Source organism: Rhinolophus sinicus, chromosome 5 (genome assembly GCF_057876585.1).
Source record: "Rhinolophus sinicus isolate RSI-liver-muscle chromosome 5, RSI-T2T, whole genome shotgun sequence".
Classification (NCBI taxonomy): domain Eukaryota; kingdom Metazoa; phylum Chordata; class Mammalia; order Chiroptera; family Rhinolophidae; genus Rhinolophus; species Rhinolophus sinicus.
This window is the reverse complement of record NC_142505.1, coordinates 19,088,797-19,232,975: the sequence shown is the minus strand read 5'-3', so window position 1 is coordinate 19,232,975 and position 144,179 is coordinate 19,088,797. Positions and strand designations below refer to the sequence as shown.

At 39.9% G+C, this 144,179-nt stretch overlaps 1 protein-coding gene and 1 long non-coding RNA gene across 3 annotated transcripts; one reads left to right on the top strand and one right to left on the bottom strand.

The window, feature by feature from the left end:
- Positions 1–46,473: 46,473 nt before the first annotated feature.
- LOC109454547 (uncharacterized) lies at positions 46,474–60,093 on the bottom strand. 2 transcript variants are annotated; one of them, XR_012489628.2, is made up of 4 exons: positions 59,955–60,093; positions 55,741–55,870; positions 54,065–54,196; positions 46,474–49,893 (listed from the first exon to the last, which is right to left on the bottom strand). It is a non-coding gene; the product is annotated as an uncharacterized LOC109454547 (long non-coding RNA). The 2 variants fall into 2 exon arrangements; XR_016021281.1 differs by having other exon boundaries at positions 46,474–54,196.
- Positions 60,094–60,274: 181 nt separating this feature from the next.
- Positions 60,275–143,594, top strand: TGFBR2 (transforming growth factor beta receptor 2). The gene is made up of 7 exons (XM_019745289.3): positions 60,275–60,766; positions 94,980–95,148; positions 99,737–99,927; positions 124,832–125,631; positions 127,211–127,352; positions 137,834–137,961; positions 140,803–143,594. The coding sequence occupies exons 1-7, from the start codon at positions 60,673–60,675 to the stop codon at positions 140,980–140,982; spliced, it is 1,704 nt and encodes a 567-aa protein (XP_019600848.3). The 5' UTR covers positions 60,275–60,672; the 3' UTR covers positions 140,983–143,594.
- Positions 143,595–144,179: the final 585 nt, after the last annotated feature.

Below are 144,179 nucleotides of genomic sequence, written 5' to 3'. Positions count from 1 at the left end.
AGCCTTCAGGAGTAGAGGCTGGGGGTGGAATGGGGGAGGCTTCAGTTTAGGGAAAGGATAGAAATAGTAAGAACTGTGCCACCTTTTACTGAGGCTGCTTAAAATATAGTTTAATTTTGGTAGAATGTGGTTAAAGAAATGTTTCCAACTCAAAAATTTGGATGATGAGTGGGTAGACATCATTTATTTATATATTAGGAGTACATGTAACTTGCAACATACATGTTTTTAATAAATGTATGTATACCCTAAGTCTCTTCCCCTCTCCCTTCCTCTCTCCCTCCCTCTTTTCCTTCCTTCCTTCCTTTGCTTCCTTCCTTCCTTCACATTGAGTAATTGCAAGGTTCTAGTAGGCACCGAGTAAAACAATGAATAAGATCAATAGGACCTGATGTCTACACGGAAGGAGCTTGCAGCACGGAAACACCTACCTAAGGTATTCTATTCCAGAGGTTGAGATAAAAGGCTAAACTGGGCCTGAAGCATGGAGGGAGAGGGGATTCTGGCTGAAATATGGGGACAAGGAACAGAAATCAAAGCAGAATCCATAGAATCACAACACAGAAACCGAGAAGATGAGAAGCCTGATGACCAGGAGTGCAGGACAGTGTGCACTGTGAGAAGGGGCAGCCAGAAGCCCATCCGCTGGTCACGGCAATGCAAAGACTTCAGCCTGCCTGGAGATTTGGGGACAAGAACTGAAAAGGGCACTCTGTGTATGAAGATGCCAGGACAAACCTTATCATAGAAAAGCTTGAAAAGCATGGCAGGGTGTTGGTATTTTATCCTGCCAGCACTGAGGAGCCATTTGTGGGTTTTTACCTGAGGAGTGAGATGATCGTTTCTTGATTTTGTTTTGTTTTGTTTTTAAGGCTCACCTTTAGGTGTCTGCATGAAGAATGGATTGGAGGATAAAGAAGTGAGAGTAATGCAGGCAGTTAGAAGAATATAGTAATGAATGGGCTTTGATGATGCTGTTGACCTTGGGGGTCATCCCAATAAGGATGGACAAAGCAGGGGAAGGAACTCAGAAATTTTAAGGAGATACAATCGTTTGGACTTTGTCATTATTCTGATGTAGGGTGAAGGAATGATTTAAGATGCCCCCCCACCCAGGTATTTTTTTAGGGATGAGGGGTAGGGCAGGAACTTCCTGAACAGTGGTAAAAGATAGGACATAACCAGAGAGTCAGAACTGGAAGAAACCTAACTAAACACTGGGAAACTTAAAGAACATAGGACAACAACAACAAAGATTACTTTATAAAATACTTTGAGATATCCAGGATTTAAGTATCATTAAAAAAATAATAATAATGACATTATATATTCTTGTAGCAATTATTCATTTACAAAACACTTATGTACATTATCTCACCTTGAGGTTGAGCTTTACATGCACTCTGTAAGAGAGGCAGGGGTGACGTTGTAAATCCAGTGTTACAAAATATAGTAAATGGAATTCAGAGTGATTGAGAGGCGTGGTCAAGATCACAGTGGCAGCAGAGGTGGGGCAAAGAGTCAAATGGTGTATCTCAGCCCCAGCCCAAGGTTGGAAAGACAGACGGAACACCCTGGAGAGCTTAACGTTCTTTTTCCTCCAGACACATTTCTGCCATGGCACATTGTAAGGTATTTGGTTTTATTGACAGTTTCTCTCAAAGGTCTCCATGCCACCTCCATGGAAACTTGAAGGTCTTATTTGAGTTGCTTAAAATTATGTCCAAGCTAGCCAGGCCTTGACATTCCTAGAGACTGAATGATCCATTACCTTAGAGGGTCACCCTATTTGTCATTGTAGGACCTGAAACTGAAGAGGAAGAGGCTAACATATTGTCTCTTTTCCTTTCTGTGGAAAACAGAAAGCAAAACACACACAAAAAACCTGCCATTTCCCTGAGGTCAAGTGACAGACACTGACCCTTGACATTAGATTCAGAAAGCTCCAAAATAAACACAGAATGATGTAAGCCTGAAGAAAGGAAGCCAAATTAGGGACTTCAAACTTTCTCTTGCCTAGAAAAGGACAGCTTTTCTAACTACTCTAAGTAGGATTTTAGATGGGAAAATAAAGTTACATAACACTATTATAAACTAAAGAGTAAAAAATATAACGTGCTTTGCCGTTTCTCAGAAAATGGAATGCAGTTGGAAAATCTGTATAAATGTTAGCTTACTTCTTGTAAATTCTATGAATCTACATCTTCCTACGATGCCCACTGTTATAATTGGTTATAATTTAGAGAAATGTCTCCTAATGTATTATTTAAGCAGGTGGAGAAAAATGTATCATTATTCTTCCCTTTTTTTCACATTTACAGCAACCTGAGAAGTAACATAATAAGTGTGGAGAAAATTTATCTTCCAAACATTTGCTGGATGGTATAAATATCTAACATTTAACAGTACTTCTGTCAATATTAGCAAGCAAAGTGCGAAACAACTTTCTCCAGGATATTCCAACTAATGAGGCAGATATTGACATTACCTGATATGCTTGGGTATAATCCTTGATTCTCGCTTTCAGTAAAGAGCATCTGAGTGCCTGCTATATGCCAAACTGATAATACAAAGACGTGGTTGAAAAGAGAAGCAGAATCCTGCCCTCGTGCTGCCCAAAGGGAAGCCAGATATTGAATAAATAATTACAAACAGGCAGAAAATGTTAGCATCATAGAATACTAGGGGAAACCATTACACCCACATTTATAGAGAGGAAAATGCAGCTTACAGAGACAATATGGCTAACTTCAGTGCCATAACCACTGGTTTATGGCAGTTTTAGGCCTTGAACATGAATCTACTATTTATCTTTTTTTTCTTTTGGGCTCTAGTTAGGGTTACATACATCCTAGATTGGCCAGAAAAGGACGGTCTTATCCCTTCACTCTAATTATTAATATCTCCCTCCTTTCACTCTCAAAGGAGTCTTGGTTTGGATACATGGCATCCCAGCTTTCTCACAGTGTCTATACTAGAGTAGAATGTATGAGACCAGAAGGGGTTCATGCATTCTAGGTTTTACTAGAAAACCAGTCTTGCCCATTGTATGCAAATTGCCATATTTGAGGTCACTTGATTCTAACAATACTTTTTAGATTAGAAATCAATCCCAGAGAATCCAGCCACCGAGAAGATGAGAGAAAACCATCCAATGGGGTTTTAATTGAATGAACATTAATTGATTCTCTTTCCAGGAGTTCTGAGCTTGAAATCCACATAGAGAAGCAGACGCAGTCACAGCAAAAGCAGAGTGGGACAGGAAAATAGCAGAGACAAAAACATATTGCCACAAACAGGAACATATCCGAGAAGCAACACGAGCAGGACACTGGGGCTGCTTTTCTACCATGGGCATCTAGGAATGACATTTACTAACATTTTCCTTGGTCTCCTTATTTTCTTAGATTTCTTACAAACTGGAAATACATGGTGTATTTATGATACATGTATAGTTCCTCTTTCAGTGCCTCTCTATATCGTGCAAGTCGGAGATCATCCAAGTCTCTACACGTTATATTCTAGTAATCAAGACACATTCTGTAATACACACGGCATAGGTTAAGGAATAGCCATTACTGGGAAAATTTACACAGGACAATATGAGCTCGGGTCCACTTAATCCTCACATGACACCATAACAGGTTTGTCTAGGCCAGGATGCTGATGGCCTGAAAGGCAGGTCTGTATTTCAGCACAAGAGTCTCTTCTACCTGCAGTTTCTTTGTGGTATTTAAATTTTTTTCAAAAACGATATCACTTGTAATTGCCCTCTAAGCAAAAATATTCCTTGAGGTATAAAAATATACATTTATATATAAATATAGATATCATATATTATGTCCAAATATGATATATATTAAAATAATATATGTTATATACAGTACAGTCATATAATGTGCACATATTATATAGAACATGTTATGTATAATAAAAATTATTTAAATAATAAGCGCAAATATTATTAAAGCTAACTTTTCTGTATCATGGCAATATTTATATTTTTCAATCTTTAAAGTACCCATAAAACTAAAGGGATACACTTCTGTCAATGTCTAAGCACTACAGAAAAATATAAAGCCAAATTGTTTCCCCCACCTCGATAAATTTTTTGTCAACATAAAGATAACATAAAATAATTAAGAGTTCAGAAATGGATAAACTTAAATTTCTTATTCTTTTATTTCTTTGATTTTTAATAGCTCTACTTTCAGGCTAAATTTATCACATCAGAACGGTCACCCAATATTCACAAATGCATCAAGTATTTGATACAAGTGTTATGTACATTGTCTTCAAGTCACCATTAGACTCACTTTAATTCCTTAAAGGAAAAGTATTACAAAACCCAGGACGGAAAAGGAGTCCTTGGCATGGCATGAGATGAGCGGTCTGCTAAAAAAAAAAAGACATCCTTTCTCAAAAATATCTCCCCTTTGTAGATCTGGGTCCTAAAATTGTCGTATTGGAAATTCAAGGCTTTTGGTCAAAGTTTTCTGAAGTGTCAAATAATTCTAGAGGTTAAAACACATTAACTCATAATTAACCACTAGCATCTTAACAGGAATTAGTTCAGAAAGCTTTTCAAAGTGTTGTCTTCCTAAGTATGCTACCATCAATATGCTTTTTAAAGAGGTTTCTCAAAAAAAAAAAAAAAATTAAACAGAATTATCATCTTGATTCAGCAATTCTACTCCTAGGTATATACCCAAAAGACATGAAAATAGGTATTCAAACAAAAACTTGTACACACATGTTCATAACAGTACTAGTCACAATAACAAAAAGCTGAAAAGTGCCCAAGTGTCCATCAACTGATAAATAGGTAACAAATGTAGTCTATTCATACAATGGAATATTATTCAGCCATAAGAAAGTATGACGTACTGAGACATGCCACAATGTGGTTGAACCTCAGAAACTTTATGCTAAGTGAAAGAATTCAGAGTCAAAAGATTACATGTTCTGTTGCATGATTACATTTATATGAGACATCCAGAATAGGTCAATCCACAGAGACAGAAAGCAGATTAGTGGTTGCCAGGGGTTGGGAGGAGGGGTGATAGGAAGTGACTGCATAATGGTACAGGATATCCTTTTGAGGTGATGAAAATGTTGTGGAACTGGTTAGAGGTGTTGGTTGCACAACACTGTGAATGTACTAAATGCCACTGGATTCTACACTTTAAAAAGATTAATTATACATTATGTGAGCATTTTAAAGACTCTTGAGGGTTCCTGTAGTGACTTAGATTTTGTTTAACTCAGAATTTCTCAAATGCCTTGTCTCACAGAAACCTCAGTGCTTTGTATGTTTAGGTGTGTGTTTGGGTCAGGCTCAGAGAGATAACAAAGTAAAAAGAATGTACATCCTAATAAGATCACTGAGGAAGGAGAAAAACGACCCATAGTAGGCAACTCTTAAATATTCAGGATAGACCAAGAAAAAGAAGAAGAAGAAGAGGAGGACGAGGAGGAGGAGGAGGAGGAGGAGGAGGAGGAGGAGGAGGAGGGAGAAGAAGAAGAAGGAGAAAGATACAGAAGGGAAAGGTGGGTAGGTAACCAAACTTCAATTGCAAAATCACATGGATACTGTCAATAAGCTGAGGACCAGGAGATGTGTACCCCCTTATCTTAGGTCAGGTTCTGCAGGAAGTAGACTCTAAGATGGAGATATGTGGGCAGGACATTTTAAAAGAATCCCCTAAGAAGACACATCTGTAAGGGGTGAGAAAAAAAGGATTGGGAAGAGGAAGAATCTGAAGGACAATGCAGAGCCAACAAAGTCCAGAGCCAATCCCACAGAAGCTGTGGAGCTGCATGGACTTCAGAGTTGACCTTGTACCTCCAAACTAGCTGGCCATCGGATACTGGCAGCCCCAAAGCTGTAAACTCGGTTGCGGAGGACAATCCTGCAGAGAGATTCATCTAGAAATCCTTAGAAGAAAATATTCCTGGCAGCTGGGCCATCAAGTGTCTCAGTCCTAAAGAAAGAACCTGGATGCCACACTGTAGCATCCGCTACACTAGGCCACAATTTTCTGAAAAAAGCCCAGTATCCCATAAAGGTGATTCCAATAAGACCTTTTCCTAACCTGGCACACATCTGAGGAATATCAGCTTCAATAAATCTACACTCAATGATTCTGAATGACTTAGTATCCTCATCAATTGTTTGATACAAAGGACATTTTTATTTTGCAAAGAAGAGTTAAAACACAAGTCCATTTTCTAGTAGAATATCCTCTCTAGTAAAGTAGCCCACTAATGTTGCATTAACATTGCATTAACATTACTTAAAAAAGAGTTATTACAGATTAATTATTCTCAAATTGAAATGATCTTATCTTGCTGTTATCCCCAGATGTTTCATTAATTTACATCAAATAATGCCACTTGTTACAGTTGCTGTTACTTTCATTGTTGTTCACCTACCATCTACATTGGAACTTCTTCAAGAGAGTTAAAAACAGCAATTTGTGGGTCTCATTGCAGTGGACAAAACCAGAATCTCTGAGGAAGAAGCACAGCAATCCATCTCTTCTATTTTGTTATTCTTACAGATAAAATAAATGTTGGAGAACTACTATTACAAGTCCTCTAATCTACACTAATTTGAACCAAATCATCAGGAAGTCATGGGCTTATGGTCTATCACATTGGCTCCGTAGCTCTTACCTAATTGTGATTTGGCCAGATGCCAGAAGCCAATACCATGGTGAAACGCCTCTGTGCAACTTGTGTCTACAATGACTGATGAGATGGTGTTTACAAGTATGACATTACCTTATATGGTGTCTTCCCTATAAAGATTCATGGGAGAAAATTCTGATCTCAGAATCAGATAAAACTGTTCATCACTTGAGCAACTAGATATTTTTAATATCATAAATAGTATGAGTCACCCCCTTATAGGTGTTTCCTTCTTCTCGTTGGTTAGCAGAAACATAGAATCAAGTTTTTGGCACACCTCTAGAAAATATGCATGACTTCATTGTGTGAGTTTTGTGTTCTGACTCATCGCTGTTTCTCTTGGACTTTCCTGACTCGTTTTCCTCATTTATTTGCTGTTTCATATCATGATAAGTTGCTTGAAATCTTTTCTGGAACAAGGATGGATATAAATAATCAAATGTATTCCAATTATTAACAAGTAGACAGGCATCCAACAAATTCAGTACATTAGAGAAACGTCTTAACGACAAAGAAGTAGCCCCTGTCAGTATAAGTGCTTCTACACAGAACACTGTATGAATTAATTCTAGTAATATTATAACTAATTAATCAGATAGAAGTTCAACTTTTGACACCAAGAACTGGTCTAACAACATTTTGTGACTTGGCACATTGGTGGACATAGGAGAAAATAATAGGCCCTGTGCATTTCTAAAGAATTCTTGAGGAAGGAATTTAGAAAATGTCCTGCAATTTTAATTCTCTTTCCTTTGCTCCTAATCTTGTTTGCCAATGCATGCTCAGGCATAAAAATCATAGAAAGGTTACAGAACCCCAAGATTTGATTAAAATATTTATGGCTCTCTGGACATTTACACAGACCAAATTCCCTCTTTTCACCCAGTTGAAATTCATGTGTTATACTTTGCTATTGGATGAGGAAATTCCTAATAAATGTTGCCATAATTTAGTTCACCTTGGGAAAGTAAAAGTTAAACTAAAAATATGTAGAAGGTTGCAGCTAATACATTACAGATGAATTTGCATTTCGTAGTAGGTATTAACTATAAGAGTGCATTATAATTAGTGCTGGATGTTTCCTACAACTGTATAAAGTATCTGAGTCAACCAGAAATGACCTCACACTTCTAATAACTTAGGAGTTAATGAGTGAATCATGAAACAACCACCCCTCCACACACACACTTTTACTAAAGTGATCTTGAAAAAGATGGAAAAAACATAGGCCTCTGCTTCTGATAATAGATATGGGGAGAAAACAGGGAGTCCTGGAAAATCTTTGGGGCTATTAGAATTAGCCCCCTATAGCAATGGTGAGTGACATCACGCACAGTAGTTAAGCACTCTCTGGCATTAGATTACTCAAAATTAAACCCTGGCCCTAATACATGTTAAGCAGGTAACACAGGGAAATTCAACTTAGTCTCGCTATGCTTCAGTCTCTTTTTCTATAGAATTGGGATAATAAAACTATCTCATAGAGTTGTTTTGAGGATTAAATGAATTAATCTATGGAGAGTTCTTGGACCTAGAAAATAATACTAGTTTAATAAACGTTAGTCTGGATTTTAATTCCTCTCTGGATGACGCCTTGAAACACAAGTTTGCCTGTGTTCTTTATAGGAGATTTGACAGAAGTTTAGCCCCGGAGGAGCCATTGATACCATAATTGTCACTAGCTCCATCCATAATGGAGGATGTCAGGGTGGATATGGTAGACAAGGTCAGAATGAATCAGCCTGGTATGTTTCCTAAGGAGCTAGGACTTTAATCCAGAGAAGAACAAGAATCACTGGAGGGTTGTAACAAGAAGAATAAAAGAATCAGATTCGGATTTTAGAAAGATTTTTTTTTTTTTTTTTTGTACAGAGAATTGTTGAAGAGAACTAGAGAAAAAATACAAAGAGAGGCTTAAAGAAGACAGAAGTTTGTGTATGTGTGTCTTTGTACGTGTGTATATTTCATTTTCCTTTTTTTCCTCATGTAAATGAAATTCATTTGTGCCCAGTCTAAGGCTGGAGGCTGACAATGTAAAATTCTCAAATTCATCCATAACCAAGACTCTATTCTGCTGCTTCTCCATCCTCAAAAATGCGGATTCCACTTCAAGATTCAACATGGCTACTCAAGATGTGAGCATCACATCTTCATTGCAGACATCAAGAAAGAAAAAAAAGAAAAAAAACGGCTGTGCATCCTTCCTTTCAGAATATTCCCTGAAAGTCACATATGAGACTTCTGCTTACTTTTCCTCATCTAAGCTTAATAATATGGTTATCCTTGGCTGCAAATTAGTAGAAAAAGGTGGTCTTTATTCCAAGTGAACATGTTAATTAAAAATATTAAATATTATTTATATTTGTATCAAATTATATTAAAATATCTGATTACTAAGTGAGAAATATTATCAAGGGAAAAATAACTGATTATTAAGTGAAAATGTGAAATAAGGGACAAATATTTGGAACCACTTGGAAATAGCGATTGGAGATGTCAGAAAGCTAGATCTTACAGGATCAGCTTCTTGCAAAGGGAAGAGTCAAGGGGCACCCCAGTTTTCTGACTCAGATGAAAGAATAGATGGTGATTTCATTCACCAATCTGAGAAAAAAACTAGTTTGTAAGGAAGATCATGAATTCACCTTTGAGCTTAAGATACTTGTGGAACAACCAAACGGAAAATACGGGGGGCACCAAAACAATGTACACACATGACTTTTACTAATCTTTTATTATCGGTATATATGGAGTATTGCAATTTTAATACAGTTTTTTCCTTTCTTAAAATGTACATACATTTTTGTGGCTCCCTCTGTATGTCTAAACATTTGTGTTTAACTCTCAGGAGTTCAAAAGATTAATTCCAACCAGTGAGACAGACTTGAGAGTCATCTGTATAGCAGGTGATTAAAGTCAACGGAGAGAAGGAGATAGTGTGGGCTCCACTTTCCTTTTCTCGTTATGGCTTAAATGGAATAGAGGGTATGGCTGGTAAAGGCACTATCCCAGAGGCTCTGGCTATGACGAACACCATGCAGCCACTCTGAGGGCTGAGGGCAGGGATAACTTTAGATCCTCACACAAGTTGGGAAGGACTAGTGTTGGAAATAGGAAGCATAATAAAGACAGAACCAGTAGAAAAATGATTCTATGGAGAGTCTGTGGAAGAAGAGTTCATTTAGAGTGGAATAAAGTTGCACAGGTCACAAGAAAAAGCCTGCGGAGGAGGTCCGGAGGGCAAGACGGAGGCGCACTGCAGAAGTGTAAGAGAGAAGAGCTGGCCAGAGAGACCCACATTATTATGGATGGCTGACGATGGAGACATAAGTGCCAGGGTGGGATTCCCTGTCCCTGAGCCTTAGCAACTGCTATTGCTTTAGGAAAATTTTCTCAAAAGATTTGCTGGAGATATGGCTTTTTGTGTAGGTGAACCAGTATCCTAATCCAAGTAGTAGCAGAGGCCTGATAACCCCACAATGTGGGGACCTGGGCCAGAGTCTCTGGCCTCTGCTCAGCGCTCCAAAGGAAGCCAGGATGAGTAGTAATTCTGAGACTCCTAAAGATGGGGAATCAGAGACTCCTGGGAGGGGTGGATTCTACCTGGCCAAGTGGTATAAGGAGAAAGTTTCTGATTTTCTCCATAACATTAGCAGCAACTTTCAATGGCTTAGAGGTACATTCTCAGAAGATCAATTTATGAGGATTCATTTAGATCAAAGGCTGGAAAACGGAGCCCAAAGGGCCAAATTGAGCTCACTGCCTGTCCTCGTAAATGAAGGTTCATTGATACATAGCCACTGCCATTCCTTCAGTGCTGGCTGGCTACGTCAGGGCTACAATGGGAGAGCTGAGTGGTTGTGACAAAAACTGCATGGTCAACACAGTCTAAAATGTTTATTATCTGGCTCTTTACAGAGAAAGTTTGCCAATCCCTATTTTAATACTATGCATATTAATAAAGCACTTAATACAGTATCAAGCACGTAGTAAGTGCTCATAAATAATAGATGTTTTGATTTTTACTTTTAAAGCCAAATCTTGATTGCTATTGTCTTTGTTATTGGCAGTTTGATAATAGATGCCCTGGAAAGGCAATCTATCTTGTTAATTTACATGCTGTTGGTGGTAACATTTTCTTATCACTCCATTTTATCTAACAGCATGTATATATAACTTCAGCCATATGGATCTTCATGAATGTGGAGATCATGTCTAATACAACCATATGGAAATTATTTGCAACATAAAAGCATTTGAAACCAACAGATGATTTCATCTCTTATATATGCAATTATTAGGAGAGCCAAACTGTGAGACTTTTAGATGTCAGGACAAATAAATTCAGAGTTTTTTGCTTTTTTTTTTTTTTTTTTAATCATTAATACTGAATATAAAAAAGGAAATAAAAGTGAGATTCAATTAAGGTGTAATATTAATGTTTGTCACATATGAAAATAAACAATGTGTAAAACAAAACAAAACAAAATAAGACTCATGGAGCCTATGACCTATTTTCCATTTACTTTAAGCATATGATTAAAAGCATTAAAACTAAAATGTTGCGATATAGCAGTACTAAATGTCACTCCAAATGATGTTCAGAATTTGGTGGAAAGAAATTTATTCTGGAGAATGTGGGAGATATATCTATTTAATATAGTTGAATAAATTGAGTGGGAATTGGCTATAAAATGTAATTTGAGAGTTGGTGGACTGAGTTGACACCTCATAAAGAAATACCAAAAAGTGACTTGTGAAATGAAAGGTACAACTCCATTGCAAGGAGACTTCAGTATTGAGCTCACATAGTGATGGAAAAGGAAATGACTAATCTGGGGAAGTCTGGTTGTGTTGTGTTCAATCCTTAGCTTCCTGGAAGGGAAGAGAAGTTCACATTTCATAAAATCTCAGCTCTTGGCCAAGGTCAAATTTGAAGCAGTCGTAGGTTATTTTCAATGCTTGTCCAGTTCCTCTTTTAGCACTTATTTACTTTCTCATGAAATTCTTCCCTTTCCCCACAATGCCAACGCTGGGATAATGGAAATATTTTATATCTGAGCTACCAATGTGGTAGCCCCTAGTCATCCATGGCTCCTGAGCACTTGACATGAGGCTAATGCAAGTGAGGAACTGAATTTTTGTTTTGTTTAGTTATACTTAATTTCAATTCATGTTTAAATAACCTCATATGGTGAAGAGTTACCATATTGGACACCATGGATTCTAAACCAAATAGTTTTCAGGTTATATTTAGAACAAAGAAGAATGTTGGCAATTTTTTCCATAAATGACGCTGATTGATTATTGCTTGAAGATGTCTCCTAACTATATAGAAGACTTAGTGGATCTGACCAGCTACACTCTATACCTCTCACTACCTCTCATCCTGAAAAATGTGTTTATCCTGTACCCCATTTCTGAAATGTTTTTCTTTCATTGATTACCTTTAACTCAGTAAAAGGTAATCAATAAAAGGGCATAAAATGTCAAGAGACAGTGCCTTCTCTGCAAAAAAATTTATAGTCAGTTTGGTCCAAAGAAAATTTCACAAGTTTTTAAGAAAAAAATAAACCATTCAGGTTAATATTGAAAAATATCTCTTAGAACAAAATAAAATAAAATAAAAATATCACTTAGAAATTCTGGGAAGTCCTTATAATATCATACTTGCAAGAACAAATAAATTTAGCATAATTCCAATTTTGTTTATGTATATGTATAATCCTTAGGTGTTTAAATTATTGGCACAGTGAAAGTGTTACGATTTTACTAAAGTAGACAAAAGAGTTGCAGGGCAAAACTGACTCTTTAATATAAGAAATTTCTAGAAAATCTGTAATGTGGAAAGTAAATTTATATAATCTGTATTTATTTATTTTTCTCAGGTAAAGACCCATCTGTCTACGGTGGTAATATATTAAAAAATTGTGTGAATTTCATCTCTGACTAAAGTAAGTTCATATCCTATAAATCTGCCACCAAAACATCATCTTTCCGATGATGTTAATTAGTTTTCTATTTTTCTGAGTTTCAATATCCTTTTTTCACAGTTTCAGTTTCCCCACCTCAAATGGAGATCAAACCCATGAGCAACCTCCCTGTGACTTAGAACTCAGGGTACGTACTGCCCACTGTCACTGGGAAATTCTGAGAGGAGAAGATGATTGTATTTTTTAAAGAATTTTGAAGAGCAGAATGTGCTGTCCACTACAGGGCATTGATTTCTATCTAGGTTTTACATTTCTATTCTACAGAGATTGCCATATTTCAACAATTGGAAAGAATTGATCCACAGTCTTCTACTCACTTCTAGCTCCATCACTGTTTCTCTTCCAGGTACCAAGTCTGACAATTAAGTTTGCAAACTTGTTGCACCGATGTTGCTAACCATTTTTTGGTAACAGAGAGATTATTCATTATGAATTTGTACCAACTGGGCAAATAGTTAACCAAGTTTAATATTTGGAAGTGCTGAGAAAGCTGTGTAAAAAAGTTAGATGACCTGAACATTTCGCCAAAAGTTCATGGCTCTTGCATCACGACAATGCACCAGCTCACATGGCACTGTCTGTGAGGGAGTTTTTAGCCAGTAAACAAATAACTGTATTGAAACACCCTCCCTATTCACCTAATCTGCCCCCAATGACTTCTTTCTTTACCCAAAGATAAAGGAAATATTGAAAGGAAGACATTTTGATGACAGGACATCAAGGGTAATCCGACGACAGCTCTGATGGCCATTCCAGTAAAAGAGTTCCAAAATTGCTTTGAAGGGTGGCATCAGTGCATAGCTTCCAAGGGGAGTACTTCAAAGGTGACTGTAGTGATATTCAGCAATGATGTATGTAGTACTTTTTCTAGGATGTATTCACGAACTTAATTGTCAGACCTCGTCTATCCTACACAGAGCCATCTCAGTCTGATAGTGGAAACTGACTTATCTGGCCACTAAGCCCAGCCTAGGGAGAGAGAGAGTTGCATGCTTTTATTGAAGCATAGGCCAAGTCCTTTACAGTCCGTCTGGCTTCCACCAGACATGGCTTAATTCCAAGAGGCAGTTTCATCCAAACCATTTTGCTGCTATGTGTTGGATACCACGTTATACTTTAATTTGTCTATATTCTAAATTCTTTTAAAAGGTTTGCACTCAAAAATTTTACATATATTCTTAGGGTTAGTGGAAATTAAATTAACATTTAATGTGTACACATGAAAAGGATATTTTAAATCCTTTTGGTACCCTAGGGACACTAATAGTGATAATTACAATGAAGGTAAGTTTTGATACACTTAATATTAACAGAAATAGATTTTGATAAAAGTTTCTGCATTAAGTTGATTAAAGTGACATAATAAAAGGTAGAAATACAATTAAATTGTTTTTAATTGCCATCAAAAGAAAGATGAAAGCAAAAAGTTACATACCCTGTTTCCCCAAAAATAAGACATAGCTGGGCCATCAGCTTTAATGCGTCTTTTGGACCAAAAATTAACATAAGACCCAGTCTTATGTTACTATTATATAAGACCCGGTCTTATCTAACATAATATAATATAAGACCGGGTTTTATATTAATTTTTGCTCCAAAAGCCATGTTAGAGCTGATGGTCCAGCTAGGTGTTATTTTCGGGGAAACACAGTAGGTGGAAAATAATTATGTCAAAAAAATAAAGTACACATAATACTGCAAATTATGTGCCACCTTTTTCAATTTTTAAAATTAAAATTGTCTATTCTCACCAGCATTTGACACAGAGATCTACCCTTTGGCTTCCTACCCCTCTGTGAGGAAACTTGGAAAAACTCTATTATATTTTAGAGCCTAGAGTTCAGAAGAAGAGAAACCTCTGATATCCAAGTTAACTGCAGAGGTCAAAAGATTTTCCTCTTATATGAGGTGGCCCTCAGTAGCACAGATGAGATTTAACAACCAGAAAAATGTTTGTCTAATTATGAACCATAAAGGGATTTTTTGCTAATAAGAAGTGAAAAGGGGCATTGTATGGGCTGAACTATGTCCCCAAAATTCATATGTTGGAATCCTAACTCCCAGTACCTCAGAATGTGATTATATTTAGAGATAGAGCCTCTGAAAAGGTAATCAAGATTAAATGAGGTTATGAAAGTGCCCTTGATCCAATATGACTGGTGTCCTTATAAGAAGAGATTAGGACACAAACACACACCAGAGGGAAGACCATGTGAGGACACCAAAAAGAGAAAGCCATCTACAAGCCAAGAGGCCTTAGAAGAAACCAAACCTGCCCACACTTGATGTTAGACTTCCAGCCTCCAGCACTGTGAGAAAATATATCTCTGATGTTTAAGCCACCTAGTCTGTGGGTCTTTGTTATGATAAGCCTGGCAAACTGATACGGGAACCTTTCCAAAATCTAAACCCAGTTGCTTACTAGATTAAATCACACATAGAAGAGTGTTTAATATGTGTCCCATTTCTATAAAAAGAAGAAATGTCATGAGATCCAAGATGGTGGGGTAGATAAACACTGTGCCTGCTTCCTTCTGTGAATACATTAAAATTACAACTAAATTATAGAACAACCAACCTGGAGAATGATCTGAAGTCTGGCTGAAGAGAAGTTTTATAACTAAGGATATAAAGAAGCCACATTGAGACTGGTAGGAGGGGGGGAAATGTGGAACTGGCTAACCCCAAACCTCTGTGTGGCGGTTGAGAACTGGGGGGGATATCTCAGCCAAGGAGGTGTCCTTGGGAGGAGTGAGGGACACCAATCCCACACCGGCCTCCCCAGCCCAGAGTACTGATGCGGAGAAGAGCCCCCACAACATCTGGTTGTGAAAAACAGTGGGGATTCTGACCATCTGTGTGACAGAAGATAGTGGGAAACCCAGGCTTCCTCTTAAATGGCCCGCGCACAGATTCTCTCGCTCTCAGTCACTCACCTTGGGCTCCAGCGGAGGGACAGTAACTCGGGGGGTGTTGGAGACATACGAGGGGCAGACTGAGTTGTCTTTCTTTGGATTGAGGGCTGCAGGACAGTCACCATTTTCCTGTGAGGAGGTCCTCCTCCCGTGCAGCTGGGAGGTGGCCGCCATCTTTACTGAGTTGAGCCCGCCCCTACATGACCAAATCTGAATCTGACTGGTCTGGTGAGCTCCTAGTCTCTGCCCTGCTGACTCACTGGGACCCTGCCCCACTCAACTCTCCCAACGCTGGAGGCACTTTCTCCAACAGCAGCCAGCCCCACCCATGTTGCACTTTTTTTTGGAAAACTACCAGAGTCCAACAGACCCCAGACAGGTGGCAACTGGCCTTGGTGTGCTCTGAGACTTTTGCTGAGCATCTTCAGGCTCACCACTGGCAACAAACCAGAATTTACATTAACCTGGGGCCACAACTCTTCCCACTCTAGTAACTCCCTGAGACTCTGCATCACCCAACTTGTATTATGTTACTATATCACATGAGTCTTTATCATTGGCTGAAACTTAAGGGAGCTGGCAGGTGGCAGCAGGCCTCAAGGGTGTCCTGGCATTTTGAGGAGCTACCCTAGGCCCATTACTGGTGGCAGACATCTTCAGTTTGCAGCGTGGCCTCTCCCACGTGCCTCCAGGTACACCATAGGCAGAGACCAACTGTGGATCACTTTTTAGCTCTTACCAGGTAGTCCCCTTATTATACAAACGTATAACCACTATGTTGTACACCTGAAATTAATATAAAATAATATTGAATGTCAACAGTAATTGAAAAATTCACAAAGAGGGGAAAAGGTGAAGGGGAATAAGAGGTCCAAACTTCCAGGTACAAAACAAATAAGTCATGGGGATGTAATGTACAGCATGGAGAATAGAGTCAATAATATTGTAATAAAGTAGTATGGTGTCAGATGGTTGCTGGATTTATAATGGTGATCACTTCTTTAGGTATATAAATGTTGAATAACTATGGTGTAAGCCTAAAACTAATATCATATTGTATGTTAGCTATATTTTAATAAAAATCTTAAAAAGAAAAAGAAAAGACACGTCATCAACTCATGATCTGACTCCTAGAGGTTTACAGGTGCTTATTTCAAGACTTTCTCACTCTACTTTTAAACACAAGATATTCCACAAGTCAGATCTGAGGTGCTTGCTCAATTTTCTACTTTTAAAATGCCTAGCAAATCGAACTGCTGAGTGATTAATCACAGATGGTGAAAAGGAGAATTAGGATAAAAGAAAAAAGCTGTCTCCTTGTGGCATTGTTATCAAGACCTCTTTCCCAGATAGGTTTACAGCAGAGGAACTACTCTGAAAAGAAGCAACTGAGGAGAACTTTAAAATGCAAGCTCTGCGAAACAATGAACCTCACTTCCCCCACTTGTGTCTTTGTCAAGCAACAGGAACACCAGAATTGCCCTCATGGAAGGGAACAATGCCCTATTTATTCTGATATCCTGTCTCCTACTGCGACTAATGCCAGGTTCTTTTGAGGAAGGGCTAAACACCACATAAGCACCCTATTGTGTACCATTTGATGTAGCATGGAGTGGGGGCACTTTGGAGAGTATGGGAAGGGTGGTCTTCTTCCTGAAGCACGTGGGATGTGTAAACAATATCCAGTCATTTGTCCCATAGTTTGGATTTCTAGGGGCCTTGGTTAGTAGGATTTCTGAACTGAAAAAAATATGCTCTAAGTGGTGACAATACACACACCACTATGTATTTTATTATTTTCAACCACCTTTTGGTTTCCCTGTGCCTTGCCTTCTTTGCTCTCCAAAATGATCACACTACCACTTTTCTAAGCTTTTTATTTTGATTTTGGGTAAATGTTATGTTATGTATTCAATTTTCCACTCTTGAATGTGGAATACTAATCATTTCTAGTATACCATATTGATTAGATCCATTAAAAATGTATGATCTCTAACTTTACCTGGAACATCAATTATTCTATTTATTTCTACTTGATATTTACCTTTTTTTGCAATTGTTAAAAAAAGAAAAAAAAAAACTATTTTCACTCTGGAATGCTTTGAAAACCCCAAATGCATACATCCTTGTATTGCCTACTACTTGCATTATTTTGTTGGAATCTAATGTTTACTCAATTATTTTTTATTACATATTTCCTATTTATTCCTGAGATTTCGAAATACCTACAATTTTAATACCAAGAATTTTTAATACCAACAATTTTAACTTCTTAACTGAGTAGTTGTATATTCTTATGAAAAGTTTAAGTCACACAGCACATTCTCATTATATCTAAGTCCCTGGTTCTGTCCAATGTTTGTAGCACTAGTGATGGTTATGCCTTCAAAGTATCCGACTCGAAATCTTTTATATGGAAAGAGCTACAAGATGATGGGATAAACACTCACATGTAACATTATTCCAAAGCAATTTTCTCTGAAAGAAATGCACTCACTGAAGTGACAATAGGATTCATATGGGAAAATGCTCCATTAGAAGCACTAGAAAGTGGGGTACATTCACAGTGCTGTTCAGGATAGTCTGCCTGAAAAATTGGCAGAGGATGAAGTGCAAGAGCCTTTTCAATTGCATTTGAGTTTTTACTTATTCTGGACAATTTTATATTGTCTGGTTCTGTAAATTTGTAAAAAAAGAAATGTTATATTATTTTTTTTATTTTATGAGAGTAATTTTATTAAACTCAATGCATGCATTGATTCTAAATGTATAAACTGCAAAGCAGTCTGCCCATATAACCTGAAGTCATAAGGATGCAAGCAACTTGGGGGAAATATCCTGAAAGGAAAATTATATTATATGATGAAATAAACAAGAAAAGGAAAAGACCAACAAATGAATCCTATTTAACTGAACCACCTACACTATATTCAACAGTCCTGACCCCCAGATACTTTGCAGAAATGGTGGAGTAGAGTTTCCATTTTGTGATGTAGGGGAGGAAAAATCTTTGTCCCTACACCTTCGTAGGTTTAATAGCTGGGGCCCACAAATCAAACTGATAAAAGAACTTAACAAGAACAAAAAATGTTTCAATTATATATGTATACACTAGACTTCACAAAGGAAAATGTGACTCTAGGAGGCAGCCAGATGATTGAGCTTTATATACCATGTTAGGTTAAACAAAAGAAAAGGTGTTTGGCACTCTGGACAGGGAAGGGAAGTAATGGAGAAATGAGGGAAAGGAAGGTTTGATAAATAAGGGTGTCTTGTTATGTAGATTAGAATCTCTCAGGTGATAAGAGTTGTCTTCCTTCCTGGTACAGAAACATCTCAGCAAATGGAAATTTTCTTCAGAAATATAAATTTCCTTTATAAAAGGAGAAATTTATATTTTATTTTTAGGTAGTTAGGATGAGGTAAATAGCTTTTCCTGTGTCTGCTGGCTCTCAATTGCCTTTTGCTCAAAACATTCCTTATGTCAAAGTGGCATATTTTGGGATGCCATAGTCTGGTGCCCTTCAGTGACATATTACCATAAATTAATGAAAGTTAAATTCATCACTTCCCACTCTTCTTGTTCATTGGCGAATTAACAGACTTCCTTTCATCCCAGGAAAACTTCTAAATAATTTAAGAATATAATCTGCTACAAAGTCTTCTGTTTTATAACAGGAGTTGGAAAAACTTTCCTATAGAGAGCCAGATAGTAAATAGGTACAGGGCCAGGTCTAGGATAAGACAAGTGAGGCATCTAAGGCACAAAGTGTTAAAAAGTTCTCGCCTTCAGGATCATGCCAGTGCCCCTGGAATAAGTATCTATTTAGATTTTGCACCCGAGACACCTTACTCACCTCACCCTAACTCTGACTCTGAGTAAAACCGTTAAGCTTGCAGGCCAGATGGTATCTTGCAACTACCCAACTCCATGCACCATAACATTATAGACAATGCTAAATAAATGGGTGTAACTGTGTTCCAATTAAACCTTATTTGTACAAACAGGCACTGAGCCAGACTTGGCCTGGAACTATAGCTTGCCAACTCGTTTTATGGGAATAGCTAAAATGAACATAAATTTTACGTTATTTGATGTGCCCATTAAATTTCATCAGTATGCAGAAAATGTTTTATGCCAACAAATGACATCTATTAAAAACTAAGTGTCTAGAATATTTCTTGGACTTAAATAATGCTGGAAAGAAGGTTCCAGAACTGGGATTCAAAATATCACTGATTTCTTGGTTAAGACATGTATATATTTTCACACCTTTTAAAATTTCTTTTTTTTTTTTAACTGTCACCCACCCACCTCCTAGTCCATGTCTCAAAATGCTGGTGATTCCTTAAAAGCCAAATTTAAAAATTGCTTTCTTTGTGAAACTGTCTCTCTTTGCCTCATCCCTCCAATACAAAATTGCTTACACTCCCTCTCTGATGATATAGCATTTGGTTTGAAATTCTATAGTAAAAGTCTTCAATCTGCCTTGGGATATAATTAGCTATACATGTGTCTAATCCTCACTAAACTCTAAAGGCAGGGCCCATCTTGAACTTACCTGTTTTCCTAAATACTATAGCATATTGTATTCTTGGCGGTCTTTAAATATATGTTGAAATAAAAATTGATATTTTGCATTGATTTTTTTTTCTTAAGGTTTTAAAAGTACCACTCAAAAATCTCTCTCATACCACTGCACTCCAAAAAGGAGTGCCCTGAAGCCAAGTGGGAAGTATGTGTGGCAGTCTCTTGGCTCTAGACCATGATAACAGCCCACACTTTATATTTTAACAAGCTGATATGCCACCCACCACTTAATTATTATACTCCTATTTTCTGATGCTCTGTAAGTCAGGATAAGAATATTCGAAGAGTCCGGACATCCTCTCGGTTAGTAGAAAAAGACTAATTGTGAACGATTTTTCAAAATTATTCAACCAAATGCTATGACATCTGAGATTTTCTTCATAATAATCTCAGTGGAATAGAGGGGCAGGGGAATAGAGGGCACAGATGAAACAAGAATGGTCATTTCTTGATTATTATACTTCAGTGCCTGCACATTTCTCTCCAGTTTTGAGCATGCTTAACATTTACCAATAAAAAATAATAATAGCAATTTAGCTTAAAAGCAAACCTATTTTAAAGTCTGCCTTTTACTTTGGTAAATGTATTTTCTTTAGAGGCTAGTTCACAGGAAAATAGAAATGGAGGATAGATAAATAGGCGATAGATGATAGATAGATAGATAGATAGATAGATAGATAGATAGATAGATAGATAGATAGATAGACAGACAGACAGACAGATAGATAGATAGATAGATAGATAGATAGATAGATAGATAATAGATAAAGCATTTCTCACTGGACTCATTTTTCTGACTTTCATTTGTCTTGCCCTTATTTCTTCTAGACCTTCATCCATTTTAGTGCTTATAGTCACAGCTCTGGTAGTTTTCTTACTGTCTTAGCAAAAAGCAGAGTATTGTGGCATAAGGAGGGGGGAGAAACCCTCTCACATTAATACTATCTAACTATTGTGTGCACAGTTTAGACAAAACACTGTTTGAACGGCCATGTATTAATACATTTAACCCTTCTTGTATACCAACCAATGAGTTAAGTCCTGTTTACCTTATTTTAGAGACGATATTAGTAACTTGACCAAGTACACACAATTTGCAAATGGAAGAGCTGGGACGAGAATGCATGCACCTGGCTTCAGAACTTCTACTTGTAACCACTATGTCATATAACAGGAAACATTCAGCAGAATTTAGAGAATTCACCGAACAAGCCCAAGTTCCCACTCTTTAGTGCCTGACTATTTCCCAGCTTCTAACCACAATTTCCTCCTCAGATTATGGCGTTTGCACTTTTGCAACTACCTCCACGGACTACTTCTTTTCAAAGGTTTGTAGGTTCCTCTCAGTACTAGTCAGTTTTTCTGTAATAGCAAAAACTTTAAAATCTCAGCAGCTTATAACAACTAAGTTTTATTTCCTCCTCATGTTATGATTCAGCTGTGGATTGACTGCAGCCAGGCTGTAGGTCTGCTCCACGTATTTTTTCATTCAGTGACTTTGAAGGGAAGAGAAGCTCCTGTGTGTGCCATGCCAAGGTCCGGGACATAGGAGAAGATTAAGCGCTCTTATGGAAATTTTTGAGGTCTCTGAAAGTTTCTGTGTGATCATGGATGCATCACATCCTCTCACATTCCATTGGCCAAAGCGTGTCATGTGGCCAAGCCCAAATTTATTAAAGCAAGATATTTACTCTTCTCCCAGGAAGCTTAGCAAGATATATGGAGTCAGGTAGGAGTGACTGTTGTCTTATAAAGACAAGAGGAGTAAACGATTGTGAAAAGTGATTTGATCTGTCTCCTTCCTTTCAATATTGATCTATTTCTCACTATAACTGATTTAGCATGTCCTTAGATGCCATCATTGTCCATTCCCTGGTTTAAGGTTTTCTTTAATCATATAGACAAGAGCCTTCAGTGTTCCTAAATCCAACCATCCCATCTTAGAAAAAATGGAATTTCTTGTCCAAAAGAATACCCATAACTCATAAATTGTTAAAAGAACACAGGATTCCTAAAATGTCATCCAGCACTCACCATTGTTCTCCTAAGGATGATAACAGTTCATTGCCACCCAACCCTTTGGTGATCAAGGTTACTTTTGGAACAAAGAAGGAAGTATTATTTAGGATAACATGCAATATCAAAGACATAAACTCTACTACACAGTCTTGAACATCAAAGGAGTTTATTTTTCTCACATGATACAAAACACCAAAGTAGGCTGTCCTAGGCTCGTATAGTCAAGAACCCAAGCTCCTTCTAATTTTCAACTTCATCTACTTAAGCAACTTTGTACTTTATATTTTCAGGAAACCAGCTGCTTATCAGGCCACATGCTTATGTTCCATGCAGGAAGAAATGTAAAAGAACAAAGAATGAAAACATATGCAGTAGTCTGCCCTCTTTAAGTATGATAAAATAGCCTACCCAGGACTAACACCTGTGCAATTCTGCTTATATCTCATTGGTTAAAAATAGGTAACAGGGTCATCCTTATTTGCAAAGAAGTCTGGGTAAGTATCTTTATTTTTTTAAAGTTTTATCTGGAAATAATTATAGAGTCCCAATAAGTTGTAAATATCAACTTATTGGTTGAAATACCAAGAGGTCCCAGGTAACCATCATACTGCTTCCCCCAATGGTACTATCTTCCATAACTATACTACATTATCAAAACTCAAAAATTTACATTGATTGTTTATAAGTAACTAGACAAGACTTCCACCTTATTAAGATTTTACCAGTTTTTTTTTCATGAACACAGTTTTCCTTTTTTTTTTCAATAAGTTTCAGGAGTACAAAACAATGTAATAGTTAGACATTTATCATTTATATGCCTCACAAAATGATAACCCCTCTCCCCCAATCTACTACCCATCTGACATCGCATACAGCCGTTATATTTCCACTGTCTCTATTCCTAATGCTGTACTCCAGTTCTTGTGACCATATATATATATATATATATATATATATATATATATATATATATATAATTATATATATATGTATATATATAATTATAGTTGACATTCATTATTGTTCAGCTTCAGCTTCAGGTGTACAGTGCAATGATCAGGCATCTACCATCCTTTCCCTTATTAGAAGTGGACTCCCTAATAAGACAAGTGTCCATTGGATACCCTACAAAATCTTTACAACATTATTGATTACATTCCCCAATCTGAGTTTCGTATCCCCGTGGCAATCTTGTGGTTACCAACTGTGCTTTCTAATCTCACTTATATGTGGAATCTAAAGAAAACAATAAATGAACGAACTAATCACAAACAGCCTCAGAGATACAGAGGAAAAGTTGAGGGTTGCTAGAGCAGAGGCGGGGTGGGGATGAGGGAGAAGGTGAGGCGAATAGAAAGTTTTCATTTTTTTGTATGTCTATTACATTGTATTACCTATATAGATTCATATAACTATAGTCACAGTCAAGATACAGAGCAGTTCCATAACACAAAGGAACTCCAGGAGATAACTCTTTTTAACTACATATATTGTAGCCCTGAACAAAATCAGGGATCCTGCCAGGAAGGAAAAAGAAAAATGGGTTTGGGGTAGGTGACAAGTAATACCTGCCACAAAGGGCAGCTATTTTAAGGAGAGGGAGTTTTCCGTGATCTTGGAGGTATGAATAGATTCCATCCACCCCCATCCTTCCTCCTGACACACACACTCCTTTTGTTCTTTAGAAATCTCTCAAACAAACGCCATACAATTTGATTTATCTCATGCTGCAGGACTGTAATGACCCCATTGAGAGGTGGAATTCATGGTTTGAAGAAATAGCAAATGTATGTCTGAGTTCAATACCACTAAAACCACCCTAGAGACCAATGAAAGAACAAAGGGTTTTTGTTGTTATTGTTCTAATGAGAATAATTCCTTGACACAGGACCAAAAGGCAACAAGTATAGGGAAATGAAAAACCCAAAGGGTCTCAAATTGCATTATGTTTGACAGGGGGCTGGGAGTAAAGTTGACCTCTTCACTAGAGACCCAACCATTACGTACAGTTCAATTCCAGAATTTTCTGAATGAAACACAGCAATTTTCTTAGCATGGGACCTGAGGAACATTCCTTCTTCTTGTCTAACATGAAAATTCTTAAACTGCCAATAATGAGAAGTGAATATGAAGAAACCTATAGAAAATATGCATATTCAGGGTGGAAAAAAAAATATCTTCCAGGAAGCAAAAATCTATCTGATAAAATAGGATTATTTATTAGAGTGATCTTTGCTTGAATTCACTCTGTCAAAACAAGAGCAAGCTTGATCTGATGATGTGTTTGGTGATGAATAAAGTCAATCGTATGATATTCTAATGACTTACATAAAGTTTGTGCTCCCTACAACTATTAGCTATTGAGGAGTTCACTGCAATCACTGCTAATATAATTAGCAACCAGCTGCTCAGGCCCTGGAGAAAATGATGCCAGCCCACGTAATGAAATAGCTATAGGGAAGGCAGTTCACCCTCCTGGGTACATCCTTTTAAAATTATGATTTTTTTCACAATTTTTGAGGTAGTCTTTGGCGTGATGGTGGTTAAGATGGATGATATAGGACAACAGAGTAAGCAGTTTGAAACTAAGTGTCAATCTATTTAATTTTGGATTCAAACTTCAGTGGTCAAGCTACGAGATAGCCAGCAAGAGTAATCAGAGGGTGAGACCATAATGTATAATACCAGCTCCCCCAAGACTATGATGCAGGCATCATTCCATTCTTCCCCCAGCTCCCCTTGGCCCCCGTTCTGTGGCCTGCTCTCAATAGCCAAGGGTAGGTGATGCATTTTTTAATGTACTTATTTTCCTTCATGTTATAGGTTAGCGTCTGATCTCAAAAGATAATAAAGACCAGAGAAGGCCATAGAAATAATAATGCCTTCTCAAGTTAGGCACCAAACAAGTAACAGACATAAGTGAAGCAGATCCGTGTATATAATAAGGAGTAGTGGGGACTGCGCCAAAGAGTAACATGAACACCACACCCAAACATATTTCAATATACAATAAAAAGACAACAAACAAAGAAAACAAGAACAAACAATGGTGTGCTCACTGGATAGTGTGAGTTAGAAACTTAATCTGGAATTCTCCACTATGAGATTTCGACCAAGTCAAAGATAAATATTAGACCAGTTGTGTTCTTTCAAAACTCCCACTCTTCCTTTATTGCCTAGCTGAAATCCAATTTTATGCCTTTCTCATGGTCTCTTCCATCTATAGGCATTTTTGCAGGGGGTTCAAGCTTCATATTTTATTATCAGTCTCTAACACAGGTGATTCACTTTTCAGCTGACCTACAAAGTCTGGATATTGGCACACTTATTAGTCTTGAATTTGGATACTGAGCTATGGTCTCTGATAGCATCAAATAGCTTCATGTAAGTAACAGATATCTAAGCCCATAATTGCCAAGTTATAAGGGCCTGAATTCTCTTGGCACAGTTCACAGAACAGAAAATAGAGATAGCCAAATCTTAAAACCAAGATATTCTGTATATGTTTTATAGTATAAAATTGATACTAAGTATAGTATAACGTTGATACTAAGAAAATATTAAATGATTATTAGCTCCCTGGTTTCTGTGCTCAAAAGTCCCCAAAATATAAATTTTTCCTAAAAGTATTTAAACTATGTTTCATTCAACAATGCTTGTGAGACTAAAGAAGGGATGTGTTTATATGCAGTGATGTAGTACTATATGTCTCAGGTTGGACCACAGGATATGATAGATTACAAATGACAGCAAATTCTTTACCCTTTTCTTACTGGGATGTGGTGTGTAATCCCTTTCCCCTTGAATCTGTATTGATCTCTATGGTTGCTTGAAAAATAGAATTCAGTGGAAGTTACATTCTGGAACTTCTAGGGCTAAGTCTTACAATGTCTTGCAGCTTCTACCTGGGTCTTTTGGAATACCCACTCTGGGAAAGTTGAGCCACCATGTGAGAACTCCGATTGCAGAGAGGCTGCCAGTTTGGATGGGTCACGCGTAGGCACCTGCATGACTGTCCCAGATTTCCAGTCATCCCTCCCATCATGTAGACATGTGAATAAAGCTATCTTGGGCCCCCCAGATCAACCCAGTCCATCCACCAGCTGAGTGCCACTGAGTGAGCCCAGACAATGACTTAAGGAGCAGAAAAATTGTCTATATGAACCCTACCAAATTCCTGACCTATATAATTGTGAGACATAATAAATGGTTGCTTTTTAAAGTCACCAACTTTGGGGATAATTTTTTCTGAGGACTAGGTAACCAGAGCCCTGAAAGATATATGCCATGGTGCACTATTGTAATTTACAAGAAATGTATATTTAGTCATTCAGACGGCCAAAATATGTTTCTTATAGATTTGTCTTCATCCATTGTTCCTGGCTTAGAGCTCCCCAAACACTTGAAATTTCCTGAGTAATAATGAGAGCATCTTTTGTTATAATATTTTCTCTCATCCTCAGTTTCTGAAAGCCTTCAAAGCTATAAAGGTGTGTTTTGTTATATATAACAAGACCCTTTCCACCACAACCAGGTTTATGTTAATGAGGTGACTTTTGGAAAGCACCTAAGGTGGGAGGTTGGTTGCCAGGAGAGCCAACCACGAATGGAGGATTGGAACTTTCAGTCCCACCTTTTGGTTTCTGGGATGGGGAGAGGAGGCTGGAGGTTAAATCATTTACCAATGGCCAGTGATTTAATCAGCCAGGCTTATGTACTGAAGCCTCCACAAAAACCCATAAGGACAGAGAGTTCCCAGGTTTAGTAAACACATGGAGATTCTGGGAGAGTGGTGGACTGGGAGAGAGCACGCCAGCAGGGTTCCTTCCACATACCTTGCCCTATGCATCTCTTCTGTCTGGCTATTCCTGAGTTCTTTCCTTTTATAAGAAGACGGTGATCTCATAAGTAAAATGTTTCTCTGAGTTCTGTGAGCTGCTTTAGCAAAACAATTGAACTCAAGGAGGAGGGTCATGGGAACCTCTGATCAATCGGTCTGTCAGAAGCATAGATGACAATCTGGACTTGTGTTGGCGTCTGAAAGGGAAGGCAGTCGTATAGGACTAAGCCCTGAACCTGTGGGATCTAACACTTTTTATCTCTGGGTAGATGGTGAGTTGAATTGTAGGATACCCAGCTCTTGTCCAAAATCTGCTTGGTGTGGGAAGCCCTCCTCACCCACATTGCAACTGGGTGTGGAATATTTTACAGAGTTTAATTCAAAGCCCCAAGTAGGATAATAACAAACATTTACATGGTATTTATTATCTGCCTGGAATTGGAATGCATGCACGTCTCACAAAACTCTATGAACTACGTACAAAAGGGTTATGTGACTTGTCCATGGTCACTCAGCTAATGGGCAGTGAGGCTAGGATTCGAAGCCAGGCAGCCTGGCTTCAGAGTTTGTGCTCTTAGCACTTACACGAAAATCACAACACTTTTTGTAGGAAGTTAGATTCTATATATTCAAACTAAGCAAGGGTTATCCTAATGTGCTCCATAAATTGCTTTTAGGTGGCTATTTAGGCAGACTCTTCTCTGCTTCACTTTGGGCTGTGTTGGTGAGCTCCACGAACGATCACACACTCTGATGTGATGCCGCAGTCAAACATTGAGGGATGTCACATCACAGAGCCTGGTTACATTACACCATACTTTACTTATAAGGATCCTCAGAAGAAAAATAAAATCCTTCCTGACATTAGGATCAGGAATAGTTACCATTGTTCTGAACAATTGGTTGGCTTTGAATAACTATTACTTGGTATAAAAACAAATATACGCATGGCCCTGCTACAGAGCATCTCAGGTTATGCATTTTTCTATCTTTCCCTCTCCAGGCTCTATTTGTTTCCTAATCTTTACTCCCTTTTAGAGACCGTCCTATTTTTTTTTTTTTTTTTTTTTTAATTTTTTTTTTTTTTTATTCAATGGGCCTGTAATTTGTGAGTACTTATAAGGTTTCTTTTTTTCTAAACACATTTTAGAGTAAGACAAAGTAGATGTCCATCAATTAATAAAATGATGATTAAGAAGATAGTTTTGAGGGCCTGTGCACGTTAGATTTTAACTTTGGGTAATCTGACTTTGAATTCGAAGTGTGTTTGTGTGTACAAATTATACTATAGCTCACCCAGTTAGAAATTCTTGAATATTACTTAAAACAAACAAACAAACAAAAACCACGAGTTCCTGGGTAAATAGTCCACTAAGAGAAGATGGCTCAGAGAAGAAAGAGGTTTGTGGCAGAAAACATCAGTTAGAATGATTTCAGATGAAAGACAAAAATATTAAACAATAAAAAGACCTAAAATCAAGGATGTTAATTTTTATATAACAAGAAGTCTGGAGGTGGCCCCTTCCAGGGTTAGTTCATCAGCTCTGCCATGACAATGTGGAGAAGTAGGGTCTGATATTTTCGTGGATTCTGCCCTGGGTTGTAAGGTGGGTGCTGCCACTGATGACATCACTTCCTCATGTGACTGCTTCCAAAGGCAGGAGGCAGGGGGCAGCCAGGATGGCAAGACAGCTCTCCCTAGATCCCCTTTTCTTTTATTGTGGAGGAAAAATCCTTCTTAGAATGACTGCAGAAGATTTCCTCTTATTTCTTCTTGATTAAAAACTAAGTGGCATGCCATTTTTGGTTACAAGGGAATCTGGGAAGGGCAACATTGACTTTTCATTCTTTCTAGTGGAAAGTGGGAACATAAAAACGGGGCTGGGAAAGGTTGCTAAGCCGCCAAATACGGCCGTCTGCCACAAGAATTTCATTAAAAACACTGAAGATACAAAATATTTAATAATGGGGATGGCCAAGTCAATAACCAATCAGAGGACAGAGGCCTGGAACAGCTGGTTGGACTGTAATGGGAGGCTTCCACTTACATGGTAGTCTTAACTCGCTACAAGTACCCCAAACGTTAGCAAAACTCTCACAAGTATGGTCATGTCAACTTTGTAGTTCTTCCCAGAAAGGAGCTAGAAGAGCTTTTGTTTAATCAAGCGTTGTGGAGAGAGGTGTGCTAGTTCTCAGCAGTCCGTGGAGCATAACTCCTGGGTTACCTCTTAAGGTTGAAGGACAGGTCAAGTCCGCAGGTCCTAGAAAAACCACCTGCCTTTGTGAGAGCAGCTCTGGATTTGTTCTCTTTCTTTACTGAGTTTAAAAAGCATTTAGCTGCTAGCAAAATGTCTGATAAACATGGGTAATTTGTTGCAGCTGTAGTGTAGGGTTTCCTAAAATGTGATCTGTATCAGAATCCCCTAGGCATACTAGTCTAAAATTCAGTTTCCTGGATCCTATTCCAGACCCATAAATTCGATATTCTGATTCATTGATTTGGGGTAGATCCCAAGTATTTTAAGCAAGATCTAAATTTGGAAACCCACCGAGATTCCCTATAACTAATATTGTCTTTACAAGATACCTATTTCAATAATTAGAGATGTGAGTAAATGTTAAGTTACAAGGATGATTATTTTTAACGGTTGTCTTTAATGGTGATATTTTTTTTCTTCCCTAAATTCTTGTATTTGATATTTGGCCTTGAAATTCTCGTATAGATTCTGAAATTACATTCCTGGTTTCTCTTGGCTTGTGTTTGTGTATGCAAAGTGAAAAGTGAAATATTCATTGAAAGTGTTATATATAAATCATTTATTGGCCCTGCCAGGAATGCTTTGTTCCTTTCATCAATGAAGCAATATTTTAGAATAATTGTTGTAAATCACTAGAGCAGGTTCCCCCACCCCCACCCCCAGGAGTTAAATAAAAACAGGCGAGCACAGACAAATGCAAGAAGTACTACTTTGTAAGCGGTTGAAATTCAGGTACTCTTTTATTAGGTCACAGCAGTATGAGACAGATTAAATTTCAAGCATGGAGACTTTAAATATTGTTCCTGTGATTGCAAAGCATCCACAGGCATTCCTTTGCACTAATAATTACCCTCTCTGTTAATGCAATTGTTGCTAAAAATCAAATGGAAAGGTTCTAAGGAAATTACAGTTTCTTTTTGTTTATCACAACACTAGAGAATAAACTGTAGATTAATTAAATGCTCTTGCTTCAATTTCTATGTGGTATTGATTTTCAATTCAGAGTTAAAGCTTATCCTCTCACACTAAAAAGCCTGTTTATAAGATCATTTTTAATCCTCTTCTGAAAAGGTTTAATTTATAATTGAGTATGCTCTCTCCTCGACTTTAATTGTTCACAACAAACAATGCAAATGAAAATGTCCTTTATGGCATGGAAAATTGGGGATGAGAGAATTCTCACACCCTGGCTTTCAATATGTTCTTATAATTTCTCCAGAAATGGTATTATATTTGAATAAGTGCCCTCTCCCATTACAATGGAAACATAGAACAAAAGAATGAGAGCACAGGTTTCTGTCCCAGAGGCAAGCCCACCAGGACCCAACACGATTATAAAGAGCAACAGTTTTGATTAATGACTAAAATGAATAATAATTCTGTTCAGGCTTTATTTCCCCTGCCTTTGCCTTCTCCTGGTCCCCTGCTTCCCTTTCTTTCTTCTTAATTTCAATAACTTCTCATCTCTCGTTAATCTTTGATAGTCCTTTGTAGAGTTTCTTTAAAATAATATTTTGTGTATTTTAGAAAAATACCAAGGCAATAAGAGAAGAAGAAGTGAAATGGGCAGTGAGTTGCAGTAAATTGCAAGTTTAAAAAACAAGTGTCTCTAATAATTTACTGCTCATACCAATTAAGCTTAAATGTTAGCGTGAGAGTACACACACACACACACACACACACACAAACACACAATCTATAAAAAGCAAACGGTAAAGATATTTCCTACTTAATTTACACTTTCAAAAGGGATATGACCTTGCTTTCCACCATAAAAATGAAGAGGCATATTAGCAAGAAAAGATTCTGGACCTTCATTTTGTCTGGCTAGTTTGGGAGTTTCCGTTTCTTTCATTTTCATTTCTATTTTTATTTAAATTTTAATAGAAAAAGTCAACCCGATTTCAAAAGGACCTCAAAGCCATGCTGTCGAATGGTGACCACTGATAAAAGGTAATCTCCTTTTCTTGCAGCCTGGTGGTTGAAATCTGGATGGATTAAACAGATTGGGACCCAACCAACGACACAGTCCTTGATTTATGAACATCCAAGCTGTGAGCCTGGCATCAGACCAGAAACCATGTTTTGGATGTCCTACCCAGGAAAGACTGCCAAGCCTCTTCTTTTCCAGCAAGGTAGATTCACTAAGGAAACCCAAGCCTCAGAACGCTCCCAAAGTCTGAAGACCAGAAACTTGCCTGCACTTATTCATTGTTTGGCCCACACAGGCATCAAACAGTTTTGATTCACGACCAACATTTAAAGAGGAGAGATTTAACATAGAAAAGCAAGATAACTGATCTTTTTAGAAAAATGAAAATATCTGCTCACCCTGAGGCTGCATATGGCAGTGACGGGCAAGACTGAAGTAGATGCTGTCCCCTGTGGACAGAATGTGGGTGCCCCCATCTTCACAGCCTCTACTCCTGCCTCTTGCCCCTGCCCTGCCCTCGCCACTGTTACTGCCTGCCAGGCCTCTGCACCCCGCAGAGCACAAGTCTGCACTTTTCCAGACAAGGAGACCTTTATATATCTTATGATGTGCTGACCACACTAAGTCGAGTACCCATCTGTCACCGTGTAAAGTTATCCCACCATTATTGACTATATTCCCCTTCACCTTTTTCACCCATCCTGCCCCCACCCTCCCCTCTGGTAACCGTCAGTGCATTTGTTATTTCTGAGTCTGTGTTTGTTTTATTTATTTGTTTTGATTTTTTTTTTTAATTTAACTATGTTGTACACTTAAAACTAATATAAGATTGTGACCAACTATATACTTTGATAAAAAATAAAAGTAAAATAAAACACCTAGTCATCTCTATGCAAATGGAAGTGGAGATTTGCTCTTTCCTCAATACCAGTAATCACTGAATACAAATCACTGAATCACAACTTTAGAGAGAGAGAGAGAAGGGTTGAAGGCCTTGACTGAAGTTGCAAGTTGACCGTTGAAGTCAGCTTATCCCTCAGTGAGGTAAAGATGCGCAGAACACAGAATCAAGCTCCTCTGTGTTAAGGTGATATGGTGTCACCCAGACACAAGTGAGTAAGAACCCCCGAGTGTAGAATGTGTGGGCAGAATTCCTTGCCTGGTTATGCTTCTGCTTTCTCCCAATAAACTTAGGGTCTCATACCAGAGATGAGAGGTTTACTATTACTGCTATTAACTACTTTTAAACCTCACTGGAAGGGCCAGGCCCAATTCTCAGAGTCTGATAAGACATCATTTAGCTCTACCATCAAAGATTGCCCAAGAGAAGTGGCATGCCAAGGCTGGGCCTGGGAATGGCTGGCCCCACTGCCATCAATAAGGCAGATGTAGTGCTTGTAGACAATGCTAAAACAATAATAAAACTGACTAAAAGTCGGCCTACTTTTTATCAATACCATGCATTAGCAAATCTAAATAATACCAGTGATATAGATTCCTCTCTAAAAAATATGTTGTTTAAGTTCTAAACAATTGCTATAAATACAATTGAATTTTAAAAATACATATATGGAAGCAGAAAATTCGTATATTTTATTATTTTTACATGAGACTCAGAGAATCCTCAGTTAGATAGCTGACCCAGAACACCTAGACCCAACTATATGAATTCACGTTGTGAATAAGTTTGTAACAGTTTGAAATCCTTTGAGGTGGCTTCAGGCTAAGTTCCTGTTCTAACCCCTGCTGTACTACATATTCCAGTGTTTAAACAAACAGTAGCTTGGACATAAACAGTGATGGCACAGTGATTGCAAAGACAAGAAACAGAACTTGAGTGACTAATTCTGTCATTGCACGGTGTTTTAATTTGTGTTTATAATTCTTCCACTGCAGAGACATTTATTTGAAGCCCCTATAATCAATCACCCTATCTTAAACAAATATATGGGTAGTTGCTTTTGGGTGGATTTGTTGTAAAATGGAATTTTTATAATCTCTGCCAAATTTATCCTTACGCTTAAGATTTTTCATAACTATTTTCATATATGTTGCTTTGTGACAAGAAACTTTTTGAAATTCCGTGTAATAAAGCTTGTTCTTTGATGAATTGTGAATCAAACAGATTGAAAAATATAGCTATATTCTTTTTTTCAGGAATGTCTGAAGAAGATTCATTTTGATGATTTTGATGAAGTCATTGACAAATTGGCGGAAATTAAACTTAAACACAAACTGTTGTCATTTATTACTACAAGTGAACAATACGATGGTATGCATTTTCCCCTTTCTTCAAAAAAATGCATTAATGTAATCACAAAACATTAATCTATTATTCTGCTTCTTTTCTGACCGTTATTATTATGAATCCTTTTACTTTAGGATTATTATTGAAAATAATTCTATCTAATAAAGAAGGCAATGTTAAAATGATAAGCTCTGGATGACAATTATGCTAGATGTTTCACATTGGGAAGTATCGTGTTCCACCTTGACCCTAAAGATCCCCAGGATTTATCAGATGTAGGTAGCATGTTTTCACCAGGCCTGCAATGTGGACTGAATTTAATGCCAGCTTATTATCCACAGTAGAATTCTTTGCACTGAAATTTTCCCAGAGGTCTCACTCCTGGAGAGTTTGAGAGGAATTCACTACTCAGTTGACCTCATAGGACTTTGCCCAGAAATAAATATGTCATTAAATGTTTACATGACCATCCCCCCAGTAAACATGAGCTCCTATAACATAGGGAATGTGCATTAATTGTATTATTTCTACTACATTTCAGGTACCTAATTCACTCCATTAGATGGATGGATGGATGGATGGATGGATGGATGGATGGATAGCTAGTGTTCTCACTGAGAACACCCCTTTGTGAATATATGAGATTTATATTTCTATTAAATTAAACAGATACCTTTAAAAGGAGTTATATTTTTTAAACACGTACATTAACCCTAATATTATTGCTATCACTTTGAAAACCACATCTCACTTATGCTAAGTGTCAGAAAGTCTGACCTATTCTTGGGAAATTCTTAAATAGCCAATAGTTAATCAATGATATCATGGCAGCCTAGCATATATACAGGTTCCCAGACTTCAGCTTCATTACATAGCACTTTATATTTTTACCTAAACTATTTTATATTTTTGTTATTTATTTATGTGATTATTTAGTATATGTTTTTCTTCAACCCTACCCACTTTTTTAACTTAAACACAGATTTTAACCCCATTGTAAGAAATAATATCCACAAATATTTGAGTTTTATGTACCTGTTACATTATTTTTCTAATGCACACGAAAATAAATGCATAAACATGAAATATATCACCTCCATTTTAGAACTATCTAAGTATATACCATGGGAAAATACCTTGGCATACACTTAAAATATACTTGGTATATACTTAGAACTCTTAAGTATATACCACGGGGATCACTGGCACAGTAGGATGAACATAGGCTTTGGCATAAGATGAATGATTGCTTAAGTTAGAACTTTGCCATTTCCAAGGTGACTTAACCTTTTTAAAAGTGACTACTTTGTATAAATACAGAGATAAGAAAACTGACCTCAGGAAATTTTGAAGATTAAGTGAGATAACATATGCAAGTCACCTCATAGGAGCCTGCCATAGATTATTTAGATGTTCAACCAAAGCTGCTAAAATGATATTGATGTTTTACCTTCCAAACTCTATTCCTTCTTTCTCCATTTCTCACTACCTCTAAAAATCTGTTGCCCACTCTTACTCTAATATAGCCTCCCAGAACCAAAGTGGCCCAATTTTGTGTAAGACAAACATCCTTCATAGTAATTGCATTACATAAAAATAAATATGAACAACATTAAAATACATATGGACAACTGTTAGGGAGCGAGAGTACAGAATCTAGAATTATTTTCCCGGCCCTGCTTCCATTGGTATTCTGCCATCTCAGAAACGCCACATGTGCTCTCTGTGCCGTGGCCTCTTTATCTAATAAAATTAAGGGAGTAAATTATTTTCCCATTTAAGCATTAGCTTAAATTTTTAATTTTAAATTAAACAGTGATGAAATGTTTGCTATTTAATACAGCCTCCCTTTGCTTTCTTGTTTTTTCTCTCTCAACTTTTCTTATTCTTATTGTGTATGTGGTGCAAAGTTCCCTGTGAAAGTGAAAAGACCTTCTACTGGGGTTTCAAGAAAGGGTTTTTCAAGTTCAAACAAGTTTTAACTTAAGGTCTCTTGACCCTTCTCCTATTGAACCCTCAACTGCGGCCCTTATCGGGGTGTTCTAATCTCCCCACCCTCTTTCACCCAGGTGGCACCAAGTTGCTTTTATTTATTCTTATCTTGTTTTAGGACTTGCACTCTCAGAGAGAAAGTAGGTTAGAAACAAGAGCAGAAATCAATAGCTGGAATCTGAACAGTAGAGAGGAATTTTAGTTTACTTTTTTTTTTTTTTTTTTCCCAAAGAGAGAAAAGTGCTTAGAGTTTTGATTGCATGGTAAAGGCCTCCAAAGCATTTAATTAAGATGTCTGAGGCAGATAATAACAAATGTGAGGGACTGGACTCCTCCAGTGATCATCCTACAGACAGCCTGGAAACAAACAAGCACCAAAGCAAGAATATATGTTTCTCCTTCTGCCCCTTCTTCCTGTGGACTCAGCAGGCTGGCCACAATGTGCCCTCAGAGTTCAGCCTCATTGTGGTTAGAAGAGCAAAGACTCTGGCTTAAAGCAACCTGAGTTCAAATGCTAGATCTACCGGTTTCCATGGCAGGACTAAAAGTTGCTTAAATTCCCTGCCCCTCAGTTTCCATCTATCAAAATCCGGATTATGCGGGATTTTGTGGAAACCGATGGAGACACAGTCACATGCCACTCCAGAATTTAATGATATATCCACGACTATGTTATTTTACTTATGAATTTTGTAGGTCAGCAATTTGAACAAGACATGTAATCAATATGGCTTGTTTGTGCTACACTGTCTGGAACATCAGCTGGGAAGACTCAATGGCTGGGGTTGACTTGAATGGATGGGGGCTGAGATTATCTTTACTTACACGTCTGGTGCCTGAGCATAGATGACTCAAGTGGCTGGGGCTCTTTGGCACCTCTCTCAATGTAGTCTCAGGGCCTTTCCATGTGATTTCTCCTCAAGGTCTCACCATCACGGTGACCTTAGGGTGGTCAGATGTCTTACATGGCAGCACATAATTCCAACAGCAAGTGGTCCACAAAACAAGATGGAAGCTAAGTGGACTTTGATGACCTCGCTGTGGAAATCACATAGCATTGTTTTCACTGTTCTCTGTGAGTCAGTGCATACTCCAGCCCTCTCATATTCCAGGGGAGTGCAGATAGGCACTGTATTTAAAAGATAATGTATTTAAAGGCATCAGGCCCAATATCTGGATATTATGGTAGTTCCAGAAGTATTATAGATCAGGATGTCCCCAAATAAATTTCTTGTTGTAATAATACTATAGTAAATAAATCATAATATGTGAGCATATCCTTCATAAAGCACTTTTACATCTATTAATTCATTGTCACATTATCCCTACCTAAGCAGGAGAAATATTTTTCTTTATATTGGAAATAAATAAAGCAAAATTCAGAGAGCTTAAGTCAGTTGCCCAGGATCACACAGCTGGTAAGAAGTGCAGCTGGGCACAAAACCCAGGATAACTAATTGATGCTGCAATATGTTCCACTTTGTACAATGAATGGGAATAAATACACTCAGGTATAGAAGTATACCCTTTCTTATAATAGAGGGATATGGTAATCATTGGCAATTTCAGCTCAATTACAAAGTTTGCTTATATGCTATTACATTAATTATAATACATATTTTCCTATTTACCTATGTTTCTTATACTTACTTGTTAGAAAAATTAAGTATTGGCCCCTACTTGTATTATGTGACAATATGCTCTGTGAAAATGTTCTGTGAATCCTCCCCTTTTTGTGTCATAAGAGAGAAAAGTCCCTGACAGACCACCTTCCTAGAAGCCATTAACAATTGCTTTTTGACAGAAATTTGTCTCTCAGGTTCTGTCTCATGGTGAGTGCTATACCTGGACGCTGGCATCCCACTGTCTACATTCAATGGGAAGTAGGCACTTAATATGTGGCTAGTTCAAATTGACATGTGCGGAAATGTAAACTATATAATGAAAATCAAAGACTTGTATAAAAATTAACATAAAGCATCTCGATAAATTTACATTAATTATGTGTGGAAATTATAATATTTTGGATACATAGGGTTAAATAATATATATTATTGAAATTAATCTTACCTGTTTCTTTTTACATTTTTTTTTAGTGTGGCTACTAGAAATTTGAAAATACAAATGTGGCTTACATTAAAGGATTCTGAGACAGTACTTAATCTGAACAGTTTCAGGCCTGGACTGTGTCAGGCTAATAATGTAAAGTCCAGGCCTGGAGCAACATGCCAAAAATTTCTTAAGAGAAGCAGCGTGAATTTATAGCTAATATTAGTATGAAGACATGGCTAACAAGACAATTAAAAGCTAAACAGCCATGACATTCAGTGAAGTTTATGTCACAATATGCTGAATCCAGTATTTTACCAAATATCACTCAACAATTATAATTTTTTTTGTTTGTTTTTCTTCCATTGTGAAAATGGCTGAAATAACATAAAGGTGCGATTTGGCAACAAACTGAAAAGCTTTGCCAGCAAACTTACAGGAAATGTATGAAAAACATTGATGGAGAGGCAAAAGAGACAAATATTAGAACAAATGACACAACGTGGGAAGGTGCTGTGTGGTTGAATAAAAACACAGATGTTTCTACCTGTCTCAGCTTGTTATTTGCTAAATTACTTTGGATACATAAATACATAAAGAAATATGCTTCGGCGATCTCTTGAAAAAAAAGATGGACAAAAGATGATATATTCTTAAAACATTCTAGAGAAGCTCTATGGCTGTTTTGACTAGACAGAACAAAGCAAACTGGCAGAAATAGCATTTTTTCCTTCTACAATATTTGTTAGGTGTGGTAGTGTACCCAGCTCACTTTCAACATAAGAGTCAAAGAATGAATTTTTCGCTTTTAAAGCACTACATTCTCCAGCCTCCTTTACAGCTATGTGGGGTCAAGTGACTATATTCTGGGCAATCAGATAAAATTGTTGAGTGGAACTTCTGGGAAGTCTCCTTAAAAGAAAAAACAGAAAGCTAGAAAGCAACACTTTTGATCATGTCCTTCCTTTTATTCCTTCTTGGGCCCAAATATGATGGCCAGAGCCCCAACAGGCATCTTGACACCTTAGGATAGAAGCCGTAGGAAGGATATAGGAGCAGGAAGGTAGAAGGAGCTTATGATACTGTGGAGCCACCACACTAGCTCTGGAAGGTCAACCTCAGGATTTAATGTGTGTGAGAGAATAAGTAGTTTATTGCCACGTTTTCTCAAACATAAAGGTATGCATCCAAAAACTTTGGAGGTCCCTGGCCTATGAGAGAGGATAGAGTGCCCAGTGCTGCAGAATGAATAGCAAAGAGAAAGTGAACGAGGTCACAGGATGATTTAGGGAGAAGGAGGACTCTCTTTCAGAACTGCACTAATATTTGCAAAGGAAATAATCAAATATGACCACCAAGAGCCTCTTTCTTGATTTACATTCCTTGGGGGCTCCCTAGAGCTATCTTGATAAAGTTCAAATAAAACTCCTTCATGATCAGACATTGGCTACCTCTCGGCTCTTATTACCTGCCACCTACCTCTTTCTTTTGTTCCATCATTCCTTTTGAAAACTTAATCAAACATCAATTTTTTACCAAAAAAGCAAAATCAAGTGGAAAAATCAGAGAGATAAAATCAGATACAAGCAGGTGGGTAGAGTAGATAGATGGTATTAGAGTCATAGAGCTACAGCTTATGAGCCAGACCAAGTAGTCATATCACTGTCCTATGCTTAAATTTTGACCATGAAAGTTTACAAAACTCTCTTAAGAGTAGAGCCAAATATTCATAAAGACAAATGGAAGAATCCATTTGTTTCACGGCATTGTGCCGCCAACTTCAACAGCAACTCACGGCTACTGAACTCATTTTCAACATAAGAGTCAAAAAATTAATTTTTTTTCACTTTTAAATCTCTCATCCTTGCCTATGAGCTTCATATATTGCATATGAAATTCAGTTTTTGAACCAGCATATTCTAAGTTTTATCTCCACTTTATCGCTAACAAAGCCCTAATTTTTTTTTTCAAAGACAGATGCCACAAATAGAATTTAAGCCCTTCTTGAAGTCTTTATAAAATCTTACCAGAAATCTTTGCCAGGTTTCAGTAATTCCTTTAACAAGTGTAATAACAAGATCTTAAAATTCAAACTTCTACCTTCATAAAGAAAAAATAAACCTCATAATAACGTGTGTGTGTGTGTGTGTGTGTGTGTGTGTGTGTGTTGTGTACATATGTGCTTAGAGGTAAAATCATAGATTGCTTCACAAAATATTTCATTTCTAAGGAAAGGAAACTTAGCTCCAATGGTTACATGATTTAACTTTCCACACTGGATAAGAGGGTCATGATTTCACAGTCCCAGCCTTAGCCACAATGAAGCACCGATCTTCTTTCTCTCTAATATGAAGGATTTGTATTTTTGTCCAAATCATGATTTGTTTGATACCCAAAGCAGAATTAATTGTACATAGGTAAAATTTCATTTTTGTTTACATTAAGTCAAAATTCACACTGACCATTTCCTAAAATTCTTAAATGGTTTATAACCAAGCAATACAAAGTTAGATATAAAATTACAATACTTCAAGAATGTAACTAAAAAAGAGCATAAGTAATAAATGGCATTGTTATAGGTGGATAATGCAGACCAGAATCTATATTTAGACTATTTGCAACATGATCTTCTATTTGGGTTAGATTTTAATTTAACATATATTAAAGATTACATCAATAAGGACTTTTTATATTGCATGCAATAAAAAGCCCAAGTCAAATATAATCAGGGAATGTATTTACTCACAAGGTTGGAAAGTTCAAAATTAAGACAGGCTTTTCTAGGTTTAGTTTGATTCAAAGATTTACAATGTCATCAGGTCTCCTTTTCCTGTAATTCTTGCAGCTTTCCCTCTTCTATGTTTTTTTTTTTATTTTTTTATTTTTTTTTATTTTATCCTTAGACTAGATTCCCTCATGGTAGGACAATGATTTCCAGGGCTCCATATATTCTTCTTTACTTCAAGTTGAAGGGTATTACTTTTCCCTCAACCATCAATTAAAATTGCTAAGCTGCACATTGATTGTATCATCACTCACCATATTATCATCTCTAAACTATAAGTATCATGAGGTTAGAAGTATCTTGATTGACTTGGACCAAGTGTGATCTCTAGAGCTGGGGGTGTGGTCAATCTCATATAAACCTTATGTCTACTATTCATCAAGGAAGAGGTGAAACAGATCCATGAAAAGGCTACCAGGACATCCACTACCAAAGAAGATTAAGAAACGTTTCTAAAGTGTACTATTTGCTTTCCTAATGCCACACGCAGTCATATAAAACCATCACAGAACGCATAGGTTAGATTGTATAAATTTACACATAAGAAAAATGCAGTCTAGGGGAGAATATGATTAAGTGACAAATAAATACTCTACTGTGTTATAAGTACTGTGAACAATACAACCACAGTCTTGGAATTACATGGGGTACAGATCTAAGCTCTGCTACACACTAGTTGTGGAGGCCTTCGACACATTTCTTCCACAACAAAGTGGGGATAATAACATTTCATCATTCATGGTGGGTTTAGCTACCAGTAACGCAAAACCAAACTGAAATTATTTTACAATAAGAACAACAATAACTTCACATTATAAAAGACCAGAGTTGATTAATTCAGTTGCTGATGACATTCTCAAAGACCAAACTTCCTTGCGTTACGTTGGTGTTTTCCTTAGTGTTACCACTTTATATTTGCTAGATGGCTACAGGAGCTCAAACCATCTCCTCATGTAGCCATGTCCATAGGACCAAAAATGGAACTCATGCATCTCCTTTTAGAGATGCAACAAATCTCTTTTGTCCAAAACCATTCCTCTCCCATCTACCCATCTGGTTTGGCCAGAATTGTATCACATGCCTATGTCTTAACCTCTATCTGCTAAAGCTAGTGGAACTGCATGATTGGCTCAGACTAAACAAGATTCCTCCTCTTGAAATATGCAGAGAAAGGACTTTCTTCCAGAGCATGTGGATAAACAGAGATGGAACACTTAAAAAAATCTGGAAGGAGGTCCAGGAAGGAAAATTATGTGGGGTTGGGCATAGAGACAGGCATAGGTCAGATGGATTTGGAAAGCAACCAAAATACCTGCTAAACCAGCCTCACAGTTAGTGTGTGAAAAGAGCTTAACAGTATGAAACACATGCAAGAGCTCAATAAATGGTTATTAACATTGTTATTATCTAAAAAATAAATAGTGTGATTGGGAAAGCTTCCCACAGGATGTGTCACTCTGAGTGTTGAAGATAGAGGCAATTTGAAATTGTCTACATGAGAAATGATAAGGAAAGGCAAGAAGTCAGAGGTTGTGATGGTGGAGATAGTAAAGAATTAAGGAAATGCTAAGGGCATGGTTTCTAGTTGAATTGGGGTATAAAAGAGTCTAGAAAGACTTTGAGCTTTCTGACATGACATGACCAATATCTGTGGATAGTGGTATCGTTTGCTAGGATAAGAATGCTAGAGGGAAGAGAGCCACGATGGTGGAGTAGATAAACACTCTGCCTGCTTCCTTCCATGAACACATTAAAATTACAACTAAATTATACAAAAATTAACCCAGAGAACCATCTGAAGTCTGGCTGAACAGAAGTTTTATAACTAAGGATATAAGGAAGAAGCCACGTCGCAGCTGGGAGGAGGGGCAGAGACGCGGAACTGGCTAACCCCAAATCTCTGTGGCGGTTGAGAACTGGGAGGGATGTCTCAGCCATGGAGTCTCCTCCAGGAGGAACAAGAAACCCAGTCCCACACCAGCCTCCCCAACCAGGGTACTGATGCCGAGAAAAAGAGCACCCACAACATCTGGTTGTGAAAAACAGTGGGGATTCCGACCATCTGGATGGGACCGAAGGCAGTGGGAAAACCAGGCTTCCTCTTAAATGGCCCATACACAGATTCTCTCACTCCCAGTCACTCACCTTGGGCTTCAGCGAAGGGACAGTAACTCGAGGGGTGCTGGAGACATACGAGGGGCAGACTGAGTTGTCTTTCTTTGGATTGAGGGTTGCAGGACCGTCACCGTTTTCCTGTGATGAGGTCTTCCTCCCATGCAGCTGGGAGGCGGCTGCCATCTTTCCTGTGTTAAGCCCACCCCTACATGACCAAATCTGAATCTGATTGGTCTGGTGAGTTCCTGCTGACTCACTGGGAACACGCCCACCCTACCCAACTCCCCAACACTGGAGGCACTTTCTCACTAGCAGCCAGACCTACCGACTTTGCACTCTTTCTTGGAAAACTATGGGAGTGTCTGGGGCCCAGGTGGGCAGCAACTGGCTTCAGTATGCTCTGAGACTTCTGTCAAGTAGCTCCAGGCTCAGCACTGGCACCAAACCAAAGTCTACATTAACCTGGTGAACATAACTCTTCCCATTCCAGTGACTCCCTGAGATCCTACCACAACCAACTCATGTGCTGCATGAGGCTTTATCAGTTGCTGAACCTTAAGGAGAGCCAGTAGGTGGCAGAAGGCCTCCAGGTGTCCTGGCTTTTTGCGGAGCTACACCAGGCCTGGTACTGATGGCAGCTGTCCTGGGTTTACAATGTGTCCTCTCCTGCATGCCTCCAACTTTAACACAGGCAGCAAACAACCATGGATAATTTTATAGCACCTACCAAGGAGTCTCTGGCCAGTTACTGGCAGTGGCTGACGTGGGCCTGCAGCAAAGCCCCTCACAAGAAGTCCCAGAACCAACTGGGCACCAGAGCACCACCCATTTAGCTCTACAAGCGACACACACAAAGGGTAGTCTCAACAGGCACCAGAGCCCATTGGGGTGAATCTCATTCACTGGGGTAAGCCTTACCCACAGCAGCCCACAAGCTGTGGAGGTGGCGAAACCCCACAGCCAGTCAGCCTGAGGGTGAATGCCTCCCACTTATCTGCCAACAGCAATTAAGGCTCAACTACAACAGAAGGGCACAAATAACAAACACAAGGGACATACCTGCAGCACCCAGCTTAGGTGACCAGGGAAACGGCACCACTGAGCTCCACCATACATTCACTACACAAGACCACCAAGACAAGACTGGGAGACACAGCAGAACTCCTTCATTTATAGAAACAAACGCAGAGAGGCAGCCAAAATGAGGAAACAAATATGTCCCAAATAAAAGAACAGGAGAAAACTCCAAGAAAAGAACTAAACTAAATGGAGGCAAGCCACCTACAAGAGATATATTTCAAAACAATGGTTATAAGGATGTTCATGGAACTCAGTGAGAATTTCAACAAAAAGTTAGCAAGCATTAAAAAGGACATAAAAACTACAAAAAAAGAACCAGTCAGAGGTAAAGAATACAGTAACTGAAATGAAGAATGCACTGGAAGGAATCACCAGCAGACTAGATGAAGCACAGAATCGAGTCCGTGATTTGGAATAAAAGGTAGCATAAAACACCCAATGGGAACAGCAAAAAGAAAAAAGAATCCAAAAAAATGAGGATAGTTTAAAGAGACCCTTGGGATAACATCAAGCATAACAATATTCACATCCTAGGAGTACCAGAAGGAGAAGAAAAAAAGCAAAGGATTGAGAACTTACTTGAAGAAATAATCACCGAAAACTTTCCTCACCTGGAGAAGGAAATAGACATACAAGCCCGGGAAGTGCAGAGTCCCAACCAAACAAGATGAACCCAAACAGGCCCACACCAAGACACATTATAATTAAAACAGCAAAGGTTAAAGACAAAGAGAGAATCCTAAAAGAAGCAAGAGAAAGGCAACTAGTAACTCATGAGGGAGCTCCCATAAGATTGTCAGCTGATTTCTCAATAGAAGCTTTGCAGGCCAGAAGGGACTGGCAGGAAATGTTCAATGTGATGAAAGGCAAGGATGGGGTGGCCAGGTGGCTCAGTTGCTTAGAGCGTGAGCTCGAATGACAGGGTTGCTGGTTCCATTCCCAAATAAGCCAGTGAGCTGTGTCCTCCACAACTAGATTGAAGGACAACGACTTGGAGCTGATGGGCTCTGGAGAAACACACTGTTCCCCAATATTCCCCCCAAAAAATAAAAAACATAAAATAAAAAAGAAATGCAAGGACCTACAACCAAGGGTACTCTACCTAGCAAAATCGAAGAACAGATAAAGAGCTTCCCAGACAAGAGAAAGCTAAAGGAGTTCATCATCATTAAAGAAGTATTACAAGGAACATTAGAGGGAATTCCTTAAGACGGGGGGGAAAAAACGATCGAAATGATGAATCTATCGATAATTACTTATCTATCAATAATTACTTTCAATGGAAGTGGATTAAATGCTGCAATCGAAAGACATAGGAAAGCTGAATGGATAAGAAAATAAAACCCTTACATATGCTACCTACAAAAGACTTACTTTAGATTGAAAGATACACACAGATGGATAGTAAAAGGATGGAAAAAGATATTTCATGAAAATGGAAACAAACAAACAAAAAAGCTGCTGGGTAGCAATACTTATACCAGACAAAACAGACTTTAAAACAAATGCTATAAGAAGAAACAAAGAAGGATCCAGTAATCCCACTTCCTTGGTATTTATCCAATGAAATCCCAAACGTTACTTTGAGAGGATCTGTGCATCCCTATGTTCATTGCAGCATTGTTTACAATGGCCAAGATGGGGAGGCATCCTGGGTGTCTGTCGATGGAAGAATGACTAAAGCGGAGGTGGTACATACACACAATGGAATGTTGCTCAGCCAAGGAAGGGAATGGGTTCCTGCCTTCAGCAGTGGCAAGGATGAACCTGGAGGGTCAGTGGAGTACGTCAGACAGAGAAAGACAGAAACAATGTGATTTCACTTATATATAAACTCTAAAGAACAAAATAAACAAACAAATGAAACAGAAACAAACTCATAGATAAAGAGAACATTTTGATGATTGCCAGATGGGAGGGGGATGGAGGGTGGATAAAAAAAGGGGAAGGGATTAAGAAATACAAATTAGTAATTACAAAATAGTCATGGGGATGTAAAGTGTAGAGAATATAGTCAATGATACGGTAATAACTATGTATAGTACCAGGCAGGTACTAGACTAGTCAGGGGAATCACGTCTTAAATTGTATAAATGTCTAACCACTATGCTGTACACCTGATGTAATGTACAGCATAGGGAATATAGTCAATAACATTGTGATAGTATGGAACAGTGTCAGATGGTTGCCAGACTTATGGTGGTCGCTTATTTAGGTATATAAATGTTGAATAACTATGGTGTACCCCTGAAACTAATATAATATTGTATTTCAGCTATATTTTTAATAAAAGTCTTTAAAAAGAGAAGAATGCTAGAGACGTGGGTGGTTTGATTGAAGGGACAATTTCAAGGATGGGGATGATGAGTTCAAGGTGTCTTCAGGACATTTCAGATTGAGTTGTAGCAAAAACTGCTACCATTTATTTAGTGGTATGTCATTTATTCATTCAACTAATATTTATTGTACAGCTACTGTGTACTTGGGACTAAGCTCAACCCTTTATAAGCACTCTCTTATGCAATCTTCCAAACCCTCTTACAAGATTGTTGCCCGATGATCTCCAGCCATTGCTTTTGAAGCCAATTTTAAAATCCATTCATTGGTGCATCATTGATAGTTAATTATTTTATTGGCAGCAGCATCCTCAAACACAAAAGCCACTTTGTGTATCTTAACTCAGGAGTGAGGTTAGGTATCTTTCATAATCTTAGATCAGATCTGCACATTTATTAACTATTTCTCATTCCATATACACTCAAGAACCTGAAAGTTAAATACTTGAAAATGTATTAAGTGCAATAGACTGATGAAATACCAGATTAAAATACCTGCAAAGAAAAAGTAAATTTTAACGTGGGTGCTATTTTGACTATATATAATAATTTATTAGAGCTTTATAAGTTGTAAAGAGTTTTCGTAGACATTATCACATTTGAATCTCAAGAAATATAGACAGACATCATTTTTAATTACACTTTTATTTTAAGATCATTATAGATTCACATACAGACATAAGAGTTAAGGCAGAGAGATTCCATGTACTCTAAACCCAGTTTTCTGTCAATGGTAACACTGCAAACTGCAGTCCAAGATTTCAACCACAGTACCGACGTTGATGTGGTGAAGATACAGACCATTTCTATCACTACAAGTTTCCTTCATGTTGCCTCTTTATTAGCCACACCGACTCCCTTTTGCCTTACAATCTCCATAACACCTGACAACCACTAATCTGTTCGCCATTTTTATATTTTTGTTATTTCAGGAATATTATATAAATGGAAGCATATAATATGTAACATTTTGCAATCATATTTATTCACTTAGCATAATTCTCTGGATATCCACCCTGGTTGTTGTGTGTATCAATAGTTCATTCCTTTTTATTGCTGAATACTATTCCATTGTAAAGATGTATCACCATTCATCTAATGAAAGACATCTGTGTTATTTCAAGTTTGGAGCTGTTAGAATAAATCTATTATAAACATTCTTGCCCATTTTTTTCTCTGTGAACAAATAACTTCATTTTGGGGGGGTAAATGCCCAGGAGTAAAATGGCTGGGTTGTGTGGTAGTTTCATGTTTAATTATTTGAGAAACTGCCAAACTATTATCCAAAGTGACTGTGCCACTTTACATTCCCACGAGTAATATATGAGTGATCCAATTTTCCACAATTTTCACCAGCATTTACTATTGCTATTATTTTTTATTTTAGCCATAATCATAGATATGTAATGGTATCTCATTGTGGCTTTACTCTGCAATTTTCAAATGGCTACTAATGTTGAACACTTTTTTTTATGTGCTTATTTGCCATCTGTGTCTTCCTTGGTGAAATGTCTTCTCATGTTGCTTTCCTATGTCCTAATTGCTTTGTATTGCAGAATTTTGAGAAATCAGCATATTTTAGATATTAGATTTATTGTATCAGATATGTGGATTGCAAATATTTTCACTCCCCTGTAGCATGTCTTTTATTCTTCTTATATGGCCTTTCATAGAGCAAACATTTTAATTTCGATGAAGTTCAATTTATCATTTTTTTCTTTTATGGATGTGCTTTGGCTGTCAAGACTAAGAACTCTAGTCTAGAGCTAGATCCCAAAGTTTTTTCCTCCTAAGTTTACTTTTCTAAACTTCTTAGTTTTACTTTTTACATTTAAGTCAGTGATGCATTTTGAGTTAATTTTATTTATTAATTTTGTTACTTTGTGTTTTGCATAGGGAAGTCCAAATGCTCTAGCATCATTTCTTGAAAAGGCTATCTTCCCTCCATTAAATTGCCTTTGTATCTTTGTAAAACATCACGTGGGCATGTTGTTTCATTGATCTATGTGTCCATTCCTCTGCTACTACCACACACAGTCACGATTACTGTAGCTTGAAATCAAATGGACAGATTCTTCCCAGCTTGTTATTCTTTTTCAAAATTGTTCTAGCTATTTAAGTTATTTTGCCTTTCTATGTAAATTTTAGAACAATTATTTCTATTAAAATGTTTTCCTATATCAACAAAAAATCTTGCCAGTATTTTCATAGGAATTGCTTAAACTTGTACAAATTTACAGAGAATTGACATCTTCACTTTTGAGTATCTGTGGACCTGGTAAGTCTCTCCATTTAGTCAGGCCTTCCTTGATTTCTTTCATCAATGTTGTATGGTTTTCAGCATACACGTTCTTCAGATGTTTTGTTAGATTTATTCCTAAGGGTTTCGTTTTTGAGCTGTAGGTAGTATTGTATTTTTAATTTCAGTGTCTACATGTTTGTTGTTAGCATGTAGAAATGCAATCAATATTTATACGCTTATCCTATATCTTGCTGAACTTACTTATTATTCCCAAGAGATTATTTTATAGATTTGTTGGGATTTTCTATGTAAAAATCATGTCATCTGAAAATGGGGACAGTAATTTCTAGTGTTCTATTTTCTAAGTCACTGCTTCTTTTTTCTATCTCCTCTAATGTGCTGTTGAGTGCATCCTGAACTTTTTATTTCAGTTATATTTTTCAGTTCTATATTTCAACTTACTTCTTTTTTTATATCTTCTCTTCCTTTGCTGAGGTTTTCTAATTTTTCATTTATTTCAAGTATATTCTTAACTGCTTATTAAAGCATTTTTTAACACAACTGTTTTAAAATCTTTGGTAGACAATTTTAACATTTCTGTTACCTTTGTGTTGGCATTTTGTTTAATTGTTTTCTTTCAGTTTGAGTTCTTCTCAGTTCTTGGTATGATGACTCACATTCTATTGAAATCTAGATTTATTTTTTTATTATGTAATGAGACTTTAGATCTTATTTAAACTTTCTGTTTAAGGGCTTTTGTTTGTTTGTATGTATGTTTTGACACTGCTCCAGTGGGTCAAGGGGCACAACCTTGCAACTGACAGGCAGAGATCAAAGTTCAAGCTTCTCGTCTGACCTTCAATGACACCTGAGTTCAAGGTGAAGGGACACTCATTATTGCTGGGTGCAGGTGGCAGTTCTGGTTCCCTATGTGACATACATTGACAATGTAGTGGAGGCGGGCAGTGGTGAAAGTTACTCCTGGGCAGTGGTGAAAGTCGTGAATCCCCACTAGCTCTCTTCTGATACCACCCCAGTGGGGAAGGGTAGGGACACTTGGTATTGCAATATGGGGGTAGAAGTTCAGCCTGTCTTCATGGTCTCCATTGACACCACAGAAGCAGGAGGGAACATAATAGGGATCTCATTACTGGCCAGTGGGAATGAAAATCCTGCCTCTCTACTTGACCTTCTCTACGTGCACCACGGTGGAGGTATTGGGGTTCCTCATTATAATCTCATGAGGGTGGAAATCTATGCTCCCCATTTGGTCTATGCTGGCATGCAGGGATATAGCCACAATATTTTGTGTGATGTTTTGTTAGAGTACAGTAGTTATTGTCTAAAAATGTTTTGTCTTGCTAATTCCTTCTTTCTTGATCTTTTGGCTAGAGAGAAGAGGCTTTGGTTAGAGTTTTCTTTCTTTCTTTTCTTTTCTTTTTTTTTTTTTTGTCTTATCTATTGATGTTTCCAAGTTCCAAGTTGATGGTTTCTTTAGCTCCAAGTATGGACTTTAATAGGGGGAAAAAAACAAAACAACAAAACAAAATGGAGAACTCACCACCGTGACATTTTTTGGGTCCAAGGTCCATAGCCAGCCTTCCTTCTTCTCTCCACCTTTTCATAGTCTTCATACATTTTCTTGTATATAGTGTCCAGGATTTTTAGTTGTATTTATCAGGAGGAATAGAGAAACGTAGATCTATACCGCCTTCTTGGAAATGGAAATCTGACATGCCTTGATTATCATCTTGATATTAAACTCAATTCAGGCTCAGAAATCTTATAAATTCTTCAGGGTCACCTAGTTAGAAGGTGGAATTTCAGAAAAACGTTAAAAATAAGGGCTCTAGAGTGAGATGGAAGCTTTAGTTCCCAGATCTATCATTCACTCTAAATATTATTAGTAAACTTCTTTTAATCACAGGCTCTTTTGAGAATCTGATGAAAGTTACAATCCTCTCTTTTGAAAAACACATTTATGTAACTACCTACAATATTTTGCATATCCTGGAAATTCCATGAATTCCCGATTGGGATCTTCTGTTTCGGAGAAAAGTATGCTCTAGACTTGAATGTCAGGAAGAGAGAGGCCACATTTACGAACAAGCAGCAAAGAATCACATTCTCAAAGGTCATTCCCTGTTTCAAAAATTAATCTCAAGATCAAGAGGCTCTGAGGTCATGTGATTAGAGAGGAGAGGACAACTATGAAAGTATCATGGTAATGCCAAGAGCAGTGGTTAAATTAGAAGATGTCTCTTCTCTCACAAGGACTCTATTGTTCTCCTCTGCCCGGTTCCCTCTGGGGTGACTTTTCTGGACAGGCAGCTCCACTGAGCTCCTCTGTGTGTTAAGATACCATCTACTAACTGTCAGTCCCCAAGCTGCATGCACTGTAGCAATGCTTCCAGCCCACTCTGGCTCCAGCACAAATGACTGTACATGGACTTTAGGAAATTGACTTAAGCGTATCAGTATACCCTGAGCTAGGTGCAGAGGTAAAAGCCCAATGTAGAGACATGTAAGCCAGCAGAAAAGAGAGGTTAAGAAGGCCAAGGGGAATAGAAAAATGAACGGTAAGATAACTAACCTGTGTTCAGGTTTTTACTAGCTGAGCAGCCTCAGGCAAGTTACTAAGGTCTTGGAATCTGAATTTCATCATCTGTAAAATGAAGTTCACAATTCCTGCCCTGCTCATGTGGTTTTCATGAGAAACAAATAAGGTCACGCATACGGAGACTCTTTGTAAATTGGAAAATGCTACACCAATATTATTTTTAGGTCTGACTAGAGATCCTATACCTCACCCAAAAGTAGAATTTTATGTACAGAATTGTTGTTTATCTGTAAAAGATATTTACGTAAAAGACCTGATTTGAAAACCTATTTTTCTACTTAGAGAAAAACATCCTAGATAACATGGATGTTCCCCATAAAAGAAGCAAATATGTTTCATTGGAACAGATGGCTGAGCTGAAATAAAGTAGAGCATAATAAAAGGTGTCTATAAAATCAGTCAAATAAAACATTAAGTGTAATGAAAATCGTCCAATGTTTTAATTGTCTTTCAGGAGTTCGTGTTGTGTGTGGAGACAAAATGATGTAAGATACATTTCAAAGGCAGGCTCTCTGAACTATTTCCTCTGGAATTCTAAAAAACTGGTAGCATTCTGATAGCCTTTAAGTGAGGAATGACTACACAGAGCTGACGGTTTAATGTTATTATGACTTGGAGATAAACGAGAACCAAAGGAGTCTATTGTCAAGTTCAGGAAGGAGGCAACCCTTTGAAATGCCTGAAGGCACAAGAGGCACAGATTTTTCCAATGATTCAGTGGGTTAATAATTAATAACCTCTTGAGACTTTCACAAATGATTAGGCAAGAGCACACATCACACTGTGGAATTCTTCACCCCTGATACACTAAAGCATGTGTTTTGTTACCAAATAGTCTTTGCAATTGTTCTTAGCAGTTGATCTAAAGTTTCTCAGTTTATAGAACTGCTGTGAATTGATCAGTTATTTTGTCATTGACAAATATTTGGATACGTTTGGTAAATGGGAGAATTTAGAAATGGGTGAGAACTCAAGGTCTCCCCACATCGTTGCTACCGGGTAACATTCAACAGTGAAAGTAAGGTTGAATGCTGCTACACATGCAAGTATTTATTAGCAAACCATCATTGGCCTCCTCTGTAGGAACGTGAAGATTCTGCTCTTTTCATGTACTCTGAAAATATTTTGCAGGAAATGATTCTCCAGGAAAATGGGACAATTTCTAGCAGTAGGATTTCAGTAATCTAACATCAAGGGTCAGAATCTTCCAAAAGTGGCTAAACACAGGATACTAGCTTAGGTCTAGGGCCCCACTCCTATAAGCCAATCAATATACCTTGAGCACCAATTGCATCACTTATGAAAATTCATTTCTGATCTCCATTATGTCAATTAACAAACCTTCTGGAGTTGATCTAAGATGAAGATTGCAGGAGTTGTCTGGGGTGCAGTCCTTTGATAAGAGCTTTCTAAATGCTACCATTACCGTAGAAAATTTATCTTTGACTAGGGTACAATTTTTACCAGAAAATCTCAAAATTCATCAACTGTAATTAGCACATATCTGTATGATATCCTCTAAGATGTGTATTACCATGGAGTTGAAGTACAAACTAAGTGTAGCTCTTAAAATAGCTACTATCATCATTTTCTGACACCAATTAAATAAATCCACATTAAGATATATTTTTAAGTCAATGAACCTGTACTGTTAAGTGATTTTGTACTTTTATGAAATAAATAATTAAAATAGTTTGTTATAATGAAAGCAATACTTGTATTTGATTAAGTTTCTAACTTTCAAGTCTTGTGATATAATTTGGCTAGTAACTACTTATTAAACTGAATGGTTTTGAAACTTGAAAAAATAATGTCCAAAGGAGAGTGAAATTGTCCAGAATTTCTAAGGAAGCAAGGATTGAGTTAGACCAAAAAAGGAAAAAAAGAAAAAACTGGAAAATTGGAGATGAACATTTTTACCAGGATGAAGTTGATTAATGTTACTCTCAAGGGCATAAGTGCACACTTGGGAGGTGAAATTTCCATCTATTTGTACCATTTTCACTTTTAGGAAACATTTTAAGAGGAAGTTTATGCTGGTGTTTAAATTCCATGACAATGTTTCTAGTCTCATTTGGTACTCAGGCATTGATAGCATTACAGACTATGTTTTCCAAAGTTTTAGTTCTTGAATATTATATATTATGGAGTTTATTCATTGAAACATCTTCTCATTTGCAGGTATTTATTGAACAACAAATATGGATCAGGCAGAGGAAGCTAAAGGTGAAAAGTACAGTCTGACTCAAGAATGTCATAGTCTAGTGGATGAGAATGAGAGGTGGCAGCAGATGACAAAGTGGCTTAGATCCTGGGCTCTGCAGCCAGAATTCTTGCTGGGTTCTGATTCTGTTGTTACCTAACATCTCTGTGGTTCAGGATCCCCACATATAAAATGGATATAGTATTACCTATATCGTAGGGTTGTTAGGAAGACTAAAGGCAATTATTTATATAAAACAAACTCAGAACAGTGTTTGGCACATAGTAATGAATGCGCTTGACAACACATATTGGCTACGATTATTAAGTGTACAGTGCTTTGAAAGCTGTCTTCTGCAAGAGCTTTCTTCTGCGTCATCCCTTGTCAATTCAGAAACCAATTCCTGCTAAACTGAGTTCTTTCTTATCTTTCTTATCTATTGATTTCCCTCTATTCCCATGATCATGACTTTGGTTCAGACTTGTTATTGCCTACCTATTTTCCTGACATGGTCTTATGCCCTCAGATGCATCTTCCAGACTTTCTAATCATGAATTTGAAAATCTTATGTGATTATCTATGATCATCTCCCTCCAATCATCAAAATGTCTTTCACGGTCTTTCATTATCTTGAGGATGAAATATAAACATTTTCTGTCTGGCATGAAAACCAGGGCCTCTCAGAGCTGTAGTTATCCTGGGCCACTCTCAGATTTTGAGATTTCTCATTAATGTGTAAAAATAGATAACTACTAAAATAAAATCTCAAAATTTTGGTACATTTACATGTTTAAAACATAGAATCAAATATACAAAATACAAATGCATATGAATATGTATTTACTTATGAATACAAATGCATAAACATGTAATTGTGTGATTCACAAGATAATGGGAGAAACCATACAGTTCTTCATTCCTGGTTGATGTGGTTATGCATTGTTTATACAGACTGACAGCCACATGGTAACTGGAACAGCTTCCTCTTCCCATTTCTTTAACAGACTTCTCTGTATTATTTAGAAATGATTTTGACTGGAACTAACAATTTATACAATATCAGCTTATTATGTCTCATGATTCTGTAGTCTGGACTGGGATTTGCCCGGTATTTGTTAGGGCTAGAAAGTCCTAGATAGTTTCATCACTCACGTGCGGTTCTTCTGCTAGGAGGCCTGGAATAGCTGCTGGCTGGCCAGGTATCTTTTTCTCCATGTGGCCTCTCACGTAGCTATCTTGGGTTTCCTCACAGCATGATGGTCTCAGGGTATTCAAACTTCTCACCTGGTAACCACAAAAGGGAGCTTGACTTTGAGACTAGTCTTAGAACTGGCACTGAGGTACTTCTACCATATTGGTGAATGTTAGCCTAGATTCAAGGAGAGGGGAAACAGAAAATAGACTCCATCCCACCTCTTGATGTAAGGAGCAGTGTGTGAGTACAGTGAGGGAAGGAAGGGATCGCAGTCATCTTTGAAGACTAACTACCCCACACTCAGATAACGTCCACATTGAAGGAGTTGCTGATATTGGTTCCGTGGTTCTACTCTGTGATATGTTTGCCCTTCTCATTGTTGAAAGGTGATTCTATCACCTGTAACAGTTTTATCACCCTGATCATATTCAAAGGTAGGAAATAGAAGGGGTGACGGGAAGAGAGGCTGTCCTTGGGCACTTCTTTCTAATCAGGTAGAAAAGCATCTTTCTCACAAGTCCCCCTCAGATTCCTTTTTATATTTCCTATCCCAGAATTGGATCACTTCTCTACCTTTAAACAAGGATGAGCCCTTTCTCTAAGCTGTAGTTAAATCCACACCATAAACAAAATTGGACTTCTGACAGAAAAGTGGAAAGGGGAAAACGGATTTTGTGCAAGCAAGCAATGACGTTAGCCATATTCTGTAACATCATATGTAACCAAATTCGTAGAAGACACCACAAATTTAAATTACAGTCCTACAGCCCTCCCCACCCCCAGTCTTCATAACAAACCCCATGAGCATTTTTGCCTATAAGAACCCTTGGCCTCTAGTGGGAAGAACTATACAGTCATGAGGCAAAGAGCATGGATTCAGGGAGGGGTGCAGAATTAGAGCCAAAAATGAAATCTAAAATCCCTTCAAATCCATACTTTAAGCATTCTGAAATATTTGCATTTTCTTACTCGCTCCAAACTCACACAACTCAATATCTTTACACTGCTGATCTGTGTGTCTGTAACATCTTCCTCATGGCCTCACCAGAACATCTTGAAGGATTCAGCTCAAAAGGCACTTCTTCCCTTAGGATTTCTCTCACTCTCAGGCTGAATTAGTGAGTGGCCTCTACTGCCTGCTCCTGTGGTACAATGGAGCTTCTCACCATTGTGACAATCATATTATCATATTCATTAATATTATTTGTTTACTTATCTATGTTTCACAACATGAGATCATAAGGACACCTTAATGCCCTTCAGTTAAGGCTAGGATTACATTTTCTGAGTCCTGATGTCTCCATCACTAGACACGGTATTTGGGTATGCCAGTTAAATGAATAAATAGACGCATGGTAGGTTGCAAATTGATCCTCAAGGCTATGGAAAGCCATTGGATAATTTTTAATGTGATTGTTCTTGTATTTTTGGAGGGGAACATTTTGGTAACACTGGAGGATGTAGTAGAATGGGGTGAGACTAGAGAGGCAAGAAGATGAGAAAACTAAAATAATCCTACATGAAATAAGAAAAAGAACTAAAATAATGTCAGTATGGGATGAGAACAGAATTGATTTAAAAGATATTTAGGAAGTAAATAGATAGACCCTGTAAAATAGAGGCAAATTCTTACCTGATTTTTATGTTTCTGGTTTGGGTTACCCATTGGATAGAGCCTTTACTTGATGCCGGAAATGTGCCAAACGGACATACACTTTAGAGTCCCATTTTCGAGTAATGAGTGTGTGATGACAATAGAACATCTATGAAGAGAGTAGAGTAGGCAGTTGGAATAACTGTAGCTTAGGTGAGAAATCAGAGCTTGATAATTACGTTTGGCAGTCATCATGTATCAGTGAGGCCATAGAAACAGATGTGTTCCCCAGGAAGCGTGAGAGAAGGGCAGAGGACAGGATTGGTAAGCACTCCTATTTGAAAAATGAGTGGAAGAAAACAAACCTGTAAAGACAAACCTGAGAAGAAACAGCTGAACAAGCAGGCAGGAAATGGGGTGCATTAGTTTGCTAGAGCTGCCATAACAACTCTGGCACTACACAGGCCTTAGTTCAAACCTGGGTTCTCTTCCTTAGTAGGTATGTGATCTTGTATCAAATGCTCAAGTACTCAATCTCTCTAATCCTCAATTTCTTCACCTGTAAATGTTCGAATAGTACCGCAAGATCGTGTTCCAAAATGTTGACAATGATTATCTTTGGGTGATAAGGTTAGGGATTTTTTTTATTTTCTGCCTTTGGCTTATCTGTATTTCAGACTTTTGTTTTTCTACCTAAAAGTAATATATGACTTTGGTAATTAAAAAAAAAAAAGTTATTTATTTTTTTTCCAATAGAAGCTATGCATGCTTTCTGTAAACTGTGACACACTATGTCTCCCCGAAAATAAGACCAAGCCAGACAATCAGCTCTAATGCATCTTTTGGAGCAAAAATTAATATAAGACCCAGTATTGTATTGTATTGTATTATATTATATTATATTATATTATATTATATTATATTATATTAGGCCTGGTCTTATATTATAGTAAAATAAGGCTGGGTGTTATATTATTTTTTGCTCCAAAAGACGCATTAGAGCTGATTGGCTAGGTCTTATTTTCAGGGAAACACAGTAATTGCAGGTTCTATTAATATCTGTGAAGAATTGTAAAGAAGTGAATGGGTTAGGGAAACAGATATCCTCATTGTTTCCCCTCTATTGATGACAAGAAACATACATTAAGTACAGTAGGGCACAGAGTGGGATTCAAAGTTGAAAAAGGAATAGTTTGTGCTTTCAAAGACTTAACAATTGGTGGGGTAGAATTCCAAAAAAGAAATGCACAACTATAATGCATTTCATGTCAGCATGGGACAAACAAACAAACAAAAACAGGTTACATAAACTTAATGCTCTTTGGGTTCTCCTTGGGAGAAGGGATTATATAGGCTGGGAGACTCACAAAATGTTTCTTGGAGGACCTAGGAGCACAGATGACCTTGAAAGGGAGGGTGACTCTCATAAATTCACTATTGTCTCAGTGCTTATTGGCCTGCTTCACAATAGAAGGAATATTGGGCAAGAGATAAGAGTTGAGAATGCACAGTGATTGATTTACAGGGAAAGGAATCTCCCTGTCAACTGCTTTGTACGCCAGTAACCTCAACAGCTGCATGTCAAAAAGTTCAGGGAAGTAGAAAGTTCTTGCTTCATCACAACCGGGTAATGTAGACTTTTAGTTGACCACATTTTGATTCAGTCCAATTGTTTTGTATGTGTGTTCAGAGTTTGTAAAACTGGAAAAATGAAGATATTCAAGCTGTTTAACTTGGTTCAAGGTGGTTTTTACTGTTTTCATCGTCAACTTGGTAAAGGCTGAAATATTATCTTCCTGGTTTTTCAAATCCTGAGTCAAGCTTTTATTTTTTGTTTCTATCTGCAAATGGACCAGTTTTTGCATATGTATATTAATGGCCTATATGAATACACAGAAAATTATGTCAATATACAACTATGAGTGAAAACAAAGTCTTGACTGAGGATACCAAACATCTCTTTCAATGAGATTCCCAAAAGGAAGGTGATATTGTCAAATTTTAAAGATTGTCAGCTTGCAATATGTGTGAATTTACATATTTAGGATTTCATTGTGCTGGTTTCTAAAAGAAACTTCTAAAAGAAGAGTTAGCGCTTGACAATTTTCACTGAATTCAGACTCAATTTCACAGGAGACTGAGGATTAAATCAGAAATATTAAAGGTAAACAAAGTTAAAATCCACATTAGTGCTATATGACGACAAAGACCATCAGTTCAATATTAAACCATGGACTTCAATACCTCAAACCTGGCCTTTCATAATGTAAAGCATCTGTCTTTGCAATAAATGTGAAGAAGAAAGTCTTTAGAATCAATTGGGCATTTATTTGCCTCAGTGTATTTTGGGGAGAAGGAAAACATGTATGCTGTCCAGAAGAACTCAGGCAAATTTAGAAAAAAAAGGAAACTAACACACTTCTCCATTTTTAAGAAAAGGAAGGAGTGACATCACCCTCAGCTAAAATCTAGCTTGTTTATCTCAATTTATTAGGTAATACAGTGTCTTCTTCAGAGTTATGAAGTAACTAGGATGACCAAGTGCAATTTCCTTCTGAATATCCATTACCTCATTCACGCATTCATCCAACACATATTTGTTAAACACCTATTACATGCTCGGTGCAGGAGATACAATAGTGAGTGGAGGGAAAGACGTGATCCCTGTCCTCAAAGAATTTGAACTTGAGAGGAGAAGAGGCATGGAAGTTAAAGAATGATAAAACTATAGCTGTAGTGAGTGCTAAAAAGAGAAGCATATGGTGCCAAGAGAACCTGAAATCAAAGATCTACTCAGGAAGGTCAGAGAAAGCTTGCCCATCACGGAAGTTCTAATTTACCCAAGGAGGATTACTAGGAGTTGGCTGGGTGAAGAGCAAAGGAAGGTCAGAGGAAGGGAAAGAGAGCTCTTGCAGGAAGAATACAGGGGCGTGTTCTAGGAATTTAGAGAAGGCAAAGGGGAAGAAGAGGAGAGGCCCAATGGAAGGTAACAAGAGAGGAGGGGGCTTTGAAGGCATGCTAATCTGCTTTCTATCTATCTCAAGGGCAAGGAGAAGCCATGAAACAATTTTGCTCAGAGGGTTGGTATAATCAGGTGTGCATTTTGAAAAACTGACTTCAGCTCTGGTTTGAGAAACAGCGAAAGGGCCCAGAATGGCCCTGACTGAGGATGAGAGGTTGGGAGACTCCTGCTCAAGGGACAGCAATGGTACAGGTGAGGTGGCTGCAGAGCAAATGGGGAGAAGCAGATTTTGAATTCAACTTTTCTGCATCTTCAAGTGCCTCCAGTTTTGCCAAAGCTGTTACTGGGCAAGCAAATACCCAGCCCTCCTAATTTCACTGTCCTTCCTGCATCCTCTATCTAAGAGCTGGGAAGTGGTATTTTCCTAAAAGACACAATCAGAGGCAGCTTCAGGACTGGTTGGAACAACTGTGACAAGACTAAAAGGTGCCAGGGTCAAGCAAATGAAATCACAGATTGACAGGGAAGATTTCAGGAGTTGGGTTTATGGGAGGGCTCTTTGCCTATGTATTTCCAGTACGCCTGGCCACCTGCCTCTCTGCAAACAATCTTTGCCTCAGATAAAGGAGTTCCTTGTTTAACCTGCTGGAGGATCCCCTGACCAGAGGGTCTATAGAGAATGTAAGTCTCTGAGACCTGGAAGTAGGGTGAGCGTATAGTTCATCATCCAAGCAAAACACATGGAAAAGAGAATGTGTCTTGGTTGGATAATGATTAACTTCAAAACAGATGCATACTAGAATTGTTTGGGGCGAACTTGGTCATCCTAGCAAGAAGGGAAAGTTGAAAATTTATCCTGCCCAGCTCTGGCTCCCAAAGGAGAGGCTAAGCATTGTCTGTCTTCACTGGCACTATTGGAATGCAAACCCTGGCATTGAGCTAACTTCCACACCACTTTTATTTTTACATTTTCTGCCATACATGATACATTCTGAAGAGAACATTTCCCACCATTATCGCCCCGTGAATCATTCACAATTCCTCACTGAATCACCCCCAGGAAGAGGCAGTTCAAAATGGGAGCCACCAGCCAAGAGCTCAAAAGAAATGCTACATCATAGATGTACTGAATCAGAATCCGCATTTTAAACAAGATTTTCAGGTGGTCAATATGCATATTATTTGAGAAAAAAAAACATCTGGACTTCAACCTATAGTAAGAAAAACGTTTTACAATGTAACAGTATATGCATACATACCTGAAACAAAAGTTTAATGAGGCAATACTTACTATTTTATTAGGTGGGTGGGGGGCGGGGTTGGGCTCACAGCTCATTCGATTTCAGCATCCACTCCTGGGTTGAGATTTGTAGTTTCAAATCATAGCTCTAAAGCATCTAGAACAATCCAGAGGTTTGGGGATAGGGGAAAGGTGCTTCGTGGGGTGCTTTGGAAAGTGTATACACTTTCTATATTCAGTTACTTTGTGAAACGTGTGCACTTAGTCACTCCGGAATAAGGAACTCCTGAGGGCGGTGAGGGGCAGCTGAAAGTTTGCCAAAGTCCTCGGAGGGGCTGGTCTAGGGGACATGATTGGCAGCTAGGAGAGAGCTAGGGCTGGAAGCGAGGAGACGGAGAAGGCTCTCGGGCGGTGAGAGGTCCTGCCCAGCTGTTGGCGAGGAGTTTCCTGTTTCCCCCCGCAGCGCCGGGTGAAGTTGAGTGAGTCACTCGCGCGCCCGGACCGACGACAACCCCGCGCGCGCACACGGCCGGGGCAGGAGCCGGCCTCCTGCGCAGCTCCCCTCGGCCGCCGGGGGCCTCCCCGCGCCTCGCCGGCCTCCAAGCCCCCCTTTCGCGGCGGAGCCGGCATCACATCTGGCCCACACATCTGCCCGGTCGGCAGGGCGCAGGGTCCCGACAGGGCGCTGCGCGGAGGCGCAGCCAGGGGTCCGGGAAAGCGCCGGCCGCTGCGCTCTGGGCTCGGTCTATGACGAGCAGCGGGGTCTGCCATGGGTTGGGGGCTGCTCAGGGGCCTGTGGCCGCTGCACATCGTCCTGTGGACGCACATCGCCAGCACGATCCCACCGCACGTTCAGAAGTCGGGTGAGTGCCCCCAAGACGGGCTTGGCGGGGCTTCTGGGGTCTCCCGGGCTCCTCTGCGCTGCGCTTGACAGGCGGCCCCGGGAACGCAGCGCTCGGGCGGAAACGGGAAAGTTTGCCCTCGGGCACCCATGCAGCCCTACAGCCTTAGCCACAGGGATGTGTGAGTTTTTCTTTCAAAAGAGAAGGAAAGTTAGAGTGGCAGGGGGCGCGGGGAGCGTTTGGCCCCCTTTGTGCGGGCAGGAAAGGCGTTGTGTGTTGGCCGCGTTCGAAGCGCGCCCCCACCCCCGGAAAGGGAAGTTTGAGAAGTTGGTTATCTGGAGGAGGCAGGGGAACAGCGGCCTGGAGCTGCTGCGGCGGAGGCCGCCAAAGCAGCTGGCACACCTGGGGCCACAGCGGCCAGTGGCGATGCTGCGTGCCCACCCAGGACTTGCCGAGCCACCCCCTTAAGTGGCCAATTACTCCATCCTTAACTCCTGCTAAGGGCCCCAGGCCGGATTCTTGGCTTGGAGTTACTGGATAAAACTTATAAGAAAAGAAGTGATTTCCAAAGGAAAGTTATCTGACTCCACTGAAGGCTTGGCCTGGATGGACTAGGGAGTGAGGATTGTCAGGTGGAGGTGGAGAATTATTTACTGAGTGCCTGCTAGGTGCTGGGTGCTGGAGATATTTCCTGCAGCAAGACGATCCTACCTTCTGGGAGATGGGTTCTCTGCAATTATCGTTTGATGGACACGGAAGGGTTAAAATAATAAATCTGCTGCCCACCAGACCTCTATCTCTAGAGGTGTTTGTGGGGGGAAGATGCACGAATTCAGTTCTTAAAGATGTGTTATGGAAAATACCAAACCCCTGGACCTTAAAAATTAGAATGTTTGCAGCTATGAGCCACTTAACTGAATATCTGCAACTGTGCTCTGTCTGGGTAACTGAGTACTTGGACCTTTCAGGGCCTCAGTTTTCTTTTCTGTAGAACGACATGGTTAGATTTGGGTAATTTTACATGCCCTTCATCTTTAACATGTTATGTGCCTCTCCTTCCCCTTTGGTGACTTAGAGATGCCCTGTATAGATTTGGGATGAAATATAGAGGATTTGACAGCCCTCATTACTCTGAAGCACATGTTTGATTTTCCAAGGGCCTCAGGCAAACTTACCTTTGGGTTTGTCTTGAAGAAATATGCACCAGATTCTAAATGGTACATTCCAGAGTATTTGAAGTGAATTGAGAATTTCTTAAAATTGTTTCATATTGAAGGTCCAGTGGAGCTGGGAGTTTTTAATGGAATGAGGAAGAAGTACTATTATAAACAACAACAAAAAATCCTAACACAAATTTGAGTTCCACGGTTTAATAAATTCCCAGTATTTCTTTCTTGGATGTTTTCCTACATGGCAGTACCAGAATGTTCAACTGTCTCTGATTATACCCCAGACTCTTAAAAACTGAGTTATATTTTGCTAATAAATATTTTAAATGCACCCTTAATTTTCTGTGTACATTAAAAATCATTAAAACTTTTGCTTCAGATTACGAAAGAAGGAAATTTGTGGGCTCTGATTTTGTTAGGTTTTGTTTACAAGGATAAGATTTATGATTTGCAAATTCCAGACTCAATAGTTCATGAGTCAGTTTCATTTCATCTATATATACACTTTTAAACAATTAAAAGCCTCGTGGCTTTTTATTTGGGCTTTTAAACAGTTTTATAAAACCCACAGATTTCGTACTTTTATGGAATTAAAGTTTCAAAATGGTTGAACTAAGGAATCATTTTGAGCATGTATTCATTTGAAATTAAATTTTTGAAGATAGTTGAAGGTTGAAAATAGCTGTGATGAAAACAAGAAACCTAATTCCATGATTGCATTTTAATTTTCCATGTAAGTAAATGGTTTCAGGATTTTTCTAACATAATTGGCAATCGAAATATGTCAAAACATATTTCAAAATATTTTCATGCATGATAACATATGAAGAAATGAGATTGTTTATAGCCTCCTATTAGGACACACACAGACACATACACACACACGCACACACATATACACACACACCCATCTTCTGTTTAGTAGATTGACAAGTGGGCAAAGGCTTTCAGTATAAGAACAAACTCCATTAAGAAATATACTTAATTAAAAAAAAATTTTGTTTTCGAATTAGTTAATTCATTTTTCCTGAATGTTCAGAATTGAGTAATTGCTCTTTGGGGGAAAACTTAAAAATATCTGAAAACTCTTCAGATCTGAAAAATGGGACTTAACTTTTCAAATAACTAACAAGAGATTCTCGTTGATGACTAACTGTTGGTAAAAGTGTCATACGGGTAAGCTTCTTTACTAAAATCACATTAATGCTGTGCTTATTTTGTCAGGGTCAGAGATTAGAAGTCAGGAGTCCCAGAATTTGATCTTGATCTGTTTGCTTTTGTTCCCAGAAAGCACATTTTCACTTCTAGGCCACTTCCTTTAATAACATCTTATTTTTAACTAGTTATGGTTTACACAAAACACTCATCACATTGTGGATTCATCGGCTTTTTTCAAGATAGCACCCAGGGTGATTCCTCGTTATTGTATGTGTAGTTGACATAACTGCTGTGTGGTTTTCATTTCTAACCCTCAGTTATCTAGACAACTTCCACAATTTTTTCTTTATTTTTTAACCCTATTTTTCCAGTTAAGAATGGCACTTCCTCAATGCCACTGTAAAAAATGCCATTACTCACTCTTCCTTTCCAACAGTATTTATCGTGGCTCCTTGTGTGAGGCAAGAGGCTCAGACTGGAGACACCATCCCAAATGAATAAGACAGACTTTGCCCTCATTGGAGGTGGCATATGGCAGCCTGTTAAAGGCAAAGCGAACATTCATATTTTAACCCCCGAGACATATTTTAACCCCCTTGGAGACATTACCGAACACTGGTAGTTTATTTTCTAGACCCCTCTGTCAAAAGCCCATTTTGCTGTTGAATGCTCTAGGAAGAGGTACATGTTGAATGCTTCCTTCTCAATCCTTCTGAATATATATATTTTTATTCATCTGTTCTTTCCTATACCTGCCTTGTTACAGGCCTCCTATTGGGCCACCTCAGTTCTCCATTCTGTCGCCAAAATGATGGACCCAATATGCCCATCCAGTCTTTCTTTTGAAGATAGTCTTGGAGATAGAAGGGTGTACGTACAAGCTTTGGAGTCAGGCCATCCTGGCTTCCAAACCCACCTCCCGTGTACTGGCTGTGTAGCCTGTTGCGGTGACTACTTCTCTAGCCCTCAGTGCCCTCATTTACAAAATGGGGATTATAGAGTTCTGGTGAAAATAAAATAATACTCTAAGTGCTTACCATGGTACCAGCAACATAGCAAATGCTCAATAAATATCAGCTTCTATTGTTATTATTATTGCATGAATCTGGCCTAACAAGGCCCTCAGTGACCTGGTTCCCATCTGATTCTGCAGCTCCATATCCTAGCAAAACTCACACTTTCCCAGTCCACTCTTATCACCATGTACACATGCTGTGAGCAGTTTAGGTACCTGTGTCTTTGTTCATGGTGCTTTCTGGAACACCTGCTACCTGGATAATGTTCACTCTTCTAAGACTTAACAAGTCTCATCTTAAGAAAACCTGCTTTGAATGCCTCAGGTTGAGCCGATGTCCTCTCCTGAGGGTAGGCTTCTCTTTTAGCTTGTAACAACAGTTACCCATAGTACGCCAAAATTATCTCTTCCATGTCCTCTCTTGCCTATTAGGCCTTTAGTTCTCTCAAAGGCAGTGGTGTCTCTTATCCATTTCTCTATCTCCAGGTTTCCTGCAGCACCTAGTGCATCGTTTAATATCCAGGAGACCCTGAGCTCAGCCTCCACTTTGTCCTCCTGGAGGCTGTGCAACCGAGGGGAGCAATTTAACAACCAGGCAGTCGTTCTATTAGGAATTTGGTCTGAATGGTAAAATCTTACTTTTAGTTAGAGGAGTTTCAGCTCTCACCGAAATAGGAAGTTTGGCTGTTTTTATACTATATACTTGGTTCTTTTATTCTGATAAGCTATGGAAAAGGATGCTTCAAATTCTGACAAACGTGATAGAAAGCTGCTAGAAGTTTGCATCCAGCGCCTTGAGATACACATTTTGAATTAGGGTAGGGCATTCAGAGCTATTGCAAATGTTTAAAACGTTTCACCAAAGAAAATTTCCAGTGAATACTGAATTCTCTCTCTCTCTCTCTCTCTCTCTGTCTCTCTCTCTCTCTCTCTCTCTTTCTTCCCTAGAAGGTTTTCGAAAGGAGACTTTCATTAACAATGAACTGCTGAAATCTTAATTTAGTTTTTAAGTTTCTTTTTTCATCAGGGTTTTATGTTTTGGTTTATAAGCAGTGAAGCAGAGTTGGTCTAAGGGAAGTGTGGTCCTGTAGCAGCTGCTGTCTGCTGTAGAGTAGTGTGGATATTATTTTGGTGATGCAAAACACCAAAATGGTTTAAAATAGGGTGCAGAGGAAACATACTTCCTGTCTACAGCATGGCATTATTTAGCCAAGTTCCACATAAAAGCATAACCTTGTTAGCTTCAGCCCTCCAGGGGTTAATCCAGCAGATTTAATTCAAGATTTTCAGTAGAAATGACTTAGCAGATCTGAATTAGCAGCCAAAATGCTCACTCCCCTCTTCTTTATAATATTTTGCTCCCCAGGTACTTGTTGCTTGTGACTGAGGCAAGATGATGATGGCCTTTGCTTGGCATGTCAGAAGGGTTTGGAATACTGAACAGACAAATTGGCTCATCTCAGGGAGAAGTGGGGAGAAGGGAGAACTAACATTTGAGCATCTGCTCTGAGCCAGCTGCTTGACATTACTTATCTAATTCTATCTTCAGAAACCTGTATAATGAGTTATATTATCTTTATTTTATAATTGGGGTAGATAGAGTCTGCTCAAGGTCACTTGAGGTTTGCCTGTGTGTGTGTGTGTGTGTGTGTGTGTGTGTGTGTGTGTATCTCTGTGTGTATCATGGTGTGTCTGTGTGTATGCGTGTGTTGAGTTGGAAGTTAGGGAGGGGGTTAAGGGACATCACATTTGAGAAAGGGGAAACTTAACCATCTAGTCTCATCAGTTCAGTGCTCCTGACTTCTTGATTTGCTTTGCTTGTGTGATCTATCTCCTTCCTGACTGTCTTTGTACTACAGACAGTAGTACAAATCATGAAACATCAAGATAGGATAGAGTCTCTTTGCACAAGGAAACTCTACTCTTCCTAGTCTGATAATGGCATCTTGATGGTGGGACCCACTGCGGTGACCGACGGTCTGTCTGATTTAAAGCAGTCGGACATGCACCATTTTCAAACTCGTGTATTGTGAACCCCAGATTCCAACCATGTAGCACCCGCATCTGTGTACAGGCCTCAACTGCTGGTGAGAGCAGAAAGAGTGGAATTTATCCAACATAACAAAGTGGGAGGATTTGACTTCCGAGGCCCAACTAATTTCTAAACTTGTAGGTGGTTAAGATTCTTTTCCTCATGAAAGGATCCGGCCTTTTTCTTGCCATGATCAGCATTTTAGGCATGGGCCCTCAAGGTGGATCAGCTGCTTCCTTGGATGCAGTCACCTTAGGATACCTTGCTTAGGCTCTTAAACGGTTCCCTAGCATCTCTGGTTTGTTTACAGTGCCAAAGCTATAGCTCATTAGAATGGATTTAGCTGCAGGGTAAGGGCCTGTGACTGGTGAGATTGTATTTGAGAAAGGCTGTCTGTCTGCTTTCGAGTCATGGTTCTTTTTCCTCTTCCTCCTCTTCCTCCTCCTCATTCCCCTCCTCCCCCTCCTCTTCCTTCTTCCTTTTCCTCTTCCTCTCCTGCTTCTCCCCTTTCCCCTACCCCTCTTCCTCCTTCCCATCCTTCTCCTCTTCCTTCTCTTTTTTCTGATGGGATACATCCTCCCAATTTTTTCACCTCATCTAAAACCAAAGGTTCTCTGCCCTGGGCTTTAGAGGGCACTGCTTTTATTCTTCTCTGGCCAGGCCCCTGTCCATAGGGTGAGGAGCTTCTGGGCTTCTCAGTCCAAACTTTGCTCCCTTTTTAGATTGTGTTTCAGTTACTTGGGAACTCAAATTGCACCGTTCGGGTGGCCCTGGACCCGCTTTTACAGCCTACATGGACCCTTGGTCCACCTTACTGAGGCCCTTCATAGCCACTGGTCTGTGTGCCAGAGGGCAGGTTAAGGGACAGCTGTGTATGTGTGGGGTGGGTGTGGGGTATGTGAATGCTTGGTTGTCCATACACATCTCATATGGTCTCTCTTGATACGTGATGGCCCTGGCCAAGGAAAGAAGAAGGCAGATTGTCGGCCAGGCCTGTGATGAATTTTCCCCAAAACACCCAGTTTCAGGGAGGGAATTCAAGTTGTAGTTCAAGAGTTTGAAAGTTGTAGTTGGGCTTCCAAGACATTATGAAGACATACTTTTCAGTCAAGGTAGGAGGATAAAACCTATTTTATTGCACAGTTTGTTCGCTTGATTAATAACGTACAATATTTGAGCCATGGTATGTGGGCCTCCATCTGTCCTCTTGCCCTGGGTCTTCAATGTCAATGGTGGGTCTGACATTAACACTATTCCTTTTCGGAAGTGTTGGGGACAAACTTAGTTTTTATTCATTGTATCATACTTTCCTTGGAGCTGAGCGATTGCTCGTTGATGAAAAAGCTGAGTTTGTTTGTAATCATAGTGTTTATTGCCTTTGGGAAGTTCAGTTTTTTGCAGTTTGTATTTTCCTGAAGGGAATACTAGGGCAAGGTGAAGCTTATTGGGATGTTTTCTTCTACTATTGTAAATATTTTATCTGAGTGTTCCATGACCTTCTCAAACCTCTTTCAGGGAAGTAAGACTATCAGAAGAGTGTAAAGAAGTATAAAGCACTCTAAAAGGTATAGGATTGTCCAAAGTATGCATTTTAGAGAACTAGGGGTTTGGCGGAACAAACATGAATGTCTTTGAAGAAAAACATGGGGTCAGGTGCATATTTTTACCTTATGCTGCAGTGGCTCTTTATCTGTTTAAGTTGTAAATCATTACAGAGGGTTCCTTGACTTTGGAGGAAACTCACTCTGCTGCTTTGTGGATGACTGCTGGTCATCCTAAAACTCTGCAGAACTTTTCTACACAGGGAAACGGACTTGGCCTCATGTTCCCTCTGAGCGGTGTTCCTGTCTTTACTCACCAGCCTTCATGCATAAGATTTTCAATAACGTCTGTAGCTAACACTCTTGGATCTTGCTACTTCCTTACTGCCTGGCTCATGCTGGGCACTCCATCTGCATTATTTAACTTTCAGAACAACTCTATGAGGCAGATTTTGCAATGCTCATTATAAATTCTCTAGAAATTAGGAAACTTAATGGAGGCCACCTGATTAGCAAATGATTTTGCTGGGGTTCAAACCAAGGTGGTCTGGTTTGGGGACCTACACCCTAAGTGTTGTGCTATATTGAGGCTAGGCTGCCTCAGTTGACACAAACTACTTCTCCATTATAGCATGGGTGGTGGGAGACTCTAGGGAGTAAGAGAAATAATGATAATATCCAACATTTTCCTAATGCGTTAGCATTTTTTTCATGTTACCCCATTTAATTTCTTTAGCTAAATAAGATAATGTTTGATTCATACACGTAGTAGTCAAACATCATGCTGGTCATGTGACCTCCTCAGTGGGAAAATTAAATGTACACATCAGGTGATAGCCTTGGTTGATTCATGGAATAGTTATGCCATCGAGGATTTTAGTTTAGGTATTCTGAGCAACACAGGCATTAACTATGTACTAAATATGCATAAATATCTAGGGGATATATATGGTACGCCAAGCTGAATACACCATGAAGTGAATGGAATTTAACTCAAGGCTTCTGCCTTGCACAGGCCTATCTCCTGGCTTTGGGAGGGGCCCTGGCAATGTGGTTAATGAGTGTTAAAGAATCAAGTTCAAGAATATTTAAGGAATCTTGCAAATGCCCTGAATATTACAGCTCATATGTAAAAGAAACTTGATAGAGGTTTTCCCAAATTTAGAGGCAATTCAAAATTTTTTATGACATTACTTATAATGAGTTATGAAGCTGAAAGAAACTTAAATGACAAATTCTGATCAACAGTTCTAGAGGAAAGATTGAACTATTTTGCTATTCTCTCTGTAGAGAATGTTGCAAAATATTGTTGGAAGAGGTGATTAAAGAGTATGCAACTGGAAAATGTAGCACACATATTTCGGAGGTGTATCAGACAGTTAACACAAATATTTGTTTTCTTTAAAATTTTATAATTGTGTTACGTATAGCTTTTATTTTTAAAATTGTAATTTGTAAGATGCCATTTTAAGTTCTAAATGTTCACTTTCATACTTAAATTTCTATTCTTAATTTTTATATTATTTTTCTTAAAAAGTGTCCCTGAAATTTATGATATTCAGCTTCCATAAGACCTGACTCTCTGCCTCATAGTAGGATTTTCTTGTTGGCTAAGAAAATAAATTAAAAAAATGCCTCCTCCCCTTCTCTCCAAATATGTAATTATCACAAAACTTTGATCTTGAATGAAAGGTAACCCAGATCTAACCCTTGGTTTGAGATTAAGAGTCTGCCAGGGCGGCAGGTGAAGGGTAAAGCATGCTATCCCCACAATCAGGGTGTCTGGGTGACCTGCTTACTTCCTTTGGTCCCACTGAGGCTTTTGTTCTTTTATGTACAGTGATAAGAATTAGACAAGACGAGAGTTTCAGCTTTTTCTGTTGAAATGGTTCCTTCTGTATGTTAGTAGAGGAAACCATTGAAACTGACTTAGAAAACATAATCCTTAACTAATCAAAGTAGAAAGCTATCAAAAGTCATAACAGGTCAGAATTGACAAATACCACAAACATCCACTTGGAGTTTGCTGGAGATGACTACTGTTAAAAAAAGAAAAAGAAACCATAGTTATTTTGAAAATTTCCTGGTGCAGGTGCCTGAGCATACATCCTGACTAAACAGTGTGTTTACTTCAGCTAAGCACTCACTCCGCGCTGAGGAAAAGGCTTACTTGGTTTTGGTGGTAATTTCATTTCTCTTTGGTTAATTATGGTGTTTTCGTTCTCCCCTGCCTCTGACTTGGTAAAAGTGTCTGTGAAGGTTTTTCCAAAGGCAGCGAATTATGAAATGCTCTGCTATGTCTAGGAAAAGAAAGCCCTAAAGGACCTTCTGTGTGTTGGGGGGGGTGGGAGGGGCGGGAAGGAAACTTGTCTGAATATAATTAGTCTTCTGTTGCCTTTCAAAGATTTCTCCACCAATTTTCTTAAAATATTCTCAGAAAAGACAGAATTTGCTACAGATTGGCAGTTTCCAGACTGCTTTTTTAGGCAGGGGAGTAGCTCTGAGTCCCATAATTGCATTTCTGTATGAAGTGTTCTGCACAGAGGACTTCTGACCACTGCTTTGCGTGACTATCTTGTTGCTACATATCATGTTTATGTTTTACTCTCTAAGACCCATATTGGGGGAAAATGTGATAAAATCGTTCCTCAAATATGTGAAACAAAAAAGAAAAAAAAGAACAAAGTATCATATTTTGCGTTCACTATTCTGGTGTCCCTTAAACCACAGTGTTATAAAATAATTCCTAACAATCTAACCTCCCTGGGCACTCTTACTTTTATTCTTATCATTTCTGTTATAATGAATCATATGATTTTTCTTGCCTCTCTTATCACCTATGTATTTATTCTAATGAGCCACTGGCCAACCTGTCTTTTCCTTTGTGGCTAACTTCTGCTTTCCATTACCTCCAGCTGGCATCTCTGCTTGTCCTTTCTGACTCCTTCAGGAGCCTCATTCCTCTTTTAACATTACCTTTCATGAGTTATAATATGCATCGAGACCAGATCTTGAGCACAAGCATTCTGCAACCCCCAAATGATGCTTTTGTATCATCCCTTGACAACTAAAGATGTCCTCTAATACCTTGTTACTGCAAGGGTGAGCCAGGAACCAACAGCATCAGCATCAATGAGAATTTCTTGGAAATGCAGAACGGAGGGCCCCTCCCCAGACCTGCTGCATGGGAATCTGCATTTTAACAACATCCCCAGATGACTCATGCACACACTGAGGTGTGAGAAGCACTGCTCTCTCTAACAGCATGGAAGCATTTTCCAGAGGAGTTGAATGATCTCCACTGATTTCACCAGATCAGATCAGGCTTGGTTCTGTCTCTGAGGAAGAGAAGGAGAAGGAAAAGTAGCTCCTAGTTTTACGAGGGTGTTTTGGCTCCTCCTAAGCTGCAAGGCCCGTTTAAACTGGTTGTAACTAATGCACTAAGGCTAACACTAAGGAATGCACCGAGGGCAATTCAATTAATAAGTCAGTTTTAACCAGTCTGTTTTCCCAGAGCATTCCGCATGGCTTTTTCCTCCACTGAATGTCCCTTGACCACCAACTGTGGGTCCCAAGGATCTGTTTCTCTGCTGAAATCACATCATTCATCAGGTTTACTCATTAGGCATTTAATCACAGTCCGCCTTGACATTTGTAGGCCTTAATTAAGAGCTATTACACTTCGGCATTTCTTAAAATATGTAGCACTCTGCTGTGTACAAGGTATGGACCCCAAAATTAATGAATTAATGTCAGGTTTTCAGGAAGTAGTTCTAATCTCCAACATAAAAAAAAAAACAAGAAAAAAAAAAAACCTTTCTTTTGCTTCAAGAAACTTATTTGGTTGTTGCTCAGTGAGGACTCACAAAATTTTTCCTGAATCTCTCAACATGTATTTTAGACTCTTCTGAGAGCGCCACCATTGCTTCTGTATTTTACTCATTCTAAGGCAATTTTTGGCACCTCAATTCCTTTCGTCTTCAAGAATTAGAAGTCCCTGTCAGTTACAACAACCAGTTCTCACAACTACCTTCTCATTTTTCCAAATAATTTTGTTTTCTGGCTCATTTTTTCTTTTGTCATCTTAAATATAATTGAAAAAAAAAAAGAAAGAAAACTTTCCATTGCAACTTTTATTTCATGTTTCTCCCTATTGCATCAAATCTCATCTTATTCATCAGAATAGTTTTAAAATCTCAATACCTAGAATCTCATTATCAAACATTTATTTACAACAGGAACCTAGTTACACAAAACGTATAACCATTTGGTTTCATTTTTGCTCTTACATTATGCTACCACAATGCAAGTCTGAACTCCCATTTTCTGTCATCTGTAAGAATCTCCTCTTTGGTTTCTGCCCATGGACAGCTCTTGTCCCTGATCTCTTTAACACACACACATAACCATCAGTTAAATCTGCCTCCACTTCCACACGTGTAATTTTGAGTAGGTGGTCCCTGCTAGAAAACCTTCCATGGATCTTCTCCGTGGATCCAGGTAATTACGTGTTTCTCTTGTGGATCAAGGGCTGCATCAGTATCCCTGGCTTTTAAGATAACACAGATGGGACACAGGACAATTTGGTGACGACATACATGGATGAGGCCAAAACTTTCCTCTTCTACCTTTGCACATGCTTCAGGCCCTGGTTCCACTTCAACCAGGTTTCCTCACATCCTTTTGCTTTCAAATTTTCTAACTTGTGGCTGTTCTGTTCCCCCCCAGTTTCTTATTCTCTACCTAGACCCTACAACACCTCCATCTTCTGATATAATGCCTGACCAAATGCCACTTCTCCTTTTGTGTCTTCTGTCAGATTGCCTTTTCTCCTCTTCAGTTTCTCTAATAAGGCCTTGCTCCTCACTCAGGTGACCTTGGTCATCAAGCTACAAGGGGCCGTATGTGTGTTTTAACTCTTCCTAGAATGAAAACCCTTTGAGATAGAAGCTTCTGATTTTTCTCTAGCACTCAGCGCACATTCTCACTAAAACATGATTGCTGTTTGGAATTTATTAAAGGCCAGGGAAAAACTGCTTATCAATCCAAGACAGGGTGACAGGACACACACACACACACACTCACACACACACACACACAACACACACACACACGTTCCCTAGACTGCTTACCTTTTCACCACCAAGTGTGTCATCAATGGCTGTGCTATTTATAGCCACCTATAGTATTGTTTCAGAGAACATGGGCTTGTGGGACATTTCAAATGATCTGATATGTGTAAGTTGCTCTTTGCAGTAGAGGTTTCCTCTGCCTTCAGTCTTCAGTTTCTGTGAATTTGAGGGAGGTGCAGTCTGTGGGTGTTAAGGGCTGTTGTTTTTCCATCCATCACAGACTGCCTTTGATTCATTTATCTTCTTGTATATGAATCTTGTAAAGCGAGCCTAATGTGCTTTGACTAGTGAGGCCAGAAAAAGTCATAAAGTAAACCATACCATCTGACTCAGGACAATTTTTGTCACTCCTGCCTTTCATTTCTATGAATCATAGGTTATCTCCTGTCATTGGGATAGTTGGAGAAGGGGCGGTTGAATGAAGGCCTCTTGGTGTGTGGAGAGTGCCTGAAGACACGCTTCTACTTGGCTAAGGGCAAACATCCCTTACTGCAGAGGTGACTCTTGGTTGCAATTTTCGGAAAGCCCCGTTTAAAAAGGTGCATGAATAGGGGACTTAAAGATGAAGACTTTCTTAGATGGGTACTTCCTAGGAATCGGTCTCCAGGGAAGGTCTTAAAGGTATTCAGCCTCCTCCTCCACTGTCGTCTCCATCAGCGCCCTGTAAAGCCACCCTGGATGGACATGCAGCCTAGAACCAGAGGTAGTGTGCTTCTGTTGCTGGCACAGCTTCCAGACCAGCTTCTCTTCCATCTGGATCATCACCCACGGAGTCTCTCCTCTATGAAATTCTGGAGCTACCGCTGACTTCATAACCTTACTTAGACATGGACTAGCAATGCCCTACCTGCTCTAAGGGAGAGAGGAGATGAAATAAGAATTGTATGTCTTAGTATCTTGGGGGTACTTACTGGAAAGGGTTGAGATAGAATACTTTTAATTTGATGTACCACTGGTAAGCTTTCAAACTGCTGAAAACAATTATCCGCCAAGATTTTGATGATGATGTTGGTTAGGACGTTTGTGGCCATCATATAATTATGTATATTTATTCGGCACAATTGCAAAGCATTTTGTGAAACTCAGAGTGTTTCCTGTTACCGGCTTACTAATGAGATGCTTATGGTATCTTCAGGGTACAGGAGGGAATCTAGTTTCTTAACAGTTCAGTGTTTCCTTTTTGAATGACTGTTGGAGCTACAATGAATCCTGCTCCAAGCCTATTGGCTTTGCTACTCCTCGAGGTATAACTTCTTTTATATAGAAGCAATTGACTAAGTGATCAATGTCCACATTATTTGTGTTCTGCCGGTCAAAACAGTTGTGTTCTTCTCTCTGTCTCTCTCTCCCTTTCTCTCTCTGTGTCTCTGTGTCTCTGTCTCTGTCTCTGTCTCTCTCTCTCTGTCTCTCTGTGTATACACACACACACACACACACACACACACACACACACACACCAGCAGTGCCAAAACAATGTATACACCTGGACACTTTGGTCAACATTGCTCAAGCAGTAGTTCACCATAATCAGAAGTGTCTGGACACTGATGGTAACCACTTTGAACACCTCTTATAATTGCAGAAGTCAGATGTGACTTGCATTTAATCTTTTGTTATCGGTATAGATTATTACAATTTTAATACAGTTTTTTTTCTTAAAATGTGTATACAATTTTTTTGGCACCCTCTGTATATCTTTATTTAGGCATTCATTTTTAAATTCTGGGCAAGGAAGCCCCAAACAATATTTAACCTGCAATACAATATACTGTGTTGATTATGATCAGTACTTTAATAAAATTTATGTTAAAATTTATGTTTGGAGTGAGCCCCTGAAAACCTGAGGGAAGTCCCATTGAGCCAGTGTCCCTCCGTGTTACACAATATGGTCGTGGAGGCAGACGTGGCCCCTCTTCTCTAAATTGACGGGTCCTGAATGTATAAGAAAAGCAAGGGACCAGAGCGGGTCATTGGGGACCATGCTGGTGGACAGCAGCCGCTTGTGTTTACCTTGTCAGCAGTGACCGGGCCCTGATTTTAGTCAACATTTTAGTCCACAGCCCCGTTGGATGCTTATCTCTTGGGGAGCATATAAAATGTCTTCTGTTGTTAAAATAGCTGTCAAATGAATATTAAATGCACAACAAACACTGTAAAAATAGTCATTTGCCTACTTGTCCCGGCAGATAAAAACCAGTGCCAGGAAAACGGAAAAGAGAAGTGATTTGAATAACTTTACTGTCATTGAGAATTACAGTGGAAAGAGTACCCATGCGATAAAAGTTGAGTCTGGCAACTTTGAAGAAAAGATATTGACCATGTATGGTTATAATAATTTTTAATAATCCCTTATGCTAATAGAATACTTTATTATCTATAAAACACTTTCACTCGCATGCCATATCTAATTTTGGAAACAACCCTCTGAGATGGATATAATTATCCTGTTTTACAGGTATTATGGAAATGGAGGCCCAGAAAGAAACATCTGAGGCATTGTAAAGTATCACATATTTGTTTTTTTTCATCATTTTACCATTTTTAGTCATTGTGTTCCCTCGATGCTTAAGTTCTGAGTAAACCCAAGATAGATACTATGGTCCCATCGTGTTTTTTTGTTTTTTTTGTAGCTAAACTGTAGAAGAGAGGATGAAAGGGTTGATGTTGGAAGCCTTTCTCTTTGCCTCAAAAATTGGAAGCCACATTCAAGACTGGAGAATTTCCTCTCAAGACACATTTCTTTGAGGGTTTTGTCTACTAGTCATACTGTGTAATGAGTCATTTTTCTTTCCCCTTTTTTCTTGCGGGGACAGTTTCTCTTTTAAGCACCATGTCTTCTGTCTTCTCGAGGGTTGTCACCATTGTCCGTGTACAGATGTTGCCGTTTATAAAAAGACGATGGCAGTGTCTACAGTCCTATGTATAGTTTTAGTCATCCGCAGAGTTTCAAGGTGTTTAACACAATCAGGGACATGGGTGTCTTTACATAGGAAGGGTGCTTCTTCCTCACACCGGCATAGAGGTCACGTAGTGGCTTGGGTTTCCTTTTACAGAGCTTCTTAAACACGAATGTCTGACTAACGATCTAGAGAAGAACAAAATTGTTTTGACTGGTATAACACGAGTAACATAACATCTATTATTTACTCAAATTGCTTTTATACAAAAGAAGTTATGCCTGGAGGAGTAGCAAGGCCTACTTGTATGACTACGACATTTTCAAAGGATATGATAAAGAATCATCTCGATGAGCAGAAACTGTATTCAGTGTGCCAGCACACAAAGCTGATTTGTATTCTTGCTTTCCTGCAACTTGCTCTACATAAGCTATTTTGCCCACAACAAAAAGAGAGAAGTGGAGTCGTGATGTTGCTTCACTTAATTTTGGTTTAGGGAATCATAGCCAATCAGCTCCCACACTATAATATGGACTTCTTTCTCTTCTTTTCCACCAGTTTTCATCAGGATGAGTTTTCTAACGGACTTGGGACTGACAGTCATTCACATCCTTCATTCTTAGTGAAAATTTCCTAGGAAAGATGAGCTTCATTAAATAATGACTGGGTTCATGAATTTATAATTGGGGAGATTTTCTTGAAAGTGTATTAGGTTTTAGTGTTACCTATTTATGCACTTTCTTTTTAAAAGTATTCGATAGTAAATCTTCTGGAGTAATACCTGTTATATATAATCCTGTAAAATATGTAATTTTCACCTACTGAATCTTGTTAAGGCAAATGTAATTGTACCAATAAAAATACTCAAAATCTGCACATTTCAGGAGTGGTTCTTCAGATATGATGTATGATGGTGCTCAATATATATTTGTTTAATGCAATAAAGAAGAAAAATATCACAGAGACTAGGAAAAGAAATTAAATTATAGTCATATATTGCCTTAGAAGTTACCTAGTCTGTGTTATATCTATTTAGCTTTGTGGTTTTCTGAAGGACAAGATTATCCACAACTGTTAAGTCTGATCTAAGGAACTGTTGACCTTTTTAACTTCTTTGCTGGATTATCTAAAGCAGGGGTGTCCAAACTTTTTTCAACGTTTTTCACCAAGGGCCATATGCGGTAAAATACACCAACAGCCGGGCCACTCACTCAAGATGAAGTACGTATTGCCTCACCTGGTTTATTTAAGTAAACTAAACATATTTTTTGGAATTTGCTGCGGGCCAATTAAAAATGGATTGCGGGCTGCAGTTGGCCCGCAGGCCGCAGTTTGGACGCCCCTGATCTAAAGGGAGAAACACTTTCTCACGTTGGTCTCCTTGAACTCACTCTTCATTTTGCCTCATGGGGTCGAGACACTTTAGAATTCAGTTTTCTCAGGAAACCTGCTCCTCAGATCTTTCCAAAAGATCTTCATTTAAGCTTATTGTCCCCTTGGTGATTTGGAAAGGATTTCCACCCTTTAAAAATATAGGAACTCATAAAATCCTTGCTTAAAAGTTAATCTAAAAATGATCTTCCAGGAAGAACTTGTACAATAGCAGCTAAATGCCTTGGGGCCAATTATGTTTACGATCCCTGCCTCATCTTAAAACATTAGTAGAGTTTGAGTCACATAAGAAAATTATTTGGGTTGGGCTTGACTCTACCTGTATACATGTATAAAATTCTATAATAATGCCTTTTGTGATTTTCCTTAGCAGCTAGGCAAATTGAGATACATAGATAGCATGTAGGCCTGTCCTTCCATCCAATGCTGCCACACCCCTGTCTCTAACCCCTGTTTGTTCCTGTTGAGTTCTTCACTCCATATAGAATAAATCCTTTATTGAACTTTGCTTTTTTCAACTCCTGCTGTACATTAGAATCATCTAGAGTGCTTATATAACAATTCAAATGCCTGAGCCAAACCCATAGAAGTTCTGATTTATTTGCCCTTGGGTAGGGTGCTGGCATCAATACTGTTTTAAAGGATCCCCAGATAATCTTGATATGGAACCCAGGTTGAGAAACACTGATCCAGCCTATTTCAGACAGGTTACAAGTGGGGAATTTGATCAGTAAGGTCAAGGTACTTGATATCCCCCAGCAAATAAGTGCCATTTGTTGGGTTCAAAACCTTCGATTTTCTGAGTGTTTTACTAAATTCAGTATAACAAATATGAGGCAGGTTTTGGAGGAGAGCTTTGGGAGACTCAAAATCCCTTTACTTCTGGAAACTCATCTGCAGAGTAGAATAAACATAGACCCATTTAAAAAGCTACCTCACAAATGAAGGGGGTTAAAAATCAAGGCCAAAGTGGGCAGACCCCTGTAGGTTGTGTTGGTGATGAGTGGTAAGGATAACTTTCCAAAGGTGAAAACAGTTGCCCTGGGTCTGAAAGGCTGGGTACAACTCAGTGGCACCACTGTCTAGGTGTTAGCCCCAGAGTCATACTTCTCCACCTGCTTCAAGGAAACAGAGGGGAAGCTGGGAAGATGCCTGCCTGGAGTTATGTCCACCTACCACACAAAGGAGTTCTCCAGCTCTCCTGAGCCACTTCCAGCATGGGCAATCAGCATGCTAACTGCCTTGGGCCTCTCCTCATGGAGTGTCAGACACCAGGTGACCTTGGAGAAGCCATTCTCTGAGTCCCTTGTCCCAGTCACACTAAACCTCACTGAACTCTTTCTAGGGCCTGAGCTGGCCAACTGGGGGATCATCCTTGGGCCGGACACTGGTAGAGCTTGTGGGGAGGTGGAAATGCTGGGGGTGGAAAAGGCAGAAGGAGTTAACTGATCAAAGGGTTTTTGATAAAGGGGTTGTTCAGAAGAAATGTAATTAGGTTGTAGAGGCCTTCAATGCCAAGCCATGTAGTTTAGGCCTAAGTCTCTGAGTCACTCGCAAATTGTTAAGTAGAAGAATGATATAATTAAACCATGGCAAGGACAGGAGTTTGTGACGATGTGAAGTTACCGAATCTCTTTTTTCCTTTCCCACAATGCCTCTGCAGTTAACAGATGTCAGGGGAGCCCAGCACAACCTCCCTAGGCATCAGCTCAGCACCTGGGCCCTTCCTGTTTCTCATCCTTCATCGGGGCTAGGATTCCATCGTTACCACTTCATGATTTTAAAAACCCATCATTCCTTCTTGGTACTTGAAAAGATATATGGGGACGCTCTTAAGAGTCCCAGAACTTTCAGTATCTCCGCCTTAACCTTAGGTTCTGTCTACGCAATGTAGCCTGCTGAATCCTCTGGGAAAAACAAACAAACAAAAAAATGACACAAATTCATTAATTCCAGAGAGTGCCTTTTTTTGGCTTGTGCCTCACTCAGAAATGTTTTCCTGACTCATAGACATTTTTCTGATATGCTCGCACCTCAACTACTTCAAACATCCACTTCATACTTTGGGAATTCTGAAGCATTTAGAGTTTCAGGTGGGTAGAGCCTCACTAGAATACTTTTATTATATCTAATGCCATTTTAATGGGCTTGAGAGTAGGAGGTTGGGTTGATCAGACAACATAGATGAACCTCTGCAAGGAATTCACCAAAGTGGAGAAGTTTGCCCATAGCCCAGAAACTTGATATTTAGGGAGCTTTTTACATCATAATCTCCATGATGATATTGGGACAAATTAGGTAGCCATCTTAGAGAGAAGCACTGTTCAGTAGAGCTTTCTGCAGTGGTCACAGTATCTAATATCGGTGCTGTACAACTCCCGGTAACTGGAGACTATGTGTGGCTTGAAATGTGGCTGGTGCAACTAAGGAACTGAATTTGAAACATTTTGTTTCGATTAATTGAAATATCAATCACCGCGTGTGGCTACTGACTACCCTAATAAACCGAACAATTATAGAGTATTGGTAAAGTTCCCATTTTCCTTCAGTCCTCTGAAGGAAACATTCAGGTCACTTCTTAGTGCCCACAATCTTAGTGGGACAGATGAAATTATTTGTACCTCTCTATTCCTGGACTTTGGAATTTAGACTGTTTCTGTCCTGGATATACATTTTAATGTTTATGGAAATACTTTTTAGTACTACACTCTAATTATAGTACTTTGTTTTAGGAGGGTCCAGCTAGGCCTCTTTTATCATCTGTGTTTTTAGGTTTAATCTGAAAAGGGATGTGAAAATACTGTTGTCTTGGGGGAGAAAAAAATATGCTTAACATCAGCGCACATGGAGTGGTAGGGATTATAAACCATCTAAACTCCTGGAAATACTGGGTAAAGAGAAGTTTAAGAGGCAGGTAAAAGTCTCCAAGAGAAAACTTGCCCTGGAGGAATGCTTTTAATTAGGTTTAGCTGCTTCCATTGCAGGAGTCCATTGAAGCGGCTTCCCTGAGGCCACTGGGATTTTCCCCTGTGAATAAATTTTCCCAATCGGGTCACCTCTCTGCTATATTCTTCTAGAAACTGACCCTTATTTGGCATGTTGTGACTTTAACCTTCCAAAAAACCTTGACAAAAAAGGCCAGTAATTTTTTTTTGTGTGTGTAAAATGTTAATTTCTTTGCTACAGGCTTATGTGGGCTTTGACTAGAAATTTAATCTGTGCTGCAGCTCTGAGTTATGTTTCACTCATTGAAATGGGGCTTAATAAGAATTACTTAATACCTTAGGAGTCAGACAAGCCTTACTTTTTTTTTAAACGGTCTTTTATCTCAGGCACAGGGATTTGCATTTTGAGGGGTGATGCCAGCTGACTTGAGCCCTCACAGGTTTCAGCTTGTTGCAAACAAGTTCGGTCCATTTTTCTTACTTCTGGAAACTTCTGCTGCTGCCACTCATGGCTTATAGGTTTACCATGGAACTCTAGCCCTTGTCGCTAATTGTCATCTACCCCTGCCTCAGCAGTGATACTACAGACAGCCAATCATTTAATACAAAACACACCCCTTAAGAAATGTGGATGGAACTTTAATTACAGATGACATCCAAGCCAGTAGGCAAGTCTTTGACTAGTGAGACTCGTTTTCTATCTGCTTTACTTCTCCTTCCATTTCCTGGTAGCCTTTAATTTCAGGTCTCCCTGGAAGCTGAGGAACCCTAGTCTTTTGGATTTCTTTCTATCAGTGTTGTCCAGTAAAACTGTGTGTGGTGATAAAAATCTTTCCTAGTCACACGTGGCTACTGACACTTGAAAATGGCTAGTGTGACTTGAGACGGAATATGTGATTTTGTTTAACTAGAGTTACATTTAAAAAACCAGTATGGCCGCCATATTACACAGTGCAGCTCCACACTGTCCCCTGGACTTCGGAACACTGTGTCCTGAGGGAAGCATCTCCGCTTGGCTGCTCCACGGTTCTCCACTTTCATACACCAGCTCTTCCCAGGAAAGAAACTTTCTTTGACTTTGAACTGACTTCTTTATACTGCTGATTTTGACTAATAAGCCTTGAGCTTTTTCAGTTTTGGATAAAAGACTGAAATGTAGTCAAAATGTACTTTCGCAGTCACTTCTGGGGCTATGCAGCATTTTGCACAACTCAGCTTTCACTCCTAGGTTGGTTTAACAGACAAGATTGCATGGGGCTATAATTCGAAGGTGCAAAAGTTAGCCGCGTACCAGAGGTTGCATGAAAAGTTGTCTTAAGAACTAAAAAGTATTATAATTTGACTTCCTAGTCAAAGGTAAATCCCTAGTAGTAAATATTATTTCAGTATGCAAATGTGGTCATTCCTCATGGATGTAAGGAGTCCACCATATTCCAATACTATGTGAGAAGAGTATACTTCAAAGACTTTGAGTGTGTTTCTCATTTTCCATATTAAAATGGCTACTGGAATCTATCTTGACTCTGCCACAAATAATGTCATGTGGACAAATTATGTCATGTCAGTGCCGTCCTCTGTTCTCACCAACCTGACTGGGATTGTTAGGGTTTGGAGGAAAATTCATTTTTCACTCATTGATGGCTAACATCATACAAATGGAAGCTGCTTACCTCACGAGAGACTTTTATGCTGTTTACTGCAAATAACATTGAGGCCGTGACAGCAATGAGTAATGCCCAAAGAAAGACCAGTCTCCCCCTTTCTCATCCAAGTGCACTGTGAGAAAACAAGCAAAGTTGCCCAGTGTAAAGGCAGATTCTCAGATTTCATTTCAAATTTCCTGCCCTTTGTTGTCCTTTCTTGAAGCCTTAACAATGCTTGAAACTTGTTTCTTTTTTTATTTTACTTCCTCTGCTTGAAAAACATGAAGTGTGTGGGGGGGGAAGGGGGCGGTGGGGGGGGAGGCAGGAGGGAGCAGGTTTCAAAGTGTTTGGTGTTATCTCAGAAACCAAAGCGAATCTTAATGTGCCTTTTAGGCCTCTTATGCTAAATAGTCAAGGGAAGTTTGGCTGCTACTATTCAAATAAAAGCCTTCCCAAGTTCTTTTAGAAGTGGATCACTGTTTTAATATATCAGTGAAATTACACTAGAAGTGGTTTCCACATTCATTGCTTTAAACTTGACTATATTGATTTTTTTCTTAATTTGCCCTTCGGGGAAAATCGGCCTTGAATAGAGGACATAGAAAGAGCTTGATTTTTAATTTTGGCTTTTAATTCCACCAACATTGATTGGGCCCCTATTATGTGTTAGATCCTGGGCCGAGGCTGTCATCATGGAACAACACAAATGACAGTCCCTGCCCTTAGGAAGCTTACAGCCTGCTGCTGTCTGCCAACCTAGCAAGTTACTTAAACACGTTTCTCTTCTGTGAAATGGGAACGGTAATACTAATCTTCCATAAGCATTTGTCAGACACAATCAAGGCTTCGATCAAGCAATGGGATATTTTTACACAATCATTTCTTTTGTTCTTATTACTCATCATTCAAGCTGAGCCCAGAGAATGGATTCAGAATAAACATAGATTAGAAACATGCTCAGGGTTGTTTTCAACTGTTACAGTAAATGTCTCTGCTCTAAATCAAAATTTCCTCCACATCCCCCATAAAATTAGAGGAAATGCCTACAGGGGCTGAACGGAAAGTGACCCTTCCATAATTTTCCTTCCTTCCGACCTCATGATGCACAAATGACACCGAGTAGTTTTTTGTTCTTGCAAGATGGATCAGCTGGAGGCTTCAGGTTTAAGTCTGTCTGTGAGCAACAAGGGAAGAATGCGGTACCTAAACAGCATACTAGGAAGTTCCAAAGGTGGTTTCTCAATTATCAGAGAAAACAACCCAAAATGCAAGCACACTGCTTGATAGTGTTGAAGCCATTTTTCTTACAAGCTGAAACAGCATCTCATTCTATTTAATCAGGTCTGCCAGGTTTAAGCTGGACCATATTTGAATTATTCAGCTTTCTGGCATTTGGGGGGTTGAATTGTGAATATTTTCCAAAATGAAAGGTACCTTCAGGATCACCATGTTCCATGCACCTGTCTGATTGGTCAGAGGACAGGCACAGAGAGTGGCTGAGTAATTGCCCAGGGACACAAAACCAGCTCACAGTTGGTGCAGAGCCTTCTCTATTGCAACTTGCGTCCACTCCCAGCATGGTGACTTCTCCTCCACTAGAAATTGTATCACAATACCACATAACTATTTACCCCATGAGTAAATGGTCTCAAAGAGAAGGGACTAAGAAATATTGCTTTCCATATATCTGCATGGCACAGAACACTTTTTAACTAGATACTTGAAAACTAGTAAAATTGTTGCTCATAGCCTCTCCTATTCTTTCATTAGCTGTGAATCAAAGTGTTAGTTTTATTTCCTTGAGAAAGAAAGTTGAACCTAACTTTATCTCAACACTTTAGTATTCCATAATCTTAAGGCGCTTCATTGCCTCCCCATCTCTGCGTGTCAAACTCACTAATTTTGTTAGAATGTTGCCAAATTACATACTGAGTGTCTCAAAGCCAAAGCGGATCAGCTCTCACCTGTTGAATATTGTACAGAGTCAGCAGAGAATTTGAAAATTGAACTTGATCTTAAACTGGTTATGAACAAAATTTTAAACTGGATTGCTTGGGTCTGAAAGGGTTTTTTAAAAGATCCTAAACTAAGCACTCTTGCGGATTTTATTGTAGCAATGATCAATTCCATTGTATCTCTTTGAAAGCATTGGAGCATAGTGGTAACAAAAAGTTATTATATTTCAACTTGTCTCTTCACTCAAATTTCCTGAAAGATTATTTAGAAGTCATCAAACTGCTGCATTCTATTGATGAGTAGGAATAGCTTGCCCAAACTCTTAATTATCTTGTCTTGCCTTGCCTGTAATTTTATTTTCCTGAGAGAGAACATTGGATAGTGTTACTTTCTAACCAGAGAGTGCTTATGTGGCACTTTTTGTTGTCTAGACAATTTTCACATGTATTTCAAGCACATTTTCTTTTCTCTTCATCCTGACCCTAGAAAGTACCATTTCATAGATCAAGAAATGGAGGTTCTGAGAAGTGGCTTCTCCTTGCTCCCACAGATAGTACTGGCAAGAACCTGAACTCACTTGCAAGTCTTTGACCTTAAAACTCTTAGACTTGACCAAGCTGCCCCTGTTATATATGTCTCCTAAACTAAGTAGAGGCATTACGAAGCACCAAATCTCTTTTCTAAGAAACTTACTGCTCCCCCTGCCCCTACCTACCTCCCACAACTCCTGCAGGCCACACTCAATGTCTTTGTCTTCTATTGGACTGAGTTAAACCACTGTTCTTAAGCCTTTGCACTGGGAATATCTGTTTTATTGTCAGTATCAGGAAAATGATAGGCTCCCTGTGGCCTATGGCTTTGTCTCTCATGAGCTGTGTTTCATCGATCTTGGATAAGTTATTTCACCTCTTTGACTCTGAATTTCCCCACCTATAAAACGGTGATTACACAACATGACACCGTTCTGATGAATCAATGAAATAATCATCACACTCAGTACTGGACTTGGCATTTGTTCTACATTCAATGAATGGTGATAATGGAAATTATTATTATTATTATTATTATTATCCACCTAGATCTGATTTTTAAAGTAGAAAATGTTCCTTTTTCTTGACTTGAAATGTGAGTATCCACATTAGACCATCAAATGCATATTAGAAAATACCGTATGAGAGATTATCCTGAATTTTTCCATTTGAGTTAAACCAATAACAGTGGAAGAGAGAATTGAATGGACATGTTGAATAATCATTAATGGTAAAATTCCGATGGCCACCAGGGCTGGGCAGGGGGCTAGGAGACTCCAGGGAGGGGCAGGGATGAGGCAAACTTGAGGAGATTCACACCACCTTAAAGGGCCACCACCCCTCACTGCCAGCTGACTGTTGTCACAGGATGATCTGAGCCCCCTGTTGCCAGATCTTTTTATTTTATTAAGTGGAGTTGGAAATCCAGCTTTTCTGTGAAATATCCTAATTTTAAAACTTGGCTCATATTTTACAAAGACAAGAGTTTAGGCCGAACAGAACATGTCCGTAGGCTGTACCTGGCTCACACAGCCCTACATAGCAGTCTCTGCTTTCTCGCTTCTCACCCTGGTTATTCGTTTGTCAGAAACCAAGTATCTTTGACCTCACCCTTTGAAGGAGTACCTAGCCCCCTCCCAGTACGGTATTATTTCCAGCCCCTTGTCAAAGCTTCAGTATGGGAGTCATGCTCTGACTGATATTTTCACATGCTTAGTAAAACTGTGATTGGAAACCCTTTCAGGCACTGGGCATACACCAGGACACTGCAATACATTTGGAAGTGGGAGAGGGGGGCACGTCCACAAAGAAATTTATAAATCAAAAGCCCGATCTCACAGAAAATTGATATTCAGACCAAATTGTTTGCTTAATTGAAGCAAACGGATCATCTAAGGTGCCTATTTTTCTGATTCTCTAAATAGCTGCTTATCTTTGTGAAAATTCATTTTTACCAGAATTTGCATTCGTTTTTGCATTAAGTTGCCCCAGCACTTTGAGATGCTAAAGGAAAAAAAACGTTAATTGTTTTCAATCCCAAATGAATAACGTAATTTTAAAAAACACATCTTCATGTAGACCTTTTTTTTTTTTTTTTTCAGTTCTTTTGGTAAAAATCACTTTGTACATTTTTTTTTTTTTCATTCCCTACAAGAACGTAAGCACCGTGAGAAAAGGACCATATCTTATATGGTCCAACTTTTCCACAGGGGTTTAATATGAGCATGCTCACCGATAAATAATGCATATTTTGTTTATGTTGGCAAATTTTTCTGCTAAGTAATAAATTATTTTTGCTGAATATAATGTTGTAAAGCTCCATAAATCATGTGCTCGTTATGTTGCCTCTATCAGCCTGTGTTATTTACCAGTGTTGTTTTGACTGTCACCAAGAGAGTTAATCATCTTTTGTTTTCAATAATCTCTGGGTAATTTTCCTTGTTGCCACAGCACACCGTCCAAGTTATGTCAACCAAGAGAGAATTGTTTTTTCAATTACTATTGCTGTATGTAAAATACCAACTTGAAAGCACTTTCCAGTAGAAGACTAAAGCTATTATTTTGACAGTCCCTGAAATAATGTCACATTCTTCCTCCTTCACTTGATATACTATCTCATTTGCATTGATGTGGCTTCAGTTTTTTCAACTGGAGTCCTCTTGTCCCAAGCCCCAGCATATTCCTGGGTTTTTAGCTCATGTCAAGTTCCTACATTTAGGATTTACCAGATAAATACACTGTTAAAATCATCTTTATCGATGATTGCCAAGTATGGATGGTGGTTTTGGCTACAAACTGCTCGCCCTCGTCCCGTTTTCAAAAGTGTGTTTTGTCCACTCAATCCCCTATTGAAGATGAAGATCACTGAGAAATCTAAAAGTTTTTCAGCTTTTTGAATATGGCAAAAGTGCTGGTATTCTGAAATACTGCCGTTGGCAACAATATAGATATTTCCATCTGCAAGAGTCATTTTAAACGTTTGGGTTTTGTCTCCATATGTGACCTGATTCTGGGACTTACATTAAAAAATAAAGAGGCAAATTCAGTAAGTGGTGGGAAAACTTAAACTGCATTTCATTCCTTAGTAATCCAAGAAATTCAGGGATAAGCAAAAAAACAGAGTGTGCATATTTGGAAGTTATTTGGAGTTATTGGGGGAAGGGCGTGTTAAGTAGGGAAGGGTGCAATGGAAGCTCCAGCTCAGTTATTTTATGTTTGTCACTAGAAAAAGCTAATTACTTTTCCGTTCAGCTACGGCTTGTGGTATTCTAGATGTGGCTTCTTTAAAATGTCCTTGTAAGTTACATTTTTAAAATCATAAAGGCACAGTCAAGATTTTTATTTAAGGTCCTCTATTGGATAATCCCTTTAAAACACCCTCAATCTTGTAATTTACTTGTTTGATGAATACAAGTTTATGTTTATGCAGTTTTTTTAAAGCAATCCAGAGTGAACTATTAAACTCACCAGACAACAGGTCTACTGAATCCAAACCTTCAAAGCTAAATCCCCTCAGTGGAATAAATCAAACAGGGAGGGAAATCTCTCTCTCTCTCTCTCTCTCTCTCTCTCTCTCTCTCTCTCTCTCTCTCTCACACACACACACACACACACACACACACACACAACTGTCCTCTCCAGTTCAATCATAATTATCTACATAATAATCAATTTAGGATTGAGTTTTATTAAGAAAATCTACAACTCTCCATATCCAGTGATTTATTTGCTAGTCCTTGACTTTTAACTTTTTAAATGAGGCTTTGAGTTTATTCAGTTTGTGTTTATAATAGAATATTTTTCTATTATGAGATTAGGTGGACAGAGTCTGGGACGTTTTCTATGCCTCGACTCTCCTTGCCTGTTGTAAATCTTGTTCTGGCCAAGCCAACCCTGTGAACCATGCACACACCTAGAACGTCCTTGTACCTCTCAGCCTTTCCATCTGTGAAATGGAAGATGCACGTTCATTGAATAATTATCTATTTTCAGAGACCTGACATCTAGATTGTCTGGATCTCCCGTTTCACTCCACCTCTCCTGGTCCGAGCTGTGTTCTCAACCCAGAGTGCCTTTCCTTTCTGTCTGTCCTCAGCCTCTCAGAACCAGCATCCTTCAAGGACAGCCTCCCCTGTGAAACTGCTATTCCTATGTCAACTCTTCCCTTTTCTGACCTCATGTTTGTATTTAAAGGCAAGTGGTTTGCATTTGATCATCTTGCCTCTCAATCTAGAATGGAAACTGCAAGAGGGCAGGGACCAACCTGATGTTTGTTTTAAATCTCTGTGTGGACATCACAGATACTTGATAAATCCTTAATTGTTGACCCTGTGGTAGGCAATTTCAATGTGGAAAAACAACTGTGTTTTCTTACTAGCTTTTTGGCTAGTAAGAATGATTTCCCTAACATTTCAAACAGTTTTTAGAGTATTGATTAGGTCATCCTTGGAGGGTTCTAGCAAAGTATTATTATCATGAGAACATTTGCATGAAAAGAAGAATTGATATCTTCAGGCCACTTGTCTATTTCTTTCTTTGCCCACACTCTGATCTCCCAGTTAACTAAGGGGTGGCTTTTCAGTACTGGTCCTGGTGCCTGGAGCCCATGTGGGACTGTCATTTGAAGGAGAGCTCCACCTCTCCTGCTCTCGAGATACTTATAATTAGCAAATGAGGGTCCACATACAATTTTAAAACTAAAAAGAAGGTGTTGCATTGTGTTAGAAGTTCCAATTATGCAATAGATGTTCAAAGAAGGGAAATACTCCTAAAATATTTTTGACTTAATCAGAAGGTGCTTTTGGTTGGTTTGTTTTATAGTAGTTGGCCAAAGTATTTGATTATCTTGGGGATCATTCTTTCATGAGGGGTCATGAAGGGACTCCTCTGAGGTTGCTGCATTTGCTCTTTGTTCTGGGTGGGAAGACATATGTGACAGGCCAGTAGACTTGTCCCACCTAGTCTCAGGGGCCGTGCGTGGGCTGTGTGTTGCCAGCATCCCAGACCCTGGTGACTGCGGGCCAGATGGTTGCCTCAGTGTCTGACTCTGAAATGCCAACTGCAATTAAAAACCTTCTTTCAGAGAACAAGTCTTTCTATTCTAGGCCCATATGGTGATCAGAGCCTTTGGGCCTGTGATCGTTTAGGGGGCCAGGCTCTAGAGAAAAGCAGATGGAAAGAACTGTAAGATGAGATGTGCCTGTAAAAAAGGTGAGGCATAGTATAGCAGGTCCACGAATGACGTCGTTTTGTTCAAAGTTATTTCGTTCTAACATTGATGAGATGTCACAGGAACGTAACTCTTGTTTGTATCAATTAGCCTATGGTACAATTGGTTTCACTTAAAGCTGAGGAATCTATTGACGACTTTAAGGAAGGATTTACTGCATTCCCTTTTGCTAGATCCAAACATGAGTGGACAAAGGGAAACAATGACCAGTCAACAACTGGGTTCTCCACAACCTTCCTACTCAGTGTGAATCAACAGCCTCGGCGTCACCTGGGCACCGAGTCTTAGTTCCTACCTGTGCTGGTCAGTGTCAGGAGTACTTGGCTAGGCTCTCGTGCCCAGTCCTTTAATCCCACACTAATCCAGGTGTCACTGTGAAGGTACTCTGGAATGTGATTAGCAACTACAATCTGTTGACCTTAAGAAGAGGAGTTCACCCTAGATCGTATGAATGGGCCTCATCCAATCAGTAGGAAAGCTTTATGAGCAAAAACAGAGGTTTCCTGGAGAAGAAATTCTGCCTCAAAACGGCAGCACCGATGCTTGCCTGAGTTTCCAGCCTGCCAGCCTGCCCTATAAATATCAGACTTGCCAGCTCCACAATGTTGTGAGCCAATATGCCACCCCACACCTGTGGGTTAAACATACTCCCAAGCGACCTGTGTGTGCTTGTTAACAAGAGAGAAGCTCTGCCCCAGGCACAGGGAGTTCTGTTTACCAGTTGACATGGATTATTCTATAAGAAGCTGCACTTGGTTGTATCAATTTTAGTATTCCTGCTATGAAATATGTAGCACTAAGCAAGATATCCACAGGTGTTTGCGATATAAATGACTTCTTAAGTCCCCCCCAAAACATGCTGCAACACAACAGTAGATACATGCATGAATTCAAAGATAGGTGGATGCATTTCTGGCAAAGTGTTTAGGATTATCCGTGGAATCTTGAGATTCTGCATCATTGTTCAGCTCATAATAGACAACATTCCAAAGGCACGGGCAAAGACTTCCTACCCAAAATTGCTAATATTTATCTGCACTAAGTCTAAACCTTATTAGGCTGCTCATCTCTGACCTTCAAAGACAACAGGACGGTTCCAGAAATAGACACAGCAATGCATTGACTTAGTTCATATTCTCAAGACCCGGAACCTCTGTCTCTAGGCAATGAGTTTGGGGAAAATGTGCCCTAAAATGAGGAAGGCAGTATGACCCAGACTGAACGTTTGGACATATTACTCATTGGTTTGTTTGAAGAGAAGTGAAATAGGGGCCATGTGATACCATCATATGCTGAAAGCAGCTGCCCATGTTCACTTCCTTTACTGAATGACTTTCTAGGGGGCAGACATTCTTATTGGAACCTTTATTTTAAGAACATATGAATAACTAATTTGCCTATTATGAGCAGAAAATTCCCTAAAGATGGTCAGCTGCTCACAGAGGGCCTACAGCCATTAAAACATAGTGTCTTAACTAAACATCTTAACTAAAGGGACTTAGGAGAGCAATTTAACAACCTGAACTGGAAATAATTTTGAAGTTGGTTAGGGTTTGCTACTGGGTTAATTAGGTGGCTTTTGTTGTGTTGTTTAGAGTAATAGCTCTGTCCCTGGCTATTCACATGTGTGTCCGCCCTCAGTATCTAGGTTGGCGAGGGGGCTTCTAAGACCGCCCCATACCCAAATCCGAGGATGCTCAAGTCCCTTATATAAAATGTCATAGTATTTGCATATCACCTGCACACATCCTCCCGTATATTTTAAATCATCTCTATATTACTTATAATACCTAATGCAATGTAAATGCTATTAAATAGCTGTCATACGGTACTGCTTAGGGAGTAATGACAAGAAAACAGTCTGTACATGTTCAGTACAGACGCAACCATCGTAGGCCTCACTACAGAGTACATGTCAGCAACAACATAATGTTTCTTCCCCCAATATTTTTGAACTGAGCTAGGTTGAATCCATGGATACAGAGCCCGTGGCTGCAGAAGGCCAACTCTAGGCATTTACCTTCTATTCCTTTGGCTTCACAAACATGTATTAAATATAAGATGTTGTTTGATAGGAGAGGTCACGACAGGGACCTCTTTCCCTGTGGGTTCCAGTGCACAGATACAATTGTGCCTACACTGAGTGACCATCACCATCCCCTGCGCCCACTAGCCCTCCACCCCACCCTGATTGGCAGGCCGCTGCTTAGCATGTTATCCGTGAATCACCTTTGAGGACTCCGGGGTAAGCCTAGAATTCTTCAACTGGGGCCTGTGGACCTTCAGGGAATCTGAGAACCATCCCTCTGAAATGATGAGCCAAAGTTTGTAGGTCTGTCCGTCCACCCCCTCGCTCCAGAGTCCATACAGCTTTTATCAAAGTTAGGTGACCTCTGCCACCTCCACCCCCAACAGAGGTTACGAGTAGCTTTGCCTTCTAGACTTAAGTCTATCCCACCAACACAGTTATTCACAAAGGAGAATACTGGCTTAAAGCGAAGGCTGGACATTCATTGACTGGTTGGGAATTGTTAGTGTGGGGGGCCTCCTGATGTCAACTAGTAGTGAGTGGCTGCCTGGGGAGGGAAGCGGGGAGGGGGGGTTGTAGTGAATATGCCCTGTGTGAAGGCTTTCAAATTTAAAAAAAAACTAAGCTGATCAAGATAAAAAGCCTGCTCACCTCAGCAGGGGTATCTTTTACTGTAATAAAAAGAAAAATGAGGTCCTCTTGCTGAGTACTTACCAGTGATGTGCGATAACTTATACACCTTACCTAGCACATGTAAGGGCTTTACTAGGTATAAGTTCCCATCATACACTGCTCCCTGCCCCCATATGCCTGTGCCTCCAAGTATGGAGTAAAGTTGGCTGTTTGCCTTTTCCCCAGAATTCAATGGAGAGGTCTTATCTTTCTGGGCCTTATCATGAATTACACACCTACCCATCTCCAGGGGCCCCCGTTTACACAGACTGTAATCTGGGTGACACCCCCTGAGCTGTGCAAGTCATTCTCTTTTCTCTCTCTCTCTCTCTCTCTCTTTCTCTCTCTGTGTATGTCTTCACTATTGATTGTGTTTTGCAGGCATCAAATCTAAACCCCTTATACTTGTCAACACCTCTGTGGCTGCCAGTGCTACTTTCAGCACCAGTCGCACCTGTTTTTATTTCTCTTCTATCACTTCTGACTCCTGTCACTTTTCTCACACTTCTTAGCTTTTGTTAGAAAAGGATTGGCCAGACCAGGAACACACTCCTTTTCTTCTGAAGTATAAAAGTGCTAAGCTTACAGCTTTCGGGGCATGTTTTTCACAAGGAAACTTCCTCCAACTTGAATGATCAGCTCCCCCTTCACTGTCACATAAGTTGTATACGTGTTTGTATGTGGGTGGGTGGGGTTTTTTAGTTTTTGGTTTTTTGCTGTTTTGTGCCCACCCCATTGTTTTTCAGTTAATTCTAGGTCAGGGGTCTCGGTCTCAGTTGTACATTAGAAGCATGTGGGCAGCTTCCACAATTCCTGATGCGTAGGTAACTATGCAGAATAATTAAATCAGCATGTCTAAGGGGATTGCTTCCTTGCTTTTCAAAGTTCCCTAGGTGATGGATTCTAACATGCCTCAGAGTTGATAGCCACTAATCTAGGCTAAAATCTTAATGTGCTGGAAGACCGAATTTCAGGTCATGGAGGTTTGATTTTATACTTAAAACAACAAAGCTTCCTAATCAACAAACAGAGATTTATCTGAAACATACCAGCTGGACAATCAGTTCTAATGTGTCTTTTGGAGCAAAAATTAGTATAAGACCCAGTATTATATTATGTTATGTTATGTTATGTTATGTTATGTTATGTTATGTTAATTATATTATATTATAACCGGTCTTATAGTAAAATAAGACCGGGTCTTATATTAATTTTTGCTTCAAAAGATGCATTAGAGCTGATTGTCTGGCTAGGTCTTATTTTCGGGAAGACATGGTAGTCTAAAAGAAATAATCAAATAAACAAAACACAACCTAGCTTTTTCTGCTTTACCCATGTTTTATAGGGAAATCTAAAGGGTTAAATTCGTTGTTTTACCAATGGATCCAATTCCAACCACTGTAGAAAAAAAAAAATGTGTATTGTTGTGTTAGTTCCAAATTTAACACAAGGTTCAGAGCGCACTTCAGATCTGCCTGTATTTTTAACTAAGCATAGAGCTGTAGCTCTGGGAGACATTGCAAATTTCAAAATAGTTTGTTATCTAAAAATACACTTCCTGAAATGAACTTGAGGCCTGTGAGGGATGAATGGGTGTATTTTTTCTTCTATATTTAATGTTACCACAAGAAAGCAAATCTTGAATTTATATATGTTTATATTTTTAGAGACCCAGGAAACAGGTGCTATGCCTAAATGACAAAGAGGGTTGCATGGCATAGTGTCAATGACAGAAATCTAAAATTCACGGACAGGGAGCCACTGTGGGAGGGCATTGAAACTGTTCTTTTGGCTTCAGGCAAGAGCATACTTAACATAGGGAGGAGAAGAGGAGGCAGCCCTCAGGCCTGTCCAAGCTCTATCCCTGCGCGAAGCACCACTCCCAGCTTCCTGACCGCCAAGGACTAGGATAGTGCCACACGTGGTCTACATGCCTAATCATTCTTTGTCTAGCATTTCAGTGTCTTTAAATTCATGTTTGTTGACCACATGCCATATAGCCTTGTCTCACTTGACTCTCCAAATGCATGCCTTTAATTACCTTCATTGCTAGTGGAAACGGAAATCCTTGAGGAAGAAGATGAGAAAGGGGGTGTTATACCTGGTGTTTTTGTTTTTGGTTTTTTTTTGCCTCAGCATGCAGCATGTGTTTTGCAAAGAACAGTCTGTCTTCAATAGATGATTGATGGTTGTGAATGAATACTGTATTTATAATCACACTCCCCACTGATGTGTGGGAAGAATTTCTATATCCTTTTCCATTGGGGATAAAGGGCCAAATGTGAACTTCATATATTCATTCCTTAATGTATTCATCTCTTCATTCATTTATTCAATGAATATTTTTGGATGTCTTCTCTGTGACAGGCCCTCTTCTTGGCACTGGAGACACAGCCTATAAATATGGCAGATATCGTCTCACAGAGCTTGCATTTTGGTGGATAGATTGTAAGCAAGAAAATGATCAAGTTGGCTTGTGCAGAGGATAAAATGAGTCCTGTCCTAGTTACTTGTGGGCTGCTTTAGGACGAAGAGCTGACATGTAACCAGTGACCAGAAAGGTGACAAGAGCCAGACAAAGAGAAGAGCAAGGGGAAAACCTGAGGAAGGAGGGAACTTGGCTTCTTCTAGGGCTGAAGTCAGAGAGCTAGACAAACCCTTGACAGAGCCTTTACTCACGCAGAGAACTCTAGTGCATCCCCAGTGTTTGGGATTATTTCTAGGAGGCACTCAGTCTGTATTGGTGAATCAACTCATGTCCCTCAAGGCAACTGAGAGAAGTCAGAGCCATTCCCTTGTAAAGAAGGCCCCCAGCTCTTTCCAGTGGAGGTCAAGAACAGGATGGTCATGTCCTGCCTGGCCTACAGTGTCTCCTCTGAGTTGGCCAACTCCCGTTTGTCCTTCACAACTCTGCTCGCTTGTGACCTCTCTCTGTCCATCTGGGTGGTGACTCTTGTCTGGCTTCCACATTCTCCCTCTTTCTCTCTATTTCAGGTTATCCTATCCTCATCTGTTTCCTTGCCTCCCCACCCAGCTAAACTATAATTTCCCTATGGGCACTTTTCATTGTGCTCCCAGCACCCAGTACAATGCAATGGGCCCATCCAAGCTATGTTTCTTGATTGGATGATAAGGTTTCTGTAGAAAGAGTACCTTATAAATCACTGACAGAAGTAAGAAATTACTCAAACTTCCTCCCACCCCACAATGGCTTTCGTTACAGATTGCATAGGTGCTGGAAATTCTCTGATGTGAAGGCATTGTTTTGCCTTTCTCCATATTTATTCTTATGACATGAGGTTCATTTGAAATTGCATAACATCATGAGGAATTCATTGGCAGGCTGCCTAGCAGTTAGATAATCATTTCGTGTATCTTTATCTTCCCTCCACAGTTAATAATAACATGATGGTCACTGACAACAATGGTGCGGTCAAGTTGCCAAAATTGTGTAAGTTTTGTGATGTGAGATCTTCCACCTGCGACAACCAGAAGTCCTGCATGAGCAACTGCAGTATCACGTCCATCTGTGAGAACCCGCATGAAGTCTGTGTAGCTGTCTGGTAAGGTTGCCTCTTAAAAAATCTTTCTTTCCCCCCTTTTATAAGTAATGCATGCTCGTGGTACAGAGAGTTCGTGTATCTCCATGCCCTGAGTGTAGACACCATCCCATTTCTCTTTCCCTTAGACAATCTCTCTTTTAATCATTAAATGCACTTTCCAGAGATATTCTGTACATTTTCAAATACATACACACAAGTCTCTATATGTGTGTTATTTATATGTGTGAGATTGTATATAAGGTGACCTTTATATTTGCAATAAATCTGGAGACACTTCCTTGTATGAAGGAGAGCAATATGCCATTTACTAGTCATTTAATGATACGTGCTCTGTACCTTATAGTGACACTAGGAGCTTTGTTCCTCTGAGGCAATCCTAGACTTATTTTGTGGAAGGAAAATGATGAACATTGGGCTGTTGGAAGAGGAAATCACTTGTCAAAAAAGGGAAGCTATTCGGGGAACCAGAAAACAATTCCTTAGAAGCTCTGGCCATGTCACTCGTACCACCACTGGGCGACATGCTACATCTTTCTCTTGGATCAGATTCCCTACATTCTCTCTGTCTCTCTCTCTTTGTCTCTCTCTCTGTCTCTCTCTGTGTCTCTCCCCCCATCTTTTTTGTCTCCCCCACACACACACACATACACAGTAAGTGCTCATAAATCATTTGATAAATGCATAGTTATAAATGGGGAGTATGAGCAAGAGAGAAAAAGGAAAATAGAGATCATTAAATGACTTCCCATTTTATAAAAATGTATAAATTCATTACTGAAATACAACTTTGCAGACTTAGTCTGATGTTGTGAATTTATCGGCCTTTTTTTTTTTTTTTTTAAAGTAACTTATGTGTCTCCTGGCCAGTTGCAAATGAGAATATAAACCCAAATATCCTCCCTTCCTCTTGGGGAATGAGTCTTTTGGACGTTCTCCAGACCACATCGAGTTAGCCTTGATGATAGATCTGAACACCTTGCAAATTTCTGTACATACCAGGGGATGACTAGTTTCTTAAGAACTGAAGGAATGTTAACAACAAAGGCCTGTCATGACAGCTGGCTGTACCTGCCAACTTCATTCATGTCCAGGTCTGAGCAAGGCTTTTGAAAAAGGGGTTTTGACAAAGATCATGCTCAGAAGAAAGGGAGCTGTGTCAATAGAGGTTTCGAAAGCGTGCCATCTAAGGAATGGCTGAGGCAATTAGACATGGTTCCAGGGAAGAGAGGACGTGGGTTCTCTTGAGAGAGATCGAAGGGCTCTCATTTACAAAATATAAGAAACTCTTTCCACGTAACGCTGAAAGGCAGAAGGGGCCGTGAAATTTACAAGGGGAGAGACTAGCGCTCAGTATAAGTTTAAACATTTTCACAGTTGTGGTTGCCCAACAGTGGAACAAACTTCCTTCTCTGGTCAAATGAAGTTCAGGAGACGCTGGATGACTGGCAGGTCTAGTGCAGGAAAGATTGAGACACCCGACTGGATGACCTCAAGTCTTCCTTCCTTCCTTCTCTTCTCCACTGATCGTCTTTGCTGAAATATCGACTGTGGGGTACACTGACTTCTGCTAATGAGGAAAGGCCGTTTTAATTAGGATGTTTTTTCCTGACTCACAGTGCAAGTCCAAATGGTTGGTTGTGAATCAAATCTCCGGAATAGAGGCTTCGCTTGTTTCAGAAAACGGGACCAATGTGGGGGAGGGGAAGCCTCCCTCTCTCCTCCGTGTCCCAGCTATAAAGAGCAAATATAGTAAATGTTATTTTTACCTGTCTTGGCAAAAGGAGAAAGGGATGTGTGGTGGTTGCTGTGCTACACCTCCCGGACCCCCTCAGCACTGAGGCGTCACTCCCTCAGCCTCGGAAGCACTGGCTGCTGAGGGATCGTCCCCATTCTCTCCCACAAGTTCTCCTCCACTGAGAGGAGCTGCTTCCTTCTCATTTGACCTCTCCTGGGGTTTGACCTCTTTTCCTGAGTAGCTAGCGTCCTATGACTGATGGATGCAGGGGTCCAGATGCCTGGCTACTTTGCCTCAATTTGCAACAGTTCTGACGGGCCATCCAGCTTTACAGCTTCTGAGGGATTAGCTGAGTCCTTCACTGCAAACTGCCTTATGGTTCAACTCCTCCTCTGTGCAGTGCTCCCTTCAGTGCCTTACAGGTGTCTCTCCCAAAATCTCCTGCACAGAAAAATCTCAGCCTCCATGTCTGTTTCCAGGGAACCCAAACTAAGGAAGAAGTCTATTTTAGCAAGAGCCAGGTGTGGAAACTGAAAGCGGCTTTTATCGTAGTGCATTTCAATGTCTTTATCAGTTTTAGTGTTGTTTTCATTCATTCATTGATTCATTCATTGGTTTAAATAATGTCAATTGTGTGCCCATTCCATGTAAAATGCTCAAATTCTTTCCAAGAATAGACATATGTTGAAACCAAAATTAATTTCATGACTGGGGTTCTTTTTCCAAGTCTACTGACAAATTCTTCACCTTCAATTGCTCAGAGCAAATGTTGCAGGACACAGAAGTCTGTATTTTTTCACTGTGTTTTCCCTTTCTATGCTCAGCTGGCTCCAACGATATTTTGCAAAAATATGAGCTCTGCTGTCAGGGAAAACACTGTGACAGGAGTGAGTGGAGAAAGCAGTTAAGGACTTTACCCAGACTCAAGTATTTTAACTGCGTTTCCTCTCTGCAAGTTTAGTTCTTTAAGCAGCTAGGAGGCGGGAAGCAAGAACCTCTGAAAGAGCTGCCCAGTCAGTGCAGAGCGGCTGGACTCCAGGGCTCACAATTCCTTCCTGTCTCTTGGCCTCTAGAAGCTTCACAAGAAAGATATACCATTCTTTCTCTGGGAGCATTGAGGACTTAGCATGCCTGCCTTTTGTTACCAAAACACAACCCTGCACACACACACACACACGTGGAAAGGGAGGGAGGTGTTCTTGTTTCATGCCCACCATTTTTGCCAAGACTCCATACCCTTGGGATTAAAGATAGGAAGATTTTTACCTACACACCATTTGTGGTGTGATCATGCCGAGTTAAGTTTCCTTTAGTTCCCTGCTAGCCACCCTAGAGTACAGATTCCAACTACGTGTGTTACTCTTCCTTTGACAGTAAGGACGTACTTAGCAAGCCCTTGCTCCCCTTGCTCCTACTGGAGCTTACCGTTTTTCACACAGTGGTACAAGTGTCTGTGCTGGAGTCAACCCTGGGCTGTCTGGATGTCATACACATGACTCTATTCCTGGTTGGGCTGTTCCATCCTCACTCATGCTCACTCTTACTTGTTGACACACTGTCCTTCATTGTCCTTGAATTCAGCACTAAAGGGTGGAATCGGTCAAGTTGCTCCTTCCCTGGGTGTGGGCACCTGGAAAGCTGTATCTTAGCTGCTTCTTGCTTCCAGCCTGCCTCCCATTCTGCTTGCTGTGACCAGCAACCTTGTGTGTTAGAACACATGTGTATTCCTATGTATGCGTTCAAGAATCCTGCCCAGGGAAGATTGCATGTGCAGACTGGACCTATCAAGTCATTTAAAGCCTGGTCAGCCACTCCCTAGACACCCCCTCCTGCTGTAGAGAATACCCTTCAAGACAACAGACATTTTGCATCCACAAAGGACAGAGTTGGGAGGAAGGATGTCAGACCCACCTTGGCATTGGACCCAAACATCCAAGATGGCACGTTTATGAGGGGAGCAGAGGGAAGCAGAGAAATAATGCACTTTCCAAGGATGCCAGAGTTTGACTTTGGCTTTTGCAATTATAATAGTGGGCATTAATCATGTCATTTTTAGACGTAATGTACACATACGGCCAAGTGAGCCTTTCCTAGGCCCTAAGTAAAATGCCGTGTGAAAGATTCACTGAGCCCTTAGCCGAGTCAGGCTCCAAATGATTCCAAGAAGAAATTAATTTCTGACAGCATAAAACATTTCACTGAACTGTAAATGAAGAACACCTTGCAGTTCTTTCCCATATGTTTTAATGTTTCCCCCACTCTTTTGTTCCTTTCTGTAATTCTGGAAATTGCAATTCTTTATCTAGGAAGTATCTTGTTTTCTCAGAACAGCTAGCTGCTGACATGGAATATGCCCTCACACACAGTGCCCTGGGGCCCAGCTGACAACAAAAGAGGAACTGCAGTATTTTCCCAGGCATGCTCTTTGACGACAGGTTAGCTAGACATGACCCTGGTTCTGCCAAATAAACTCGGGCTGCAAGGTGAGCCTGGAGGTTTAACGTCATCCTGAGGACCCAGCAATCTTGTTTTCTCGTGCCTTCCCCTTTAATGATTGAATTAAGATTTAATGAGTAAAAGGACCGACAGGTTAGCCCCCAAGGAAAGCTCTCATGTTTATAATCCTAAGTGGGCTCTGAGAATAAGCCAAGGAAAAACTAAAGTGAGTAGAAAAAGCACAGGAGATTATGGGACAACCTGTTAATACTGGAAAACAAGAACCAGCTGCCATTGTTAGAAACAACTTCATGAAGGAAATACATTCCAGATTGCTTTTCTGTCCAGAAACCATATCCATCCACTCTCTTTTTCTTTCCCCGCCCCGCCCCTCCACCATGAACCTCTGCACCCAAGGAGAAAGAATGATGAGAACATTACACTCGAGACGGTTTGCCATGACCCCAAGCTTGTCTACCATGGATTTGTCCTTGAAGATGCTGCTTCCACAAAGTGTATTATGAAGGAAAAAAAAGTGGACGGCGAGACTTTCTTTATGTGTTCCTGCAGCACGGATGAATGCAATGACATCATCATCTTCTCCGAAGGTAAGTCTTTTTCTCCTGATGGTCTGCAGCCCGACCTCCTCCATGCTGATCTCTTGTATCCCCGGGCTGAGTCTCAAGTACTGTACTTCCTTCTGGGTCTGATGCTGCAGAGTGAGCTGATGTGCTGTGGATTAGCAACCCAGTCACTTGCTGGAAAGCAGTACTTGCTGAGGAATAGGGTTGGTTCGATCTTTATCCAATCTGGCTCGTAGGCCCACATTATGATTTGTCTTTGACAAAGAGTGTCTTTCACTTAGAGCAGTGGTTCTCAAAGTGTGGTCCCTGGAAAAGCAGGAGCAGCAGTAGCAGCACCTGAGAACTTGTTAGAAATGCAGATTCGGGGGCCTCACCGCAGACCCACTGAATCAGAAACTGTGGGTGCTGGGCCCAGCAATCTGTGTTTTAACAAACCTTCCAGATGATTCTGATGCAGCTACACTTTGAAAACTATTGGTCTAGAGATTAGAGGAGGCTATTTGATACAAGAGGGGCACTTGCTTTGAATGAACTCAAGTGGTTTTGTGTACATATTCCTAGGATTTGTCTAAAGGGCACTTATTATCTGTCCCACTGAGAGGAGAACTGAAATGTAAAAGGAAACTAAGGAGCCAAGGTTTACTCATGGAGACAGGGGAAGACTGTATTAGATACTGACGTTTCTCTTTGATGTTCAGCATTCCCTCAGCTTGAAAGAAGGGCACAAACTGGTCCCTCAATTAAAAAAAAATAAATACTCAATAATTTTGAATTACAAAAGCAGATCTTCCTTATCAAAATTTCAAACGATGTGTAAAATTTTCAAAATGGAAGTACATTAACCTCGTCACCTCACTCGCAACCCAACAGATAATCAATATTGAGAGTTTGTTGGATACACATGTCTCATTCATTCATATAATCCCACCTTCCTTCTCTCTTTCCTTACTCCTCCCTCTCTCCCTCTTTCCTTCCCTGCCTTCCTCCACCCATGCATCTTCCATCTCTCCCTCTGTCCATCCATCTATCCACTCATCCATCTTTCAGTACAAGTAGGTGATCTGACTATAAATATTTGGTGATATTTTTTTTTTTCACCCAACCACTTTTACTTCTCCTTCTATATAAGACAATACATACAGATATACTCCACACCTTTTAGTTGTCGAGAATTCCATGATATGGATTATCTCCTATCATTAATTGAACCATTCCTCCATTTGGTGGATTATTTAGGGGTCTTCAGTTTTTCAATTAATGCCACATTGAATATCCTACACATGTGCTATTAATATTCTGCAAGATAGATTTCTAGAGGTGAAGTTTCTGGATCAAAGTTATGAATATTTTAAATATGGTCACCACTATTAAATTGTTCTGCTTCCAAAAAACGATATCTGAGCATATGGATTTCCATGTGCCTTCTCCAACACTGAAGATTATAAGCCTTTTAATTCTGCCAGTCTGATAGTAAAAATAATATTCTGTTGGTTTTAGGAATGTAAGTTCAGAGTGTGAAACAGTTATTTTAACCCAAAATAGGTCTGATTCAATAAACATTCCTTTTGGAACACAAGTGCTGCATCTGCCCTCTATCCCTGTATGTGTCCCATCTATGGGAGACGATGTGTTTCCTCCATTGTCTGAGGTGCTCAGCAGTACTGCAAACCCACCTTCTTCTCTCTCTGTGTCCTTCACCTACTGCCCGTTTCCCTCTCTTCCTGTCCAACTTCCCACCTCTGCCAACTTCGCAGTACATGAAGGTAGGCATGTATATCTTTTCAGTGCAACACTTTCCAAAATCTCTCCTTCTTCCTAGTTTCTCGTCCTAGAAACACTCCATTTATCTCAGTTTACTTATATAATTTGAGTTAGAAGGGCAGATATAACGAGATTAAATCACACTAAAGCTTAATACCTGATATTTGAATTAACATGTCAACTTTCTCCAAGCAGTTCACTTTCTTAAAAAAGGCCCAAGCTAAGCTGAAGGAAGTAGTCTTTAATTAGACATTTTACTATCACCTATGAAACTTTTCTCTCGTTTTGCCTACTGGCTTGTCCACAATTGAAAAGTTTATTTTATCCAAAAGGTACAAAATTTGAAAATGACTTGAAGTTGGATGGATACACACACAAAAAAAACACACAAAACAAAACAAAACAAAAAAAACGATAAGCTTTTAAGATTAATGACTTCAGTTTTCAATGTATTTCAACTCAGGTGATAATCATGGGCCCACATTCATACATTTTCCCTCTTATTCATTATCAGACTATTTCTTTCTATATGAGGTGAGATAATCACCCTAAAGATCATTTCTCATTGTACAACCCAAGAAATCCAGTACACTGATGACTCAGATGTCTGGGTGATTTCAGCATCTTTTAAAATGTTCCAGGGTTGTTTGCATTTAATCTTCTAAAATGCTCTACGGGACGTTTGCTGTGCTTTTTAAGCATCTCTCTTCTCTGAAAAGAGATTATTTCCCCCCACCTAAAACAGCAGATACCAGAGCAACACTTTAGGTTCTATTTCTCCACTTATTGCCACCACCTCTTCTTTATACCAAGGAATGAAAACCCTTGAAGTAACTTGTATTTCTCCACTCCAAGTCAAACAAGATGGCGAACACCAAACATCTGGAGTGTTTTGCACTGTATTTCTATTAGTATAGTACTCACATCTTGTTGCCAGATTCTGATCTGCCCACACAGTGGATGATAATTACTTACATCTTCTGGTTTTCTTAAAATATGGAAGGGAAAAAAGTTGAGCTACAGATTCTCTTTTTAAATGTAGCTCTTAATTTTCAGTGCTATTATGAGTGATAGGTCACATTCAGAGAGACTGTACCGTTGCTATGTACAGTATACAGACCTTTTCCAAGGCGTGGCCTCATTTAAACTCACAGCTACCCCACAAGTAGGCACTGGTAGAACCCTCATCTGATGGGTGAGCAAACCAAACTCAGGGAAGATGAACACTTTCTCCAGAATCACATGACTAATCAGTGGCATAGTTAGGATTTATAATGGGCTGTGTATGAACTAAAAAAATCTGTAAGGGCTTCCCTTTCTTCCTCCCTTCTCCCCTTCTTCTCTTTTTATTTCCTTCTTTCTCCTCCTCTCGTTCTATCTCTCTGTATCTAAACAGATAATAGATACATATATTTTAAAAATTCAAATGCTACAAAATGGGTACAGTGAAAAGAAAGTCTCCCTTTTAATTTGTCCCCTAATCTCCGTGTCCATTGTTAACAGTTGGTCATCCATTCTTCCAGAGAGATTGTTCTGCATAGAATTTTGCATGGGAATCCTAAATTTGATCAAGCACACAATTGAGATTTTTAAAAAGTCAGATTCATTGATGTGTAATTTATATAAAATAAAAATCACCCTTTTCAACTCTACGGTTTGCTGAATTGTGACAAATGTGTACAACTCTCTGACTGCTCTGACAATCAAGATACAGAACGTTTTCGTGACTCCCAGTAAGTTCCCTCATGCCTTTCTGCAGTCATATTGGAATTTTTATTCACATTTTAAACAATTTGGTGGCTTTCTTCTTTGTGGTTTTGATGTTAGTTAACCAATGCCATGACCTCAGTCCTCTGAAGAATGGATACATGGGGTGCCCCCAGCCTCAGACAATAAAATGCTGCTGTTTTCCTTTGTTTCTGGAGGTATGAAGCTTATTCTAAAAACCAACCAAACAAACAAAACCAAATGCCAGCTCTGTATCACTTAGCTCACATTTTGTCTCCCACTCCATGGCACTTGTCTCTATGCCATGCAGTGAGGGATCCTGAAGCCTGGATGATGTTTTGAGGGGAGAATGGACCTCTATACAAACCCCCGTTTTCCCATTTCAGACTCCGGGAGGTCAGCGTGTATAATGGCTTTTATGCCTGTTGTCCTGTTCCTCTCCTCAAAGCACTTTTATTTTGTGTACATGAGAAATACACAAGAAATGCATTGAAGATACATTGAGGTAATCCTCTTCATGTCCCACAAAGTAATTAGATCACTATTTCCAGCTGATGCTGGAGGAAAAACAGCAACACAAAAGTGACTTGCCTTCAATTACTCAGCTCGTCAGTGGTTGAGCTGGGCTACAGCTCAGGTCTCCAGACTTTTGCCAAGGTCTTAGTTCCCTAGTACAGGGCATTCCAAGGGGCATCAGGGACTGCGCTGAGAAACTGAGGGGGAAGGGATCGAGTCAATTCTCCTCTACCTGCTGTGTATACTGAGCTTCAGTAGAAGATAAGGACTACAGGAAGCTTGCTGGCTTTCATAAGTTTGAAAATTGCTCTAGAACAAAGGAGTTAAAGACACCTTGTGTCTTTCTTGGTGAACCAAGTATTGCCCCTTGCCATGAAACCCCCCAGTGGGGCCCTGTCCTGTGCCTGGTGACTCTCCTGCTTCCCTGAAGTGGCCAAGTGTAGGTGAGAGTAGAGGACCAACTAGAATGAGGCTGAGGTCTGCTTTTCACAGCTGTGCTCCAACAGTTATGTCTTTGGTCCTGTCTCGGAAGACTCCCTCTTGCCAAAAGATATTGTGTAGACTTCTAAGGAAGTCAGCGTCTACCTACCCCTGAACTCACTAAGACGTAAGATTCCAGTTAGATGGTGTTTGCCTTCGTTATTGTTGACGGCCTGGTGACAGCTGTGAGTCAGGTAAGACCTATCAGCCTCCAGGACGGAAGTGAGGGTAGGATGTAGGAGGAAAGAATCTGGAGCTCATAGGTGCCCGATTTACTTGCCAATGACATATCCACTTTGGAAGACATTATGTGGCTATTGATCTCCTACTGAATCATTAAGAATCCGACACAACGACTCAGTTTTATTCATTTCATAAATGGTTTCCAAGAGCAGCAAAGACACTGCATTTGCAGACCACTGGGCAAGGAGATGATGTCTGCTATTTTAGGTAAGAGAGAAATGGTCTCTGGAATAATTAACACTGGGAGCCCCAAGTGAGTTTCCTGGATTTAAGGCCTCTTCTACCCCTTACTAGCACTGCCAGCTTGGACCAGTTACCTGGTACCTCCATGCTTCAGCCTCCTTGTCTATGAAATGGAAACTAAAGGAAGAAGGGGGTTGTTGTGATGGAAGGACTGACCAGATTCATACATGCAGAGTCTTTACAATCGTGCCTGGCACAGCATAAGGAGTCACTGTCTGTTAGCTGTTACTACTACTTGGGCTTTTTCTGTAGGGTTTAGGACTTTTGCTTCTCTTCAGACATGAAGCCAGGATGGTTCAGCCCTTAGGTGTGTTCCAGCGTTGAGGTTTTGTGGCTGGGTTTTGACCACAGCATGCCAGCACAGCAGACACCTCCAGGCATTGCACCCCAAGAGTTTTAGAGGGGCTTGTTTTGCTTTAATCTGTGCCTCATCCAGTTTCTCTTTTTCTCTACACGCCTTCCTTCCCAGAGGAAGGGTGAGCATGCTGAGTCTCCGATTTCTAATCAAAGCTAACCACATCCCTTGTCATCCTTGGATAATATTATAAATTAGGCCCGTTGTTCCTGTTTTGACTCAGAACCACAATAGGAGGTAGCTAAGTAAAACTGGAACGACTCACAAGGGCCTTTCAGATCAGTGATGAGGGTCATCCCAGCTCTGTACTTGCCAAAGGGATTCACTCCCTCTTCTGTCTTTTAGAGAAAGCTTGCTTTGGGCCTGGTGGCCTTCTCATTGAATGCCTGTGCCCCTGTGGACCACCTAGGCTAGTCATGGTCCCATCACCTGGGATGGTTGTGGGGATGGAAGAGGAGGATGGTGGCAGTGCCCTGCGCAGTACGTGGCTGGCACACAGTAGTATCTCCTTTTTTCCTCTTTGTCCCCTTGGTAAGAACACTAAGCCAAGGAGCACATTTCTTCCAAATGGTGAAAACCTTTGCTATTCCAAGTGTTGGCAGACCAGACAAGCTCACCAGGGAGCTTGTTAGAAGTGCAGAAACTTGGGGCCCTCCTGGACCTATTGCATCAGCATCTGGGCTGTAACAGTGTCCTTGGTGATTTGTCTGCACACTGAAGTGTGGAAAGCACTGGTGTGAACTCCCCCAGCTAGGGACAGAACCAGAGAAGGGTCTTGTTAACTTCTTGCTGGTAACATGCTGAGCTAATCAGCTCAAGAGGAATAAATGTGATCTTAAACCTGGTCATTTGGAAATGAGCTAAATATACTTTACTCACTCAGTCCATTCATATAACAGGACTCCCCGGTGAAATGTGGGTGTTTTTCAATGGCAGTAGTGAAGTTCATTTTTTATATACTCCAAACTGTGCTAACATGGGTCTGGATGGAGAGAAGAGGATCAGGCACCTTTTCGGGAACATTTCTTTGTTTTTTCCATGATAATGTCATTTTAGTTTATCAGTGGGATTGTCCTCTAATATTGCTCAAAGCGAGAAGACATTTAGGAATGTTATTGAGATGCATTTTAGATGATGTACTGAATTGGATCTACGAGAGTTGCTTGGTAGCCCCGGGGAGCCCTAGACAAGTAGTAGAGTGGCACTGAAAAGCATTTGCCTGAATCCATTTGTTTCTCAGTCATCTGCTGGAGGTGGGCACAAGGAAAGCAAGAAGGTGATACGTGGGAGACTAACGGAGGCATGCTTCTGGCCCACTGCCAGCTCCCAGGGGACTGGAACCCTGGCCATCCTAGTTTTCCTCCTGATTTAGAACTAACTACTTATTCTGGAAACTGAGAGGCACCATGGCCACACAGGAAAGGGAATTAGCACGAAACTCAAGTCCTGGACTTTGTAAAGTTTGGTTTCAAGGCCAGAGGCCCACTCCACTTCCTTAAGTGAAGTGCAGGCAAGCTGGCACCATGCCCAAGGCCCAGACTGGGGGAATTCATAGGACAAGAGTAGCAATGATCACTGCCCTGGGTTGAAAGCCTGCAATGGATCGGCTCATCTATGCTAACTGCTTTCAGTGTGTTGTCTTGTTTTCTAGAGTCATAACTTTTTTTGGTGGGGGTGAGGTGGGCATTATGTTTTTTGCATTTTTCAGCTTTCTTGAGCTATAAGTGGCAAAAAAAAAAAATTATAGGATATTTAAAGTGTACCTCATGGTGATATGATATACATATACATTGTGAAAGGAGTTCTGCCATCTAGGAAATTAACAGCTCTATCACCTCACATATTTTGTGTGTGTGTGTGTGTGTGTGTGTGTGTGTGTGTGTGTGTGAACATTTAATTTCTACTGTTAGTAAATTTTAATTATACAATACAGGGTTATCAACTATAGTCACCATGTTTTACATTAAATCCTCAGAGCTTATTCGTCTTCTGGCTGAAAGTCTGTGTCCTTTTACCAACCTCTCCCTATTTCCTCCACCCTCCCAGCCCATGGCAACTACCATTCTACATTGTCTCTGGAAGTTTGACTAATTTTTTAGATTCCACATATAAATTATCCCATGTAGTATTTGTCTTTCTCTGTCTGGCCTAGTTCACTTAGCATAATGCCCTCAAGATCCATCCATGTTGTTGGAAATGTCAGGATTTCCTTCTTCCTCGTGGCTGAATAATATTCCATTATATATGTATACATATACCACAGCTTCTTATCCATCTATCCGGTGGTTAGCACTGAGGTTGTTTCCATGTCTTGGCTATTGTGGATACTGCTGCAGTGAATACGGAGGGCTCACTGAACACGGGGACATCTCTTCAAGATCCTGTTTTCATGTCTTTTGAATATATACCCAGAAAAGGAATTGCTGGATCATATGGTAGTCCTATTTTTTAATATTTTGATGAAGCTCCGTACTGTTTTCCATTATAGCTGAACCAATTTACATTTGTACCAACAGTAGAAATGGGGTTCCCTTTTTCCCACATCCTCACCAACACTTGTTTTCCCTTGTCTTGTGGGAGTCTATAACCTTTTTATGTTGAAATGAAATCCATGAAATTAGCTCGTCCAAACTTTTCATTTTACTGACAAAGCAGTGGGTGTCCAGGGAGTGACCTGAATTTCCCAAGATCTAACATCAGGTTCTCCACCTTTTGTCCACAGAAGAGTCAGAGAATCTTGTCTCCTTTTCAGGGAATATCCTTACCCTGCTTTGCTCAGGTCCGGGTGGGGGTGTGTGCTCTTTATCAGCCTTACACCCATGGAAGGCTGCGCACCTCACATAAGAGGCCACGTGCTCTGTGCACACATGGCTGTCACTGAAGGCACCTCTGCCCCACCATTCCTGAAGTCCTCAGCGAGGGGTACATCCCCAGGCTTGCACTATTCATGTATTTGTGAGGAATGATGTTCCTAAATGATGGCCAGCTATTGGTCCTCATCATTGGAGAGGATCACAGTCTCCCCAGGACGATTATCTGGGTTCCGATCCCAACTACGCCATTTATAAGCCATTTGTCTTTGGGTGAACTAATTCACCTTAGTTTTCTCCTCTGAAAAATGTGGATGGAACTAGTACTCACTTTGAATAGGACTTTGGCGAACATAAGTGAGTTTATTCATGTAGGGAACTTAGAGTAGTACTTGGCACAGAGCAAGTATTCAGTACATTTTGGCTGTAAATTGTTACTGTTTTTCCCCTAAATTCAAGTATCTTATGTGGGATTTGGCCAGGTGAGCGAGGAGCTATGTACCAATGTCATGTTGTATTCTCCGTCCTGAAAATGCCTTCAACTGTATTGTGTGTAGGTTGCATCTGCCATAAGCAACATTCTTCCATTTGTCTTGATTCCAGCTCCCACTTTTACTTTTCTTTTGTCTTTCTTCATTGCTATATCTATCTGTAGGTTGCATGACATTTTTTCTTTCTTCTTCCTTTTTTTTTGTTTTTTTACAGGATGGAACTATCAGTAAATACATCAGTTATATCTAGGTAGCTCAGAAACTAGGACTCTAGAAACCACTCTGACTCAGAGTTCAACCCATGTGGTGAAATGGAGAAGCAGACCATCAGATGTCGGCTGTCACCCAATGTGTGTTCATTGGTGACCTGCCAGCTGTGTGCAGGCTTTCATAGTTCACATGTTCTCTGACTTGAGAAGTTAAGGAAGGGAGACGTGGACTCCTAGTAGCCAGAGTTTCATTCCTTCCTCTCTCATTGTTGTAGAATTTCTTTTAAATGAAAACAGCCTCTTTGGTTTGCAAGCCTAACTCTGGCAGGAAGACAAATTATTTTTTTACAGTATCAGACACATGGTTTCCTGTCTGTGTTTAACTTGCTAGCAGAACATCTCAGCCAGCTGGTTCCCCCTGCAACTACTGTGACCTTAACCACGTCGCCTCCTGCCATCGAGCAAGCCCACTCTGTGTGTTGATCACATGCCTGGTACACTTTATTGACTCTTCCTTGGTTTCTGAGTCAAGGAAGACTTGGAATTACTCTTCTCTTTCTCTCAAATCTTGTTTTGTGTTTGTTCTGCTCCAGCATCAGGGAGCTAGCTGGCTTCTTGAGGGAAACTCCTGGTTCTCGCAGGTAAGAAAAGAGAAGCATAAATGGTGCTTTGACAGGTCCGGGAGTTCTGGCTGTGCTGCTATTGGGCCGTGTGCTCGCTACTCAAAATAGCTGTCTCACCAGCTGTGCATTTTTATTTGGAGAGAAACAAACCAGTTTTACTTTCTGGTCTAAATGCAGAAGAAGAAAAAAATAAGTGTGGAAATATGGCGGAGAAAAGTTGTGAGAAGAGGAAAAAAAAAGGTTATGGATTAAAGTCAGTAGTGTCATTCCTGGGAAGACAAATCAGTTATTTGAGGTGATGACTCACGGTGAAGGAGCCTTTGGTTGTGAATGAGTTAGGTTAGAAAGCATCCTCTGAATCCATGACCACGGCCTGTGTCTCGCCAAGGAAATAATAAAGATTGTACATGCCAGCGGGCATTGTGATGCAGTAAGTGAAACTCAGAATGTACTTGTAGTGACATCGGACAGAGAAACTGGCTTCTGTAGATTTTTATTTTTTAAGCCACAAAGTAAACAAAGGTACTCTGAGGCCAGATGTGGTTGCCGGTTGTGAATATTTCTGCTTTGGAAGCTCATTCTGATATGAATCACGGCAGAGTGGAATCCACTAAGGACACAGCCCGTCTCGAATCCCATCCACTGGTTCTGAGTGACCAATAAAACAGTTGGTGTTGCTACAAGGCTTTGGTCATATGTCCTCAGTCTCCCTTCTCTCCCACAGCCACCTCCTTATGTTCTATAAACAAACACACAGATGGGTGATGGCGAAAGGGTCGAGGGAGACTCTTTTTGCTACTTTACAAGAATTGCAGTGTCCCACCAGTGGAAAAACACCAGGAAGCTAGCTAACCACCATGAAATTGACTTTCATTTCCTCTCATACTAAACTTCAGAGGCTGTGTTTACCACCAGTTGGACATCTGGCTGACTTGCTTTTGAAAAACCTTTTCTGGTCCTCCGATCACGCCTGCATGTTGCTAATTATGCAAAATGTCAATTTTACCAGCAATAATTATGCCTATTAAAAAACATATTAACTTTTAAAGAAACAATTAATATTTGCTTTTCTACTTTTGAAAAAATATATATATACCTCATGTTGCCTCATTAGGATATAGCTAGTTCCAATGTCAAGAACAACTGATCCTAAATTTAGTCATTAAAATTCTTTCCATCCCTTTTATGTCCAGGTCCCATCCTATTTAAAATACCTATTTCTCCTGTCAGGCTGAAGTAGTTGGTCTCTGCCTTGACCACACATTGGAAACACCTGATAAGCTTTAAAAACTACTCATTAACTGGGTCTTAGCCCTGTAGTTTTGGACTTAATTGGTCTGGGGCCTTGTATCAGGATTAAAATAAAAACAAAAACAAAAAACAACTCCCCAACATATTCTATTCGGCAGCCAATGTTGGGAGCCATTGGACTCAAGACATATTTTTTTCTGCCACATCTTTTCTTATATTTTTCATCATTTCCCCCATGTCACTTGGAAAAGGATAATAACAATTAGAAAATAGTAACTGCTGCAGCAAGTAGCCAAAATTCAGCCTTCTAGGTTACAGGAGGAGAAAAGAAGCAGACAAAACACCTATATTACCACAGTCCTGAGAATAATACGCTTCTTTACTGTGGGATATTACTGTGCTTTCCACAGTTTGCAAACAATTACTTCAGAACGAGGCCAAGAGCCTCACTGGGCAGAGGTTAGTGAGATTTTAGAACTGATGAAATTGTACGGTAAGTGACTGAAAGGTTGGAGGGCAAGCTCTGGGTGCCATTGCCTTGGCAAAGACAAGGCAGGGAGGGGGAAACCGTGTGCATCGTCGCAGGAGGTGAAGACGCGCAGGTGGGAGGGAACTGCGGAAGCTGGGCTTCACCTGGAAAGGCAGGGGAGATGTGAGGATGTGTGTTGGTGACCTGACAGGTAATGATACTGTGAGTCATCAGTGTGCTTTGCTAAAGCTGCCTAGTCTCCCCGTTGGAGAAGATGCTGAAATACCTTAAGAATTATATCTCTGCTTTCTGATTTCCTGAGCACACGAAGGGCCCCTGCACAGTGTAGAAGATGTAATCCAGGCAGACAGGCAGCCAGAAAAAGAATTGAAGAATCAGGGCAGGTCGGGGAGCCTACCAAAACCCAAACTTAATGGTCTGCTGAGATGATAACATGGAGAAGAAAATGAAAACATTCCAGCTCTAAAGAACATACATCAATCAGGCAGAGGGGTTATGTATGGGAGAAACAGATATTCATAGGACATGTCGTTGCTTCTTGGGTCAATCCCGGCCCTTTGTAGCCTCTCCAGTAATGTCAGTTGCCCTCCTCCTCAAGCCACAGCCACAGAAGCAGCAAGACTCTGTATTCCAAGGAGGAACATGGAGGAGGATGAGCACAGTGGAAAGAATGCCTAAAACAGCAAAGGCAGAATCAGGGTTTTAATTGCCTGGAATGACCAGCAATATGAAACACAGATAGGTTCAAACGATCAATGGCAGAGGGGCAGCTCATCAAAAAGCTGACCAGGCACATGTTCATGATAAAGACCCAGGGGTTCACAGGTGAGTTGAGGTCATTCTGAAATTGGAGTGACCTGGCTGTGACAATCAAAACACAACAACAGAACAAACAAACAAACCAGCCGCAGTCATCTTACACTGCACTCCTTAGAAGGGGTGGTGAGAGTTCCACTATACTCTGCTTGCAGAGATGACATCTCAGGTATTGTAGCTGGATCTAGTGGAATGTGTCACAGAAAATCTTGAATAGCAAGAATGATTTCAGAGAACAGATAATTTTATACTTAGAAAAAGACTTGGCATTTATTGGACACCTGCTATATGCTGGACTGGCAGATTTTAGGGTCCTACAAATATGTCAGACTTCAAAGTCTGATACATATGTCTTTTGAAGAGTGATTGATGGAAACAGGCATGTTCAACCTGAAAAAGAAATGATTTAGAGAAATGGGTCAAATGCCCACCAGGCGTGTAAGACCTCTCATCCTGCACAAAAAGGAATTGCTTTGTTGTCTTCTGTTTCAGAGAGCAGCATGAAAGCCAATAAGTGGACATACAGGAAGGCATGTGACTTAATACAAAGGATACATTTTTAAATATCCCAAATATTTAGAGTTTATCCTAATAGATATGCAGCTAAATTGATCATAGCATGATTTACAGAGGAGTTGGGTCCCACTGTTGTAACATTTCAGCCAGAGGTTTTATGTCTATCTCTCAAGAATATTCCAGAAGAGGTTGTCATACCAAATTAGACTACATGTGAGACCCTTTTGTTGGGGAGAGAAGTGAGAAGGAAATAATGTAAGGGAGACTGTGGGATGGGATGCAAGAGATGGGGAATAGTTCAGTCTTGAAATGTATAATTGGAATAAAACAAACACATGGACAGGAGGGTAGGCATTTTCCATCATTTTGGGGGAAAAAAATATTGTCAAAGTCTGTCCAGAATGACAAACAGTAAGTACTGTCAATATGCTGGAAGTTAAATTAAATCCTGCATGTCCTTCTGTTGTTTAATTAAAATGACTTTTTATTGTTTTCCTGAACTTAATTGTTTGCTTTTTATTGAAATGATGGATGAGGAATCATATCTCATTCTACACTCCTCCAGCAGTTAATTTGACTAGAAAATTTTCATGGACCGTTTTCTCATTGGCTAGCACTGAATACAAACAATTGTGTGAGGGCTTTGCAAACAAGTCCACGATGAATTTTCTTTGTAAGAGGGAAATATCTCTAAGGCAGAGCACCAAGGGACTCATCTCATATTTGCTAAGGCTGTGTTTCTCAAACTTTACTGTGTAAATTAATCACCTAGAAAACTTAGTAATATGTAGATTCTGATTCAGCAATTTAGGACAGGGCTGAGATTCTGCTTTACTAATAAGTTCCCAGGTAATGCCTGCTGACTCTACACTTTGAATAGCAGGGTGCCAAGAGATTCCTTCTGTACTATGCCACCACAATTTTTAAACATGGAGAAAATGGTGGTAAGATATTAGAACTCCCATGTTAGAAAGTATATATATAATATGGAGGCACGGGGTGTGTGCATGTGTGTGTGTGTGAGTGATGGGGCAAAGGAAAGCTGATAAGGATATGAAATGTAACAGAAGAAAGAGGCAATATGTTTTGCTCCTTACAAAATCCGTTATCTTTCTATGTAGGATCCCAGCATGCCTGTGACTCAGCAATGCTTCCTTTGCATGATGAGTGAACATACGCAGAACATATCCAGTAAATATGTAGAGGATATCAGTACCATTTGTTCACTTTCATCATTTTCTTTATTATAACTGGGTCCAACTTTACCAGACATATGGTTCAACTGAATTATGTCTTTGATAAGACAGTAGCATCCAAACCCAACAACCGAAGAGCACTCGCCTCATTTTCTCAGAACAGCCAGACCAACTACCTCCATAGCTTTCTGCCTTATTTTTGTTTTTTCACTTCAAACTCTTCAGTATATGTTGTCTTAACTTACTTCTGATGTGGCTGTGTTATTTTGCTTTTTAAGAAAGAATTCTGGAGCTCAGATAGTCACGGGGGAAAAGGTTTCTCAAAAAACAGCATTATAATACGACATGTTACAAAAAGAGGCAAAGCAAATTGCAGTCAGGCCAAAGGCCACCCCTCTAGTGATATTTTAATGCGTCTTTACCAGATCAGGACTTTTTTTTTTTTTTTTTTCTGGTTGGAAATCTGTGAAATATGTTATTAGTGAAAACCATTTTTGTTAAGGTCTATCACAAAATAATACAAATATATTTATTGAATGCTTTCTATATTATAGATGTAATAATTTTAAGAGCTTGACAAACATTATCGCTTGTAAGCTCCACGACAACCCAGTGGGATTGCTTGTGGGTTGTCTTCCTTATGCAGGTGAAGCTGAGACCCCAAATTTCACAGTAAGGAAACAGCAACGCCGGGTCCAAAATCAGATTCCCAGGTTCTTAAAATCCAAGTTATACTGCCTCCAAATATACAGAATGGTACCTGTAAGTTATTAAATCTCAGGATCTACTGTGATTATTCTTAGACCTTTCTATTGCCTGATGAAGTATTATTACTAGTTAGAGTCTAGAGCTAGTATTTTTTTTCCTTTAAATTGTAAAAAAAAAAAAAAAAAAAAAAAAAAAAAAAAAAAAAAGACAACTTCTCAGTGTGTACTGAGAAAATCATGAAATTGGATCGCAGCTCAGTGTTGTGTCTGGAATATTGTGGTTTGGAGATGAAGTAACAAGAAAGATACTAGCACATCACTTAGATTGCAGAACACTTGAGAAGCCCCTTCCAATAGTAGCAAAGACTTCAGGATTTTAAATGTGGTCGCTGTTGCAGAATATCCTGCTAAATTGTTAAAGGGAAATAAAGTGACCTTCAATGCCAGGCGGCAAACACAGCATGGCAAAGAAAGGTGATTCCAAGATATATCTCAGGTCTCCTGACTTGGGATAAAAATTCCCAAATTAGCTGTTTTAACAAAATGTACTTTGTGTTAGTCTGTTTGGAAATAATCTTTTATTTGTTTTGATGGAAAGAGTACTTTTAATATTGTGAACCTCTTGTTCTTCCTGATACCTACCTAGATCATTCCCTAAATATAAATTATTTTGTCAGAAAAGAAGCCACCTGTCAGTGAATCTGTTTATACAGTAGATGAGTTAGCACAATGATATCTGAAGACCAAGAATCATTGAGATCAGGTATAAAGGACCAGGCAGATGACGCTGTAGATTTATAAAGCTTATTTATTTGATAAGGCCAATTCCTCCATTTTGTTTTACTGTGCTGGTTAGGATCTCCAACTCATGTTCAGAAGAAGTAACTATGGTTCAGTGTCCTTTTCCTGTTTTTAAAAGGAATGCCTCTAATATTGCCCATTAAAATAAGGTTTGCTGAAGATTGTTAATATATATATATATTCCTTATCAGGGTGGTTAGCTGTATTGTATACTTTCTCTGTGTCTACTGAATTGGTCGTACAAATTTTCTCCTTTACATTATTAAATGTGATCAATGACAGTAGTTGTTTGTTTGTTTTTAGTGCTAAAATATACTTTCTTGGTCACTTGGTCTTGCTGTCTTATGTTTGTTTTATATCTATGAGATTTGGCTTGCTGCTCTTTTATTTAGAATGATGTTTTTAAATCATTGTACATGAGTAAGATTGTTCTGTAGTTTTCATTTGTCATGCTCCTTGTATCTGCTGTTCGTGGTACTGTTTTCATAGACTGAATTGCCATGGTACACTGTTCCTAGTCTCTGAAAGAGTTGGTGTGAAATTGAAATGAACTGTTCCTTGAAAGGTTGGCTGCTCTCAACTTCATCTGGGACTGGTCTGTGTTTGGTTTTTTGGGGGGAACACTGTTGCTTAAATGTATTGGGTTAATTTTCCCCCACTTTTTTTTTTTAAATTTCAGCTTTAAGAAGAGTTGAAAGAATGGTACAGTGAACTCTTTGTCTTTCTCAATATTTACTGTGTTAACCACATCCTCGTTTCTCTCTCTATGTGTGTGCGCATGCGCGTTTGTGTATTACACTCCACGTTCAAATTTCCCCAAAGCAATGGGGTTGCTGCTGTTGTTTAAATTCAGGATCCAGTCAAGGGCTACACATTGCACTTGGTTGTTTTGTCTCTTCACTGTGTTGCTTGTTTTTCATGGTATTGACTTTGAACAGGCCAGGCCATTTATTTTCTAGAGGCATTCTGGGATTGTCTGTTGGGTCCTGCTTTATCAGATTCTTTTTTTTTTTTTTTTTTTAACCGAGATATAATTGACACATAACATTAGTTTCAGGTGTTCAGCATAATAATTTGATATATGTATACGTTGCAAAATGAACACCACAGTTAAGTCTAGTTAATATCCATCACCACACATAGTTACAAATACTTTTTTCTTATGAGAACTTTAATATTTATTCTCTTAGCAACTTTCAAACATGCAATACAGTATTATTAACTATTTACACCATGTTGTACATTACATCTCCTGGACTTATTTTATAACTGGAAGTTTTCTCTTTCGACCACCTTCACCTGCTTGTGATCACGAATCTGTTCTCTATTTCTGAGTTTTTTGTGTGTGTTTTTTTTTTTGGATTCCACATGTAAGTGAGATCATAAGGTTTTAGTCTTTTTCTGTTTGACTTATTTCGCTTAGCATAATGCCCTCAAGTTACATCTATGTTGTTACAAACGGTAGGATTTCCATCTCTTTTTATGGCTGAAAAATATTCTATTGGGTATATATAGATATAGATATATACCACATTTTCTTTCCGCATTCATCCATTGGTGGACATAGGTTGTTTCCATGTCTTGGCTATTATTATAAGTAATGCTTCAGTGAACATAGAGGTGCTTATAGCTCTTCAAGATAGTAATTTTGTTTTCTTTGTGTTGATTAGATTCTGACTAAACGTTTTTGTAAGGATTCTACTGGTATTTTTATGGTAGGAAGATTTCAGGGGCAGTGACAATTCTACAAAAATCAAATTTGGAAGTGTATTCAGTCATATCAGTAACAAGAAAATTAATCGGACAGTAAAAGATAAAAAATTAAGAAGGTTATACTATAGGAAGATTTTTTAATTACTCATTTATTTTCTTTAATATTTGTAAGATTCTTCAAGTTTTGTAGTTTTTCTTGGGCCAGTTTTCGTAAGATACACATATATATTTTTAAGATTTTGACGATTCCTGTCTAAGTTTTCAGATTTATTAACAGAAATATTTATCTTGGGATTTTCTTATCCTGTGAATTTTTGCTGTGCAGATAATTATGTTCCCTCTGCACCTTTGTTCCATTATCACTCTCACAGAGGTTTACGTGTCGCATTAGTCATTATACATTACCAACTTGGGGTATTGTTGATTCTCCCTCTTATGTATTTGTTGTCTGTTTCACCAGTTTGAACTTTTATCTTTACTGTGTCTGTCCTGTTTGCTTTGGCTCCATACTCTTGTCCTTTTTCTGAATTGTCATGTTGAACCCTGTGTTGGCTGAATATCTTAATAGCTGCCGTCAGCATCGTTCTTCAGTGACTCTCTACCACTCCAAATGACCCCAGCTCATTTCACGTATTTGTTTCCAGTTTCCATTTGTATGGCAACTATCATACATACCTAGCAGTGTGGCTACAAGGACTCAAAATAGACGATTATATAAAGCACACTGCATTAGTAGGCGCACCATAAATGCATGCTGCACTTTTTAATATTGTAATTAACATAATGGCTTGAGACAGGAAATTCTCCCTTCCCCCCAGCATAGCTCTCTTTAGCACAGTTTCTTTCTTTGCATCCCAGCCAGTTATGTGTATATCCTGTCACTTTAGCTGAACATGTTCACGTGTGAAAATCTTTGTGGTTAGAGGGTCACTGCCAACTTCGAAAGAATCTCTGTAGTTGTCACGTATGTTCATAGTATACCAACACACCAAGGTACGCAGAACACGGTCATCCATAACCCTTTCTGTCACTCAGATAAATTAGTATCTTGGTAAATTTCCACACCAAACACCTTCATTGAGTGGAGGAGCCCATCTCTGATTCATCTATGTTGATTTGGTTTCGTCAAGACGTGATCTACAGAGGCTTTTTTTTTGCTATGTTGGTCTTAATTTAGTGTTGTTTTTACTATATGGCTTTTTAAAAAATTGTGAATTGTAAAGGTTCAGTTTTAAGTTTCTTTTTGCAACTGGTGTCGGTTTGGGGCATAATAAAATAAAGGACGTGAAAGAGGCTGGGAGCAACCTGTTTTCAATGTCGTGTGTGTGTGTGTGTGTGTGTGTGTGTGTGTGTGTGTGTGTGTGTGAGATTAGGCAACTTGTTTACTTTTAAATCACTCCAGAGGAATGTATACCATGGAATTTCCTCTTGAGGTTTTCTGCCAGTTTACGTTTGTTTTTATGGCATACTAACATTTATCTTTGCCATTTGTCTTTACAAAAATATTTATTTATCAGGACTGACATTTGCAAATGACTCCTTATTTGCAACTAAGTCTGGACTCTCTATGTGGGACACATTTGATTGGAAAGTTCCAGAATTATTAAATGGACCTCTGGGTTCATTGTGAGGAAGATAGCTTGGTGGTATGGAAAGAAGGAGCCACTCAGACCTGAGGGAAACGGGCCCCCCTTCTTTCCCTTGCAGGAGTCATCATAGCTCTCGATTCCCCCTTTTCTTGCTTCCTTTCTCACTCTCTATCCATCTCCCTCTCCCAAAAGAGATGATGCTTATAAAGTGAAACGCTCAGTGCCTAGCTCAATAACGCACATGATGTGATAATTATCTTTATTATTGTTAAGGGAGTTCAAAGGAGGGCTTCCCATCATTTCCACTGAGATCTCCCTTCAGTGGAAAATGTGACAAAAGCTCTGACAGAATCCACAATTGCCCGTGGGGAACACAACATATCATGCCAGGAGGGTCTATCATTGGCACCAGTTTCCTCCCTTACTAACTTCCCCAAGGACCAGAGGACTCTCAAAATCTCTGCTCTACGCAATCCTGGCAAAGAAATGAGAGCTGGAGTGCCTTCGGTCTGCCAAGAGCTCTTCAATTTGTGCATGTGTGTGTGTGTGCCATGGACTTCTCGGAAGTCTGGTGAAGCCTGTGGGCCCCTTCTCAGAGTGATATTTTTAAGTGCATAAAATATAATACACAAAATTTCAAAGAAAATGAATGACATTGAACTGCAATTATCAAATGTTTTAAAAATAAATTCATGGTATAGTATTATCTGCTTCTATAGTAATATCTGCTTCTATAGTAATGTCTTAAATAATAAAATATAGCATCAGCTCCAAAAAATTGAACTGTCTAAGTGATGAGTATAAATGATACACCAAGACATCTGTAACAAATGTAATATGGCATGAAAATATCTGTGGTTTCTATTGGTGACAAAGTCATAGGTATGGCTAATACTAGGAAACGTTATATTTTAGCTAAAGATTACTGAAAATAAACAGATGTAAATTTTGTCCATCTGAATTCACAGAGCCCTGTATTCTATCCATGAAGCCCAGGCTAAGAGCTTCTGCTATTGTTGTACAGAACCTCATTTTTTAAGAACCTTGGAGAAATTCCCCTTATTCATAATGCCCCTCAGAACTATATCTAGCTCAATGTTCCATAACAAGGGCATGTAATATGAATGTCAGGTCTTAAGCACTAATTATTTATGCATCCAAGAAACAACTCATGGAAGGTTCTAATAATCAAAATTATATCTTGATCCCCCTATATATTCTAGTCCCGGGGATAGGCTCTGAGGAAAGAAAGATCAATAGTTTAGAGTTCTTCCTCATGTAAGACTTTTTCTTACCAGGCACGGGAAAGATACATATTTGTAAGGACACCCCTCAATGGTGGTTCTTAGTTAAGAACAAAGGAAATAGTCTGTGCACTCAGAATATGCCCCTCTAGACAAATTAGCCAAGAATTGCGGGTATCACTTAAAGTATGGCCGTAAAATCAGTCCAGTCCCCAGTGGAGAACACCACTTGATCAAACTGAGAGGTTATATAAAGTCATTGCTAATTGGCTCTCACCAATGTCAAGTTTCAAGACAATATGGTATGGGGTTAAGAGCATGGGGTCTCACCAATCCAACAGAGCTATTTTCAAAGATCAACGTTAACATTGCCTGAGTTTATGATCTTGGGAAATTATTTAAACCATATGACCCTTAGGTTCTCCATCTATAAAATGGGGTTCATAATAATAACAGTTTCTACCTCATAGGGTTTTTTTCTGTTGGTTAAATATAAACATCGTATAAAACTCTTAGGATACAGCCAGGTTCATACTAAGAATCTGATTTACGAGTTTCTGTGTAATTGGGGGCTGGCGAAAGAAATACTTCCTGCTGATCTCTGAGGAAAGGAGATGCTAGCTTTTACCTACACCTGTAGCGGTTGGTTTTTCTAATAGCAACCAAACGGTTAATGCTGTGAGAGGGTGTGGGTGGTTCCTTTTTAGATAAAGCCACATCCCAAAGCTTCCTTTCAGCCTCTTTGCTATTGTTCAGGTTTTTCACCACTTCTTTGAAGTTTCAAAATTGACAGATGTTATTCAATAATTCTCTCCCCACCAGATTTTTACATGTAGATTTTCAAAAAGAAAACACAGGAAATTTGAGGGGAAAGTAAAACCTTGGTTTCTGACATTGTAGGAGAGGATATTTTGGAGACTTCTTCAATCAATGCCCACATAAATTTCAGGGGATTTCTGTTTTTTGTGTTTCTCCTAGCCTAAAAATAGAACAGAATTCAGTAAGGAAGACCCTTTTCATATATGGCCAGGAATTATAAAATAAAATTATGAGTGAAATGAACAGTTCATTTGGACGTTTTATGCTCTTTAATGAATTGGAGACACAGATAAGTAATTATGCAGTTAATATTTAAAATGTTCTAATTGTGTGGTTTCCTCATATGTGAAAGAGAATATCCACAGTGGATCAAAATTAAGTCTCTCCAAATTCTGCCAATGTATTACAGGTTATTAAGATAATACCTATAGAACAGGGATCAGCAAACTTTTTTTGTAAAGGGACAGGTAGTAAATATGTTACACTTTCTGGGCCAGATATGATCTCTGTTGCACAAACCTCTTAGTTTCTTCTTATTTTTTTTTTTAAAGTATTTATTTTTATTGAGGTAACATTGGTTAATAACATTATATGAATTTCAGGTGTACAACATTATAATTCGATGTCTTTATATTATATTGCATGCTCCCCACCAAAAGTCCAGTTTCCATCCATTACCATATATTTGACCCCCTCTACACATTTTGCCATCCCCTCACCTCCTTCCCCTCTGGTAACCGCTACTGCATTCTCTGCATCTATGTGTTTGTTTTTGTTTCGTTTTTTTTTTTTGTTACTTTTTTGTTTTATATTCCTCCTATGAATGAAATTATAGTTTTTGTCCTTTTCTGAGTTATTTTATTTAGCATAGTACCCTCTAGGTCCATCCCTGTTCTTGCATGTGGCAATATTTAATCTTTTTTGTGGCTGAATACTATTCCATTCTAGATGTATACCACATTTTCTTTATCCATTCATCCATTGATGGACACTTAGGTTGTTTCCATATCTTGGCTATTGTCAGTAATGCTGCAGTGAACATGGGGGGGCATATGTCTTTTTGAATTGGTGTTTTCATATCTTTGGATAAATACCCAGAAGAGGAACTGCTGGGTCATGTGGTAGCTCGAATCTTAATTTTCTGAGGAACCTCCATACTGTTTGACATAGAGGCTACACCAATTTACAATTCCAACAGTGCACAAGGGTTTCCTTTTCTCCACATCCTCACCAGCATGTGCTATCTCTTGTGTTTTTGATAATAGCCATTCTGACAGGTGTGAGGGGATCTCTCATTATGGTTTCGATTTGCATTTCCCTAATAATTAATTAAGTTTCTTCCTTAAAAATAATAAAGAAAAAGCTTTAAAAGTAAAAAACAAAAAATAACAAGCATTCTTAGCTCACAGAGCTGCACAAAAACAAGCCACAGGCCCTTGGGCTGTAGTTTGCCAGCCCCTGCAGTAGAACATAAGAAATGTGAGGGATATTGTCCCCCAGAAGTAATCATTCACTCAGCTTCTATAATACAACAAACACTTGCTGAGTATACCATAAAGTGCTCCATCCTGAGTCTGGTTTTGGGTGTATTACGATGATCAACGTAGATCTGGCCTTTACCCATGTAGAACACTTTGCCATGGGTGAAACACGCAATCAGAGAACCAAACCGACTTACGATTGTAAGACATCTTACGTAGCTACGGATAAGTAGGTACTTGAAGCAAACACACTTATTGGACGCTTCAGATAATAGAGATGGGGTTACTGGGAGGAAATGTTGTGTGCAGCTGTTGCACTTGAATGTTATGTCACCTAGCCCCTTAATTTTGCTCTTCAGGCTCATACTTTGCCAGACAACAGGGACAGTCCATACATCTTCACAAGAGCTTTCTTTTTTCTACAGTTCCCATCTTTTCTGTTATTGCTTTGTCCTACTGCCACTTCCATCCCTCATTCAACCTGTCCTTTGTCCCATTCAAGCCTTCCAGTAAGAACTCAGGTTTTCAAGAGTCAAATTATATCCCTATTTCCTATTCATTTTAATGCATTAATGTATCTTTCCTCAAAATAAGGATTTTTTTTCTCTTGGTGAAATTATGATGTTTTGGGATTATTTTTACAGTTTTTTTTAGTGGTATCAGACCTATGGTTTTCATCTAGACTATATAGTTAGTGGAAGTTGGCATTTCCACTAAGAGTTTACTGTAAGACTAGATTATGAATCACACCTAAAAACTCCAATTTGACATGGTACTAGCCTCATTTCTAACTATGCTTTGTTTGTCTTGTTCTTCTGTTGTTTTTGGCTTATATACCACATATCAGTGAAATCAAATGGTTCTCTGCTTTTTCTGTCTGACTTATTTCGCTTAGCTTCATACTTTCAAGATCCATCCATGTCGTCACAAATGTTCCTATATCATCTTTTCTTACTGCCGAATAGTATTCCATTGTGTATATATACCACAACTTCTTTATCCATTCATCTATCGAAGGACATTTTGGTTGTTTCCATGTCTTGGCCACCGTAAATAAAGCTGCAATGAACATTGGAGCACACGTGTCTTTATGGATAAATGTTTTCAGATTTTTTGGGTAGATACCCAGGAGAGGGATTGCTGGGTCATATGGTAATTCTATTTGTAATTTTTTGAGGCACTTCCACACTGCCTTCCACAGGGGCTGCACCACTAACTATGCTTTGTTAAAGTGATGGTATCAAATAAAATTTAGGTAAAGGGTTCCCTTCAAAGGATTATGGTTATCTCTATTACACCTGGACTGTATTCTCATCACTTTTTTTTTCCCTCCTGAAACATCTACAGTAGGTGAAAACTGCCAAGTGAATAATTACAAATCCCTTTTGTGACATGATGCCTGGCTCCATACTACCTACTTAACCTTTTTCCTCCCAGTCCGTTGTGTAAAGCGTCAGATATTCTACTTCTTAATTTAACATTCCTTTTGCCCATCATTGACTTTTCCCCATTCTTCATTGACCAACTCAAAAGCAGTCCTTGCCTTCCCTGTTTCTCTCACTTTTTCCACTTTCCACCACTACATAGATTGCAGTACAACTTTAGCGCCCGTCTCAGACTGACGTATATTGCTAGGCATTTGCATGCATGCCCTAACTCCTGCCAGCCCCATAGCAGGCACTCAGGAGTGCTATGTTTAATGAATGAATGTAGCATTTCATAAAGCCTGCTCATTAATGGGAACCTTTCAGGGAATATGAATGACATATAGAGCAATAGAATTCTGGCATTTTGGGTCAATGGAGGCAGCCTAGCACAAAGCTCTCACTGAACTGTCTTTCACTGTTCTCCTGTCTACTGAACGATTTCATCCATGTCCTTCCCAAGAGGACAACCGTGTAACTAGCTCCAACCAAGGCTAGCACATGAATCAAAGTTTGATATACATGACATTCTAGTTAGATAGCTGGTGCTAAAGACTCCTCCATCAACCCACAGGGCCTGCTTCCGAGGTCCAGGCTGCATTTCTTTCTTTAACTCCTCTCACCTTCATAGTAATGTTCCCATGGTTGCTATTAAGTATTTCTGTTCTGTGAAACTACCAACTACATGCACACTGGAAAGAGTAATACTGGGTGACTATAAGGTAACTGACTTCCAAAGAGACCCTTTCCACAGATTTCTTTCCCCACCACCGATAGTCCCAGAGCTGATGCTAAAGGGTAGCCTGGATGTTGGTCAGAACAGGACAAGCTGAAGTTTACAAAAAGAGCAAAGACCGTGGCAGCACTGGCAATCTCTTTGTTTTTACCACATACCATATATACAATATTTTGGAGACAGGAGTTGTCATTCTTTTTATATTCCCAAAGCCTTCTGCAATACCTTGGGTATAGTTAACACTAAGTAAATGCTTTGTCTGTGTATTCAGTACTTCTTGAGGACCTGATGTGTGCTAGGTGTTGTTTACAGTGGTGAAGAAGGAAGCATGGTCCCTGCCAACATGGCGTTTTCAGTGTGCTGGGGGTGGGGAAAGTAGATATAAAAACCACTAAGTAGAGTCATAGTTATTTAAAGTTGTGCTAAATTGTTACGCAGGAAAAATGTAGGGTGCTATGAGAATATGTAAAATAAACTATCTTCCAAGTTTTCCTAGATTTCTATTAGAGCATGACATTTAAACTGATGTTTAAATGCATCCATCCCTGGGATAAAGATTCACGATATATTACTTACAAAAACTACACTGATGTTAAAACGAGACACTTGAGGTAGGCGCCCCCTTTTCCACAGTGCATACCTACTCAACCCTACTCCTTCTGTCCCCTGTTTTGTTTTCACATCAGACTATTCCACCAACAACCCTGACTTGTTGCTAGTCATATTCCAAGTGACAGGCATCAGCCTCCTACCACCCCTGGGCATCGCCATCGCCGTCATCATCACCTTCTACTGCTACCGTGTTCACCGGAAGCAGAAGCTGACTCCTTCCTGGGAGACCAGCAAGCCGCGGAAGCTCATGGAGTTCAGCGAGCAGCTTGCCATCATCCTGGAAGACGACCGCTCGGACATCAGCTCTACGTGCGCCAACAACATCAACCACAACACCGAGCTGCTGCCCATTGAGCTGGACACCCTGGTGGGGAAAGGTCGCTTCGCCGAGGTCTACAAGGCCAAGCTCAAGCAGAACACATCAGAACAGTTCGAGACCGTGGCGGTGAAGATCTTCCCTTACGAGGAGTATGCCTCCTGGAAGATGGAGAAGGACATTTTCTCGGACATCAACCTGAAACATGAGAACATCCTCCAGTTCCTGACAGCGGAGGAGCGGAAGACGGAGCTGGGGAAGCAGTATTGGCTGATCACCGCTTTCCACGCCAAGGGCAACCTGCAGGAGTACCTCACGCGGCACGTCATCAGCTGGGAGGACCTCCGCAAGCTGGGCAGCTCCCTCGCGCGGGGCATTGCTCACCTGCACAGTGACCACACCCTGTGCGGGAGGCCCAAGATGCCCATCGTGCACAGGGACCTCAAGAGCTCCAATATCCTGGTCAAGAATGACTTGACCTGCTGCCTGTGTGACTTCGGGCTTTCCCTGCGTCTCGACCCGACTCTCTCTGTGGATGACTTGGCCAACAGTGGGCAGGTGAGTTACACCTGGATCCCCCTCACCTTGTCCCTGCCCCCCCTCCCCCTTGATCCCTATCTCCTGCATCTTGCCTCAAACAGTCCTACACTCTGGACACTTGCCTATGCCCCACTCTCTCCTGCCAGGGTGCCTTTGATAATAAGCATTTGGTTTCTTCAAATCCTCCCCACTTCAGGACATTTTTCTCCTTGAGCCAGTCCTCATTTCTCTCCCATTGGCAAATTATGTTTCTTTGCTTCAAACAGTGTTAGTACTTTATCTGTTATTTTCCTCTCTTTATGGTTGCACTCAGCCCTTTTTTCTCTGTACTATTGGTAGTTATAGTGGTTATGGTTTTTCATTTTTATTTTTTTATTTTTTTACCATTCTAGAAAGCAATCTCCTTGAAGTCCAAATCCACATCCATTTGGTCCCATGTAGCACAATACCTTGAACAGTGAAAGTGACCAATGAGTATTTGTGTGAGTGATGGACTTGAGGGAATGAACAATTCCGCTTTTGAAGTATCTCACAGATTAAAATAGAAACCTTTTTAGCTAAGGAGATATTGGAAAGTGACTAGAAATTACCAAGACATCCTTTATGAATAACGGACCCCCATGTTTTCACATGCTGGAAGCTTAATTGTCGCGAGCACCAACATTTTCTCTAACCAGGTGCAGGAACGTGCTTCTGAAGCACTTAGTTACTGCTCAGTCAGCCCTCTGGGTCCCTGGCACAGGAAATCTTGAGGTAAACATGTTGAAACACGAACTGATTATTGTGCCAGGATAATGAGTCATGCAATGACCTATTAAAAAGAAAAATTTCTTCTAGTGCATGCCAATAAGAAATATTCCTTGCGATAATAATATTAACTCACTTGACCTTCCTTAGATCCTTGGAAAGGTAGGACTTCATTGTTATTTAGTCAAGCTATTCATGCTGCATTATCAAATATTTATCAAATATTCCCTAGAAATATACATTTTTCTTTTTTCCTTTGTATTCCAGTGTTTTTATATTATCAGTCATCATCCAAATAAAACTACATAAAGATCCAGACTTAGTCTTTTACGATTTTCGTGCAATTTAATTTACTAGAGATTTTATGAAATTATGTTACATCCTTGGCACACTAGAATGGGCCATGGAGTAAACAAAGAAGATCAACACAGTCCTTAAGTGACCAAAACTAATGGCAATGATTATTATTTCCACCATAAATCTTGGAGTTTCAGGAATGAAAAAATATTTATTTGCAAAAGCAAAAATAAACATCTAAAGTATCACAGATGTTGTTTCCCAGGTTATCTGCAAGGATTTTATTGTATAATATGGTGACATATATCATGGGATTAGACAAGGCAGACCTTATTTTGGCATGCTTTGTTTATATTCTTTAAAGGTCCTTTCAGGAAGAGAACACCTACTTTTAAAAATAATTACATAAGCTATACTTTTCTGTGCAGGTCTCATTATTTTTGTGCTTTTTAAAGACTATCTCCTCATGTAGTGGATAAACATCAGCTATATTTCAAAAATAAAAATGCAGCTGGGATTAAATAATGGGCCTCAATGTCTGTTTTTGCTTTAGGTGGGAACTGCAAGATACATGGCCCCAGAAGTCCTAGAGTCCAGGATGAATTTGGAGAATGTGGAGTCCTTCAAGCAGACAGATGTCTACTCTATGGCGCTGGTGCTCTGGGAAATGACGTCGCGCTGCAATGCAGTGGGAGGTATGTATGGACCCCCATCCTGGTGCCGTGGCAGATGTGCCTTCAAAATGATGTTGTTTGCTTCAGACCCGATTCCAGGGTTACAGAAGAGTTAACCCCACAATGAGAGCTAGTTGAGGTCTGGCAGTACACAGAACAATTTGGAATTGTGCTGAAAAGCCTATGTTTTTAATCTGAAAGCTATGTTTGGAGCATAAAACTTTTTTATCTCCTTTCTTGAAACATAATTACTTTTCTCTCTTGACATATCTTTCCACAGATATTTAAATATCTGGCAAGCGATGAACACTAAGAATATAAGAATTATTTTTACTTATCAAATGGATATATTATTCAAAAAAGTATCTGATTTTTTTTTCTTTTGTGTGTATTTTAAGGTTTTTCAGAATTATAAAGTTCAGGAGATGAATTTGACTCAAAATTTACTTTTATGGACATGACTTGCCTTTGTTGGGCAAACAAGCAGAATGATTTGACATATTTGTTTAGGTTCTGGAAAATCTAGTGGTGAGAAATAATTGAGGAATGCTGCATTCTTCAAGGGTGCAGAGGAATGTCGTTGTTTTAGATACTATTGTCCCCTGAACTTCCTGGACATGAGCATGGCTGAGGTCTGCATTACTTTATCTTTTTTCTGACTCTCCTCTTAGTAGTTTCCATCACAGTCTTACGTCTCACCTTAGAAAGTTACACGTCCCATCATGGTTCTGGCTGTGGGAAGGCAGATCAAGCTTACTCCAATTTTATTTTTAACTATTTGTTTTGTACTCATTTAACATATGGCATAGTTGCAAAAATAGTGAAGCTAGGTAATTAATATTGGTACAATACTCTTAATTAATCTATAGAATTTATTTGAATGTCCAAGTCCCCAGTAATGTCCTTTTCTGGAACAGAATCTAATCCAAGATCCCACATTTCATTTAATGGTCATGTCTCCTTAGTCTCATTCAACTTGTGACAGGTCTAGTTTTATCTTTCATGACCCTGACACTTACAAAGAATTTAGACCAGTTATTTTACAGGTGGTCTCTCACTTTGGGTTTCTCTGATGTTTTCTTATGATTCAACTGAGATTGTGTATTTTGGGCAAGAATACCACAGAAATGACATTGTGTCCTCCTCGATTTCTCATATTGGGACACCAGATGTCAGTGTGCCTGTTCAGTTTGATCCTTGGTGAAGATGGTATCTGCCAGGTCTCTCCCCTGTAAAGTAACTATTTTTTCTATTTGTAATTAATACCTATCTCATGGGAAGGCGCCTTGACCTGTTTCTAAAGATACTAGACACCTGTATAGTCAGGATACTAGACCTGTTTCTTGTCATAATTTTGCCTGCTAATTTTAGGATCCATCAGTAGTTCTTACTTGCAACAATTGTAACTGTAATGCTTTCCTGACAGTGATTCTCTATTATTCTTATTCCTTCTACATTTATTATAGATATTCTACTATAAGGAACATCTGTTCTTTCACCACCTCCTGTTATTTATTCATTTGATTATGTATTTATAACACTATTGAGTTATAGATATTTATTTTAGTCTATGAATAGCCAATATTCTTTGTTTTGTTATTCATACTGCCACAGCTTTGGTCACTGAGCCAAACTCCCCAATATTTTGCCCAAGGTGGATTTGCTTGCCACTGTTGCTGGCTCTGATTCTTCATCCTGTTTAGCACATGCTTACCCGGTTTTCTAGGATGGGTCCAGGTCACCCCCTCGCACTGAATATCTTGCTGTGCCATCACCTAGTTCTCTGAGTCTCTGCATGGGGATGGTAATTCCTGTCTGGCTGACACTGTTATTTTCTGGTTTCCTGCCTAAGATTTCTTCCCCCACAGCACTTTCAAAAGTAACTTAGTTTTTCCTTGCACAGTGAGATTTGTATAACCAAGTTTCAGCCACAGAGAATAATTTTCTGTTTGAAAGCTTTGACAGTTCCAAAATGAATCCTTAGACTGGTGTGAGTTGTGTCAGAGATGATGCCGTTGTCACTGTCAGAATAAATTTACCTAAATTTCAGTATCTTTCCTATCCTTTGAAGCCCATTATTCTATAAACATGAGCTGGAGATTGTGTCTCTGTCTTTTGCTCTGTCAGGGCAGCCAGCTTATTAGGGCCCCATGTGAGTACCCTGCCTCCACTCTTCGCGACAACAGAGGCCCTTTCCTGTTGATATTTGCTGAGTGTGGAAGAACTCGGGCTAATGAGGAGGAATGGAGTTCACCAACTTTTATGAGATCTAAAAACAGATACAGTATAAACAGGTTTTCCCAAGGAAGGAACAGGATCTCATTTGTTCAGCTCGTCTCAGAAAACCTTTCATAACCTTTAGGGTAAGAACAGACGGCATTTGGGGAACCGGAAAGAGGCCATCCTGGTTCTCATTTTGTTTGATCTTCAGCCCACAGTTCTGTTTCCCCCATCTCTGCTCAGACTGAAAAAAACCAAAGTTATTTATCTTCACTTTGGTCCAACAGAAAGCCCTTCACTTGATTAAGTGTATGAACTTGCGTATTAAACCCTTTCTTTGAACGTCTTTTAAGAACATTTTTTTTCCTTTTTGGCATGTCTTAAAATCTTGAAGACAGATGATTTTTTAGCCTAGTCTTAATTTCAGACTTTTCATTTATATTTAAAGAGTCCCTTGGAAGGTTCATAAAGCCTGAAGATGGACATGTTCCCTCCTAGCTGTTGGAGAAACATGTGGAAAGACAGGTCTTGCTTTCAAGAAGCATATAGTCTACTGATCAAACAGACTTTTGTTTTTTCTCCTTTTTCAAAATTTGCACAGGCAGACACATTTATTACCTTACAAGGAAAATCAATAATAAGTCCCTCTAGTTGATGTTAGGCTTTCATTTATAAGGTCTAAGACAGAGGGCAGGATGTAAAAGGGCTTTCCTTAAGCTTACACTTCTTTCCTGTGACTTGAAATACAACATATGCAATTACTACTTTTCATTGGCAGTCTCATTTCAAAAAAGGAAATGTGGAGTATACTTAACCATAGTATGAGGAATTATAGAGGGATGTTTCATTTCACAGCGTAAGGAAACTAATATTCCATCCAGTTTATTCTGAGTGGGAGAACATCTAATTGGATGAAGTAGGACAGTAAGCATCCAGAGGACAGTGTTGCAGGAGAATGTGAAATCCTAGCTTTCCTGCCTTTAAATGACTCCATTCTGTCTGAGGGTTGAGCCCAAACCCTTCACATGGGTGCCAGGCCCGCCCTCTCTTGCCTCTCTAGGCTTCTCTCCACACCGTGCTCTCATTCTGCAGTTGTTGTTCTGCACGCCTCTTAGGTCTTGCCCCCAGGCTTTGTCTCATGCTGTTTACTGGGACTGGAACACTGAAATCGACTTATAAACACGCAAGTGCAGTTCGGTTATGGTTAGTGCTGCAGGAGGGTAAGGCAGAGGGCACAGAGGGCTGCCTGCCCACATCGGCTAAAGGGAGTGTAACAGTAGGGTCAGGCAGCGAGGGACAGGTCAACTCTGGAAGGAAGGGTAAGACACAGGAGTGTCCTCTTGAATTGCTTCTTTATCAGCCAGCATCGTCCTCTGTGCAGAGCAGCACAGAAAATGGGAGAAAGATACAGCACTCACAGGGAAGCCCTCACTGTCATCAGGTGAGAAAATGCAAACATGATAATACCTTCTGAAGCCAACTGGTAACAACTCTGTCAGTTAGCACAAATTTCCACCTAGGAGCTCAAAAGATGGGTTGTCGTAATTGAAGAGAGTGGTCAAAAGGGAAGGGCTTTCTAGTAGAAGTAGGTTTGGTCATGAAATAAACACAAGGGAATGATAGGTACCATGTCTTCATGGATCAGCTCATTTAATCTAACAAGGACTCTTTGAAGTATGTACTATTATTAACCCCATTTTACAGGTGAAAAAATTGAGGCTTTGGGAGTAGGAAAGTTGTGGAGCTGGGAATCAAAGCCCTGTTGTCTGACTATAGCCCACAGGCTCTAACTTTCCTAGTACTCACTGGCCTGACCAATGGAGAACATGTTTAATAGATGGCAGGTATGATTACCATCATTATTATTATTATCATTATTATTATTACTATTATTATTGATGAGGTAGTTGGTAGTACTTTGTGTATCCTGGCCTTTGACTTGAAGCCTTTCTGAAAGTACCTGAAGTGAGGCACATTCAGTGACGGCCTGCCTCCCTTCTGAAAGATTCCAGTGATTGTCCTGTCTCCCCCCGGTCATTCTCTGTTAATAAATCCCAAGGCGACTAAATTCTGTAGCATGTTGCAGGCTCAGTGTCTTACATTATGAGATAACCTTCTTATTCTTAAATTTCTCTGAAGATGTATTCATTCGTTCACTCAACAAATATTTATTAAGTATCTATTACATGGCAGGCATTATTCAAAATGCTAAGCAAACAGTGGTTAAAAAAAAAGAAAGAAAGAAAGAACAAACAACCTCTGTCCTCAAGGGAGAGTGAATCTAATGAAGAGCTAATATTCTGGAAAGACAGGTCATGAGCAAGTAGCTGTAGAATATCAGGGGTGGGTTATGATGATTTTAGAAAGAAAAATAAAGCAGAATTAGGGAATAGATACTGACAGAGGGTATTATTTCAGACACTTTGACCATCTGAAAGAAAACCTGAGAAAACAGGGCTTCATAGTTGTTTGAAGAGGGAGCAAGATAGCAGGAGGTGATTGGTGTGTTCCTGTTTTGCAATGAAGGAGAAAAGTCATGAAATCTCCATTCAGCAATGACAAACCCAGAGACTGGGTCTCTTACAGAGCATGCTTCTGTTTTACAAAGAAATCTCTGTCAGCGGCTTTTGGGTTGTTGGTGTTCATGCGAGTGTTTGTAGGGTGTGTGGGAGGCGGATGAAGGTGGGGTGCCTCTCAGGCCCCCCTTGGCAAATGCAGCAGTCACAGGCTTCATGTCACCCCAGCCAAAGCTGGCCCACAAGCAGACCGACTCCCCAATCCCTAGCCATTTTGGCCTCTGAATAGAAGCTGACACACAGCAGCCAGCTGAGCAAGTATTTAACAAAGACCATAAACGCAACCCCAAGAATGGCTCCTGACCATATTGTCGGCTCCCTGCAGTCTTGTGAGACAGACAAAAAGTGCAAATGAGTCAAAAAGAAAGGGAAGGAGTGGGAAGGGCGGGAAGAGGGGTGAGAGAGAAAGGACTGAAGACTACAAAAAAGGAGAAAAGAATTGAAGACTAAAAAGACTAGGATGGAAGCACTTCATTTCCCCGGATTTCAGGGCGGTATAATTTGGAGGGCAGACAAAACGCTGGGGTACTGCTTCGGGGAAAACTATCAACAACTTTGCTGCACTGTTAAGTTGGAACTACAAAGCAACAGCTGTGTAGCAGATGCTGACTTTCAGAGGAATAGCATTGCTGTGCCAGAGACTTGCCCTCTGCTGCAGAACTAGGAAGAGGGATATAAGTGTAGTTTCTCCTAAGAGCCTCTGAGAGAACTTAACGGCGCTACACGTGCCTGTGAGTCGGGGTGGCTTCCGTCAGTGAAAACACTGGGGGGAAGGCAGGGGATGCTGGGAAGAAGAGCGAGTTATTCTCAAGCAGCGAGGTGAAGTGCTTAGGAATGATGTGTGAGGCACTCAGGGAGGGCCTGAGGTGTCCGGCCTCAGTACATCTGTCTTAGGAAGCAGCCTGTGGGTGAGACAGGGACTTGGTTTGAGTAAATAATTCTGCTGTGTGGGCATCTGCCTTGGGTTGGGTGTCCCAGACCCTGGAACCAGATTTTGAGTGTTTGTAATTTATTTGGGAAGAGATCTCAGGAAATGCCAATAAGGGAACGGGGAGGTGAGTCATGAAAGGGAAGGAAGCCAATATGTGGTGTGTGGTCAAGTGGGTCTTCACTGTGGACAACTGGAGCCTAATGCTGGTGGGGACCCTGGCTGGGGCATCAAACATATACCTCAGCGTCACACCACCCCACTGAACAGGAAGCTGAGTGTTTATCTTCTAACTCTCATCTGTCTCTGGTTGAGGGCTGCCCTGGGGCAAGTTGGGAGGGTGAACTCCCACACGCCCAGCCTGCCCCACTTGGAGTTGGGCCAGCATGCATGGGAAGTGTGAGTGTAGAAGGTTGTGTGGCCAGTGGTCCTATAGCAGTGTACAGTAGCCCCCCATTATCCACAGTTTCACTCTCCATGGTTTTAGTTACCCACGGTCAACCATGGTTCAAAAATATTAAATGGAAAATTCTAGAACTAATTCATAAGTTTTAAATTGCACCGTGTTCTGAGTAGCATGATGAAATCTTGCGTTGTCCTGCTCAGTACGTCAATCATCCTTTCGTCCATCATATCCGCACTTCATCCGGTCCCCCAATTGTTAGTCCCTTTGTAGCTGTCTCAGTTATCAGATCCACTGTCTTGGTATCTCAGTACTTGTGTTCAAATTATTCTTATTTTACTTAGTAGTGCCCCGCAACGCGCAAGAGTAGTTAGTAATGCTGGCAATTCAGATCTGTCATAAAGAGAAGCCGTAAATTCCTTCCTTAAAGTGAAAAGGTGAAATTCTAGACTTAATAAGGAAAGAATAAAAATTGTATGCTGAAGTTGCTAAGATCTACAGTGAGAACAAACCGTGTGTGTGTGTGTGTGTGTGTGTGTGTGTGTGTGTGTGTGTGTGTAAACACAAACAATGGTATCTAGGTTTTCGAACATAATCCATCTGGAAGACCGTTGGAGTTCTGAAATGTTCAAAAACCGAGGCACGGTTTCCCCATAGAAAGTAATGCAAAATGGATTAACCCATTCCGGCCTTTAAAATCAACCCCGAAAACTGCACATTTAGCATGAATTGTACTATCTAATGACACCATAGATCCATAAAATTTATGGCATTCGTAAATCAAAATGTTCATCAATGGAGACTTTCAAAAACCGAGGTACCACTGTATATATGTTTTGGTACTTTCCATGGTTTCAGGCATCTAGTGGGGTCTTGGAACGTGTCTACCGTGGATAAGAGAGGACAACTGTACTGAGTAATGGTGGAGGGCACTGCGACTTCTCTTGTTTTGTGGATATGGGAACTGAGGCACAAAGTGTGGACATTTCTTTTCCAAGTCCTCGTATCTAGTTTATGACGTAGCTAGGGTAAACACAACTAATAATATCCCTACTTATGACGCATGTCGTTAGCACTATTTTTTTTAAGTGCTAAACTCGGTCTTACTCTCTAAACGCTTTGATTTTTTTTTTTTCCTCAGAGGTGTTTCCAAATTTTTTGACTGCTCCTCCCTATAGGTTAGCCCGGGGTACCGTTCTCCGTGCTAACCCCACTTACCCCTTAACTTGCTTTCTCTGCAGTTCTTCACGGAAGGGAGGCCTGGGACTGGGTATCATTTGGTCAGATGCACAAAGAGGAACTCTAGAAAAGACTGCATTCACTTTATTGCCAACCATGCCCTAAGCCGGTGCCTGTGGCATAACATGCAAGTCTCATTTTCCCCCACCTCCACCACCACCTATTGCACTGACTTCCCTAAACCTAGAATGGTTTAATGTCGGTAATTAACAGCAGTAATGAGAGCGCACTCTTTGTCATCAGTGGGTTTGTTTTTGCATAGCTTGTTTGGAAATTGCAAACCATAACATCCAACAGGTCCCAGAAGTTTCCCCTTCTCGGGGTCACATGGTGGGGATGGCCTAGCTAAGGCGATGAGGGACACATTTGTTCCCAGCTGTGCTTGTTCTGTTTGGGGAAGAAAGAACTCACTGAAATGCTTGGTAGAGAGGAGAAAACAGGAAAGCCTCCTAAAAAGGCAAAGCCATTTCATCAAAGTAACAGTAATACAGTCGGCAGTTCTGAGTGCTATTCCCGGAATCCAGTGAACTTTTTGGCCTCAGTTTTCTCAGCTATAAAATGAGGTGTTGGATCACATCTCTGAAGGCTCTTCTTCGCCATTCTCTGTCTGACTCATGTGAAACCCTTAAAATATGTTAAGTAACTGGTATTCAGTTCCTCTGTCAAGATGCAACTCATATTCCTTGCAAAGCATTTAGAACAATGCGGCTCCAAGTGTCGTCTGTGGAAGGTTCTGGTCCTCAAACTGGTTGTTTCAGATGTGTGATATGATAAGGACAGAAACTGAGAGTAGTTATTTAGTAACTTCAATAGCAATTGGTGTTGCCATGACACTCAAGTGGATCCATTTTTCTTTTAATTCATTTCTACAGTATTTTACTGAGGCCTCGGTCCCCAGTGAATTGGGGGCAAAACACCTGGCCTTTTATAAAGAATACATTGAGAAGTGCTCATTTATAAACAACAAGGGAAACATTTAAGTCACTTTTAGTTCCACCATTCAACCTAAACCACTTCTGTGAAACTAGGGGTTAGGAGTGGAGAGAGATTTGCTTTTGTCTATACCAGTCTATTTAGTAATTTTTTCAGTTTTAATTACATACATTTTCTAAAATAAAAATATTTGAAGAACCAATATGAAAAATAGATAGGTAGGGCTAAAAGATATGTAAGTTGGCCCCAGCAATTTCACCAAAGTGGATTAAGCATATCAGCCTCTGGATGACTGAAACCGTGGGGACAAAGTTGGAATTGAAAACCAACTTTCTGCCAGTCCTCAGCTCTGCTCAATTCCCCAGCACTGTCCGGGCTTCAATGTATGAGGTTCTGTTCTAGGAAAGACCATCGGTGCCCACCTGGCTGGCAGAGGCTTCCTGCCCTCTAACCACCTCTCCCCAGGTTCAGGCTTTCCCCTAGCTGTCTGTGGATACCTCTTTCTATGCAAAGTAAATGCCTTTGGTATTCTGAGTGACTCTGAGAAGAACTGAGGAGCAAGTAGGACGTGGCCTCCAGAGAGGCATGACCTCCGTTGTAACGTCTGTCAATGGGCATCCTCCATGTCTTAATGGAGACCTGAGAATGTCATTGCCTCAATAGTCCCGCCCCGCAAAAGAGAGCAGTGCTTCCTGAGGGTGGCTTTCATGATTGCCACAATCAGATATTAAAGCTGGTGACTGAGAGGCAAATGGACACATTGTTTTACACATTTTAGGCCATGATTAAAAATAAAAGGAAATGGGTGGGAGTAGGATATTCAAGTGAGGGAGAAGACGAAAGGAGGAATTACAAAAATTCATAATAAGACAAAAAGTGAACAACTGTTTGAGAAAATATGTATTACATGAATGTGACATTTCCCTGGAGTAGAAGAAAGGTCAGCTTCAAACATGCGTATCTTTAAGCCCCCATCCCCATTCCTAATCTGAACGACAGCATCAGTGTTGCGGGATCAGAGTTCGTCATATTAAAATATGACACATGCTAAACTATAGCTCTGCCCAGGACATCTAACCAAGGATGGCTTTGGGGGCATATTCAAGGAAGTTTCTATAAAGAAACTGACCTTAGTTGAAACCTGAAGTCCTAGTGAAGGGTTTTATCATCCTCTGTTATTTTCTTTATACCGTGGATCAGTGAAAGAAAATTACCTTTTAAAATTTTGTTTGTTTATATTATTATTAATCTCTCTCCTCTGTCATCTTACTAAATAGCATATCTCAAACTTCTTTCATCATTGCTTCCTAAGGAGCCTTTGTAGACACTTTTTTTTTCTTAATTTCTATTCCTCATGATGTTTCCCCCCTTTGAAAAAGCATACATAACAAATTCACCATTTTAACCATTTTCCAGTGTGCAATTCACTAGCATTAAGTACCTTCACCATATTACACCACCGTCACCATTATCCATTTCCAGAACTCTCTTACCTTCCCCGACTGACACCGTGTACCCACTACATAACAATCCTCCATCTCTTCTCCCCGCGATCCTTGGCAACCACTAGTCTACTTTCTGTCTCTATGAATTAGCCTATTCTGGATACCTCATATAAGTGGAATCATACGATATTTATCTTTTTTTTTTTTTTTTTTTTTGGTCTGGCTTATTTCACTTAGCATAAAGTTTTCAAGGTTCATCTGTGTTGTAGCATGTATCAGAATTTCCTTCCTTTTTAGGCTGAATATCGCCATGAAATCTAACACGGTGGGTTAAATCTGTTCATGGACTGTGGCCCTTCATAGGGCTGCAAACCACTGCAATCTGTAAGACTGTTTCTACCTCCCAAGAACCAGTTTTGTTCCCTTGGGACAACAGCACCCCATGAAGAATGCCTGTGTTAAAATGTCAGCTTCCTGACCTCGTTGGTCTTCCTCCCCACTCTGTCCCCAGCTGGTAGCCCAATTGCTAGCACGTAAGTCCACAATCCTTTGTGGAATACTTCTCAAGCTCCTTCCAAAACCACTGCTTCCTTCTTGTCTTAATCCATTATTATTAAAAACTTGCTCTGAGTAATTAATCAAAGATATATTTCGACACTCAGTGCCTCATGATGTCAGCCAGACCTCCCAACAGGCTCGTGTCCCCTGAATGCACACACCCTCCTCAGTGGCCCTGTGTTTGCCTGCTTTCTTCACAGAAGTGAAAGATTATGAGCCGCCATTTGGTTCCAAGGTGCGGGAGCATCCCTGTGTCGAAAGCATGAAGGACAATGTGTTGAGAGATCGGGGACGACCAGAAATTCCCAGCTCCTGGCTCAACCACCAGGTAAGGAGTGGCTGTTTTGCGGGGAGAGTAAGAGTCATCTGAGGTAACCTCTTAGGCAGGAGAGAATTCTGGGCTATTTGGCCTTCAATCTGAGGTCAGGTCCCTTTGTGTTCTGTGATCCTCCCAGGTTTTGTTTATAAAGAAAATTTCAATAAAGTGGGCTGACCCTGTTATTTTTAAGCTTCAAATTGGCAGTAGGTACAACATTCAAAAAGGGCTCACGAATAATCATTTGAAGGGCATTTGTCACTTTGTCCAAACCCCCTTGGTTCCAGTTAAAATATTTTGTTTGCGGCCTCTGCCACTCACTCACCCCCATGCTTTTACATAGGGAGTTTATGTTTTGCTCCCTTCTGGGTTCCAAATGTTTTCTTCTGGGAATTTTCAGCTCTGGAAGGAAATACTTAGCAGAGAGAAATAAGCAGAGTTTGTCAGCCAGCTGGACCGACAGGCAACTGCCGTGTGCTTAGGATCATGTACAGGCCCTGTGCAGGCTGTGCTCACAGGCTGTGCTCACAGGCTGTGCTCACAGAGCTGGGAAAGAGGAGGCCACACCTCACTCTGCAATAAAAGAATAGGAAATGAGAGTGAACCAGTAGGAAATCTGTCTGTTGGGAACATCCTAAGGGCTTCTTTTTTTCTTTCCTTTCCAAGAAATGGTAGGTAAGGCCATCCATAGCAGGGCAGTAATTCTGGAGTTATAAGGAGACCTATCCAAGTTCTTTGTCTGGGGGCATTTGGATGAAGGCAGTGGTCAGAGAAAAAGAACAAAGTGATAGGTTGTGAGAGCAAGAGGACTGTCTGACCCACCCAGGAAAGAACCCTGAATGAAGCACGAGAGGGAACAGTGTGCCCCTATCTCTCTGACAGAACTGTTCTTTCTACTGTGGAAAACCTTTTATTGTCTCCTTTGGATGAATTCCCTTATCCCGTGAAGGCTTGGGCTAAGTCATAGATTTTCCTAAGGGCAAAGCAAATTCAGATAAGAAACAGTAACAACAAGTCAGGCTCAATTGGGAAGACAGATGGAGCAGGAAGCCTGGCCTGTGGCAGTCCTGGCCTCAAGCCCCTTCCAGGACAGAACCTAATAAAGTTGGGAGAGCCTGAACTTGGCCATAGTAGCCCAGGGCTTCCCTGGGGTTTAGGGCAAAGCCTCTTTGACTCTGACAATGCAACACTGTTTTGTGTTAACTCTGAAATCGGAAGGAACTAGTGTTTCTTTCAAACTCAGTTGCCTCTGAAGCTGTATAGTTCTAGTAATGAAGCCATTATTCATGATGATAAAATTCTGGAAAGAATTTGCATAATACATTTTTTTTCTCTTAATGAGATTTGTTGCCCTATTGATTTCAAGTTAATGCTTAATATTTAATTTAATTTACTGCCTGTAATTACAGTGTCAGAATAAAATAAATGTTACTTGTGTACCAACAATAACACTCCACTCCGAACAGGGCCATCAATCAATACCGTCAATTAGGTGAATTATGCAATTAATTCAACATCATGAACTCACTCACAGAGGGTGGGGAAGGGAGGGAGAGGCTCCTAGGTGTGTTAGGAAAGTTACTAGTATGGGGAAAGTGCCAGTTTACAGGGCAGTGTTGGGATTTAGCCGTTCCATCAGGGCCACCTGTGTGAGGGGTCACCAGTGACAACGTTGAGCCTGTAATTGGCAGGAGCACACTCTGCTTCTAAGACGCTCTGTGTAACTCCTGCCTGCTTTATTTCCAAAAATGATTTGAAATGACATAAAAAAGTATTTGCAATGCAAAATAAAAATTAAGGCTGTGAGAGGACCCTTGCCACTGTCCTGGGCAGTATTTCCTGGATGGACCTTTTGAATGGGGCCATTTTGGGGTTCGGTTGAACCCTGTGAAACGGCCTAGAATCAAGCAGGCCTGACCTACAGACAGCTGTTTCATAGGGTCCAGCCTAACGTTGGAGAAGAGGGGGGCATAACAGAGGGCACCGTTGGCAGCTGCTACTGCATCACTCCACAAAATGTGTGGACTTCACAAAATAAAACCAGACTAATGCCTGGACTTCCCTCTGACTAGGGTATTCAGCCCTGTTAAAATAGAAACGTGTATGATTCCCACTCTAAGACGCTCTGGAAAAGGCAAAACCACAGAGACAGTGGAAAGATCAGTGCTTGCCAGGGGCTCAGGGATGAGGAGGGATGAATGACCAGGGGGAGCACAGATTTTTTAGGGCAGTGAACTTATTCTGTGGGATGCTATAATGATGGCTGCATTCACGGTGCATTGGTCAAAACCCATAGTGTGCACTGTAACGTAAACTTTGGTTTCTAGTGCTGCGTCAATGTTGGTTGGTTGATTTGAACAAATATGCCACACAGATGCAAGATGTTGATGTGAGGGAGGTTGGGAGGGTTGGAGGGGGGTATGTGGAAACGCTCTGTGCTTGCCACTCAGTTTTGCTGTGAACCTAAAACTGTCCTACGCAGTAAAAGCTAAAACTGCTCTGAAAAAGGAGAAAGATATGAAATAGCATTAGGGGCACACTTCATGGGAATTTTCAGGTCTTGGGGATGCTGCTGTACCCCAGAAGTCCACTAGTGGGTCCTTGCTCCATTTCAACAGTCTATTGGGATCAAATGGCACCAGAACGAATAGGAACAGCAGGTTTCCAGGGCGGTGCACAGCCACCTGCACAGCTCCTTCCATCCACACGCAACTGGCTGGCCTCATGCAGTGAGTGCGCGGTCAGAATGTGTTAAATGCACAGGCTCTTTCTCACCTGGCCTGCACGGCGGGAACAAGGCCAGCCAACCAACCCACCCACTCATGTGGCCTCGGCACTTGTCTTCCTCTGCAGGGCATCCAGATGGTGTGTGAGACTCTGACCGAGTGCTGGGACCACGACCCCGAGGCCCGTCTCACGGCCCAGTGTGTGGCAGAGCGCTTCAGTGAGCTGGAGCACCTGGACAGACTCTCGGGGAGGAGCTGCTCCGAGGAGAAGATTCCCGAAGACGGCTCGCTAAGCACTACCAAATAGCTCCTTCGGGGCAGGCTGGGCCCAGTCCAAAGAGGCCGCCCCTGTTGCCAAAGAACAGAGGCAGCAGGAAGCTGCCCCTAAACTGATGCTTCCTGGAAAAACAGGGGTCACGCCCCTCCCTGTAAACTGTGGGCTTGAGCAGAAACAACAGTGGCAGGGAGTGGGTGACATGAAGCATTCTATGCCTTTGACGTTGTCATAGGATAAGCTGTGTTAGCAGTTCCTCAGGAAATGAGATTGATTTTTACAATAGCCAATAACATTTGCACTTTATTAATGCTTGTATATAAATATGGAATAGCTATGTTTTATATATATCTATATATGTCTATATCTATATATACAGCCATACTCTGGAAAGAGACAAGGAAAAAGACCAGATATTCCCAGGAAATAGGTTTGATTGGCGAGCTCCAGAGCCGAGCACAGAAGAAGGGGTCCATGACAACATTAGCTCTTGACAATCACACACGGGACGCTTCTCTGTCGACACAAGGGGGGACTGTGCATTACGAGAGAGGCTCCATGTCTCAAGCCCGCTACGACCACGTTCCACTTGCTTGTGCAAAATAGTTCCCTGTGTGTGGGTCCTCGTCTGGCCATGGAGCTACTTAGAGTCACGCTGTTTAGGGACCAGATCCTGGGGTGCTTGTGTGCCGTTGTTTCTCCTGGGCTGTTCACTTGAGCTTCAACCCCCACATCTGGTTTATGAACCACCTTCCTCAACCAGCTCAGAAACTTTGCTCCATCTATAATAGTTTAAATGTCTTGAGCCCCATTTTTACCTGTACAGGCTACAGAAAAATCAGAAGGACAAATGTCCTCATCCCTGAAATTGCCACACCTTCTAATAAAATAGTCATATACATTAATTCCCCCCCCCCATATCTATGTTACTATTGACCACTCCCAGCCCTCTCCCGTTCCTTAAAGGGAATAGATCTCTCCTCCAGGATTCATCGGGTTTCATTTTTCACCACCCTTGGTTTGAGTCTGTATTTCTATGCAACACCAGTGGGTTCCATCTCCTGGGCTCCTGAATGCTCACGTGTATTTTGGCCTAGTGGAAAGGATTTGAGCTGCACGATATGGCCACAATCAGGAGTTTCGGAACAAGTGTTTTGCTTGGCCAGTGCGGCGTTTGACAAAATTGAGCCACTTTTTAAATATTTGGAGACTTTACCAAAAAAAAAAAGAAAAAATCTGGATCCTCAAGTGAGAATAGATAGCAGATGGTTTCCAGTTTTCTCCCGTTCACATCATTCACTAAATGAAGTTGTGGACACACTTATAAAGCTGCTTCACTTCTTGATATAAACATTTGCATTTTCTGCCTACCCCCACCCCAGTCTGGGAATTAAACCTGCCGCTAACCAAAGTCCTTTGTAAGGAATGTGCACTCAAGCAGTCATCCTCGGGCTGTATAATATTTTTTTTTTTTTTATTGGAGAATATTGGGGAACAGTGTGCAACCCTGTTCAGAGCTCACGCTCCAACCAACTGAGCCATTCGGGTGCCCTGGGCTATAGATTTTGATTCACTCCCTCTACTGGCCCTGATGGTAAGATTTGAGGTTGGCCTTTTTTTTTTTTTTTTTTTTTTTTTTGGACTAAAGGAGATCTCCTGTAAGAGGTCCCGGTTAACAGAGGTTTATTTTGTCTGTTTATTCAGAGCTTCCCCCTCTGTATTAGGGAGGGGAGCCCTTTACTCCAAGAAGCTTTCATCGTGGCTACCAGTCTGTCCACCATAACTACCCTTCCCAACCCTCGCAGAATGTGCTAGTGAGGGTTTGAGTGTGGGACACAAGAACCCCATTCACAGTTAGGAAATCTGTGTCCACGTGGATAAGAAGAATGAGCTTTAAGACTCCACAAGAAACTTGTTAATTCACAGACAAGTGTTAATGCTGCAAATAATGTCTTTTTACAAAATGTTTTCGAAGCTACTTAATTTCAACCAAATAGGAATATTAGAGAGGGACTAGCAGTGAGCACATCAGCTCTGTTTTGATTTTGGAAGGTCTCTGTTCATTGGGGTTTTAGCAGTTTGGGATGAGGTGGAACTCTTAGGCACCCTACTCAGTGGTTGTGGGCTGAGGGTGTTAAGGACGGGTTTGCTGCAAAACCATGGAAGTGCCCAGATATTCCGTGCACTTGAAAGCTGCTTGATGCCGTCCCAATAGCTGTTGCCCATTGACCTCTAGTGGTGAATTGCTAGAATACTGGTCCATTACTGGGATCTTCCAAGATTCAAGAGTTTTATCATTTCTGGGTCATCATCAGCATAAACTGGAATGTAGTGTCAGATGATACTGTGGCCTGTTTTGTTTATGTTTTGTTTTTTTTTCTTATTCAAGAAAAAGACCAAGGAATAATAACATTCTGTAGTTCCTAAAAATACTGACTTTTTCTTTTTACTACTATACATAAAAGGAAAGTTTTATTCTTTTATGGAACACTTCAGCCATACTCATGTATTAAAATAGGAATGTGAATGCTATATACTCTTTTTATATCAAATGTCTCAAGCACTTATTTTCATACTGTGCCTCATTCGTCTTTTATATAAATAAAATGTTTATGAGATTGAATAAAGCAAAAATACTCAGGTCAGCCTCTTGCTTCTTGTTCCTATTCATAATAGCTAAGCCTATGAGCCTCACTTAGTTATTTTGCAGTTTATACAGAAAAATATCACAAGACAAATCCTCTCTAGCTTTCCCATATTCATCCTCTTGTTCAAGTGACAGTCTCAGGTCCCTTTTTTAAACAAAAGCATTCACAGTAGTTTAATAATAGAAGATGAGCAGATGCTACTGATGGCCTGCCCCTTATCCCAAGGCAAGGCAAGGCTCCTGGCTGCCCATTCCTCTCACCCCAGCACCCTGGAAGCTGCCTGCATCCACATGGCTGCTTCTCCAGGGCTTGGCACAGCCGAGGCTGCTGCTAAGAGCACATGTCTGATTCTTACATTTTCTCCTTTCCTTACACTAGCAGCTGGCTGCTACCTTTTTTACTCCTGCCAGGAGTCATGCTGCCTCCCTCTTTCTTTCTCCTTAGCCACAGCATCCCACTTGGGGCTTTTAATCAGCTTATCTGCATCGCCAGACAAATGTGCCTGGAGCAGTTACCTCGTGGTCACTGTTGACAGGCTTTCTTGTGACAAAGCACATGGGCTCTTCTGCCCCAACTTTGAGC

Bases quoted from the DNA above. Each gene is read 5' to 3' on its own strand.
- TGFBR2 (XM_019745289.3), top strand. From the start codon at position 60,673: ATGGGTTGGGGGCTGCTCAGGGGCCTGTGGCCGCTGCACATCGTCCTG. The intron at 60,767-94,979 runs GTGAGTGCCCCC...TTCCCTCCACAG, and splicing joins ACCGCACGTTCAGAAGTCGG to TTAATAATAACATGATGGTC. The intron at 125,632-127,210 runs GTGAGTTACACC...TTTTTGCTTTAG, and splicing joins ACTTGGCCAACAGTGGGCAG to GTGGGAACTGCAAGATACAT.